This window comes from Emydura macquarii, unplaced genomic scaffold, assembly GCF_026122565.2.
Source record: "Emydura macquarii macquarii isolate MOO-44397 ecotype Brisbane River unplaced genomic scaffold, CSIRO-AGI_Emac_v2 contig_573, whole genome shotgun sequence".
Classification (NCBI taxonomy): domain Eukaryota; kingdom Metazoa; phylum Chordata; order Testudines; family Chelidae; genus Emydura; species Emydura macquarii.
Window position 1 is genome coordinate 35,715 of NW_027130710.1, and position 116,009 is coordinate 151,723.

General features: G+C 47.6%; 2 protein-coding genes and 1 non-coding gene across 3 annotated transcripts; all 3 read left to right on the forward strand.

Moving 5' to 3' along the window:
• The first annotated feature begins 6,990 nt into the window (after nt 1–6,990).
• LOC137147875 (zinc finger protein 658B-like) lies at nt 6,991–12,781 on the forward strand. The gene is given in 2 exon segments (XM_067540268.1): nt 6,991–8,983; nt 8,985–12,781. Coding segments are annotated over 2 exon segments (1,677 nt in total). The 5' UTR covers nt 6,991–7,499; the 3' UTR covers nt 9,178–12,781.
• Nucleotides 12,782–39,941: 27,160 nt separating this feature from the next.
• On the forward strand, nt 39,942–88,448 carry LOC137147877 (zinc finger protein 585A-like). The gene is given in 7 exon segments (XM_067540270.1): nt 39,942–40,137; nt 40,709–40,753; nt 41,544–41,670; nt 51,556–51,669; nt 52,030–53,470; nt 53,472–53,513; nt 86,475–88,448. Coding segments are annotated over 7 exon segments (2,712 nt in total). The 5' UTR covers nt 39,942–40,017; the 3' UTR covers nt 87,298–88,448.
• TRNAI-UAU (transfer RNA isoleucine (anticodon UAU)) lies at nt 67,309–67,402 on the forward strand. Its single transcript has 2 exons — nt 67,309–67,346; nt 67,367–67,402. It is a non-coding gene; the product is annotated as a tRNA-Ile (tRNA).
• Nucleotides 88,449–116,009: the final 27,561 nt, after the last annotated feature.

Sequence of the window (116,009 nt, forward strand, 5' to 3'; positions counted from 1 at the left end):
CCTTTCTATCCATGTGTTTCTGTGGTTTTATGATTCATTATCTTAGCCCTTCGTTTTGACCTTGTTTCCTTCTGGAGAATGGGAGATTTGTTTAGGACTTCTTTTTCATGAAAAATATGCATGGGTCAGCTTCCCTCTGAGTTTGCTTTGTTAGCCATTGGGTGTGAAGGAGTTAATTCCTTTTCTGGGATGGGAACATAATTGCTCTTGAAGTAACATAGGTCTGTCTCCCTTCATGTGGTTACACTATCAAGAACTGTCCACATATGAATGAAGCACATCGGACAATTGAAGTCTGAAAGACTAGACATTAACATGTAATGACAGGGATCCAGGGGAAGCAGAACATGGGAATGCAACTGCACTGCATTTTGGGACACAGAAGCTGGGGTACAAACCGACTCGACTTTAAGTTTGCTGCTAAATAGGGCAAAAAGACTGAAACAAGGAGACACAGAGAGAGAAAGATGAACTCGAGGAGGCTTGGGAAAAGCTGAGCAGATGACTCTGCCAACATGAACGTAGAGTTCCGTTTTGCTTTACCAGACTAACCAAGGGATCTGTAAATCCTGTGTTCCGGTTGCCTAAGCAACTGATTCTTGTTCTGAACAGGCTGTGTTGTGGTGGTGTGTTGCTGTGCATACCTACTGGCTACAGCACCTCAAAAGAGATGGTGTTTACGAGGAGTCTGAAATCATTTTGGTTCACTGAAGTGCCATCAGGACACAAAGGGGTACTGCCTCCAGGATGGCCTATGGGGATCACCCTTGCAAAAAGCAAAGTCTAGGAAGTAGCAAACACATTATGGTTATGTCTACACTGCATGTGGGAGAGATCCTCCCGTGTGGGTCCACAGACTTGCGCTGGTGGGCTATATATAACTTTATAGCTGTTGTTGATTGGGCTGTAGCTCTGTCTCTCAAACCAGGGGTTGGCAATAAGAAAAGGTTCTATAAATACATTAGGAGCTAGACAAAGACAGCAGAAGGTGTAGCTCTTTTACTTAGCAGGGAAGAAAAACTAATAACTGATGACATCGAGAAAGCTCAGGTATTAAATGCCTGTTTTGCTTCAGTCTTTACTAAAAAGGTAAATGGTGACTAGATATTTAATACAATTAATATTAACTCTGAAGGGGAAGGAAGACAAGCCAAAATAGGGAAAGAACGGGTTAAAGAATATTTAGATAAGTTGATTTATTTAAATCAGCAGAGCCTGATGAAATTCATCTTAAGATATATGAGAAGCAATCTCAGAACAGTTAGCAGTTCTCTCTAAGTACTCCTGGTTAAGAGGGATGAGGTCCTAGAAGACTGGTGAAGGGCAAACTTAGTACCTATCTTTAAAAACAGGAACAAAAAGGACTTTGTGAATTAAAGATGGTCAACTCTTACTTAAGTACCTGGAATAACACTGAAACAAATTTTTAAACAAACAGTTTGTAAACACCTAGAGAATAATAAGTCCAGAGGGGTAGCCATGTTAGTTAGTCTGTATACAGCAGAAACAACAAGAGTTCTGTATCAGTTTAAAGACTAACACATTTAATTTCTGCAGGCATAAGCTTTCGTGGGCTACATCCCACTTGCATCTGATGAAGTGGATTGCAGCCCACGAAAGCTTATGCCTGCAGAAATTAAATTTGTTAGTCTTTAAAATAATACAGGACTCTCATTGTTTTTAGAGAATAATAGTGTCGTAAGTTATACCCAGCATGGATTTGTCAAGAACAAATCATGCCAAGCCAACCTAATTTCCATCTTTGAATGAGTTATTTGCTTAGTGGATTGGCGGGGAAGTAGTAGATGTTGTTATATATCTTGACTTTAGGAAGACTTTTGACATAGTCCCACGTGATATTCTCATAAGCAAACTAGAGAAATATGGTCTAGATAGAGTCACAACTAGTTGAAAGAGTGTATTCAAAGAGCAGTTATCAATGGTTTACTGTCAAGTGTGGAGGGTGTATCTTTGGGGAGTTCGGTAGGGGTAAGTTCTGGGTCTAGTACTATTAATTGTTTTCATTAATGACTTGAATAATGCAGTTCAGAGTCTGCTTCTAAAATTTCCAGATGACAGCAAGCTGAGAGGCTGCAAGCATTTTGGTGGACAGGATTAGATTTCAAAATGACCTTTACAAATTGGAGAATTAGTCTGAATGAACAAGATTAAATTCAATAAAGGCAAGTGCAAAGTACTTCATTTTGGAAGGAAAAATCAAATACACATCTACAAAATGGGGAATAACTGGCTAAGTGGTAGTACTGCTGAAAAGGATCTGGGGGTTCTCTTTGATCACAAACTGAATATGAGTCAATAATGTGATGAAGCTGCAGAAAAGATAATATTCTGGCATCTGTTAACAGGGATTTGATCTGTAAGGCACTGGAGGCAATTGTCCCGCCCTACTCAGCACTGTTAAGGCCTCAGCTGGAGTACTATGTCCAGTTTTGGGTGACACACTTTACGAAGGATGTGGAGAAATTCAAGATAGTCTAAAGGAGAGCAACAAAAATGATGAAAGGATTAGAGTTCCTAACCCGAAAGGAAAGTATTAAAAAAACCTGGCATGTTTAGTCTTGAGAAAAGAAGATTGAGGGGGGACTTGAAAAAAGCCTTCATATATGTTAAAGGCAGTTTTGTACTCTTAAGGGATCAAATTGCTCTCTGTGTCCATTGAAAGTAGGAGAACAAGTAATCATAGAAATGGTATTTACTTCAGACAGTTTTTCCAGGATCATTTTGAATTCTAATGCTGTCCTCCAAAATGCTTGCAGCTCCTCCCAGCTGGTGTTTATAAACTTTATAAGTGAATTCTCTATGCCATCATTGAAACCATTTACAAACATATTGAATAGAAGGAACCCACTTGATATGCCTGTCCATCTTCGCCGTGAACCATTGACAGCTACTGTGATATTGGCCTCCTGGAGAGCCATGCTGAGATAGCTTAAACAGGGCACACCCCAAAACATGCGGCTGGCAAAGCCCTAAATACTGGTGGTTTTTCTTCCATAAGATATACCAAGCCAGCAACAAACAGGTTCTGATGACCTCACTGGTCATTCAGTAGACAAAACACAGTTCCCTTAAAACTATGCAGCCCTTTGGCTAGCACCCAGACAGCCAAGTCAAATATGATGGGGATTACTGAAAATTTTTATCCATCATATGTAAAAAAGTTCTACCAATCCCAAAGGATCAGACACATTACCAAGCAGGTCAATTAATAGTTCAGATCTTACCCAAATACATGCTTTAAGCCAATGCTTATTAACTAAACTAACAATTATTTTAAAAAAAAGGAGAGAGAGTAATGGTTAAAAGGTCAGTATACATACACAGATGAAAATAAAGCTCTTAGGTCACTTTTAAAGTAAGTGATAACTGAATTGCAAAGTTCTTAAATTGCAAAGTCTCTGAAATTACCCAAACAGCTTGAAGGTCATCAGTCCTTGTTTAGAGCTTCTTTATTAGTAAACCAGTTCAGAGAAATGAAGACTAAGTAGTCCATGTGCAGAGTTTGTTCAAATTCCAGGATGGTGCTGGGATCTCAGTCTTGTGATCCAAACTTTCCCTGACGAGCTTGGACAAACTTGAGAGAAAAAGGATCAGTCCACTAGAGTCCTTTGTAGATTCATGCAGACTGATTGATATTTTCTTGACAGCAGGTGCCTCCTTGAACAATTAATAAATGATTACTTGAGGCTTTGAAGTATCTCCTATGTCCTGTGCACACCCGTAACTAGTTACATTAGGCCAAAGTAATTGGCCATTTACAACCATTTACAGGTATTTACTACTTAAACTTCAAAAAGAAATAAAAACAATAGTATTGTTACATTCAAACTTCCATCTAAATGTTCATATGTTCCTTTTGAACTCTTAATCAATAGAACAGTGATAGACAGGAAAGCAGTTTATCTACATTGCTAACCTCTAACAAGAGATACGTAAAAAACATCAAATAACTACCAACAATACACTTGCATATCAAAGTTCTAGTCTACTTATAAGAAATGACCCTACCATTGTATTTTCTTTTAATATATCTTGAAAGGTCAGATTTGGGCCTTGCAATTAGTAAAGTTGATTGGCTTTTTTGGGCCTAGCATCACAACTAGTCTTTAATTATGGGGTTTTCCAACCAGTTGTGCATCCACCTTATTGTAGATTTGTCTAGGGTCTAGGCTATGTTTCCAGTAATTTGCGTGTGAGAAGGTCATGGGAGACAGTACCAAAAGTCAAGATATATCACATCTGCTCCTCCCATCCACAAGACTTGTTAACCTGTCAAAGAAGGGTATTAGATTGGTTTGACATGATTTATTCTTGACAAATCCATGTTGACAGTTACTTCTCACTTTGTTTTCTTCAAGAATTTATGAACGGATTGTTTATTTGGTCAATTACCTGTCCAGTTACCAAAATTAAGCTGACTGGTCTATAATTCCCTGGGCTATCCTTATTCACTTTTTATAGATAGGTACTATGTTTGCCCTTTTCCAGTTCTGTGGGATATCTCCCAACCTTCATGAGATGTCAAAGATAATGGCCAGTAGCTCAGAGTTCTCTTCATCCAGTTCCTTAAGTGTTCTTGGATGTATTTCTTCAGGCCCTGCTGACTGGAAGACATCTTCAAAGATTATGGGTAATGACTGAGAGGCCTCTTCAGCTAGGTCCTTAATCTACAGCAAGGAAGATTTGTTAGATCTTAGGAAAAACTTTCAGAGTATAAGGATAGTTATGCTCTGGAACAGGCTGCCAAGGGAAGTTCATAGAATCATAGAATATTAGAGTTGGAAGGGACCTCAGGAGGTCATCTAGTCCAACCCCCTGCTCAAAGCAGGACTAACCTCAGCTATATCATCCCAGCCAGGGCTTTATCAAGCCTCATCTTAAAAACCTCTAAAGATGGAGATTCCACCACCTCCCTAGGTAACCCATTCCAGTGCTTCACCACCCTCCTAGTGAAAATTTTTTTCCTAATGTCCAACCTAGACCTCCCCAACTGCAACTTGAGACCGTTGCTCCTTGTTTTGTCATCTGCCACCACCGAGAACAGCCTAGCCCCGTCCTCCCTGGAACCCCCTTTCAGGTAGTTAAAGGCCGCTATCAAATCCCCCCTCATTCTTCTCTTTTGCAGACTAAACAAGCCCAGTTCCCTTAGCCTCTCCTCATAAGTCCTGTGCTCCAGCCCCCTAATCATTTTTATTGCCCTCCGCTGTACTCTCTCCAACTTGTCTACATCCTTTTTGTAGTGGGGGGCCCAAAACTGGACACAATACTCTAAATGCGGCCTCACCAATGCCGAATAGAGGGGAATAATCACTTCCAGCGTCCTGCTGGCAATGCCCCTCCTAATGCAGCCCAATATGCTATTAGCCTTCTTGACAACCAGGGCACACTGCTGACTCATATCCAGCTTTTTATCCACTGTTACCCCCAGGTCCTTTTCTGCGGAACTGCTGCCTAGCTCATCAGTCCCCAGTCTCTAGCTGTGCATGGGATTCTTCCTTCCTAAGTGGAGGACTCTGCACTTTTCTTTGTTGAACTTCATTAGATTTCTTTTGGCCCAATCCTCCAATTTGTTTAGGTCCTTCTGTATCCTATCCCTACCTTCCAGGGTGGATTTCCCATTATTGGAAGTTTTAAAACCATGTTGGACACACACCTAGGAAGGATGGTCTAGCTTGACTTGGTCCTGTCCTAGCACAGGGCACTAGCCTTGATGACTTGTTGAGCTCCCTTCCAGCCCTCCATTTCTATGGTTCTGTGCTTTCTCCCATGCTGCTCTTTGGACGAACTCCCCCATAAACATCCCCAGACCTACCTTGTTATCCTCCTTCCTGTCCCTCCGTACCACTCACCTGTTCCATGAAGCTTTCAAACACATGGCAATGGTTAGGCTGCTGGTGTGCTGAGGAGACTATCTATCAAGGTGATACATGTTGTCTTTACAATTTCCTTGTGTTCCCCCATCGCTATTCAGGGGCATTGGACCTGTATTCCCACTCTGTGGTCCTGCAAGAGCACCCACTCTCAGGCTGCCCAGTCATCACCCCTCTTGAATGGAAACCCACATTTCTCTCCCTACTCTACTACTAAGTGCTACAGCAATAGATGTAGTAAACGATGATAATGCGGAAGATCTGGGCAGTGGGAGGGAAGGTGTTAGAGAGTGGGGAGAGGAGGCTATGGAGCAAAGAGCTCCTATGAGTGGGGAGCCTGGGGGCAGTAGTAAGGGGTGGGAATACCATGGAACAGCTGCTGTAGGGAGTTTGGACATTTGGGAGGGCAGGAAGCAATGGAACTCAAGGATCTGGAAGGATTGGTGCTGGTTACAGTAAAGCGAGCATGGGTGCTGGTTAGCGGTGCTAGCAATCAGAGGGAGCAAAAGAACACATTTCTGGCTAAGGAACAATTCAGACAGTGGGATGATGGGGTGAAAGTGGCTGGGGACCAGGAAATTTGGGAGAACTGGTAGCGGAGGGCTGTGGGCAATGGGAGGGAAGGAGAGGACACAAGGAGTGGTTGGTTGCTCCTTAGTCCCAGGAGATGGAGAAGGCTGAGAGCAGTGAAAAGAAGAGGTTTTGGGGGTCATAGTGATTGGCAAGGCTAGCTGCCTGTCTGTACCCTTCATCTCTCTGAGTGTTCCCCTTCAGCTGCCAGGCCTCTGCCTTTCCCCCTCCAGCAGTGCCTGTGAACCTCTCTGTCAGTAAAAAGGGGGACTTCATTTCTGACTGAAGTCTTTCCTTTCTGGGACATTGGATTTAGGTGCCCCTTTGATCATGTGTCTGGCTATGTGTGTTCCCAGTAGACATGGGCACAGTGAAATCTCTACTAAGAAGAGTGTCGTGCATGTTTGAGCACATGGAGCACTGGCCCCAGAATTTTACTGCTTCAAAATGGGTGGGGTTAAAATAACAGAACTTTTTTGTGCTTGACAAATGTCTCGTGAATTCACTTGATCTCACTTGTCTTCTTTGTCCTAAGCAGGGTTCACAGTTTCTAAACCTGATGTCATCTCCCAGTTGGAGCAAGGGGAAGAGCAGTGGGCCCCAGATCAACAGGGCTCAGTGGAAAGAGAGACCCTCAGAGGCAGCTGCACCGGTGAGGGATCATTAACCTGTTGGTGCCTGAAGGAAACAGCTGGGATTCCCAGTAGAGATCTTTGTGAGCTCACTGTGTTCAGGATTGTCCCCAGCAGGTGCCACATCCTCAGGGCAGACATTGCTGATGGCTTCTTACCCATCCTGACTAACTCCCGGCAGTACTCCTTCCCTGAACTCGCTTCTCTCTGAGTGTTTGGATGGGAGCTGGATATAGAATTGATCCTCTCCTCACTCCCCTTTGGGGAAGAGTTTGGAAATTCAGTCCCAGATTTTTTTTTCCCCCCAATCTTCAGCTGTTCTTTTGGTTTGTTCTCCGCTTTTCTGTTCCTGTTTCTGAGGTTTTTCTTTCTCTGTCAAGCAGGTGATGGGATAGTGGGTGAGACCATGGAGGAGAATCCCCAGCAGGAAGATGATGAGCAAGTGAAACTACATGGGGCATTATTGCAAAGATGCAAAGGGAGTTGTGAGCAGGGAAAATCCTGTGAGAGTCAGCAGAGGCCAGATAATCGTCAGGAAAACCAGCCAATGCAGAAAGTTGGTAAAGCTGTTAATTATCGGGGAACTCACCAAGGCCTCAAGGAAACCATGGCCCAGCAGACAATCCCCACGAGAGAAAGAAATAACACATGCGTTGAGTGTGGCAAAAAGTTTAGTAGGTGCTCATGCGTTATTACACATCAGAGGATCCACACAGGAGAGAAACCCTTTAAATGCTGTGAATGTGGGAAAATCTTCGCTTGGCGCTCAGCCTTTATCACACATCAAAGGATGCACACAGGAGAGAAACCCTATGAATGCTGTGAGTGTGGGAAAACCTTCGCTTGGCGCTCAGCTCATATCAGACATCAAAGGATTCACACAGGGGAGAAACCCTATGAATGTTGTGAGTGTGGGAAAACCTTCACTGAGCGCTCACACCTTAATGCACATCAAAGGATCCACACAGGGGAGAAACCCTATGAATGCTCTGAGTGTGGGAAAACCTTTGCTCGGCACTCTGTCCTTATCACACATCGGAGGATACACACAGGGGAGAAACCCTATGAATGCTGTGAGTGTGGGAAAACCTTCTCTCAGCACTCAGCCCTTATTACGCATCAGAGGATGCACACAGGGGAGAAACCCTATGAATGCTGTGAGTGTGGGAAAACCTTTGCTTGGTGCTCAGCCCTTATCACACATCAGAGGATTCACACAGGGGAGAAACCTTATGAATGCTGTGAGTGTGAGAAAACCTTCACTAATCGCTCATCCCTTATCACACATCAGAGGATTCACACAGGGGAGAAACCCTATGAATGCTATGAGTGCAGGAAAACTTTCCTTCAGTGCTCAGCCCTTATGAGACATCTGAGGATGCACACAGGGGAGAAACCCTATGAATGCTGTGAGTGTGGGAAAACCTTTGCTGAGCGCTCAACCCTCATTACACATCAGAGAATCCACACTGGAGAGAAACCCTATGAATGCTCTGAGTGTGGAAAAGCCTTCACTGAGCGCTCACACCTTATTACACATCAGAGGATACACACAGGAGAGAAACCCTATGAATGCTGTGATTGTGGGAAAACTTTTGCTCGGCACTCAAACCTTATTACACATCAGAGGATCCACACAGGGGAGAAACCTTTTGAATGCTGTGAGTGTGGGGAAACCTTTGCTTGGCGCTCAATCCTTATCACACATCAGAGGATTCACACAGGGGAGAAACCCTATGAGTGCTGTGAGTGCAGGAAATCCTTCTCTCAGCGCTCACACCTTATTACCCATCAGAGGATCCACTCAGGGGAGAAACCCTATGAATGCTTTGAGTGCAGGAAAACCTTCTCTCGGCACTCAAACCTTATTAAACATCAGAGGATCCACACAGGAGAAACCCTATGAATGCTTTGTGTGCAGGAAAACCTCTCGGTGCTCAAACCTTATTATAAATCAGAAGATCCATACAGGAAAGAGACCCTATGAATGCTCCAAATGTGTGAAATTGTTCCATCAGAGGTCAGCCCTTATTTATCATCAGAGAAGCTGCAAGAGCAATAAAGACCATAAAAGCCTTGTTTAGGGCTGAGAAAAGATTTTTTTTTCTTTTGCTAATTCCCACCTAATGAACTTTAAGGCAGCATTTGTGGCACTGCAGTCTCCAGCTCAGTTGTCTGCTTTTCCCTTTTGCAGCTCACCCTCACTTGGGGTGAATCCTACAGACTTTTTCATCTATTCCTTTGTCCTGTATCATGGAAATGTGTGTCCCTCCACCAGGAATGTCAACCAATCCCAGGTGGAGGAAACAGGAGTGATCTCAACTAGGTATGTGACAGATAAATCTACCTGGGCCTTGATACCACTATGATTTTCCATGGAGTTAGGTAGCTTGAGTTAGCTATCCTGATGTAAAGACACAGCTTTAAAAAAAATAATAGCCCTTGTATGGTGGCTGGGATAGTTTAATTAATCCTCAAGATCTGATATAACCTCCATCACGTTTCCTAGTCTAAACAGATTTGGGGCATCATATTGATACTTTTCCTGCCTCTGCAAAGGGATAGTTAGTCACCAGGTTCCCCCACCAGGGACACTGACTCCCATTTGTTCTCACATTGCATTGGGTTGTGCTGAATAGCAGCTGGTGTTTGTACCATTTTTCTCATTTTAAATATATTTAAATATAACAAAGAGAAGGAGTTAGGATTGGAGAGAGGAAAAAAGTTTTTTCAACCTCAAACAAGTGATGAAGAAGTGGTGGGTTGGAGAGGTTCCCCGGCAGTGTTTCCTGTTTGAGCCATGTACAATGTGTGATATGATTCTGTGTTCTCAGCCCTCTGCTTTGGAATCACATTTTTTGGTTTCTTTGACCCTAAAACACAGTAATTTGGGCCTGAGATGAAAGAGTCACAGACCTGGAAGGGGAATTTGAATGGATCTCAAATTCAGTGTAATCATTTGGCATTTAAGTCTCTGTTTCCAACGGTTGGCAAAGCCTCGTTTAGGATTTTTCCTACTGAGATGGGATGGTTTGCAGATGGGGAGATGGAATTTTTGTTTAATTTTTTGTATTTTTTATTACAACGATGCTAGAACTTTTGTAAATAATATGACTCAATGGTAATGAGTGAAGCAGGTTTGAATATATCACAGGAGAATGCAATAGGAGAATCACTCGTCCTGATTCTGAGTCATCAGATTTAATCTGCTCTGGAATTTCTAATGATGTGAAATTGCATGTATTTTATACCTCTCTGTGTGTGGGTTTTTCTCTTTTTTGAGGACCATTTGGTCACATAACTGGATATTAGTTTGATTTGCCAGAGTGTAGCTCAGATTTATTGGGAACTTTGAGAAAATGACTCTTTGCTATAATAGTCATTTCTTATTTTAGTTTTGCGTTTTCCCTGCCCCCTCCATAATGACAAGGAGAAATTTTCAAGTGCAGTTCAGTTAATGGAAGAAATATTCCAAACAACTGGACATGCTACCAAGTTAAATCTCCGGTCTGAAATAATGAACAACATCACACCCCAAATTGTGCAACCAACTGAAGTAACTGGATATAATCAATGTTGTTCAATTGTTTAAGTCAATATATTTTCGTGATTCGGGGAGATAATTCCACAGCAAGTGACTAGGAATTAGGCAAAAGGTATTTGTTTCCAAAAGTGTTGTGACCAGGCTTTTGTGACAGACTGTACCCCTGTGTTCACACCCTACATTCTTGGAGTAATTTTTTTACGAGGCATATCTTGTGAGGTACCATTTTAAAAATGCATAATTCGCTGATCAATAATGTCTTCGCAAAGTGCACACAGCAGTGTTATATGTGAAATAATAAACACAAGCTGCAATCAGGACTAATAGCATGTTATCCAGATAAATGTGGGGAGTGGCCAAAACCAGTTCCTCAGAGACAAAGGGTAATTGATGCCTCAACCAAGTGTAAATAAGGCTGATGGACCATTACCTGCTAAGTGGCCATTCTTTGGCAGGAAAAAGGGCAGAGGCAAAAAAAAAATCTACATTTTAAGAAAGAAACAGCTTGGAGTTCCTTTCCACACAGACTGCCTATAGCTGTTCCCAGCTGGAAATGCTTCTCAAAGTGGGGATAGGACTATAAAAAGATGGGGGGATACTCCCCAAACACCCCTCTCTTTCCCTGCCCATTGCATTCTCTGCACCTGAGAAGATGAAATGACACAGACGCTGGCTGGATTAGGGGGACCTTGAATGATATTATCTAACATCGATATTTCAAAATGATAATAATTCATATGAGATATGCCATGTCAGATACAGTTAGGAAGGTTATAATTTGCTAAGGATGATTATATTGTTTATGTGTGAGACTCTAGGCCCGAAAAAGCCAAGCAACTTTACATTTGTATGGCCCAACTCTGACTTTTGAGACATATTACAGGAAAATACAATGGTAGTGAGGGTCGTTCCTCATAAGTAGACTAGAGCTTTGATATGCAAGTGTATTGTTGGTAGTTATTTGATGTTGTTTACATATATTTTGTTAGAGGTTAGCAATGTAGATAAACTGCTTTCCTGTCTATTAGTGTCGTTCTATTTGATTAAAAGGTCAAAAGGGAATATTAACAGCTAGATGGACCTTTGATGTAACAACATCATTTGCCTATATTGCTCTTTGCAGTTTATGTAAACTGTCTGTTAACTGTGCTAATGCAGCTAATTACCTATGTGTGCCTAGGAGATTAAGGTTTTACTTCAAAGGACAATATGCATTACTATTCTCTAGTCAAGAAAGCGTCTGTGGACTGTCTTGAGAGTTTAAACGGCTATTGCTGTCTGTATTGTCTAAGGAAGACCCATTGAGTAAAGATCATACGTCTCTTTCATCAAAGCCCACATGAGGGAGTTACCTGCAAGTGCCCACCTTGCTTCAACAATAATGGAAGCTTCAGACCTGATCCTTTTTATCTCAAATCTGTCCAGGATCATCAGGGAAAGTTTGGATTGCAAGATGGAGATCCCAGCACCAGCCTGGAATCACCCTGCTAATTCTCATGGGAGAATTTGAACAAACTCTGCACATGAACTCTGCACAGTTCATTTCTCTGAACTGGATTACTAACAAAGAAGCTCTAAACAAGGACTGATGACCTCCAAGCTGTTTGGGTAATTTCAGAGACTTTGCAATTTAAGAACTTTGCAATTCAGTTATCATCTCTACTTTGAAAGTGACCTAAGAGCTTTATTTTCATCTGTGTATGTATACTGACCTTTTAACCATTACTCTTCCTTTTTTTTTTTAATAAACATTAGTTAATAAGCATTGGTTTTAAGTGTATATTTGGGTAATATCTGAATTATTCATTGACCTGTTTGGTAACGTGCCCAATTCTTTGGGATTGGTAGAACTTTTTTACATATGATGGATAAAGATTTTCAATAATCCCCATCATATTTGACTTGGCTGTCTGGGTGCTAGCCAAAGAGCTGGATAGTTTTAAGGGAACTGTGTTTTATCTACTGATTGACCAGTGACGTTCTCAGAACCTGTTTGTTGCTGGCTTGGTATATCTTATGGAATAAAAACCACCAGTATTTAGGGCTTTGCCTGTCTGCCCCATTCCTTGCAGTTTCCCCTGTTTAAGCTATCTCAGCGTGGCTCCCTTGGAGGCTGTCATAATGTGTATGTGTCATATTTGTATTGGAAGTAATGGATATCTTTGTATCTGTATTTCAACTTGTCTGTTTTGTGGGCAACACTCCAGACAGGATGGCAGCAGCTCTAGCCTGCTTAGTGGGTCATTAAGGAAACTCACAGGTACTGAGAGCCCAGGAGGAGAAGCCAGGGCTACACCTGATGAATCACCAGGACTTACTCATGTGACCCTGGACTCCATCTTATTTCTGTATATTTCCACAAGCAGCATGGCAAGGGCAAAGGGACATAAAAGGTAGCAGCACCACACCCATATTGTCTTTAGTATTCTGTCTTCATCTAGTTCTGGATCATCTGCAATTGAAGCTGTGAGAAAAAGGACTGACACCCATCCAGTTACTGGCTATACACCGGAGGGACTATACAAGCCTGCAAACCACAATTCTACTTGAAACCTGATATATATGGACTTTTAAATCATTTGTATGTATCTGATCGCTTTAATCCTTTAACATTTCTCTTATAGTTTGTTTCTTTCCTTTTATAAAAAACATTTAGTTTTAGTTACTAAAGGATTGGCCAGCAGCCTGGTATTTTGGGTAAGATCCAAACATATAATGATTTGGTAATGTGGCTGACACTTTGGAGTCAGGAGAACCTTTTGATAAAGAGCACTGAGTTTTAAATAACTTAACTCTTTAGTGGACCTCGTGGCTGATTGGGAGCCAGAGACTGAAATGTAGTAAAAGGGGCTGTGTATATTTTGTTGTGGCTTCTTGATACCTAGTTTAGGGAATCAGAAGCACTGTTCATGGCTGGTTGGGAAGTCTGACTTCAGTGTTACCCACCATCACTGGGAGAATCTGCTGTCCTTGTGCAGCCTGCCCTGACCTTAGTGTTTTCCAGTGGCAACCGTAGGCACGGACGAGTCACAGACACAGCTGTTGAGCTTTGGTTGAAGAGTCCTGACCTAAAAGGTTTGGTCAGTAAGACTCCTGAAGCTCGTGCTGAGAAAAATTTGCTTTGAAACTAAGATACTTTCTTAAGTATGTGTGAGTAAGCATTTTATCTTTATTTTTCTTGTAACATTTATGGCTTTTCTGCCTCATGCCTGTACTCATAAAATCTATATCTTTGTCGATAACAAACTTACATAGTTTCATATAAACCTCGGTGTTGAAACTGAAGTTTCTAAATAACTATTTGAAATAATAAGTGGGTGTATTATTCTCTTAAAGGTTTATTGGACTTCATATATTTTGTATTGTCCAGCAGAGGCTGGGCAGTACAGAACATACATTTCTGGGGGATGTCTTGGCCTGGGAATGGGTTGGGGGTCACCCTGCAGTATAAAGAAGGCTGGGGAAAGGCTGAGAGTAACCCAAGTGTGACTGGCAGGCTGCAGTTACACACAGACCCTCAGGGTGTGTCTTGCATGCTGGGAAGGTTCTTTGTGAGTGGCCCAGGTAGGAGCTACTTCGGCAAGGCATTGGAAGGCACCCAGAGTTTCAGGGCACGGATGACACAGCTACTCATTAGTCTGGATTGTGCCCTGGTATGTCACAGTTATGATTTGGGAAATGCTGTCCTGAACTATGCAGATGTGGAGGAAATAGAAATGTGTTTCTGTTGAACTCACCCCTTAGTAGGAACTGCAGGTGGGTGTAAAATACAATCTGTGTGGAAGGTGAGAACTGCAGGAAAATAAATAACTATTTTTTGCCAAGAAGCCCCACCTCAGGCAACTAACGGAGATTGTGATCCAGGCTTATGTCTAGTTTCTAACTTACACCTGTGCCACCAATGTAAAGGAATAAACTGGCCATGTTTGAAGAAGTTATTCCTCACTAGCACTGCTGAGATTTTGGGTGGTTTGCTAAAGGATTCTACTCCAGACAAGTGTAGATTTAGCAAAGGGAAGGATTTGGCAAGAACTCAGGTAGAAATAGCAGGCACCCAGTTGTTGGTTTTCACCCCAGAGAAGGAAGCTATGGAGAACTCTGGCCCACAGCAAAATGTTTTTAGAACACTACTTCCTGCTTCAGCAGCATTGATTACAACCTCAGAAGATGCCAGGGTTACACTGGAAACAATTGTCCTTTACCCTTTGGTTTCAAACTGTCATGGGGAAACGAGATAAACCGTTGGTGCCTTCAGAGGACATTCCTTCCCATGGATTCCAGTCTGGCTGCCTGGCTGCACAAGGACTTTCATGGTGTGTGAGTGATGGTAACCACGCTTCCCCCTTTCTAACATAGGGATAATGCCACTGAGCCCCCTTTGTGAAGTGCTTTGGGGTCTAGGGCTGAGAAGCTCCTGTAGAAATGCTGCATATTGTCATGGCAATAAAACAGTCTGACCTGCAGGGATTGGCTCAGTGGCTGCTGGATGGTTTGGAGACAGCCTCATCCCTTCTCTTGACAGTGGCTGTAGCTAGCTCTTCCAGCAGGAATTGCTCCAGCTGCTGCTCCTCCACAAACCCAAGCAGCCCCTCATATTCCCAGAAGATCTTTTGCCTCTTGGCTTCTGTCTGTTTCTGCCATGACAGAGAGAGGGGAGCTTGAAAAAGGGGGAGAACTGTAAATGTGCCTCCCAACAGATGGGTATCTCTTTACCAGAGCACAGTTTCTCTTGCAGTGCATGATGGGAAGTTCATTTAGGCCAGGAAGGAGGAGGAATCAGGGTGGGGGAAGCTGCACATTGCTAACAGGATGGGCTTTTCTCATCAGATTGTCCTGAGCCAAAATCTTCATCTCTCCAGCTCACGTTTCCTCTCCTATGTCCCCTAGGTGTGAAAGGAAGTAGGTCACTGAACTATCTAATGAGCCATCGGGCAGGAAGAGGAGCTCTCCCTGGCTCAGTTGCTCCCCTGTGCACTCTGGGATACTCACACATCCCTCCCCGCTGCAGCCCCCTTTCCGGGCTATTTAGGAGCTCAGGGACCCAGAGCAGAGGGCAAACCAAGCAAATAGGACCTTGCTTCTCCCTTCTGGAGAGTGTCCATCTTGCCCATCTTCCAGGCTGCACTCCCCCTCTTCCCACCCAGGAGCCACCCACTCCCCATGCTACCCCTGGTCCCACCACACTGCCCTGCTGCCTGCCAGGCTGGAGCAACCTCCATGCTGGGCTCCTGGCCCCAGCCATGGCTCCTCTGCATCCACAAACAGCAGCTCAAAATGTTCCCAGGCCCTGCACCATGTGCTACTGGGAATCCAGAGAGGTCTGAGCCTGCTCAATAACATCTGCTGAAGCTGCTGGCCTCCCTCAGCCATGACTGCCAGCAGTATCTGCTCCTTGCTGAAAGCAGGGCTGCTAAATGGGGCAAATTGGAGATGAGCAATGGGCAGAATTTGTGCAGGGGAGGCAAGCTGAATGCACAGGTGGGGCAAAGAGGTGGAGGCACAGGAGACAGAGGGGCAAAGTCAGGTCCAGGTAATAGGAGCTGGGGTTAAGAAAAGGGGAGGTGCACTGCTGGACAGTGGCACTGGGGGGAATCCCAGGCTAGTGAGGGGTACAGAGGATATGAGTTACCTCAACATGGGCTGAGCCTTCCACAGTGTTTGTGATAGTAGAGAGTGGGGGGCAGAGGAGCTTTATTCCCCTCTCCCAGGCTGGTCCTCCACAGTACCCACTCCCGAGCCCGTCTTCCTGAGGGCACAGCACCTCCTGAGGCCTGGACCTAGGGCTGTCAATTTCAGTTAATGCCTGGGATTAACTGAAAATAAAATTACCGCATTTATTTTTTCATTGCCTTAATCACCTATCTCTGGGTGGGGAGGGAGACCTGGGCAGTAGGCTGGAGCCTAAGCCCCAGTCTGCAGTAGCTCCATGATCAGTGGGGGACTGAAGCCCTAAGCTGGGCTGATATTCTGAGGTGGTCTGAATCCTCTTACCCCGAGCAACTGGGCTGAAGCTGCAAACACTGATCCAAGCTAAAGCCTGGAGCCTCAAACACCGAGGGGGACTGAATTCTTAAGCCCTGAGCAGGGCTGAAGCCCCGGAGGGTGAAGGTAGGGGGATCACAATTTTTTCTAGTAGAAGTCACAATTTTTTAAAGTCCAAATGGAGTTGCCAGCACAGAAGGTTTGAGAAGCAGTGCCATAGAGAACAGGTGTCTGGTGAGCTCGGCCTCCCTGCACCAGCCTCTCTGCCCCTGCCCTGAGGTAAAATCCACCTTCCTTGCAAACAAGGGCTCACTCAGCTGAAGGGAGCTATGGGGAAAAAAACAATTCTATATATGCAAGTTCAATTTCCATAATAAAGAGGTTGCTGTACAGTACCTGTATGAGGTGAATTGAAATAATCTTTCTTTTGTTTATCTTACCTTATTGAGGGCATAGGAACAAACCATCCCGATGTGCGGAAAGAACAGCGAATATGGCAGGCAACCAGCTTGGCTTAACAAAGAAATCTTCAGTGAGGTTAAACACAAAAAGAAAACTTAGAAGACGTGGAAGCTTGGTCAGATGACTAGGGGGGAGTTTAAAAATACTGCTCAAGCAAGCATGAGTGAAATCAGTAAGGCCAAAGCGCAAATGGAGTTACAGCTAGCAAGGGACGGGAAGCGTATCAAGTAGGGTTTCTATGGGTATGTTAGTAACAAGAAGGTCAGTGAAAGTGTGGGCACCTTACAAAATGAGGGAGGCAACCTCCTGACAGATGATGTGGGAAATCTGAAGTATTCAATGTTCTTTTTGCCTCTCTCTTCACCGACAAGGTCAGCTCCCAGACTACAGCACTGGGCAACACGGAATGTGGGGTGAGCAGCCCTCAGTGCTGAAAGAACAAGTTCAGGACTATTTAGGAACACTGGATATGCACAAGTTCATGCGGCTGTATGCAATGTATCCAAGGATGCTGAGGGAGTTGGCTGATGTGATTGCAGAGCCCTTGGCCATTATCTTTGAAAACTCATGGCAATCAGGAGAGGTCCCAAATGACTGGAAAAAGGCAAACACAGTGCCAATCTTCAAAAAAGGAGGATCTGGGGAACTACAGACCAGTCAGCCTCAACTCAGTCCCTGTAAAAATCATGGAGCAGGTCCTCAAGGAATCCATTTTGAGGCACTTGAAAGAGAGGAAGGTGATCAGGAACAGTCAGCATGGATTCACTAAGGGCAAGTCATGTCTGACTGACCTAATTGCCTTCTGTGATGAGATGACTAACTGTGGATGTGGAGAAAGCGGTGGACGTGATATACCTTGACTTTAGCAAAGCTTTTGATGCAGTCTTCCGTAGTATTCTTATCAGCAAGTTAAATAAGTTTGGGTTGGATGAATGGCCTATAAGATGGATAGAAAGCTGGCTAGATCATTGGGCTCAATGGGTAGCTGCCTGGTTTTGTGGAGGGGCAGGGTGTGACTTTCCCTTCTGCAGTCTGGACTGGTCTATTGCTGTGTCACCCCAATTCCCCACTCCTGAAGCAGCTTACTGGGCTTTGCTGTATAAACACCCACTCCTGGGCAGCTCACGCATAGCCACCAGCAAGCAAGTTGCCCCCTCCCCCCCGACTCAGTGAGCCCTCTAGCTGGCCACTCCTGGGATTATACAATGGTTTGACCCCTCCACCAATATCCCTAGTCCCAGATGCAACCCTAAGAACTGCCATTTTACAGAGTTCAGTGCTGCCCACTGGACTCTTCAAGCTCATATATGTCCATCAATTGATCAAAGAAATTGATATGCACCAGCTCTGTCACGCTAAGTGAAGTCTCTACACACACTCGATCCACATGCTCTGCTTTAAATAAAACAAGCAAATAAGTTTACTAAGTACAGGAAGATTTTAAATGATTATATGCCAGAGGAATATAAATCAGATTTGATAAGAAGTAAATAAAAGGCAAATTGCATTCTAAATTAAACTTAACACTTCAGTAGCCTTACAGTCTTTAAATGGTTCTCACCGCAGGCTGGTTGGTCAGCCTCTAACCAGGCTCTCCCGCTGTGGACAGTCTTGATATTGTCTTGCAGATGGATTGCAAGAGAGAGCTCCAGAGAGACAAAATGTCTTCCCTTTTAACATGTTACTTCCCCTCCCTCTGGGGCCTCAACCCTCCCCTTTCAGGGTTAGGTAACAAAAGTATCCATGCATGGTTTTCTCCACATCCTGAGTTGATAAGCATCACCTTATCAGATGCTCAGGCCAGTTCATCATCCATGGAACAGTTGGGCTGTTTTATGCATGCCTTAGTGAGGAGTGAATTACCTCCCTGCTCTTAGTGTTTGCCTGGATCTCCTTTAAGCCATGTGAGACACATACTTGGGAATATTACATAGCAGAGCTTCACAACCATACATACAAGGAATCCATTTTAAGGCACTTAGAAGAGAGGAAGGTGATCAGGAACAGTCAACATGGATTCACCAAGGGAAAGTCATGCCTGACCATTCTGATTGCTTTCTATGAAGAAGTGACTGGCTCTGTGGATGTGGGGAAAGAGGTGGACGTGATATACTTTGACTTTAGCAAAGCTTTTGATACGGTCTCTCACAGTATTCTTATCAGCAAATTAAAGAAGTATGGGTTGGATGAATGGACTATAAATGGCTAGAGAACTGGCTAGAGCATAGGGCTCAACGAGTAGTGATCAATGGCTCCATGTCTAGCTAGCAGCCGGTCACAAGCGGAGTGCCCCAGGGGTCGGTCCTGGGGCCGGTTTTGTTCAAAATCTTCATTAATGATATGGAGGATGGGGTAGATTGCACCCTCAGCAATTTTGCAGATGACACTAAGCTAGGGGGAGTGGTAGATACCCTGGAAGGTAGGTATAGGATACAGAAGGACCTAAACAAACTGGAGGATTGGGCCAAAAGAAATCTGATGAGGTTCAACCAGGACAAGTGCAGAGTCCTGCACTTAGGACAGAAGAATCCCATGCACAGCTACAGACTGGGGACCGATGAGCTAGGCAGCAGTTCTGCAGAAAAGGACCTGGGGTAACAGTGGATAAGAAGCTGGATATGTGTCAGCAGTGTGCCCTGGTTGCCAAGAAGGCTAATAGCATATTGGGCTTCATTAATAGGAGCATTGCCAGCAGATCACGGGAAGTGATTATTCCCCTCTATTCGGCGCTGGTGAGGCTGCATTTGGAGTATTGTGTCCAGTTTTGGGCCCCCCACTACAAAAAGGATGTGGAGAAGTTGGAGAGAGTCCAGCGGAGGGCAACAAAAATGATTAGGGGGCTGGAGCACAAGACTTATGAGGACAGGCTGAGGGAACTAGGCTTGTTTAGTCTGCAGAAGAGAAGAATGAGGGGAGATTTGATAGCAGCCTTTAACTACCTGAAAGGGGGTTCCAGGGAGGATGGAGCTAGGCTGTTCTCAGTGGTGGCAGATGATAGAACAAGGAGCAACAGTCTTAGGTTGCAGTGGGGGAGGTCTAAGTTGGACATTAGGAAAAAGTTTTTCACTAGGCGGGTGGTGAAGCACTGGAATGGGTTACCTAGGGAGGTGGTGGAATCTCCATCTTTAGAGGTTTTTAAGCTGCAGCTTGACAAAGCCCTGGCTGGGATTATTTAGCTGAGGTTAGTCCTGGTTAGTCCTGCTTTGAGCAGGGGATTGGATTTGATGACCTCCCGAGGTCCCTTCCAACTCTATGATTCTATATGACGTTGCAAGAAACATACCATAACATTAATGTTCACTATGTCAGGAGCATTCCAAAAACACCTTAAATAATACCCCGTTACATTATAAGGGTGAGCATGAATGATACACAATCACACCATAAGTTGTACATGGGTGCAGTGTGTCACATAGGAGCTGGAGCACTTCCTGCTGTGACTGCTGGAAGAGCTAGCCAGAGCCACTGACAAGGGAAGGGATGAGGGCGTCAAACTGTCCAGGAGATATCCCTGCTTAGTGAGAATGGAGGAGAGAAGGTGCAGCAGCCACTGAGCCAATCCCTGCTCCCTGCAGGTCCTACTGCTTTATTACCATGACAATATGCAGCATTTCTACAGGAACTTCTCAGTCCTAGACCCCAAAGCACTTCACAAAGGGGGCTCAGTGGCATTATTCCTATGTTAGAAAGGGGGAAGCGTGGTTACCGTCACTCACACACCATGAAAGTCCTTGTGCAGCCAGGCAGCCAGACGGGAATCCAGGGGAAGGAATGTCCTCTGAAGGCACCAACTGTTTCTCTTGTTTCCTCATGACACTTCGGAACCAAAGGGTAAAGGACAATTGTTTCCAATTTAACACTGGCATCCTCTGTGGCTGTAATCAATTCTGCTGAAGCAGGGAGCAGTGTTCTAAAAACTGTTCTTCTTCGAGTGATTGCTCATGTCCATTCCACTATAGGTGAGTGGATGCCACCGTGCACAGTTCCTGGAACTTTTTTCCCCTTAGCAGATCCCGTAGGGCCGGCTCTGGTGCCCCCTGGAGTCTCGCGCACATACCGCGGTATATGAGGCACTGCTGACCCTACGCCCCCTCAGTTCCTTCTTTCCACCCGTGACGGTTGCTGGAATAACTCTTGCTCTTCACAAGTACCATTCCCCCTTGTTGAACTTTGTTGTTATTACCTTAGTGTAGTCAAGTAGTTGTTAGGTACTGTTAAGTAGTGTTAGTTTAGAAGATAGATTAGAAGCCTTGATGGGGTGGCTGGGCCATGCCTGGGTCACCTGGCTTTAAGCTATGTGCCTCCTGTGAGAAGGCTTTCCTGCTCAGCGACCCCCATGAATGCTGCCTTAAGTGCTTGGGGAACAACACAGGCGAGAAAAATGGAAAATTTGCAAGGCTTTTAAACCAAGGACCAAAAATGACCGTGACATTAGGTTGAAAGCCATACTAATGGAGGCAGCGCTCAGCCTAGCCACCGAGCCATCCCGATCCACCTTGGCGCCGAGCATCTCCTCGGTGCTGATCGCAACCCCAGCACCGACATTGACTCAGCACAGAGAGGCATCTCCGGTGCCGAGGAAGAAGTGGCAGCGCATAGAGCACGGACACTCCCATGCGCTGCTGTAAGGGCAGGGTCGAGTACGGAGATGCACCAGCCATGGCCCGTTGAGTCCCCTCCAGTGCCTGAATCTCTGAGCAGGGAGCCTCCCCTGACTCCTGGGAGTGGGGGAGTGCCCCTGCCAATGCCATCAACACCAGAGGTTTTTCAGGTGGCAAGAGCCCTGATGGCCTTGCCTACGCCACCTCCGCCCCCTTCCCCTTCCCCGGCCGAGGGAGAGAGGGCTGGTGTCCCGGGGCAAGCCCGCATTGGGTCCCCCCAAAGGGTGGTGGAGACCCTCGGCAGGGATGGAAAAGTCTGCCGCTGGACGGCCATCGGGCGTAGAGCGTGGACCCTCCCCCAACAGTCGCTCCAAGTCTATCTCATCGAGCTGATCCTCCTCTCGGCACTGAAGCTGGTTCCTGACACCGGAGGCAGCGCAAGCCAGGCGGCACCATGCAAGGCCCGCAGTGCGGCATGGAGAAAGTTCAAGTTCTCGATCCCCGGTACCGAGGAGATCGCCCGCAACAAAGCGATGCAGAACACGGTCATTGTCAAGGAGCCTGGCACCAAGGAGTTCACCCGCACCGGCGCTGCGTAGAATCCAGTCACCCTCAAGGGGACGCAGTGCCCGGTTTCCGGAGTCGGATTCGGTACCACAAAGTTCCCAGCAGCACCGCTCCCGTTCCCCGAAGGGCAAATGGCACTGGAAGTCGTCGGTACCGAGACGGCGTTCGTCCACATTGAGCTCTTCGGAGTGCGCCTCTACCCGCTGACACCGGTCACAGAGCGGAGGCAGTCTTCGTCGTCCTCCACGTCAGGGACATCAAGACGGCGATCTCCAGCACAGAGCAGCACAAAGGGCCAGAAAGGGGCTTGGCACCACCACTCCAGTGGCTCGGGGTCCCACATGGGAGGCAGCCGTCAGGACACCCATAAGGGCAGCCGGTGCCCCCACAACACACCTCAGCCGGTGCCACAGCCAGCCCCTGGTTGGCCACACGGGCAATGGCCTTATTGGGGCGCATAGGGCTTTCAGATGGGAACAGGGCCACAGTCTGTACTGTCATCAGGGGTTCAGCCCATGCCACCTGCACCCCAAAAGGCACGTGAGGACTATTCCTCGGACGAGGAATCGAACCCAGGGGAGGGACCTTCGACGGGTGCACCCAGTGTCGGGGGGGAACAGCCACAGGTCGCGCCTTGGCAGTCCTCCTCCTCCTCCCCAGACAAGGCAGCCTCCAGGGACCACATGGCGCCGCTGAAAGATTTTAGGGCACATCAGGAGCTGCTTAAGAGGGTGGCCTCTAACTTACAGCTGGAGGGCAAGGAGTTAGAAGAGGAAGAGAATACCCTCTTCAACGTGCTGGGGGCAGATGCTCCAGCAAGGGTGGCTCTACCCGTCCACAACAGGGTCCTTAAAATTGCCAAAGCCCTGTGACAAACCCCTGCCTCAGTCGCCCCTACATCTAAGGTGGCCGAGAAAAAGTACTATGTCCCGGCTGAAGGGTTTGAGTTCCTGTTCTCCCACCCGGCCCTGGAAACCCTAGTGGTGGATGCGGCCAAACAGCAGGACAGACAGGGTCAGCAGGGGTCCAGTCCCAAAACCAAGGACAATAAGAAACTGGACTTGTTTGGGAGAAAGGTTTATTCAACGGCAGCCTACAGTTCAGGATTGCCAACCACCAGGCCCTGCTGGGCAGGTACAATTTTAACTTATGGGACTCCCTCAGGCAGTTCGCTGAGGCCTTGCCCCAAGACCAGGCCGCAGACTTCACCACTGTCCTGGACGAAGGGATTACAATGGCTAGGGCGGCACTGCAAATGTCCAGCGATGCAGCGGACTCAGCGAGTAGGGCAATGGCCTCCGCCATCGCCATGAGATGCTGCTCGTGGCTGCAGTCCTCCGGGCTGTCGCAGGAGGTGCAGCAGTCAATTCAGGACCTCCCCTTTGATGGCTCGGGCCTGTTTTCGGACTGGACTGATGCTAAGCTGCATGGCCACAAGGATTCCAGGGCCTAGCTCTGCTCCCTGGGCCTGTACACGCCCCAGGCTTCCAGGCGGCAGTCATGGCCCCAGGTGCAGCAGCAACTACGGCCCCCGCCTAGGCCCTTCCAGCCCCATAGGGGCAGGGACAGAAACAGGGGGTTTAGAAGGCAGAATCAGCCCCCTAACTCGTCCTCAGCCTCCCAGCAGGGCCCCCCCCAAGGGGTCGGGCAATTGAAAGGGGCCACCAGATAAAAGGATCACCTTTCTCCACCCAGCGCATCTCCGCGTGGATCACATCCTGCATCAAGTTCTGCTACGAGCAGGCGAAGGTGCCGCTTCCAGGTGTCATCACAGCGCACTCAACCAGAGCTCTCTTCTTCTCCTCCCTTCCTGGCCATCTGCATAGGGAATAAGGCTAACGAAATAACTATCTCCCCTCCCGCGCAAGGCCTTTGATGGGAAGAAAGCATTATCTTCTTTCCCGCCCTTACATACTGTGTTCAAGGTAATGCATCTGCGCTCTGTAAGACAATTCTGTAAACAATAAACAGGGGCGGGTATAATTGTATTAATCATATAGTTAATATTCATTTTATAGTTGTTAATGTAACCAAATAAGGGTCTATGGGGAGTTGCTGGAAATGTACACATTTACATACTGTTATGGATAAAAGGATTGTAAAGTAACCCTCCCATCGCTCTCCTGCAGCGTCGAGGAGGAACGAGCAGGCAATAAAGGACAGCCATCGACCCAATCCACCTCTGGGTCCCCCTGTTTCTCATCTCTTAACACCGCCTTGTTTCCACATGCCACAAACTGTTACAACATTCTATTTAATATTCTATGATTCTATGATTCTAACATGTTGCAGCTGATTGACCCAGGAGGGCAGAGGTGTCCTGGCTATTGTCTGCATACGTGTGACTGGGGAAAGGCCCATCCATCCTCTAGTGCCCTCTACAATGATCACACACCCGGGTCCCATCACCGAAATACATGAGTAACACCTGGGGGAAACGGAGGCACGCACACAGCACTCAGAGAAAACCCCAAGGATATCTCCACTTTGTCACACATCCTCCATGAGACCCTCGCACTGTCTCCTGTCCACCGATGGGTGCACCTGATTGTCACAGCCTCCATACATTTGGGAAGTTATCACAACACGTCACCAGCTCCACTGTATTTATGGTTCAGCATTACTTTCTTTTTAAAGGCCAACTCTTCTAATTTCCTGAAATGTACATATTCACTGTGACCCTCTGCACCCCATGTACACCCTTATGGAGTGATTTGTTTATTGTTCATGTTCACCATTCTAGTATAATTATGTATTATCTAACGTAAAATATGTCATGTAGGGTGTTTTTGGAATGCTCACGACAAACTGAACATTATTGGTATGGTAGTATGTTTCCTGCAATGTCAGATGTATGGTTATGAAGCTCTGCTATGTAATATTCCCAAATGTGTCTCTCACATGGCTTGAATAGATCCAAGCAAACACAAAGCAGAGTGAGAGTTCACGCCTCGCTGAGGCATGAATACAGGAACAATGGACTGGCTTGAGCATCTGATAGGGGATGCTCATCTGATGCAAATGGAAGAAACCATGCCAGACATTGCCGATCACCTGACCTCAGAGGGTGGCGAAGGAGCGGGGGTTAAAGACAGAGGTATTTTGGTCTCTGGAACTCTCTCTTGCATTCTATCTATAAGACAACATCAAGCAACTGCCTGTGGTAAGAAACATCCTAAACTGTAAGGCTGCTGAAGTGTTAAGTTTAGTTTAATGCGATTTACCTTTTTTTGTCTTCCTGATCAACTCTGACTTATACTATTCTGGTTTATAATCATTTTTATTTGTTTGTTTTATCTAAAGCAGTGCACATGGTTTGAGTGTGTGAAGAGACTTCATTTAGACTGACAGAGCTGGTGCATATGAATTTCTTTGATAAACTGATTAACCAATGAGCTTGCAGAGTCCAGTGGGCAGCCCTGAACTCTGTAAAACAGCAGTTCCTAGGGTTGCATCTGGGACTAGGGAAAGTGGCTGGGGGTCACACCATTGCATAATCCAAGGACTGGATGATCAGAAGCCCTCATTCACTAAGGTAAGAGCCGCTTGCTTGCAGGAGGCTATGAGTGAACTGACCCAGGAGTGGGTAGTTCACACAGCTGGGCAAGTACAATACGGGCTCCAGGAGTGAGGGACTGGGGTGACACAGTGATATGCCAGTCCAGATTGCAGAGGCGAATGTCACATTCACATTGTCCTGAATTACACTGCTCATGAGGTGGGTGCAGGCCTGGGTCAGTGCTCCAAAAATGAGGTTAATTGCTCAAGAGTTTCTTGAGCGACAGCCCTCTTAAAACAAGCTTGTGCCAAATATCACCTTGCTCTTATAACAATTTCTTGCACATAAATGGGGCTCAAACTATAGTTCTGATTATCCCGACTAATGCCAGTCACTTGGCATCTATCTCAGCTGGGGTACGGTGCACACGGTCTCTTTGGAGAAGCAGCATTAAACAAGTTAATAACTGCAGAGCTTGGAATTTCAGTTCCGCAAAAGCCAAAAGATAAGAACATAACAATGGCCATAGTGTGTCAGAATAATGGTCCATCTATCCCAGTGTCCTGTCTTCCAATACCAGCCAATGCCAGATGCTTCAGAGGGAATGAACAGAAGGGGGAATTATCAAGTGATCCATTCCCTGTGGTCTACTCAGCATGTGGCAGTCAGAGGCTTAGAAACACCCAGGGCATGGGGTTGCATTTCTGACCGTCTTAGCTAACAGCCATTGATGGACCTATCCTCCAGGAATTTCTCTCATTCTTTTTTGAACCCAGTTACATTTACAGCCTTCACAACATCCCCTGGCAAAGAATTCCACAGGATGACTGTGCACTGTGTGAAGAAGTACTTCCTTTTGTTTTTATAAATCTGCTCCTTTTTTTTTAATCAAATAACACCTGGTTCTTGCCTTGTGTGAAGGGGTAAACAACATTTCCTTATTCACTTTCTCTGTGTCATTCATGGTTTTATAGACCTCCCCCTTAGTCGTCTCTTTTCCGAGAACTGTCCCATTGTTTTTGATCTCTACTCATATGGAAGCTGTTCCATGCCCCTAATCACTTTTGTTGTCCTATGCACCTTTTCCAATTCTAAAATATTTTTTTTGAGATGGGGTGACCCGAACTGCATACAGGATTTAAGGTGTGGCATACCAATGATTTATATAATGGCATGATTATATTTTCTGTCTTATTACCTATTGTTTCCCTAGTGGTTCTTAATTATTTGTTAACTTTTTTGGCTGCCACTGCATATTGAGCGGATGTTTCAGTGAACTATCCACAATGATTCTAAGATTTCCTTCTTGAGTAGTTACAGCTAATTTAGACACCATCATTTTGAATCTATAGTTGTGATTATGTTTTCTAATGTTCATTACTTTGCATTTATCAACACTGTATTTAATCTGCCATTTTGTTCCCCAATCACCCAGTTTGGGGACATTGCTTTGTAACTCTTCTCTGTCTACTTTGGACTTAACTATCTTCAGTAATTTTCTATCATCTGCAACCTTTGCCACCTCCAAGTTTTCCTATGTCAATTATGAGTGTGTTAAACAACAGTGGCCCTAGTACAGATCCCAGACGGACCCCACTATTTTCCTCTCTCCATTGTGAAAACAGACCATTTATTCCTATCCTTTGTTTCCTGTCTTTTAATCAGTTACTGATCCATAAGAGGACCTTCCCTTTTATCTCATGACAGCTTATTTAGCTTCAGAGCCTTTGGTGAAGAACCTTGTTAAAGGCTTTCTGAAATTCCAAGTACACTATAACTACTGGATCACCCTGGTCCGCATGTTTGTTGACCCCATCAGAGAATTCCAATAGACGAGGCATGATTTCTCTTTACAAAAGCCATGTTGACTCTTCCCCATCAAATTATGTTCATCTGTGTGTCTCACAACTCTGTTCTTTAATATAGTTTTCAACCAATTTGCCTGGTACTGGCCTTATGATTACCAGCCTCTAATTGTCAGGATCCTCTCTGGAGCCGTTATAAAAAATTGGTATTACATTAGTTATCCCAGTCATCTGGTATAGAGGCAGATTTAAGTGGTAGGTTACATACTCCAGTCAGTAGTTCTGTACTTTCCGTATATGAGTTCCTTCAGTACTATTGGGTGAATACCCTCTAGTCCTGACGACTTATTAATGTTTAAATTATCAATTTATTCTGAAACCTTCTCTATCAACACTTCAATCTGGGACACTGCCACAGATTTTCTAGCTAAAAAGAATGGCTCAGGTGTAGGAAAGTCCCTCACATCCTCTGCAGTGAAGACTGATGCAAAGGATTCATTTAGCTGCTCTGCAATGACCTTGGCTTCCTTGAGTGGTTGTTTAGCACCTCACTCATCCAGTGGCCACGGATTGTTTGGCAGGTTTCCTGCTTCTGATGTACCTCAAAAAATATGTGTTAATTTCAGTGACTTTTGCTAGTTGCTCTTCAAATTCTTTTTTTGGGCTGCCTAACTATACTTTTATACTTGACTTGCCAGAGTTTATGCTCCTTTCTATTTTCCTCAGTAGGGCTTGACTTACAATTTTTAAAGGGTGCTTTTCTGCCTCTAACTGCCTTATTCACTCTTGTGTTTACTATGGTGGTACTTTCTTAGTCCTCCTACTGTTTTTTGTCCAATTCAGGGTACACATTTCTTGTGAGCCTCTATTATGTTGTTCTTAAAAAGTCATCATGTTTCTGTAATGCCTATTATATCAATATCCTATTTTAAAACCAGGCACTCAAATTCACTCTTCTTAGCATTTAACATTCTTGCATTTACATAGAAGAACTTAATAAAATTGTCAATATTATTTCTCTGCCTTCATTTTATGTAATTGCACAGGACTCTTTTTCATTGACTGTTTCTCCACACTACTACCTGTACTTTACGAACTTCTATCCTCTCCTCTTTACTGGGATATAGAGAATCCTCATTCAGACATCCTCCCCTAAGGGATGGCTCTGTCCAAACCATGTGTTCCTCCATGGTGCTGCCTTTTCCCCAGCCATTATTTTAAAAAGTCCTCCAGGAACTTTTTAATTTTACATGCCAGAAATCTGGTTCCATTTTGGTTTAGGTGGAGCCTGTCCCTCCTGGATAGGCTCCTCCTTTCCCAAGAGATTCCCCAGCTCCTAAGAAACCTAAAACCCTCCTCCCTACACCATCATCAAATGATGAGTCAAAGAGATTGAAATTGACATGTGGAGGAAGATGAAGGTCTTTTAACAGCTAGAGGGTTTCCAGCAATCTGCTGTCACGGTAATTAGTTGGCTCAAAAGTACATGCGATGGCCTTTGAATCTGAGCTACCTCATGCATATGAGTCTGAGCTCCATCACCCACAATGTTCAGACAATGTGCGTTGTGGATTTTTATTACATTCTGCAGGAGTTTCTATTTGAAGTTTTGCCTTGATACCAAAATTTCTGTGTTAAGGACAATATCTTAATGTGCTCTCAAATCTACATGGAGGTAGTAGACTGGTCGCTAATTAAGAGTTTTGAGAGCATTGCTTTCTCAGTTAGTGGTGTGAAAAATCACATCCCCCACCTTACATAGCTTGCCAGTAAAAAGCTCTATTGTAAACATAGTGAGAAAAAAATGATTAAAAAGAAATCAAGGAAATGAAATTCCCATAAACTACAATCAAGCAGAGTTAAGGTTGCCAAGCGCTGTCTCATGCCCTTCCAGCATGTGGATGGTGGTGAAAGTTAAAATCTCTGAAAACCAGGAAATAAAGAACTAAGTTACACACCACCCCGGCAATGCCCCCTTAACTCTGCTCCTATTCTCAACCCTGGAGCTGGGAAATGGCACAGGGAATAGGTCAGTTAGGGTGGTGCAAAGGTTTAGCAACTACCCAAGGAAGTGGCAAATTTTCCATCACTTGAAGTCTTCAAATCAAGACTGGGTGCCCTTCTGGAAGATGGCTTCATCCAAACACAAGGTTTTCAGCTCACTACAATGGTAAACGGATGAAACTGTTTTATACTACATTAGATGACATATCTCCTGGCCTTAAAATATGTTGATCAATAATTAATAGAAGGAAGGACTAAGAGAACATGCCATTTTTCTGTTGTGTTCTACAGATTTGAATACTAGATTTTGTCTGCATGCACGCCAGCTATGTGCACTGTGTTAGCTGTAGCTTTAAATGAACGGTGGAGGGAATAGTTGGAGCAGGTTGGCAGAGCTGTGACTGTGACATGCATGGGAAACTTGGAGGAACAGGTGTTCCTCATGTCAATGCTGAGTGTTGTAGATTATGTCAAAGATGCACAAAAGTGTGTTGTTGCCACAATCCTTGTGGCAACAATCTAGTGGTGCATATGCTAGTAGTCACCAATGATCAGTGAGGTATAAGCGAAGGCAATGACACAGAAGATATCCTCAGTGCAATGGTAAAGGGTTGGTAACATTATGAAAGTCTGAGATGGATTGTGTGCAGTCGGCTCAGTGTTTGAGCACAGGCCAGCTGTAAGTAGCTTCTGTCCCCTACACTGGACCTAACCCCAAGTTCTGCCTTAGCAAAGAGAAGCTGTTAGACTTTGTGCTATGCTGCTCCTGTGCTCTCTTCCCAGTGTTCTGTAGCGGGGAGGGCAGAGTGCTAGTATCCGTGTCATTGGCCTGTCGGGGTGTTGCTGAGACTGGGCAGAGTTGAGCTGCATTGTGAGATGTTGTGAACCTTAACTCTTCATTTCTCCTCCTAATAGCTGAGGGACAGGAATCCTTACCCAGCGAGGTCACATTCTCATAGTTCTCCTGCATGACATCTTTGTAGAGTGCTCTCTGAGCAGGGTCCAGCAGAGCCCACTCTTCCCTGGTGAAATACACAGCCACCTCCTCGAAGGTCACCAGCCCCTGAAAGAGCAAGAGCCCCCCACTCAGTACCTGCTGCCCCACTGACATCCCCACTATTCACAGGGGAGGGGGACCAATCACACGGAAGCTCTGGGAAGCAGGCAGCGCAGTCCCACCCCACCCCATCACAGCAACCAGGAATCATCAGGGTTAGGGGAGAAAGGAGCCACTCACCCCTTCTAGCAGACTGAGGTGGCAGGGGTCTTCACATTCACCACTTGCCTACCAGATACAGGAGATGGAGCCCCCAGGAGGGCCCAGGGACAACTCCCTGGTGGGAATCGCAACACGCTGTCCACTGCCAGCAGCCAGTTGGGAGGAGATGAAGTGTCTTCCCTGGGCCTCACTGGTGGGTGCCTCTTTGTATCCCACAGCAGCCTCTGGCTAGTAGGTCCTGGCTCTAGTACTGGAGTTTGGTCAGTTTTGCCAGCCCAGTCCAGGGTTGTTTTTTTCCTGTTTGATAAATTAGGGAATTCCCACTCACAAACCCCAGGGTCTAGGGGCTAGGATCTAGTCCCAATAATAAACAATTACCAGCACGTTTGTCGCAGTCTGTCGCCCTTTCTTTCTCCACCCTGTATATTTCCTACCTGCTCCAGCCTCCAGACCAACATCCCTAGAAATGCCCACTTCCTATGTATTTACTGCCCTTCTACCTCCAACAGGAACCTACCAGCAACTCCCTGATAATCCCTACCTCAACTGGCTCCACCACAGACATTTCCCTTCCCTGGTGCCTGGAAGGATGGAATGATTTGGAGGAAAACAGGGATGTTATGCTGCAGCTTGTTAGGGCAAAAAAGGGTAATTCAGGACATGTCAGAACAGGAAATAATTTCACATCACAATTCCCCTAGGCTCTTTCCCTGCACACTGATATTCTGGAATGTCATGCAAATAAAAAAAATTCTAAATACAATTAGTTGGGGGGGAGGGGAGACTTTACCTACCCAGATAGTTGTTAGAAAAGGAATTCAACCAAACACAAAGTCTTCAATAAGTTGTTGGAATTTACTGGGGACACCCGTCTCTTTCAAAAGATGGAAGAAATAACTGGAGGACAGCCATTTTAGACTTGATTCTGACTAACAAGAAGGAATTGGTTAGAAAACTGAAAGTGGAAAGTAATATGGGCCAAAGTGATCATGGAATGATAATTTTCATGATTCTATGAGAAGGAAAGCATGAGAGTAGCAGAATAAAGACAAGAGATTTCATAAAGACAGACTTAAATGAAGTTGGAGAACTGGTAGGTAAGCCCCATTGCAATAAAATCTGAAGTGAAAGAAAGAGTTCAGGAGAGCTGGCAGTGTCTCAGAGACAGTATTGAAGGAGCAACAGTAAACTCTCACAGTGTGAAGGAAAGATAGAAAGAATAGTAAGTGGCCAATATGGCTCTATCCGGAGCTCTTTAATGACCAGAAAACAAACGGAACCTTGATCAAGTTGAATCATAGACAAATTGTTACGGAGGAGTACAAGAGAATAGCACAAGCATGTGGGGACAAAATCAGACAGATTAATTCACAAAATATGTTACACCTAGCAAGTGACATAAAAGGCAGTAAAATAAAGATTCTATAAATATATTAGGAGCAAGAGATAGGTGGAAGAAAGCGTAGGAGAGCTAATAACACACGACATCAAGAAGACTAATGCCTTTTTACAGTCACTAGAAAAGTTTAATTGTGACCAGATACTTACAATAATTACTATTAACCAAGAGGGGGAAGGGATAGAAAACACAACAGGAAAATAAACAGGTTAAAAATATTTAGATAAATTAGATGTAGTAAAGACAGCAGGGCCTAATGAAATTCATTCTAGTGTACTCAAGGAATTAGCTGACGTAATCTTGGAACGGTGAATAATTAGCTTTGACAACTCCTGAAGTAGTACTGAGAATGGATAGTGCATGCAATTCATAGCACCCAAAGGGTTAATAGTGCAGCACTCTCCCTGCCCCCTCCCCTCCAATACTCTCCTAGGTGGTGCTGTGGCTCTGGCAGAGGCAGCTGGATCCCAGGTGATCAATTCCCCACTTTCGTGAGGTGGTCTGAGTGTAGCTGTTGGTGTGGAGGTGGGAGAGCTCTTGGAGAGAAGGCAGGTGGTGTGGTGGGGTGCAGAAGCAATAATGGTTGTTGGGAAGATGTGGGGAGCACAGGCTGTGGGAGAAGGATCTTGCCAGAGAACGCTCTGTCCTCCTGGGAGGAGCAAGCAGTCGAGGGTGTGTCACTGGTGAACACAGCCATTGAACAATGGGAAAAATAACTGCTCAGCATCCACGAACTGAAAACATTGGGCCTGCAGTTACCATGTATCAGGGGAGTTGTGCTTTAACAATACTGTTGTTTCTGCTACTGCTTCTTAGGAAAGCCAGTACATTAACAATGCTGTGTTTCTGCCAAGTTCCTGTATCATTTGTGCACTTGTAAGCAGTTGCCTTATCCTAAAACCTGACTTTGGTTCAGGTCTCAGATCTTGCACCAGGCCCAATGTTTTCAAGTCTTTCACTTACTAGTACATCTCATTACATCAGTTACACTCAGAGACGCTACCCCTCTTAGCGCAATTTGCGCAGGCTCTGTGCAGACTCAGGATGCATTGCCCACCTATTTTGTGCTGGAGAGACAAGGTTCACTCCCACCCATGACAATAAGTTCTTTTCTTGAACTTGCTCTCAGATGGAAACATTCTCCATTTACTGTAACAGAGTCAAATATTTAATGAGGTGTCACCTTTGCCTTCCCATTCACAGCATTTCTGTTCTCTGATGGCTCCTGTCATCACAGCTCCCTAACAGAGAGTGATTCGCAGGAGGGGTTTTCACTCTGAATTTCCCTGATCAGACAACGCCAAGTCAGGGCATGGAGGGCGCAACCTGGGAAGAATCCTAGATCTGTGTGAACCAAGTGAGACAATGGGAAGGATTCATCCACAAACTGCCCTGCCGCAGACTCTGCCACGTGTGGTGTGAAAAGAGCCAGCAGAGCTGACTATGTGGAGGGACCCTGCTCTACCTGCCTGGAAGGGCTGGATCATTCGTCCCATTGAGATTCAGCGCAGTGTTTAGGGGGTAACGGAGATGGACTGAAGTGCTGGTCAGTGTTTTCCTGTTGTCAAAGGTGCAGGTGTCTGGGAAATAAATTTTCAGTCCTTGTCTGTTTCATTTGATTAGGTAAAAGCAGGTAGAAATTAGGTTCCACCTCACACACACCCTGGCAGTTCATTGGAGCAGAATCCACTCGGTGAGTCACCACCATTCCCTTGCCTCCGGTACAGAGTTAGGTCCCCTGACCACAGCGTCCCTCACCTCTGATTGCCAGAAGCTGGGAGTGAGTGAGACAAGGGTTGCCAGGTGCCTGCTGTTTGACCGGAGGGAGCTGTACAGTGTCCAGTCAGGTGCAGTGACCGGACACCAAAGTCCAGTTACTGTGGGTGGGGGGTGAGGGAGGCACCAGGTCATCAACCCGCACCAGCCCCTGCTTAGCCAGGGCCACCTCCGCTCCTACCCGCATCTCTGGGCAGGCAGGATCTGGGTCAGGGGCTGCACCACCCAACCCAGCCCTGGGCAGAGGGAGTCCAGCTGGGCAGGGAAGGGAGGTGGAGAGGACTGAGACACAAGGCAGGGCCAGGGGTGAGAGCAATGAGTGTGGGGGGATGGGACATGCTGAACCACTGGTACAAATCACTGGTGTGATTTGTGCATCATTCATATTCACCCTTACAGTGCAACTGTGCATTGCCTGATGCAAAGTACGTCATGCAGGGTGTTTTTGGCATGCTCACGACATACTGAACATGATTGTTGTGGTACCGTGTTTCCTGTGATGTCACACACACGTGCAGATATGAAATTCTGCTGTCACATCCCCAAATGGGTGTCACACATGGCTTGAATAGATGCAGACCATCACAAAGCTGAAGGTACACACCCCACAGAGGTGTGCACACAGGAACAATGGACTGGCTGAAGCACCTTTGAGCACTTTGGCTCAAGAAGGAAAAATCACATCCTTTGCTGGACATGGACAATCACCTGAGCCCAGGGGATGTGGAGGACACTTGTTAAAAGAAAGAGGCAGCTTTGTCCCAGGGCTCTTCCCTGGAATTCATCTGCTAAGCAACACCAGAGACTGAACAGCTACACCTCACTGGCAGGAAGCCGGGTGTGGGCTGACCCCGGAGTGGGTGTTCACACAGCAAAGCAGAGTGAGCTGGGGTGAGACAGATACACCCCAGTCCAGATTGCGGGGGGGAACCTCACAGTGGGGAGAAGAGGGGGCAGGGCAGGTACTCAGGGCAGATGCGGAGAAGTGGTGGGACCTCGGGGGAAGGGGGTGGGGCAAGGCTGGTTCTCACGGCAAACCCAGCGGGCTGGTGTCGCTGCTCCGGCTGCACCGAGGGAGGGGGGAGGGGCACCTTGAGAGACGGAGGCTGGGCTGGGAGGGAGGCGCCGGTCCGGCCCCGCGCGGCCGTTGCTATGGCACCGCCCAGGCCCCCGGAAGGACTCGGAGCGGCCCCGGCACCGAGCCCCGGGGGCGGCGATTCCCCCTTCCCAGCCCGCGGCCCGGCCGAGGAGCGCTGCCGCCGGGGCCAGGGGCCGGGCCTGGGGGCTCGGCTCAGAGATGGGAAGAGGCCGAGGAGTCAGGGCGGCCTCCGGTCCGGGGGTGAAGAAGGTACCGGGAGGGTCACGGCGCCGCCGGCATCTTCCTCTCCCTGCGCTGGCGACGGAAGCGCCCCGGGGAAGGCTGGGAGCTGTAGTGCCTAACTCTCCTCGGAGCGGAAGTGACGTAACGACTGCCCAGTAATGACAGGCGCCTCTCACCGAACGAACCGGAAGTGGACCAATCGCCCCCTCCCGGGGCACGCTGGGAAGCGTAGTTCTCGCGCTCTCAAGCTCGGCCTTCTAGCGGCCGAAGGGGGCGTGTGCGCGTCATGGCAGCCGCGGGGGGCGGTGCTGTGGCTCTCGCGAGCCGCTCGTGCCTGTGCGTCCTGACTCGTCTCCCGGTCCCGGCGCTGAGGGAGCCGGGAAGGGGCGGAGCAGCGGGGGCGGCAGGCCCGAGGCGGAGACACGGGTGGGAGACCCGCCCCGGGACTCTTTCTCCGGCTGCAGCCAGCCCCGGAGCGGCCGCCCCGGCCCGACCCCAGGTGACGGAGACCCCGGCCGGGGCGGCCTGGGGCGGGGACTCCGCGCCGAGGCCCCGGGAGCCGCAGATCTCGCAGCCCGGGCCGGGGATCCGCTCCCGGAGCCGGGCGGGTAACGCGCCTGCGCTGCCGCTGCCCTACCGCTGCCCCCAGCTCGGCTCGGCTCGGCCGCGGGACTGGGCTGGGGGTGTCCCTGGGGGTGTCAGGCAGGGAGGGGTCCGGCCATGGGGGGCGGGGAGACGCTGGGGGGGGGGGAATTGAACTAGCTCCGTGCAGCCGGGGGTCGCTGGGGCGGGGGGGGGGGGGGTGTTAATGAAACCGGCTCCTATTTCGCCACTTCTCTCCGGGTGATAAAATCTCCCCCATTTCCGACCCGTTATCGGGGAGGTATTAAAAGCCAGGCCCATTTCGCCCCTTTTCTCTCCAATTATTCACCCTCCCTCTAGTCTCCAACTCAGGTTTTGCCCCATAATCTCCTCATTCACCACAGTCAGTTTAACAGCACCTCAGATCCGGGTATTTTCCCACCCTTTTGACCTGCAGCGAATTGCCCTTGGTTGGGTGGGAAATCGTTGCCCTGAGTCATCCCCCAAATGGGAGGGGGTTGGTGAGTGCAGCCTGCAGAGCCCCGAGACCCGGCAGGCTCTGGGGTGGGATGGGGGTGGCCATTCTCTGCCAGCAACCAGGCACGGCCGGGCGCAGGAGGGGAAAGTGTCTCCAGGGGAGACTGTCCAGCCCCAGGTTACACAGTCCCAGCTACTGCCACCCCGGACTGCCCAAGGCAGCTCCCCAGCTGCCATTCACCTGCCCACCCTCTTCTTTATTGTATTTCCTCACCCTACTAAAGTTGGGGTGTCCTTCTCCTATAGATCAGTGCATTAATGATCTCAGTTTATTATCATATACGTCAGTTTGTGGCCATGGCACTCTTGTGCTCAGACATCTGCAGCTGTTGTATCTAAAAGCCGTGTTAGCTCATGTTCCTGTAGGTGGCTGGTGTCTTTTTGGACCAAATTCAGCCTTTCACACTCTATTTTCCAGTTCCTGAAAACTTAGGGGTGACCGTTAGGCCATTTATCTGTGTCAAAATTCATAGGCCTCAGGCCTTATGCTAACTGCTGAAGCCAATATAGGATACAGGCCTGTAGGTTTCTTGCTTTACTGCACCATTAAATAAATGGTAAACCTAGCTCGATGGGCTATAGTTCATAGTTAATTTACCACCTACTAAGGTGTATAAGTAGCTCCAGTTTTTCACTCCATTGTTCATTGCTTTGCATTTAGAAAGACAAGGTGGGTGAGGTAATATATTTTATTGGACTAACTACAGTTGGTGAGAGAGGCCAATTTCTGAGCTACTCAGAGCTCTTCTTCAGAAACATATCCTAAAATATCTCAAAAATTTTACATTTCTTCCTCTCTGGTTATCTTACTGATTTAATATTCCCTGATATTTTTTCCCAGTCTCTCTAATTCCAAAATAGTAACATAAAATCTCCTCAGATTTTGACCTTTTCTCAAATTCTTGAATATTGATAGAAAATTTTTGCAGATGTTTTGCCCTTTTTCTCTTCATTTGTCAAATAATATGAAATTCTCTTAGATTTTACCTCTTTACCCTCTCTAATTTGTGAAAATTGATCCAAAATTCTCCAGATTTCCACCTTTCTCTCTTTAATGACTTAATATTGGTATCAGCTGCCAGCTTTTGCCTCTCTCCATGTAATGATCAACTGTCTATTAAAAAGCATTTCAGGTTTGCGGGTATCCCCATGTTTAGTTGCAGCAACTTTTCCTTTTTTGGAGCTAATTTATTGCTTTGAGCCATTCTGCATCCTGGCAGCTGCAGTGGGTTAAATGGTCAATTTCCCCTTCTCATTGGAGACTTATTTTTCCCCCTCTTTATCTCCATTAAAATGTTTGCTGATGAAAGTGATTTGCCCCATATTTAATACACACCAAAGCCAGAGGTCTCCCCCTGTTTGGGGGAAGAGTGTCTCCCAGCTGCTCACGGGACAGTTGGCTGGACCCTTTTCTTTTCCTCGGGGGCACAGGACGAGGGTTCGCTCTGTGGCTGGCTCCTTGCTGCCCAGGCAGTGCTGAGTGGCTGAGAATCTCCATGCGACTCTATTAGCCCCTCACTTTGTCCTCACCACAGTCACCAGTAGTGTCCCAAAACCCCATAAGGAATGGTCTCTGTCAGGGGCTGCTTCCCCCAGTGCTGAGATGTCGTTGCCTCTGGGGTGGGTCTCTGGTGGCCATTATTTGCCAGTCACTGGGCATGGAAACATCTTTAAAATGTTGGCTCCTCCATACTTTGGCCTGTTAAAGAAGCATCACCTATGGCTACCTCCACCTGTGTGAATGGCTGGCATCAAACACCACAGATTTTGCTTCTCTTCCTCTTTTCAAAATTGCAGCAACTTCAGGTTTTGGAGGGAAAACTGTGCTGTGAATCCTCCTCAGAAGAAGTGGAGGAAGTGAATAGAGGAAGTAAGGACTATGGCCTTATCCCGTCTGAGCCATGTTTCTGGTCTCACTGAGACCAGTGTTAACTCAGAGTCACTGCGAGGAAGAACAGGGAGTGACTCCAGATTGACATGGGGGTGAATAAGATCAGGATCTGTCCCTGTGGGGAGGGGATTTCAGTTGTTGCTAAAGGGGGGAAATGCTCTGTCTGCTCAGGATACTGGGGTTGAGCTTCTTGGGTCAGATGCTGCTGTCTCCATTGTGATCTGGGAACCCAAGCTGAGCAGCTGCTGCTCCCTCCTGGCCCCTGGTGACTTTGGGCTAGGGAGTGACCTTGAGTAAAGCCTCCTCTTGTGCCCAGCCAAGGTGAGGACTTTCTCCAGCTGTAATTAGCCCCATAGGCCAGCCGTAGGCTCTGCCCTCACCAACATCTGAGCCAGAGACTCCAGATGATTGATAGACTTCAGGGAACGTGCTGTGGGTGGGCATGAAAGTGACTCTGCACAAACAGCCCCTCCTCACCCCACATCTCTCCTCCCCATAGCAATTGCAGGAGCTGATCTAGCTATGGGAGAGCGAACAGCGAGGAATGGCTGTCTGTCAGCCAGAATGGGAGGGACAGGGGAAGGGAGAGACAAGGAGAGACTGAAAGGGGCAGTGGGAGAAATAACTGGAGAGAGATTCCCAGATCTCTCACCTGCTGACACACACTTATTGCAGCATTCCTGGGCAGATCCACTTTCCTGTGAACAAGATGAGGTTCAGGTAGAGGAAAAGACAATTCCTGCCTTTCCCTATACCCCTTGCTGTGGGAGTGTGCTGCCCTGGGGACAATGTCACGGGGAATCCCCCAGAGTAACTCCTTTGTTCAACTCCTGTCTCACAATTGGTTCCCAGAATTTATTAGTGGGAGGGTTTCAAAATGTCTCGGTGGCTTACTGCTGATGGGAAGGACTGGTAATAAATTAATTATTTATAGAACCCTTATCTTACTGCCTTTTATGTCACTTGGTAGGTGTAACTCATTTTGTGAATTAATCTCTCTGATTTTGTCCCCACATGCTTGTGTTATTCTCTTGTACTCCTCCATAGCAATTTGTCTGATTCAACTTGATAGGGATTCCTTTTTGTTTTCTGATCATTAAAGAGCTCCGGATAGAGCCATATTGGCCACTTACTATTCTTTCTATCTTTCCTTCACACTGTGAGAGTTTGCTTTTGCTCTTTTAATATTGTCTCTGCGAAACTGCCAGCTCTCCTGAACTCTTTATTTCACTTCAGATTTTATTCCAGTGGGACTTACCTACCAGTTCTCCAAGTTCATTGAAGTCTGTCTTTTTGAAGTATGTTGTCCTTATTCTGCTACTCTCATGCCTTCCTTCTCACAGGATCATGAAATGTATCGTTTCACGGTCCTATGAGAAAGAAGGCATGAGAGTAGCAGACTAAGGACGATAGACTTCATCTATCATTTCATAATCAGTTTTGCCCATATTGCTTTCAGCTTCTTAACAAATTCCTCCTCCTTAGTCAGAATCAAATCTGAAATGACTGTCCTCCGGTTACTTCTTCTATCTTCCAAAAGAGACGTGTCCCCAGTACATTCCAACAAGCTGTGAACTCTTTTTGTTTGGTTGAATTCCTTTTCTAATTGATGTCTGGGTAGATAAAGTCCGCCTCCCCCACCCCCCCCAATTACTAATTGTGTTTTGAATTTTTCTGTTGTTTGCAGGGAAAGAGCCTGGGGAAATTGTGATGTGAAATACTTTCCTGTTCTGACATGTCCCCAATTACCCTTTTCGCCCTAACAGGCTGCAGCGTAACATCCATGTTTTGCTCCAGATCATTCCATCCTTCTAGGGAAAAGGGAAGGGAAATGTCTGTGGTGGAGCCAGTTGAGGTAGGGATTATCAGGGAGTTGCCGGTGGGTTCCTATTGCAGGGAGAAGGGCAGTAACTATAGAAGGGGTGGACACTTCTGGGGGCATTGGAGGGGACAGGAAATACACAGGGTGGAGAAAGGGAGAGGGAAATGGTGTGACAAACCTGCTGGGATTTGTTTATTGTGGGGCCTAGATCCTAGCCACCAGACCCATGGGGTTTGTGAGTGGGAATTCCCCAATTTGTCAAACAGGAAAAAAACAACCCAGTATCGGGCTGGGAAAACTGTCCAAACTCCAGTACTGAAGCCTGGACCCTACTGTTAGTCAAACTGTTCCCTGATTCATTTTACCTGATTACCAGATCTGTCACCGGATGAACTGACTGAGACTGATACCCAGTAAGGTGCAACCGAACAGCTTTTATTTTGGGACGGGTCAGAAACGCTATTCCCACTTAACACAGATATAATAAATACTGGTGTCGAGACCGGATGGGGGAGTGAACCCCAGGCCCAATACTTTAAAACACAACCCCTTTGGTCCCCTCAGTCTGCGATAGTAATTACAGTTTCTTTTCTCTCCCTCCCAGGGAGCGCTGATCACAATCTCCTTTCCTGGAACCGGGTCTCTTCAGGTAAGTCTGCTTCTCCTCCTAGCCCCGTCTGCTTCCTGTCCTCTGTCTGTAGCCGCACAAAATACCGGTACCTCGCCACGCCACCACTCAGACAGGCAGCCCTTTGCCCTGGCACTCACTGCCTTAAATAGCTTCCCAGGGGCTGATCTTAGCCAATCCACTGCTGGGATTTTATTGCTTTGCTCTGGCTTTGCAGACGGCACCGATTCTTAGGTTTCCCGCCTTTCGCTGTGACTGGGCAGACTTCAGCTGCTGGCAGCCTGCCAAATGTCAGCATCCTGACTGCCTGAGGCCAATTCCAAAATGGATTCTAAATCCATGATGGAGTTTTCCCTTATTGTTTATCCTATTTCAACCGAGAGAAGGGCACATAAACGTAACCATTATTTCCACCTAACACTACTAGCCAGGAGCTGCTGTGAGAAACAAAGGGGCACCCACCAGTGAGGCCCAGGGAAGATTCCCCATCCCTGCCCATCTGACTGCTGGCAACGGGGAGGGTGTTGGGATTCCCACCAGGGAGTTGTCCCTGGGCCCTGCTGGGGGCTCCATCTCCTGTATCTGGGAGGTGAGTGTTGAATGTGAAGACCCCTGCCACCTCAGTCTGCTAGAAGGGGTGAGCGGCTCCTTTTCTTCCCTCATCCTGATGCTTCCTGGCTGCTGTGATGGGGTGGGGTGGGACTGTGCTGCCTGCCTCCCAGAGCTTCCATGTGATTGGCCCCACTCCCCCGTGAATAGTGGGGATGTCAGTGGGCAGCAAGTAGTGAGTGGGGGGCTCTTGCTCTTTCAGGGGCTGGTGACCTTCGAGGAGGTGGCTGTGTATTTCACCAGGGAAGAGTGGGCTCTGCTGGACCCTGCTCAGAGAGCCCTCTACAGAGATGTCATGCAGGAGAACTATGAGCATGTGACTTCGCTGGGTAAGGATTCCTGTCCCTCGGCTGTTGGAAGGGGAAATGAAGAGTTAAGGTTCACGACATCTCACAGTGCAACTCAACTCTGCCCAGTATCAGCAACACCCCGACAGGCCAATGACACGGATACTAGCACTCTGCCCTCCCTTCTACAAAACACTGGGAACAGAGCACAGGAGCAGCACAGCACAAAGTCTAACAGCTTCTCTTTGCTAAGGCAAAACTTGGGGTTAGGTCCGGTGTAGGGGACAGAACTTACAGCTGGCCTGCGCTCAAACACTGAGCCTACTGCACACAATCCATCTCACGATTTCATAATGTTACCACCCCTTTACTCTTGCACTGAGGATATCTTCTATGTCATTGCCTTCACTTATCCCTCACTGATCATTGGTGACTACTAGCATATGTGTCACTAGATTGCTGACAATCTTCATGGCAAGAGCACACCCTTGTGCACCTTTGATACAACCTACAACACTCAGCACTGACATGAGGAACACCTGTTCCTTCAAGTTTCACATGCATATTGCAGTCATAGGTCTGCCAACCTGCTCCAACTATTCCCTCCACCGTTCATTTAAAGCTGCAGCTGACACAGTGCATATAGCTGGCGTGCATGCAGATAAAAGCTGGTATTCAAATCTGTAGAACACAGCACAAACAATGGCATGTTCTCTTAGTTGTTCGTCCTGTTAATGATGATAAATATATTTTAAAGCCAGGAGATACTATTAGGTCATCGATTCTAGTATAAAACAGTGTAATCCAGTTACCATTATAGTGAACTGAATACCTTATGTTTTCATGAAAACATCTTCCAGTTAGGCATCTAGTCTTGACTTGGAGAGATGGAAAATTTGCCAATTCTTTGGGTAGTTGGGAAACCTTTGCACCATCCTAACTGACGTGTTCCCAATGAGATTTGCGAGCTCCAGGAGTAGTGGGAGGGGAAAGTTATGGTTGTAATTTAGTTCTTCATTTCCTGATTTCAGAGGTTTTAATTTTTTTTCACCAGCCATATGCTGGAAGGGAATGAGACAGCTCTGGTCTATCTTAACTCTCCTTCAGTGTAGTTTATGGGCATTTCATTTCTTTGATTTCTTTTTAGTGGACTTTTTTGCCACTCTGACTGTGTCTACATTAGAGTTTTCCCAGCAAGGTATGTCTGGTATGGGTGAGATTTTTTTTTCACACCACTAGCTGACAAAGAAATACTCACAAAACTCTTAATTAGCGACCAGTCCAATATCTCCGTGTAGATTTGAGAGCATTATAAAATATTCTTCTTAACGGAGTAATTTTGGTATCAAGGCAAAATTTCCAAGAGAAATTCCTGCAGAATGTAAAAAGATTCCAAAACATACATTGTAAGTTGTCAGTTGGAGGGCTCAGGCTCAGACGTATGGTGTAGCTCAGATTCAGTGGTCACAGCATGTCCTCTTGAGCCAACCAGTTACTGTAGCAGCAAATGGCTGGAAACCCTGAGTCTAGCTATTAAAAGACCTTCATATTGCTGCACAAGTGAATTTCAATCTCTTTGACTCATCTTTGATGATGGTGTAGGGGGGAGGGATTTAGGTTTCTTAGGAACCTCTTGGGAAAGGAGGAGCCTCTACAGGAAGGATGAGTTCCACCTAAACCAAAATCAGATTTCAGACGTGTAAACTTAAAAAGTTCATAGAGGAGATTTTAAACAAAGGGCTGGGGGAAAGGCGGCCTCATGGAGGAACACATGGTTCAGACAGAGCCATTTCTTAGGGGAGGATGTCTTAATGAGGATTCTCCATATCCTAATAAAGAGGAGAGGATAGAAGTTCACAAAGTTCAGGTAGTAGCTAAAGAAACAGGCAATGAAAAAGAGTCTTGTACAATTACATAACATGAAAGCAGACAACTAAATATTGACAATTTTGATAAGTTTTTGTTAACAAATGCAAGAAGGCTAAATACTAAGATGGATGAACTTGAGGGCCTAGTTTTAGTGAGGATATTGACATAATAGGCATTACAGAAACGTGATGACTTAAAGAACATAATAGAGGCTCACAATAAATGTGTACCCTGAATTGGACAAAAAACAGTAGGAGGACTAAGAAAGTACCACCATAGTAAACATCAGAGTGAATAAGGCAGTGAGAGGCAAAAAAAGCACCCTTTAAAAATTGTAAGTCAAGCCCTACTGGGGAAAATAGAAAGGAGCATAAACTCTGGCAAGTCAAGTGTAAAAGTATAGTTAGGCAGCCCAAAAAAAGAATTTGAAGAGCAACTAGCAAAAGTCACTGAAACTAACACCTATTTTTTGAGGTACATCAGAAGCAGGAAACCTGCCAAACAATCCGTGCCCACTGGATGACTGAGGTGCTAAACCAGCACTCAAGAAAGCCAAGGTCATTGCAGAGCCCCTAAATGAATTCTTTGCATCAGTCTTCACTGCAGAGGATGAGAGGGACTTTCCTACACCTGAGCCATTCTTTTATTTAGAAAATCTGAGGCAATGTCCCATATGTCGATAGAGAAGTTTTTGGAACAAACTGATAAATTTAAACATTAAGTCACCAAGACTAGACGGCATTCACCCAATAGTATTGAAGGAACTCATATATGGAAAGTGCAGAACTACTGACTGGAGTATATAACCTACCACTTAAATCTACCTCTATACCAGATGTCTGGGGATAGCTAATGTAATGCTAATTTTTTTAAAAGGCCCTAGAGACGATCCTGGCAATCAGAGGCTGGTATGCTTAACATCAGAACCAGGCAAATGGTGATGTTGTGAAGGCTGTAATTATAACTTGGTTCAAAAAAGAATGAGAGAAATTCTTGGAGGATAGGTCCATCAACAGCTATTAGCTAAGATGGTCAGAAATGCAACCCCATGCCCTGGATGTTTCTAAGCCTCTGACTGCCACATGTTCTGAGTGGGCCACAGGGAATGGATCACTCGATAATTACATCCTTCTGTTCATTCCCTCTGAAGCATCTGTCATTGGCTGGTATCGGAAGACAGGATACTGGGCTAGATGGACCATTGTTCTGACACATTATGGCCATTCTTATGTTTATTGGTTTGGCTTATGCTGATCTGAAATTCCAAGCTCTGCAGTTATTAACTTGTAGAATGCTGCTTCCCCAAAGAGCCAGTGTGCGCCGTACAGCAGCTGAGATAGATATCAAGTGACCAGCATTAGTCAGGGGCTGATCAGAGCCATAGTTTCAGCCCCAGGTATGTGCAATAAATTGTTATAAGAGCAAGGTGATTTTTAGCAAAAGCTTGTTATGGAAGGCTGTATCTCAGGAAACTCTCGAGCAATTAACCTCATCTTTGGAGCACTGACCCTGTCCTGTACCCACCTGATGAGCAGTGTAATTCAAGACGATGTGAGTAAGCATGTAAATTTCAGAGAAATTAGAAGAGTTGGCCTTTAAACAGAAAGTAATGCTGAACCTTAAATATAGTGAAGCACTAGAATTAGAGGCAATCAGGGATGGCTGAGTATAGTGAAAGGAGGAGGATGGAGCAGAGTCAGGAAGAGGCACACTTGGGAACCGGGAATGGTGTGAGCTGGGAATGGGGGAAAGGAGGTGGAGGGCCCAGCAGTGGTGCTGCTATTGAAGGAGGGTTGGGTGGGTGATCTGGTTTAGCTGGTGTGAGGAAACACTGGGGGTAGAGGGACAGGGGGAGTGAAGGGGTTGGAGAATGGTTTCTCTATGAAGCAGGGAGGTCTGGCACGGGAGGGAAGGGAAGGTTTCAGGAAGTCAGAGATTTGGAGCACTCCCCTGACACTGCTTTTGCCAAAGTTCTAATGAATTCTCCGTAGGCAAAACTCAGAACCAGTACTCCAGCCTCATCCTCCTTGACCTGTCAGTCGCCTTTGATGCCACTGACCATGGTCGTCTTCCCTTATCCTCTCCTGCTTCTTCTCCTCCAATGTGTCTGTGGACGTGCCCCTGCAAGCGGGGAGCAGCGTCTGGGCTTCTTCCTCTCTGGGTCCTCCTCAGAGAGGGACCACCCCTCCCAGCTACCTCCCACCGGGAGCAGTCTTGTGCCCTCCCAGGGCAAGCAGTCTAGTGCCGGGCCCTTAGGCAGGGCCAGCAAGGTAGGCAGTTTAGCACCAGGCCCTCAGGCAGGGCTGGCAAAGTAAGTAGTCTACGGCCAGGCCCTCAGGCAGGGCTGGCAAGGTAGCAGTCTAAGCACCAGGCCCTCAGGTAGGGCTGGCCAGGTGAGCAAGCCACTCTCTAGGGCGGTACAGCAGGGAAGGCTTTCTCAAGGTGGATAGGGGAGGGGGACGCAGGCCCAGGGCACTGGCGTTTGCCACTGGGTCAGCGGGGCTCCGGCCGCAACATGCCGCCCGGGTTGCCCCTGACTCAGCCACTAACTTGCAGCTATCCCTGGGCTTCTTCCTCCCCGAAACCCCTGGTACCTGCCTCCTCTGGGTCATTGGGGCGTGGTAGCCCTACTAGGCCCTCCTCATCCACGGATGGCAGCTCGGGCAGCTCCATGGGCTCATCTTCGGAGGGTAGCTCTTCCAGGTCCTGCAGCCCCCAGGCCTCAGGCAGGGCCAGTAAGTTCTCGGGGTCCCAGGCCCTGTACTGCTCCGGCAGGTCCGCTTCCGGCTCCCAAGCCATGGGTGTCTCAGGGGGGTTCTCCTCAGGCTCGTAGTCAGTGGGGAACCCCGGTGGGCCTTCTTCCAGGCCATGGGATACTCTGGGGGGCCCCCCTCCAACTCCCAGGCCAGGGTGTACTTGGGGGAGGCCTCCACTGATCCCCAGGCTGAGGTTAAGGCCAGCTGCTCCCTTTCAGCACGGCTCCCCGGCCCGGCCTTAGCTAGGGGCTCAGGAGGAGACGCGTCCTTCCCCTTCGGCCGTCTCCCTCTAACTGAGTTCACCGGGCTGGCTCTTAAAGGCCTAGCTCCGCCCCCCTGCTTCTGGTCAGGTGGGGCCACTGGGGCTTTTAAAGGCCTAGACCCGCCCACCTGCTTCTGGTCAGGGCTTCCCCTGGGGGAGGGCTCTGTCAGCCAGGGTGGGTCTGGCTCCCTCTCTGGGTCCTCCTCAGAGGGGGACACCCCTCCCGGCTACAGTGTCCTTGGACAATCCTCCTCATCCCACTCCAACTTTCTGTGGGGATTACACAGGCTCTGTCCTCGGTCCACTTCTCTTCCTCTGTATGTTATCTCTGGTAATCTCATCCACAAACACAAATTCAGCTACCATCTCTATGCTGACGACCCACAGCTCTAACTCACTGCTCCAGACCTGTCTCTTTCTTCCCAAATTGAAATCTCAGCCTGTCTCACTGACATTTCCTCATTGACGTCTAGCCATCAGTTCACGCTCAACATCTAAAATGAGCAAAACACAGCTTTAATGTTTCCCCCAAGCCACCCCCCGCCCGCCTTGCCGTATCACTGCAGACCCCACTCGCATCCTTACTGTCACTCACATCTTTGTGCTGCACATATGCTGCAAGACAGACCTCGCTCTAGGTCCTCAGATGCAGCCTATTTCTACATCTTTCATTTTCTTTCTGCATAACGTCACTAAGATACAGCCTTTCCTGTCCATCCTCACCACTAAAGCTCTTCTCCAGGCTCTCGCCATCTCCTGTCTGTTTTTGCAACATTCTTTTCTCTCCCTTGACAAACGCAGCCATGCCCTGCTCATATCCATTCAGAAGTAAACATCCACAGAGCTACTTCACTGTCCTCAACTGTGACCTCTGAGGAAAAGTTGAAAGAACTGGTCGTGTTTAGTTTTGAGAAAAGAAGATGGGGGAGGGAGGGGAAACTGATAACAGTCCTCAGATATTTTAAAAGCTGCTATACAGAGGACGGAGATCCGTTGTTCTCCGTGTGTCCTGTGGTAGGAGAAGAAGGAATTGACTTGATCTGCAGCAAGGGATGGTTAGATTGGTTATTAGGAGGAGCTTTCCATTGTGAGGATAGGTAAGTACTGGAATAGGTTACTAAGAGAGGTTGTGGAATCTCAGTCGCTGGAGGTTTTTAAGAACGGGTTAGACAAATAATTGTCAGTCATGGTCGATGTGTACTTAGTCGTGCCTCAGGGCTGGAGGATGGATTAGCTGACATCTTGAAGTCCTTACTACCCATGTGTTTCTGTGGTTTTATGATTCATTATCCTAGCCCTTCGTTTTGACTTTGTCTCCTTCTGGAGAATGGAAGATTTATTTAGTAGTTTTTAAATGAAAAATATGCATGGGTCAGCTTCCCTCTCAGTTTGCTTTGTTAGCCATTGGGTGTGAAGGAGTTAATTCCTTTTCTGGGATGGAGATGTAGTTGTTCTTGAAGTAACATAGGCCTGTCTCCATTCATGTGGGTACACTATTAAGAACTGTCCACATATGAATGAAGCAGATGGGAGAATGGAAGTCTGAAAGGCTGGACATTAACGTGTAATGACAGGTATCCAAGGGAAGGAGAACATGGGAATGCAACTCCACTGACTTGAGACACAGGAACTGGGGTACAAACCGACTCGACTTTAAGTTTGCTGCTAAATAGGGCAAAAAGACTGAAACAAGGAGACACAGAGAGAGAGATGAACTCAAGGAGGCTTGGGAAAAGCTGGGCAGATGACTCTGCCAACATGAATGGAGAGTTCCCTTTTGCTTTACCAGACTAACCAAGGGATCTGTAAATCCTGTGTTCCGGTTGCCTAAGCCATAGTTTCTCAACGTGTGGTACGTGTATCCCTGGGAGTATTCGAGACACAGGCAGGGGGTACTCAGGGGAAAAACAGAGAGAAGGGGAGGCGGGCAGCAGCTGCCAACTTCCCACCCAATCCCAGCTCCTAGCTGGGAGCTGTGCAGCAGCCCCCGGCTTCTAGGGAAGGAGGGCAGCAGTCCCCCCACCCCCTTCCCACCCAGTCACAGCTCCTAGCTGGGAGGCGGGCGGCAGGCACCATGGTCCCGGGAAGCCGGGCTGCAGCTGTCCGCTTCCTGCGCTGTCACCGCCCCCAGTGGGGAGGCGGGTGGCATCTGCCACAGTCCTGGGAAGCTGGGCGGCAGCCGCCCGCTTCTCGGCTGGTCCCAGCTGGGAGGCAGGCGGCAGCCGCCGGCTTTTGGAAGAGGCGGGTGGCAGCCACCTGCTTCCTACTGGGTCCCAGCTCTGAGCTGGGAGGTGGGCAGCAGCCCCCCACTTCCCGCCTGGTTACAGCTCCCAGCTAGGAGGCAGGTGGCAGCCGCTAGCTTCTGGGGGAGGCGGGCAGCAGCCCCCCGCTTGGAGCCTGGTGGCAGCCTCCTGCGTCCCATGAGCTGGGCTCACAGCTGGGTGGCAGCCACCCACACCTTGGCTCCAAGCCGAGGGACAGCCTCCAGCACCCTGGCTTGAAGATGGGCAGCAGCCGCCTGCCCACATCCCTAGGTCCCAGCTGGCGCAGAAGCCTCCTGCCCCAGCTCGGACTGGGTGGCAGTCGCCCACCTCCCAGGCTGACAACCAGGCAGCAGCTGCCTGAAACTTGCCCAGGTGGCAGCCCCTTCCCTGACTCAAAGCCCAGTGCCCAGAAAACTTGTCAATTTCACTGCCCAATGACAGCCCCAGATTTTACCAGTTGCCTCTTTTCCTGTCTCTCTCTCGCCTTCCTTCCCTGTCTCTCTCTCACCCCTTCCTCTTCTCAAATCTATGGCAAAAAATTTGGCACGGCGCTTTATATACCCCAGCATTGGCATGCTGCTCAAAGCCTCCTAGCTTTGGCCAACATCACCTCTAGCCCAGGTACATACTTGAGTTGTGCACCCCAGATGTAAAGGTGGTAACCCTACCCATACTAGATCTGACACCTGCCTTATATACTCAGCCCTTCTTCCAACATATGGCTCACATTAGTCTGTAAATATAAAATCCCCTGGAAAATTGAGTGTCAGGGTACTTATTCAAATTTTCAGAAGTTAGGGGATACTTGCTTCTTAAATGGTTGAGAAACAATGGCCTAAGCAACTGGATCTTGGTCTGAAAAGGCTGCGTTGTGTTGTGTTGCAACTGCCTACTGGCTACAGCACCCCAAAAGAGATGGTGTTTACAAGGAGTCTGAAATCATCTGGACTCACTGAAGTGCCATCATGACACAAAGGGGTACTGCCTCTAGAATGGCCTGTCTCAGAATAGTGGAACTGTGTGGCTCACCCTTGCAAAAAGCAAAGTCTAGGAAGTAGCACATTATGGTTATGTCTGCACTGCCTGTGGGAGCTATCCTCCCAGCGTGGGTCCCCAGATTAGAGATGGCGGGCTATAGATAACTGTGCAGATGTTGTAGACTGGGCTGGAGCTCAGTCTCTCAAACCAGGGGTAGGCGATAAGAAAAGGTTCTATAAAGACATTAGGAGATAGAGAAAGACAGCAGAAGGAATAGCTCCTTTATAGAAATGTCGGACTGAAAGAGACCTTGAAGGTCATCTAGTCCCTTCCCCTGCACTGTGGAAGGACAAGGTATTATCTAGGCCATCCCCTACAGGTGTTTCTCCAACCTGTTCTTAAAAACCTCCAGTGACAGAAATTCCACAACCATTCTACATCATTTGTTCCAGTGCTTAACTATCCTTTTTTTTAAAGTAAACGTTTTGATGCTACTGTGCTCATTTTTACATTCACTATTTTACACCTACAAATCACTCCCAGTATGTCTCACACTCGAGGACAAAGCACTAGTGTAGATGAGTGATTTTCACTACACACTGAAGCACATGGCCTGGCATCTAAGTCACGTTGGGTGGACTGTTAAGTGCAGGACAAACCGGAAGGCAGTGATTTTTAGAGTCCTGCCTCTCTTCAAGCATGGTGGGTCCTGACTGCTTTGCCAGCAGTTCCCTGCCCCTGCCCCCTAACCACTGCAGGCCTTCCTCCTCGCTGATCTCCTATCCCCGTGGCTGCAGCAGGGAAACGGCATGCATCCTGTAACCCCGTGTGCTCCACCTGGGTCCCTAGGCAGCATCTCCCTTCTGCAGCCAGGGGGACGGGAGATCAGTGCTCCGCTCCCTCTGGCTCCAGCAGGGACCCCAGTGCTTAGGGACCCACGTGGAGCACTTTGCTGTGCTCCTTGCTACAGCATTGATCTCCATTCCCTTGGCTGCAGCCTATGAGTCAGGAGGGCTGGGGGCAGTGGTATGGGATAGGGATGACATGGAACAGCTGCTGTAGGAAGTTCAGATGCCAGGGAAGGCGGGAAGCAATGGAACTCAAGGATCTGGAAGGGTTGGTGCTGGTTAGAGTACAGGGAGCATGGGTGCTGTGTAGCAGTGCTAGCAATGGGAGGGAGCAACGGGACACATTTCTGGCAGGAGCTCTTGGGAATCAGGACCAAGGAACTATTCAGACAGTGGGATGATGGGGTGAAAGTGGCTGGGGAGCAGGAAGTTTGGGAGAACTGGTAGCGAGGAGGGCTGAGGGGAGGAGAAGAGAGAACCCAAAGAGTGGTTGGTTGCTTCCCAATCCCAGGAGATGGGGAAGGGTGAGAGCAGGTAGAGGAAGAGGTATGGAAGTCATAGTGATTGACAAGGGTAGCTGCCTGTCTGCCATTCCTCATCTCTCTGAGTGTCCCCCCTCAGGTGTCAGGCCTCTCCCTTTCCCCTCTGGCAGTGCCTGTGGACCTCTCTCTGTCAGTGAGGAACAGTTCCAGAGGGACTTCTGTTTGGCTGAAAACTTCCCGTTCTGGGAGATGGGATTTAGTTGCCCCTTTGATCACGTGTGTCTGGTTGTGTTCATTCCTAGTTGACATGGGCACAGTTAAATCTTAATAAGAAGAGCGTCCTGCACATTTGAGCACCTGGGGTGCTGGCTTCAGAATGGGTGGGGTTAAAATAAAGGAACTTTTTTTGTGTGTGACAAATGTCCCATGAATTCACTTGATCTCACTTGTCTTCTTTCCTCTGAGCAGGGTTTCCAGTTTCTAAACCTGATGTCATCTCCCAGCTGGAGCGAGGGGAAGAGCTGAGGGCCCCAGGTCTCCAGGGCTCAGAGGAAAGAGAGACCCTGAGAGGCAGCTGCACTGGTGAGGGATCATTAAACTGTCCATCCCTGAAGGAAACAGCTGGGATTCCAAACAAAAAATATTGTGAGCTCTCTGAGTTCAAGATTGTCCCCAGCAGGTGTCACATCCTAAGGGCAGACATTGCTGATGGCTTCCTACCCATCCTGACTGACTCCTGGCAGTAGCTTCTTCCCTGAACTCGCTTCTCCCTGAGTGTTTGGGTGGGAGCTGGATTCAGAATTGATCCTCTCCTCACTCCCCTTTGAGGAAGAGTTTGTGGAAATTCAGTCCCAGATTTTTTTTCTCCATCTCCAGCTGTTCTTTTGGTTTGTTCTCCCTTTTTCCGTTCCTGTTTCTAAGGTTTTTCTTTCTCTGACCCAGCAGGTGATGGGAAGGTGAGTGAGACCACAGAGCAGAATCCCCAGCAGGAAGATGATGAGCAAGTGAAACTACATGGGGTGTTATTGCAAAAATGCAAAGGGAGTGTGTCCAGGAGTTGTGAGCAGGGAAAGTCCTGTGAGAGTCAGCACAGGCCAGAGAAGCAGCAGGGAAACCAGCCAATGCAGAAAGTTAGTAAAGCTGTTAATTTCCGGGGAACTCACCACGGCCTCAAGGAAACCACGGCCCAGCAGAGAATCCCCACGAGAGAAACAAATAACACATGTGTCGAGTGTGGGAAAAAGTTCAATAGTTGCTCCTGCCTTATTACACATCGGAAGATCCACACAGGGGAGAAACACTTTGAATGTTGTGAGTGCGGGAAAACCTTCACTTGGTGCTCACACCTTATTAGACATCAGAGGATGCACACAGGAGAGAAACCCTATGAATGTTGTGAGTGTGGGAAAACGTTCGCTGAGCGATCAGCCCTTATTAAACATCAGAGGATTCACACAGGGGAGAGACCCTATGAATGCTGTGAGTGCGGGAAAACCTTCGCTGAGCGGTCAGCCCTTATTACACATCAGAGAATCCACACGGGGAAGAAACCCTATGAATGCTGTGAGTGCGGGAAAACCTTTGCTTGGTGCTCACACCTTATTAGACATCAGAGGATGCACACTGGGGAGAAACCCTATGAATGCTGTGAGTGTGGGAAAACCTTCGCTAGGCATTCAGCCCTTATCACACATCAGAGAATTCACACAGGGGAGAAACCTTATGAATGCTGTGAGTGTGGGAAAACCTTCGCTTGGCGCTCAGCCCTTATCACACATCAGAGGATTCACACAGGGGACAAACCCTATGAATGCTGTGAGTGCAGGAAAACCTTCACTGAGCGCTCAGCCCTTATTAAACATCAGAGGTTTCACACAGGGGAGAAACCCTATGAATGCTGTGAGTGCGGGAAAACCTTCACTGATCGCTCAACCCTTAGCACACATCAGAGGATTCACACTGGGGAGAATCGCTATGAATGCTGTGAGTGCGGGAAAATCTTGGCTTGGCGCTCACACCTCATTAGACATCAGAGGATGCACACAGGGGAGAAACCCTACGATTGTTCTGAGTGTGGGAAAACCTTCTCTCAGCGCTCAGCCCTTATTAAACATCAGAGGCTCCACACAGGGGAGAAACCCTATGAATGCTTGGAGTGTGGGAAAACCTTCACTGATCACTCAACCCTTCTTACACATCAGAGGATCCACACCGGGGAAAAACCCTATGAATGCTGTGAGTGCATGAAAACCTTCACTCAGCGCTCAAACCTTATTACACATCAGAGAATCCACACAGGGGAGAAACCCTATGAATGCTGTGAGTGCGGGAAAACCTTCTCTCGGCGATCAAACCTTCTTATACATCAGAGGATCCACACAGGAGAAACCCTATGAATGCTTTGAGTGCAGGAAAGCCTTCCCTCGGTTATAAACCTTATAAATCCGAAAATCCATACAGGAGAGAGACCCTATGAATGCTCCAAATGTGGGAAATTGTTCCATCAGAGCTTGGTCCTCACTTATCATCAGAGAAGCTGCAAGAGAGATAAAGACCATAAAATCCTTGTTTAGGGCTGAGAAAAGATTGTTTTTCTTTTGCTATTTCCCACATAGAGCTTTAAGGCAGCATTTGTGTCACCACAGTCTTTCACGTCTTTTATCTGAGTTGTCTGCTTTTGCAGCTCACTCTCCCTTGGGATAATTCCTACAGTCTTTCATCAACTTTTTTGTCTGTGTCATAGAAGTGTGTGTCCCTCCCCCAGGAATATCAATCAACCTCAGGTGGGGGAACCAGGAGTGACGTCAACTAGGTACATGGAGGATAAACCTACTTGGCCTTGCTTCCACTAGGATTTTCCATGGAGTTAGCTAGCTTGAGTTAGCTATCCTGATGTAAAAACACAGCTATTTTTTAACAGGAAGCCCACGTATAGTAGGCAGGATCATTTATCAAATTTCCTCAGGACCTGACTTAACCTCCATCACTTTTCCTATTCTAAACAAATTTGGGGCATTGCATTTATACTTTTCCTCCCAGTGCAAATGGATAGCTAGTCATGAGGAACGCCCACCAGGGATACTCATTCTCATTTGTTCTCACATTGGACTGGGTTGTGCTGAATAGCAGTTGGGTTTTGTACCATTTTTCTCATTTTAAATATATTTAAATATAACAAAGAGAAGGAGCAGGATTAGGGAGAGGAAAAATGCTTTTTCAACTTCTGTGACAATTGACAAAGTAGTGGTGAGTTGGAGGGATTCCCAACTTCCTAATTACCTAATTCCTGTTTGAGCCCTGTAGAATGTATCTTTTCCATTATTTACATCTCCACCTTTCAGTGTGTGACATGATTCAGAGTTCTCAGCCCTCGGCTTGGGAATCACACTTTGTTTTCTTTGACACTATAATATAGTCATTTAGGGCCTCAGATGAAAGAGTCACAGATCTGGAAGGGGAATTTGAATGGATCTCAAATGCAGTGTAATCATTTGGCGTTTAAATCCTAGTTTCCAACAGTTGGCAAACTGTCTTCTAGGATTTTTTTACTGAGATGGGATTATTTGTGGATGGGGAGGTTGAGTTTTTGTTCAGTTTTTTGTATTTTTCCATTATGATGCTAGAACCTTTGTAAATAATGTGACTCAATAGTAATGAGTGAAGCAGATTCAAATGTATGACAGGCAAATGCAATGGGAGAATCTCTTGTCCTGATTCTGAGTCATCAAATTTAATCTGCTCTGGAATTTCTAGTTACGTGAAACCATATGTATTTTATACCTCTCTGTGATGTGGGTTTTCCTCTTTTTGAGGACCAGTTGGTCACATAAACTGGCTATTAGTTGGATTTGCCAGAGTGTAGCTCAGATTTATTGGGGATATTGAGAAAATGACTCTTTCCTGTGATAGTCATTTCTTATGTTAGTTTTGTTTTTTCTCTGCCCCCTCCATGATGACATGGAGAAACATCAACTGCAGTTCAGTTAACAGGAGAAAATATTCCAAGCTATTGGATATGCTACCAAGTGTTTTGAAATCTCCAATCTGAAATAGTGAACAACATCACACCCCAAATTGTGCAACCAACTGAAGTAACTGATTACAGGTAGAATTGTTCAGTTGTTTAGGTCAATATTGTCTCATGATCCCAGGAGAGAATTCCACAGTAAGTGATTAGGAACTAGACAAAAGGCCCATGTATTTTTTTTCCAAGATAGTTGTTACCCAGGTTCTTCTGACAGACTATACCCCTGTGTTCACACTCTACACACTCTTGGAGTAATTTTTGTACCAGGCATGTCTTGTGAGGTACCAAGTAAAAATTCATAGTTTGTCGATCTAGAATATCAGGGCAAAATGAACATAGCAGTGTTATATGTGAAGTAATAAACACAAGCTGCAATCAGGATTAATAGCATGTTATCCAGATAAATGTGGGGACTGGCCAAAACCAATTCCTCAGAGACAAAGGGTAATTGATGCCTCAACCAAGTGTAAATAAGGCTGATGGACCATTACCTGCTAAGTGGCCATTCTTTGATGGGAAAGGGGCAGAGGCAAAAAAATCTACATTTTTAGGAAAGAAACAGTTTGAACTTCCCTTCCACACAGGCTGCCTAGATCTGTTCCCAGCTGGAAATGCTTTTCAGAGTGGGGAGAGGACTATAAAAAGAAAGGGCAGACACCCCCCTTTCTCCATGCCTATCGCATTCTCTGCACCTGAGAAGGCAAAATGACACAGCTGTTGAGCTTTGGTAGAGAAGTCCTGACCTAAAGAGTTTGGTCATTAAGGCCTTGTCTACACTAGAAAAATAAGTCAACATATTTATGTTGACTTTCAACCACCGCTATAATTATAGCAGTGGTGGATGTCCACTCTGCTGTCCTTGGGTCGGTGGAGTGCGTCCTCACAAGAAGCACTTCCATTGACCTAAGGGGAAGTGTGGGGGGAACTGAGAATCCCATCTCTTGGCTCCCTGTGGGCTGTCTCCCCCACTCCCGGTCCCAGGCTGGGACAGCCACGCAGGAACTTCTCCCCACCCCCAGTCACAGCCAGCTGCAGCCCTACGTGTCCTGTCCGGTCCTGGCTCTGAGCCAGGAGCTCAGCAGCAGCCTCCCACGCCCCGGGTTCACAGCAGGGCAGCACCTGCCTGCAGCTTGCCAACATCCTGGGCTCGCAGCCGGGATGCTCTAGCGAGCCATGAAATTGACAAGTATTACAGTCCCTCCACCTCTTTAAGGGGACACAGTGTCTACATTGATACTGCATTGCCCTAGCTCTGCCGACAAAATCCCTCCACCTCTTGTGGAGGTGGTTTTATTTTGTTGAAAAAATGGAGCAGTTTTATAAGCAGGGAGGTGACTATAGTGTGTACACCAGCATTTTTTTGTTGACAAAACTCTCTAGTATAGACCAGACCTAAGACTACTAAAACTCATGCTGAGAAAAATATGCTTTGTAACTAAGATAATTTCTTACTTATGTGTTAGTAAGAGTTTTATCTTTATTTTTATTGTAACATTTATGACTTTTATGCCTCATGCCTGTACTCCTATAATCTATCTGTAGATAATAAACTTGCATAGTTTCATATAAGCCAGTGTGTTGAAACTGAAGTTTCTGAATAACTGTTTGAAATAAGTGGGCATATTATTCTCTTAAAGGTTTATTGGACTTAATGTATATTTGGTACCGTTCAGCTGAGGGCTGGGCGGTACAGGACATACATAAAGGGCATCCAGCACAATACAGGGGATATCTGGGACTGGGGGTGCATTGGGGGTCACTCTGCAGTATAAAGAAGGCTGGGGAGAGGCAGAGCATAACCCAAGTGTGGCTGGCAGGCTGCAGTTATACACAGACTCTCAGGGTGTGTCTTGCATGCTGGGAAGGCTCTTTGTGTGGTCCAGGTAGGAGCTACTTCGGCAAGGCTTTGTATGGCACCCAGGGTTTCAGGGCACAGATGACAGAGCTATTCATTAGTCTGGATTGTACCCCAGTATGTCACAGATCTGCAGGAGGTTACTCCTGATGTTATCTCCTAGCTAATGCTATGATTTGGGATATGCTGTCCCTAACTATGCAGATGTGGAGGAAATAGAAATGTGTTTTTGTTAATATCACCTTTTAGTAGGAACTGCAGATGGGTGTAAAATACAATCAGTGTGGAAGGTGAGAACTGCAGGAAAATAAATAACTATTTTTTGCCAAGAAGCCCCACCTCAGGCAGCTAACAGAGATTGTGATCCAGGCTTATGTCTAGCTTCTAACTTACACCTGTGCCACCAGTGTAAAGGAATAAACTGGTCATGTTTGAAGAAGTTATTCCTCACTAGCACTGCTGAGATTTTGGGTGGTTTGCTAAAGGATTCAACTCCAGAGAAGTGTAGATTTAGCAAAGGGAAGGATTTGGCAAGAACTCAGGTAGAAATAGCAGGCACCCAGTTGTTGGTTTTCATCCCAGAGAAGGAAGCTATGGAGAACTCTGGCCCACAGCAAAATGTTTTTAGAACACTGCTTCCTGCTTCAGCAGCATTGATTACAGCCTCAGAAGATGCCAGGGTTACACTGGAAACAATTGTCCTTTACCCTTTGGTTTCAAACTGTCATGGGGAAACGAGAGAAACAGTTGGTGCCTTCAGAGGACATTCCTTCCCATGGATTCCAGTCTGGCTGCCTGGCTGGACAAGGACTTTCTTGGTGTGTGAGTGATGGTAACCACGCTTCCCCCTTTCTAACATAGGGATAATGCCACTGAGCCCCCTTTGTGAAATGCTTTGGGGTCTAGGGCTGAGAAGCTCCCGTAGAAACGCTGCATATTGTCATGGCAATAAAACAGTCTGACCTGCAGGGATTGGCTCAGTGGCTGCTGCACCTTCTCTCCTCCCTTCTCACTGAGCAGGGAAATCTGGACAGTTTGGTGATGCCCTCATCCCTTCCCTTGTCAGTGGCTCTGGCTAGCTCCTCCAGCAGGGACAGCAGGAATTGCTCTGTCTCCTGCTCCTCCACAAACCCAGGCAGCTCCTCCCACTCCCAGATGACTTCTCCCACTCCCAGATGATCTTCTGCCTCTTGGCTTTTGTCTGTTTCTGCCATGACAGGGAGAGGAAGGCTTGAAAAAGGGGGAGAACCATAAATGTGCCATAAATCCCAACAGCTGGGGATCTCTTTACCAGAGCACAGTTTCTCTTGCAGTGTGTGATGGGAAGTTCATTTAGGCCAGGAAGGAGGAGGAATCTGGGCAGGGGGAAGCTGTACATTGCAAACAGGAGGGTCTTATTAGGTTGGCTGAGCCAAAATCTTCATCTCTCAGGCCCCCATTTCCCCTGGGTGCTAGAAAGGAAATGGATCACTGAACTATCTAACCAGCCTTTAGGCAGGGTCTCTCTGCACCCTAGGGCCACCATGTTACTTGTACGTGCCTGACCCTGCACTCTCCTTGGCCTGCAGGGGGGATGGTTTCTACACTGACGCTGGCAGGACGGGCCCGGCATTTACCATGTCACTCAGGGCACTGTGATCCCAGGCAAACCTGAGAGGCAGGGGCTCTAGGCACCTACCACCAACACAGGCCTTTCTGCTGCTCCTTGGATGTGGTGGCTTCTCCAAACACCCCCCAAATCCAAGCAGCCTCAGGATCCCCAGCCCCAGCTGCTCCTCCTACCCTAGAGCCCCAGCTCTGAACCACTAGATACACCCAGCCCCAATTGCAACCATCCCCTTACTCTCATGGCATAGCCTAGTGTGACATTCCCTAGTGCAATTGGTACTGGTGTATTGCTGTGTCACCCCAATCTCTTGGGGGCACGTCTTACTCTGATCTGCTGGGCAGTGAACTACAGCCTTAGGGAGTAAGTGTTACAAGCCAGCCATCCTTTGGGTTATCCATCAGAATGACCCCAGTCAATATCACCCAGTCCCAGATGCAACCCTAGGAACTTCCATCTTACAATGTTCAGTGCTGCTCACTGCAAGCTCACGATCAGTTTGTTCATTTATTTTAAAAAGTTGATACGCACCAGCTTTGTTACCACAGGTGGCATCTCTAACACACCTTAAACCAAATGCAGTGCTTGAGATCAAACAAAGAAATGTATTAAGTACAGCCCCTTTCTGGGCTGTGTAGGAGCTCAGGGATCCAGAACAGAGGGAAAACCAAGCAAATAGGCCCCTGCTTTCCCTTCAGGAGAGTATCCATCTTGCTCATGCCTCCAGTCCACACTCCCCTTCTTCCCACCCAGGAACCACCTACTCATACCCCTGGTCTCACCACACTGCTCCCAGCCCCAGCTCCTCTGCAACCACAAAGGATAGCTCAGACTGCTTCCAGGCCCTACACCATGTGCTACTGAGCTGTCACTGGGTATCCGGAGAGGTCTAAGTCTGCTCAATAACATCTGCTGAAGCCGCTGGCCTCCCTCAGCTGTTACTGCCTGCAGCATCTACTCCCTGCTGAAAGCAGGGCTGCTAAATGGGGCAAATTAGAGATGAGGGATGAACAGAATTTGTGCAGGGGAGGCAAGCTGAATGCACAGGTGGGGCAAAGAGGTGGAGGCACAGGAGACAAAGGGGCAAAGTCAGGTCCAGGTAGTAGGAGCTGGGGTTAAGAAAAGGGGAGGTGCACTGCTGGACAGTGGCAGAGGGGAAATCCAGGCTAGTGAGGGGTACAGGACATGATTTATCTCAACATGGGCTGAGCCTTCCACAGTGTTTGCGATAGTAGAGAGTGGGGGGCAGAGGAGCTTTATTCCCCACTCCCAGGCTGGTCCTCCACAGTACCCACTCCCCAGGCCATCTTCCTGAGGGCACAGCACCTCCTGAGGCCTGGACAAGGCAGCTCTTGCCTAGCTGACATGCTGGACTGAGCTGCCAAAGAAGACTTGATGCAATGAAGAATTTTACACGCATACGCGCACACTCACACTCTCCTTAAAAATTCATAATGTTCACACTTGAGTGGTGTTTAAACTTGTGTGTGCTCTGGAACAGCAAAGTAGCCACCCCTGCCGGGGAGCTGTTGATTGATTACTATTATTTCTAGGGCTGTCAATTAATCTCAGTTACGCCTGTGATTAACTGAAAAGAAAATGACCGCGTTCATTTTTTCACTGCCTTAATCACCTGCCTCTGGGTGGAGAAGGAGCCCCAGCCTGTAGCAGGTCTGTGCGCAGTGGGGGGGGGGGGGGGGGGGGAAGCCCCAGCCTGGAGCCCCGAGCTGGGCTGATATCCTGAGGCGGATTGAATCCCGGTGTCCTTGACCAGCTGGGCTGAAGCTCCAAGCCCTGAGCCAGGCTAAAGCCCAGAGCCTCAAGCCCCAAGGGGGACTGAAGCCGCAAGTCCTGACAATATTGTCTAGTAGGGGTCACAGTTTTTTTAAGTCCAGACAGCATCGCCAGCACAGAAGGTTTGAGAAGCAGTGCCATAAAGAACAGAGGTCTGGCGAGCTCAGCCTCCCTGCACCAGCCTCTCTGCCCCTGTCGCAGGCCGAGTCCCTGAGGTAAAATCCACTCTCCTTGCAAACATGGGCGCACTCAACTGAAGGGAGCTATGGAAAAAACCCAATTCTACGTCTTTACGTTCAACCCTCATGAGAAAGAGATTGCGCTACAGTGCCTTTATGAGGTGAGTTGAAATACTTTTTATTTTGTTTATCTTTTTTACAGTGCAAACATTTGTAATAAAAAATATCTAAAGTGTATTTTGTGTTGTAATTGGAATCAATATTTGAAAATACAAAAAACATCCACAGATATTTAACTAAATAGTATTCCATTATTGTTTAACTGTGTGATTAATCGCAAATATTTGTTTACTCTCACGATTAATCACGATTAATTTTTTTAATCACATGACAGCCCTACTTATTTCTATTCCCTTAGCCCTAGAAGTTTCAGTCACAGACCAGGATCATAGTGTGCTAGGTGCTGTACAAACACAGACAAGGAAGACGTTCCTAACCACAAGGAGCTGTCAATCTAAACAGAGCAGACAGACAGGCAGGGGAAAGGGGTCGAACGCACCAGCGGAGTGACAAATGTGGGGGCAGCAAATGGCAGGTTAGTAGCACAGATTGTTCTCGTTGTTGGGTTTGGTTAGGAGGGGCCCAGCTGAACGTAAGGGAGAGAGCCACTGAAGGGGACAGGTGAGGAAGACAGAGCGGAGAGAAGAGGATAAGAGAGGTGATGCTCAGGGGCAGAAATTGGGAGGGAGGGGGTGGCTCAAACAGCCTGTCAGCACAGGGCATAGAAAGTCCTGTCAAAGTCAAGAAAAGTCTCTCAATCTCCAGAGGACCAGAGGTCCCTGCTTTGGCTGCTGCTGCTCCTCCTGGCTGGGGTCCCAGATTGGCTGGTTCCTCTCTGCAATGTGTCCTCTCTGACCCCCCCAGAAGAGAACAAGAGGCTCTCAGGGAGCAGGAGGAGAATCTGCTTCTCATGTTGCTTAAAGACCAAAGGATGGCTGTGGAAGAGCAGGGCTCTGGGTGCAGCCCACAGTGGCTGTTACCTTCATGCAGCTGGTAAAGTCCATGGGGTTTAATCCCCAGTTTCTTTTACCCTGAAGCTTTGCTTATCCCCAGCTCTCATGGACGAGTGATTAAGCCGTTGGACTCAAAAGCCATTGAGATTTCCCTGCACAGCTTTGAATCCTGCTCACAGTCAGAGCCAAGCACCCGTCCCACAGAGGTCAGTCGGGTTTGTGCTCCTCAGTCACCTTGGTGCTGTTGAGAATCCCAGCTTTAAACCTGCTGCCTATTAATGTCCGAAGGTGACCTCTGGTTCTTGTGTTACGTGAAGAAGTAAATAACACTTCCTTATGCACTTTCTCCACACCTGTCAGGATTGTATAGACCTCTATCATATTCCCCCTTAGTCGTCTCTTTTCCAAGCTGAACAGTCCCAGTATTTTTAATCTCTCCTCATATGGAAGCTGTGCCATACACTTAATCACTTTTGTGTCCCTTCTCTGCACATTTTGCATTTCTAATATATCTTTGTTGAGATGGGGCAACCGGAACTGCACAGTGTTCAAGGTGTGGGCGTACCATGGATGTATATAGTGACATTGTGCTATAAACTTCCTTATCATCTATCCCTTTCCTAATGGTTACTAACATTCAGTTAGCTTTTTTGACTGCTGCTGTACATTAAAGAGAACTATCCACAGTGACTCCAAACTCTCTTTCTCGAGTGGTAACTGCTAATTTGGACACCCTCATTTTGTATCTATAGTTTGGATTATGTTTTCAAATATGCAATACTTTGCATTTATCAACACTGAATTTCATATCCCATTTTATTGCCCAGTCTCCCAGGTTTTTGAGCTCCCTTTGTAACTCTTTGCAATCATCTTTGGACTTAACTATCTTGAGTAATTTTGTGTCATCTGGAAACTTTCCACTTCACTGTTTCACCCTTTTCCCAGATCATTTATGAATATGTTGAATAGCATTTGCCCCAGTACAGATTCCTGGGGGACCCCGCTATTTACCTCTCTCCATTCTGAAAACTAACCATTTATTCCTACACTTTGTTTCCTGTTTTTTAACCAGTTACTGATTCCTGAGAGGACCTTCCCTCTTATCTCTTGACGGCTTACTTTGCTTGAGAGCCTTTGGTGAGGGACCTTGCCAAAGGCTATCTGAAAAGCCAGATACACTATGTCCAGTGAATCACCCAGGTCCACATGTTTGTGGACGCCTCTCAGAGAATTCCAGTAGATTGGTGAGGCATGATTTCCCTTGACAAAAGCCATGTTGATTCTTCCCCAACAAATCATGTCCATCTGTGTGTCTGATAATTCTCTTCTTTACTATAGTTTCAACCAATCTGCCTGGTGCTGAATTTCTGCTTACTGCCCTGTAATTGCTAGGGTTGCCTCTGGAGTCTTTTTTAAAGATTGGCACGACGTTAGCTATCCTCCAGTCATCTGGTACAGAGGCTGATTTAAGTGATAGTTTACATACCGCAGGAGGCTTGGAGAGATCTCAGAACCAGGGAGACACAGTGAGAAGGAAGCTCCTGCTCATTTCTTTCTCAGAGACCCCCCAGAAGAAGGTCCATAGGGAGGAAGGGAGAATAAAAGGCAGGATGTGAAGCAGTCCTTGTGCGAAAGGCCCCAGATTGGGACCCAGTTCAGTTCCCAGCTCTACCCCAGGTGTGTGGAGGTCTCTTTGGGCAGGTCATGTCATCTGTTTCAGTTCCCTGTCTGTAGAATGGGGATGAGAATTCCCTCCCTCCCAGTGGTGATGGCAGGATAATCTCATGGTCCGTGAGGGGCTCAGACACCATGGGATGGATTGTGCCAGGTTAGGGAGGGAACTACAGCCAAGGGGTTGGAGGCAGACAGAAGGACAAGGAAACGGGGTGGGGCTGGAGCTCCTGTCACAGAGGGCGCTCAGTCCATCGGTCAATGCCAAGGACTCTGTATATGCCTTCACCAACCATTCCCCACCCGCTCACTGTTGGCTAATTTGCAGCGAGATAGGGGGACCTGCGGCAGGGAGGATAAACTGAGCTGCAGAAACCACTGAGTTGGTCCACGTAACAGACCCTCTCTGCACACAGGCACGTAATCCATCATTTGAAAGCTTATGATGTCTACTTTAGGAGGAGGTATGATGTGGAGCTGTCACATGGTGGTGGTACCATAGAAATGGGGATAAACAGTTACACCATCCACAGGTTATAATGACCACTGAAACATTTGCATTCCTTTCCGTTAGAGTTGTCATGCTGGTTAGATTGGGGGGCGTTTAGTATATGGTTTAACATCAATATGTCAAAATCATAATAATTCATGTGAGATATGCCATGTCAGGTACTGTTAGAAAGGTTAAAATGTATGAGGTAAGATGATAATATTTATGTTCATGTGTGATATATGTTATGGATATATTTGATATACCTGTATTTCAAATTGCCTGAGACACACCCTAGATAGGATGGTGGCAGGATAATAACCTGCTCAATGGCCCGTTAAGACATTCACAGAGGCCAGGGGCCCAGGGGAGAAATCAAAGACAGACCTGAGGAGTCACCAGGACTGGCTCATGTGACTCTGGACTCCAGTTTGGTTCTGGTAAAATTCCACAAGCAGCGTGTAAGGGGCCGGAGGGTATATAAGGCAAGGCTCTGGAATCCATTTGGTTCTCAGTGGGATTCAGCTTCAGCTACCAACCTACCTCTGGATCAATTCAACTGCAACTGAAGCTGTGAAACAAAGGACTGAGACCCATCCAATTACTGGATGTACACCAGAGGAATTTTACAAGCTTGCAAACTCCACAGTTCTTCTAGGACCCTGATGTATATGGACTTTTAATCATTTGTATGTATCTGATTGCTTTAATCCTTTAACATTTCTCTTATAGTTTGTTTCTTTCTTTTTATAATAAACCTTTAGTTTTAGTTACTAAAGGATTGGCTGGCAGCGTGGTATTTTGGGTAAGATCCAAACTTTTATTGATCTGGTACTGTGGCTGACTCTTTGGGTTCAGAGGGAACCTTTTTAGTAAAGAGCATAGAATTTAATAACTCGTCTCTTTACTGGACCTAGTGGCTGATTGGGAGCCAGAGACTGGAATGCAGTAAAGGGGGCTGTGTGTATTTTTATTTTAGCTTCTTGATAACCAGTGTGGGGAATCAGAAGCACGGTTTGTGGCTGGTTGGAAAGTCTGGCTTCAGTGCCACCCACCAGCGCTGGGAGAATCTGCTCTCCTCTATCAGCCTGACCTGATCTTGGCATTTTTCAGGTGGCTACCCTAGGCACGGAAGGGTCACAGAAAGCATGTAGTAAAGAGATTGAGAAAACATGCTGGGAGCTCAGAGGGGCATTATGGCAGGAGCAAGGGGAGAAGTGAGTGCAGGCACTGGGGTTCAGATCGCTGGGACAATACTTGGAATGGTGATATTTCAGCTGATGGAGGTGTCTTTTTGGAAGCTAAAGAAGTGATTTAAGAAAAGAGACTGAGAAGTTAACACTACAGAGATTGGAAGGAATTAAAGTTGTGAAAAGTGTTATAGAAAAAGAAATCTTACTTTCTTTGCAGCCATTCTGGAGGAAAAATAGGCCTTTTTTGCAAAGGAATGGTTTGTGAATAATCCTGATTGAAATCATTTGAATACAGATGATTTAGTTAAAATCACTAAAGAAAAAAAAAAGGGTTTCCATTGGAACTTAGCTGTCTCCAAATGTATAAAAGGAAATGTAATTATGTACAGCCATGTGAAAATAAGTAGAGCAGTGCAAGGGATGTTAAAAGAAAGAGAATTTGTGTGTGTAAATATATTGTATAATTATGTAAGGTTATAAGGACTAAATCAAAACTCCTGGCTTATAAAACCCTGTTTTGCAGGTTTAAGATGAATTGTTTTTTGTTAGCATTTAGGTACTTCCTATTTAGCATTTGGGTGCTTCCAGGCTTTATAAAGTTCAGTATCTTTGAAGGCCCAAAAGAATGTGGACATGGCTGTGGCAGAGGCAGCCAGAACCAGGAGAATGGGGAGAGATTCTGGATCCTTTTTTTGGTGACAAAGTAGCACAAAGGAGCTGCAGATAGTGGACATAATCGGGCAGCAAGCTAACTACCTGAAACCAAAAGGCTCAGAGTTCAACCCTCCAGGAAAGGAAGGTGGAAAACAAGATAGTCCTGATACTGAGAGGGACAGGTTAACCCTTAAAAGGTAGCAAACATTACAAACCTGGCCTGCCTGTAAAACAAAAACACAGAAAAACATGGGGGTAATTCCTCTGTTTTGCCTGTAATCAGAAAGGAGATTTGTAAAAGGAAGAGGGTGTTTTAAGCAGTAATTTGTCACCCCTCCCTCCCCCCAAAAGGGGGTAGAAAAATCTTCTTTTTGTCAGTCAGAACTTTAGGAAATGCTGGCACCAGCTGAAGAGCAACACCATGGATCTACTCTTGCAACAAAGATTGTGTTTTGTGTTCTTTGTCTTGTTGCTAACATTGTTGTGTTACAAAAAGGTGGGATATTGCATTAAGCAGAAAAGAATCAATGAGTACCATAACTGCATTTACAGAAACATCTGTATCAGGCAGGAAAGAGGAGAAATAAAGGGCAATTGGTTCAATGGTTTTGGGAGGAGAAGGGGTCCTGAGAATAGATGTTTTGAGAGAATTAAAAGTGCTGGTTGATGTTGCTAACAGGGTCCTATGGGAAATGCCTCCTGGGAGTCTCTGGAAATTTCAGCAAGCTATCAAAAAGCAGCTCTTAAGGCATCTGAAGAACTGGAATGGCCTGCTTGGATTACAGAAGTCCTAACAATTGCAGAGAGACACCAGAAGGTGGTGGCTAAAAATAAAATAGAATGTGATAAAATGGATGCAGAAATCCTAGTCATAAGCCTCAATCCTCCACCCCAGAGACAGTATCGATACCCAAAGGAGGCAGAAACTAGGCACAAAGAAACAATTGATGGGCTTTTGAGTCAAGGAGGCTTGTAGTGCATTTGTTCCCCCCTTAATTGATGACCACACTGATGGCCCCTTTGTGATGAAGTATCAGAAGATGACAGTCTCCAGTGTAGGAAGGGCCCACTGGTTTTCAATTTTGAATCTGGTCAATGCTTTCTTTGCTATCCCTTTTCATCGGGACAGCTATTACAAATTTGCTTTCACCATTCAGGAAAAACAGCTGTGTTTTGCCAGGGTTCCCATGGGCTGGAGTAATGCCCCTATTATCTGCCAGGCCCATGTAGTCAAGTTGTGGGAAGGGATGCCTGAAAGGGACAGTGTGATTTCTTAGGTGGATGATATACTGATCTGCACTCAGACCAGGGAATCATTATCAATATTACAGCAAGCCCAGCCCAGCCCAGCCCACCTACCCTCTCTCCTAAAAACATGCTGTGGGATACAGAGTTCCTCTGACTCAGATAGATGGGACCTTACCTCTTCATCTCCCAGCAGTGAAGGAAAGAGGCTGAAGATCAAAGGAGAGAAATGGAACTGGACAGAAATGGAAAAGCCTTTCCCTTTCCCCTTCAAGTTTCAACTAAACCTCATCCATGGAAAGCTCCCACACTGGGTCAGCCAAATCAACTTGTCCATAAACAGCTGAATGCATTAACCAGCCCCATCACAAGTCTGGATGGCCAGTCTCCTCCCTTGCATGCTGGAGGTGCTGATAACATTTAGAAGCCACATTTATTTGGCTCAGTCCCACCCAGGTCCATCTATATGGCTGGGAGGAAAACTAACAATATGTGCTCCAGTAGCACAAGTGGTTAGTGCACAGTACTTATAAAGCAGTATGGTGCAGAGTGATGCTGGGGTTGTGAGTTCAAGTCTCACCTGGAGCATCAGTTTTAGTTAACCAAATGGCTTCCCTCAATAATTTTGCCCTGTGGAATATAAAAGCCCACCACAGGAGGCACTGAGGAGCAGAAGAGTCAAGATGTGTCCCCTTCTCTGGGGGCAGAGGTCTAGAAGAGAGTTTCCGTAGTGTAGCAGTTATCACATTTGCCTCACACGCAGAAGGGCCTTGGTTCAAAACCAGGCAGAAACATGGGGTAGAAAAAGTATCTTGCTTTTTCTGCCTCTCCTCGCTCTCCAGGAAGGCTCTCCTCCTTCTGCCACTGGCCTGTACCTGGGATTCATCCTTCCCCTCATCGGACAGTGGGCGATCACATCAGCTGAGCGTGCTCCTTGGCATCAGCCGTGGCAAGCTCCAGGCCTCGGGCCACTCACCTCTTAGAAGGTTGCGCCTTGGCCTCTTCTGCCCTTAAAAGATGGCGTGCGGAGGCCAACTCTTCCAGCTGGCCTCCTTCGCACTAGCGGCCAAAGGGGGAAGGGAGGCAGGAATGGGGCCAAAGAAGCAAGTCAAGCAGAGGAAGGCAGGGCAGAAGCCAAGGGCCTGAGTGCGGCTAACTGGGCTCAGTAGAGCACCACCGTTCCTTCTCCCAAAGCCTGTGGAGGTGCGGTGGGCTCCTGGGAGGCGGAAGCCTGTGCCTGCCTCTTGGCATTCCAGGGAGGGCTACCTGGAGCCCAGGAGAAAAAGGGGGCTGTGACGCTGGCAGGATTGGGGGGGCAGGATTTATTATATTTTTTAACATCAATATATCAGAATCATAATAATTCATGTTAGATATGCCATGTCAGGTACCGTTAGAGAGGCTATAATGTGCTAAGTAAGATGATAAAGTTTATGTTCATGTGTTATGTGTGTAATGGAAGTGATGGATACGTTTGTATCTGTATTTCATATTGTACTGTGTTCCTGGGCGACACCTCAGACACAATGGCTGCAACACTAGCCTGCTTAATGGCCCATTAAAGAAATTCACAGGTACAGTGGACCCAGGGGGAGAAGCCAGGGATATACCTGATGAGTCACCAGGACTTACTCATGTGGCCCTGGCCTCCATCTTATTCTTGTAAATTTCCACAAGCAGTATGGAAAAGGCCAAAGGACATAAAAGGCAGCTGCACCGCATCCATTTTGCCTTCATGCCTTCTGCTCTGGAATTTTCTGGTATTAAACAGGTTTTTGTCCATCCTCGATTAAACTGGTATGCCAGATTGATTATTTCTAAATGCTTACTTAAGAAGAATGGAGAAGAAGATGCCGAAGCCAGTGGGCGCTAAGACGCAGCCTCATTTCACACCAGTATCAATACTAAACGCAGATGTTTCTTCTTCCCTCGTGGAGCTCCTTTCGTGGACAGCCAATTTTCAACAGGATCTCAAAGATGCCATTCCTACTAACTGTGTCAAAGGCCTTTGTAGGTCAACAAATGCTACATACAGAGGTGCCTGCTTTTCAAGGCTTTTTTCTTATAACAAGCGCAATGTGAAGGACACGTCAGTCATGGAGCGTCCAGCTCTGAACCCACACTGGCTCTCAGGGTAGATTCTCTATGCAAGGACTTGGAATCTTTTCAACAAGACCCTTACACCTTGCTCACCACACTGAGCAAAGATATCCCTCGATAATTGTCGCAGTCTGCTCTGCCCCCTTTATGTTTATATAAAGTAATTATCTTTGCATCTTTCAGATCCTGGGGTATATGGCTTTCTTCCCAACAGATGCAGATAAGTACACAGATGTCACTGACAAGCTTTCTCCCCCTCGCCTTCAAGAGCTCCAGAGGTATCTGGTCATTGCCTGCTGATTTCCCAGATGTAATTTCTTTGATAGCCTTCTTTACATCTTTAAGACTTGGTATTTGATCTAGCTCCAGCATTGTTGGAAGCTGGGGAATAGTAGCTAAGGCATTATTGTTGGGATCCATAATACTGTTACTTGTACCTAAGATATATATACTTATATCCAGTATAATGTTACAGCTTTTGAGGCCCAGTATGCATGAAGTGAACTTGACAGGAGTGCGTGTGTATATTCAAAAGTGATAAATTGAGAAGCTGGAGTTAACGGGCCTGCCCAAGACATTCCATTGTGTGAAAACTGATGAAAGGTGATGGTGACCTGCCCAGGACTTTTTATACATATATCCAAAACAACTGGTGAAGGGTGGTCTGGCACTTTTTACTGGAAAGTGTGGGTGAAGGGCGAAGGCCTTAAAAGGCAAGCATAACAAGAAGATGGGGAAGATGAAAAAGAAAGGCCTTAAAAGGCAAACACAAAAGCATGGATGACGCGACGGAATGTGCTATAAAGGATGGACTAAAACATCTGTACTTTGGAGTCTAACATCGAATCAGAGCCCCAACTCTGAAGAGGCATGTAGTGCCAGTTCCCCATGCCTTAAGACTAGATCAGACCCCGACTGGCCATCGGGACTTCATCCTATCTTCAGATTATGGTGTAGTATATTTGTGGAGTGAGTCAGTTTACACTGTAATCAATAAAGTTAATCAGAGTATTATCCACCAACACTGTGTCCAGTATTCGACCTTTTTAACCTTCTCCCCCATCCCACAGGGGGCCTCTATATCACGAGCCTACAGTATCACAGATAATGGCATCCTTTGAATAGAGATCTTTGTAATACTCAATCCATCTGTCAAGTTGTTTTTGCCTGTCACTCAATATGGTACCATCTTTTGCTTTCAGGTTTGTGGTCCTTATATGAGGTGGACAAAGTGCCTCTTTAATTCCACTATAGGTACCACGAAGGTCCCCTTTTTCAAAGTAGATCTGAATCTTTTTGCACAGGTCTTGCCAATACTTCTGGCCACATTGACTGGGAGCTTTCTGAACCACAGCCATAGCCTCGTTAAACTTGAGAGTTCTGACTTTGGTTGGTTGAAGTAGACTTGAGTAAGCTTGCTTTTTCTTTTCTATAAGTGGGAGCAGCAGAGGTTCAGATGCTGCGAACCAATCACAATGTTTTTCTTTGTTGTTCCAAAGACATCCTTGGCAGTAGCCAGTGTCTTATTCTTAAAATTTTTCCACAGTTTCAGAATCAGGGGGATCAGACTGATCATTTTCAAAAACAAGCTCAAACGCACATTGAAACTTTACACAAGTATCAGAATCCTTCATGTTAGTGCTGTTGAGGCAAGGTTTACCTTTTGGCGTCGCATAACAGATCTTTTTAAGATGTAATTGAAGCCTGGACCTAACAAGAGCATGATCAGTGTTGCAATCAGCGCTGTAGATTGATCAAACATGCAATGCATCGCAAATGTTTCTGCAACAAATCAGGATGAGGTCAAGTTGATGCCAGTGTCCTGAGTGAGGGTGCCTCTATGTGACCTTGCTGTGGCTGCTACTAGCAAAACAGGTGTTCGAGACTATTAACTCACAAGAGGCACAAAGCTCAGGGATACACTGGCCATTTTCATTGAGCCTACCTGCGCCGTGTTGACCAAAAATGTGTCTCCAGTGAACCCAATCCTTACCCACACAGGCATCGAAATCACCGGGAACAGTGAATCTGTTTTTTATGGGGACACTCTTAATGATTTGTTCCATTTGAGAATAAAATTTATCTTTTTGCTGTTTGTAATAATCAAGTATTGGTATGTAAATGGACAGTCAGGGTTCTCAAGTTCATGTTCACATTCAGCTACATGATCCTTTCATTGACAGGTACCAGAGGGGTATATGTACTGAGTACAGACTTCTTGACAGCAAATCCAACACCATGTATCCTTGGTTCATTTTCAGGTTTCCCAGACCAATAGAAGTGATAATTTACTTAATCGATTATCCAATTTCTGAAAGCTTCGTCTTGCTGAGGGCTGCAGTATGAGTGCCCAGTTGATGTATTGTAGTTCTCTATCAAATATGGCTGTTGTCCAAGGTTCATAGTCTTGCAGTTCAAGCCTGGTTAACATAGTGTGAACATTCCAACAAGCAATGATTAGTTTAGAGCCAGGAAAGAAGAAGGTGGAATGAAGCTTTTTTAGCCCATCTCTTCCTAAGGCCTTCCCCAGATTGGGGCAAGCAGGCCACCCATAAATAGGGCTCCTTGGATATCTGAGCCATTGCTGCATACCTGGGTCCTTCCCCACCAGAATGAGCAGCCATTGAGCACAGACCCCTGACATGTACGCCTGGGCAAAACAAAGAAGGAAGAGGTTGCCATAAGCCCCCCTCCTTCTCTCTCAGCATGAACTATAGAACTCCAATGGAAAGATGACTGGTGTAGGCTGGCTGCAGTTTCTAGCTGGAACACCTCGGTGAATTGAAGAAAGTGCCCAGCTTGGTGTGTCTGCAACTGCACCTTTTCTGGAATGGTCTGGTCACAAAAGTGTGAATACCATTGGCTAACAGAACTCAGGCTCATCTGTTTTTCTGGGGACATTTCCTTCACCAAGGAGGTTCCCCTACGCCACCTTCAGTCACTCCTCCCCCCCAAACTGTTGTTACTTCCCAAGGGGAAACAGGTGTATTAACTGGTACTTATCACTTGATGTTGCATCATCAGTGCATTTGGGGGTAAATCCCAAGAAAGAGCCTTGCCGGACACTTGAGATTTGAATTTACAGCCCGTTTTATGAAACTATCTAATCCCTGAGTTATGGAGCCAGATTCCACATGCCCTTAGCATATGGTGCAGGTTGGTTTCAGCTGCCAAGCAACTGATGAGAGGACAGTCTGAGGCTGAAACTAGTACCCAGGCCCCAAGATTTGAACTTGTGACCCCTGAGCCACAGAGCCCAGTGGGAACTACTAACATTTTGAGGATCATTTTGGAAATTAGCCTTTACTGGCAAGGTTTGTCTCTGTTCTTATTTCACATACTGCTCTTCTTTACAGGAATCAGTAATTACATTTTACCATGTTAATTAAACCCTAATCTGTATTTAATTAATCTTACAAATTAATGCCACCTAATTTTTCCCTCTTCTAGTAAGAAGAAACTGAATTGTATAGCTTTCTGGAAGGTGTGCCGAGATTACATTTGGGGAACTCAATCTCTGCATTCTGGGGTCACTACTTTACTCTCTTAGATCACAGCAGACGCTAAAACATTAACTGGAATCTAAGAAGTGAGATTAGACTTCGCTCCAGTGTGCATCGAAGATGCTCAGACACTAAAGCTGCAGGAACGAAAACAGAATCTGGGTATTTTATAGCTGGCAAAATTCAAAGCTATTCCGAGATACCCCAGTAAATTGCTAAACCACCATCGTAACCCCTCAGCTGTAACTACCTAACAAAGCCCCTTTTCTCACTACACTACGGTTTTGCTCTCTGTCCAAATATATTTCCTGGCATTATTATTTCCACCTGCATTTCAGACTGGCTTTCCCCGGCACACACATACTACTGCACAAATGGGTGTGTGTCCAGAGCTGAACAGCATGCCTGGCAATTTCCTCTCTGAGTGGCACATGACTGGAATGTGTCTGTGGTTAATGTGGGGTAGTTGTAGTCACGTTGGTCCCAGGGTATTGGAGAGAAAAGGTGGGTGAGGTAATATCTTCTACCAGTGAGAGAGACAAGTGTTTGAGCACCGGCGACCTATGTGGGGGCTACTCTGAAGAGCGAGAAGAGCAGGGCCTTGGGGGGAAGAAAGACAGGGTGAGCAGGTGTCTGTCTGTGGCCCCAATCCCAGCAAAACAGGCTAGGTGGCGGCGATCTCACCTCATCGCTGCGGGATGGGTGTGGGCAGCGCCAGTGTGACGTGATGTCCCTCCCTCTGGGGCCGGGCCCTGACCCCGGCGCCGTGCCAGGCGGGAGGCGCCGGTTTGGCCCAGCGTCGCCGTTCCTATGGCACCGCCCAGGCCCCTGGAAGGACTCGGAGCAGCCCCGGCTCCCTCCCATCCCCGGTTTCGAGAGACGGACTCAGTGTTCTTCCTAACGCTCCTCGGAGCGGAAGTGACGTCGCAGGCTATCTTACGACGGGCGCTCCCAAACTGTACGAAACGGAAGAGGCCAAATCGCTCCTCCCCCTCCCGGGGCACGCTGGGAAGCGAAGCTTTTTCTCTCGGCCAGGTGTGCCGCGCCCTGATTGGCAGCCGCGGGGAGCGGGGCGGGGCCGTAGCTTGCACGGGCCGCTCGTGTCTGCCAGTCCCGGCGCTGAGGGAGCCGGGAAGGGGCGGAGCAGCGGGCGCGAGACCGAGACCCGCCCCGAAGCGCGGCCTGTGCCCGGCCCGGGCCCCTTTCTCCGGCTGCCGCCAGCCCCGGAGCGGCCGCCTCGGCCCCGAGCCCAGGTGACGGAGGCCCCGGGAGCCGCAGATCTCGCAGCCCGGGCTGGGGATCCGCTCCCGGAGCCGGGCGGGTAACGCGCCTGCGCTGCCGCTGCCCTGCCGCTGCCCCCAGCTCGGCTCGGCTCGGCTCGGCCGCGGGGCGGGGCAGGCCCGGGGAGGGTCAGCTGTGGGGGGAGGGAAGATCACTCTGGCCATGGGGGACGGGAAGACGGTGGGAAGGGGGGGTGAACTAGCTCCGTTCAGCCAAGGGTCGCTGGGGCGGGGGTTAATGAAACCGGCTCCCATTTCGCCACTTCTCTCTCGGGGTGATAAAATCTCCCCCATTTCCGACCCATTATCAGAGGGTGGGGGGTGAAAGCCGGGCCCATTTCGCCCCTTGTCTCTCCAATTATTCACCCTTCCTCTAGTCTCCTCCTCAGGTTTTGTCCCATCTTCTCCTCATTCACGGCAGTCAGTTTAACAGCACCTCAGATCGGGGTATTTTCCCACCCTTTTGACCTGCTGTGAATTGCCCTTGGTTGGGTGGGAAATCGTTGCCCTGAGTCATTCCCCAAATGGGAGGGCAGGCTCTGGGGTGGGATGGGGGTGGCCATTCTCTGCCAGCAACCAGGCACAGCCGGGCGCAGGAGGAGAAAGTGTCTCCAGGGGAGACTGTCCAGCCCCAGGTTCCACAGTCCCAGCTACTGCCACACACTGCTCCCCAGCTGCCCAAAGCCCCCACACTCAGTGCTTTGGTTCTGCTCTTGTATCATATTTGGTTCCCAGACTTTGTTTGTTACTGGGAGGGTTTCAAAATGTCTCCATGGCTTAACACTGCTCGGAGCACCCAGTCAGTGCTGTAATAAAATGACCAAACGTTTCTCTAGGATAGAATAATAGCAATATAGGGCTGGAATGAACCTTGAGAAGTCATTTAGTCCAGCTCCCACCATTGAGTTTTAAGGCTCCCCCCTCAGTTCTTGGTTCGCTGACAGAGGCAGAAGTCCAGAGTCCAGCAGCAGGCAATTCAGTGGGTTTATTGGGATATTCAGGCAAGCATTAATTCCAATTCTTCACATCAGTGATATTTTTCCCCTCTATGTTTGACCTCAGTTTTTATAGTGTAATCATTTTAAAAAAATTACAAGATAATTCCCTAACCAATCGTAGCATAGTGTAACGTAATTCTCTGACCAATCATACCCTGCCACCTTAATTTGATTATAGTTAGTTATGGGACAGACCAAAAGACTCAGAAATTATTGGAATAGTGAGTACCACAATGACCAAACAATACAAAGTGTAGATTTTACAACCACAACTGTTGACAAGTGTTTGAAAACCAGACAGAATGCTATCAAACTTAAGTTTTCTTTAAGCATTCTGGGGTCTTTTCTTTATCTGGAGGTGTTAGACTGTATCACCTTCTAAACAGCCTGGTATTACCTTTTTTAATGTAATTTGTTTGGAAGGTGTGGATGTGACTACATGCTTCCTAGCCTATGGCTGCCCCTGCTGCTTTGCTTTTGCATATCCAAAGTAAAAGGCCTCAGACTGTCACAGTGAGAAAAAGCCCATAGACAGGCAGCCTGTGATTTTGATTCTTTGTTTTTATACCCCTGTAACTAGCTAAGTGATAAAAAATATACTTAAAATCATAGGCCTTTACAGGCAGGCCTGAATATCTATATTCTAATAGAGTTGTCCAACCTGCCCTCCAATGATGGCAATTCCACAACCTCCCTTAGTATAATGTATTCCAGTACTGAACTAGCCTTTTTCACAACTGACTCACATGGCTGACTCAGTTTCAATTTCTGATCCACTGTAACCCTCAGATCATTTAGAGTAGTACTGCCCCCTAGCCAGTTAATCCCCATTTTGTAGTTGTGCATTTGATTTTCCTTCCCTAAGCGTAGTACTTTGTACTTATCTTTATTGAATTTCATCTTGATCAGGCCGATCGATTCTCTAATTTATAAAAGTCATTTTGAATTCTAATCCTGTTCTCCAACATGCTTGCATCCTCTCCCAGCTTGGTATTGTCTGCCATTTTATAAGCATACTCTCCACTCCATTATCCTAGTCATTAATGAAAATATTGAATAGTACCAGATCCACGACTGGTTTCTGGAGGACCCCATTATGTATATCCTCCCAATTTGTCAGTGAATTATTAATAATTACTCTTTGAGAACAGTCTTTCAAGAACATGTGCACCCATCTTATAGTCCTTTCATGTGTACAACACATATCCATAGTTTGCTTATGAGAATATTACAGGGGCCTGTATCAAAAGCCTTACTAAAATCAAGATATGTCTGCAATGTGCTCTGGATCCATAAGGCCAGTACCCCTATGAAAGCAGGAAATTAGATTGGTTTGGCCTGGTTTGTTTTTGGTAATCCGTGCTGGCTATAACTTATCACTTTACTATTCTCTAGGTGTTTATAAATTGATTGTTTAATACATTTTTCTTTCCAGGTATCTAAGTAAGGCTTAACTGGTCTTTATTCCCCAGGTTTCCATTTTTAATGATAGGTATTATGTTTGCCATTCTCCAGGAATTGTCAAAGATAATTGTTAATTGTTCCATGATTGCTTCAGCTAATTTCCCAAGTACATGAGTACAATTCCTTGATGATGAATTTCATTAGGTCCTGCTGACTTTACTACATCTGACTCATTTAAATATTTTTCACCCATTTATTTCCCCATTGTGGTTTCTGTCCCACCCTTGGTTAATAGTAATTGTTTTAAGTATCTGGTCACAATTAAACTATTTTAGTGAATGTAAGAAGGCATTAAACACCTTAGCCTTCTTGATGTCGTGTATTAGTTCCTTTTCCTTGGTAAGTGGAGAACCTCCACTTTCCTTCACCTATCTCTTGCTCTGTCTTAATATATTTATAGAATCCTTATTGCCTTTTATGTCACTTGCTAGGTGTAACTCATTTTGTGAATTAATCTGTCTGATTTTGTCCCCACATGCTTCTACTATTCTTTTGTACTCATCAGTAGCAATTTGTCCATGACTCAACTCATTTAGGATTCCATTTTATTTTCTGGTCATTAAAGAGCTCCTGATACAGCCATGTTTGCCTGTTACTATTCTTTCTATCTTTCCTCCATATTGTGAGAGATTGCTGTTGCTTCTTTAATATTGTCTCTGAGACACTGCCAGCTCTCCAGAACTCTTTTTCACTTCAGATTTTATTCCAATGGGATTTACCTAAGAGTTCTCCACATTCATTGAAGTCTGTCTTTTCGAAGTACCTTGTCCTTATTCTGCTATTCTCATGCCTCAGAATCATGACATCTATCATTTCACGATCACTTTTGCCCGTATTGCTTTCCACCTTCAGTTTCCTAACAAGCTCCTTCACCAACCTGATTGCTTTCTATGATGAGATGACTGGCTCTGTGGATGTAGGGAAAGCGGTAGATGTGATATACCTTGACTTTAGCAAAGCTTTTGATACTGTGTCTCACAGTATTCTTATCAGCAAGTTAAAGAAGTATGGGTTGGATGAATGGACTATAAAATGGATAGAGAACTGGCTAGAGCATAGGGCTCAACAAGTAGTGATCAATGGCTCCTTGTCTAGCTGGCAACCAGTCACAAGAGGAGTGCCCCAGGGGGCGGTCCTGGGGCCGGTTTTGTTCAACATCTTCATTAATGATCTGGTAGATTGCACCCTCAGCAAGTTTGCGGATGACACTAAGCTGGGGGGAGTGGTAGATACCCTGGAAGGTAGGGATAGGATACAGAAGGACCTAAACTGGAGGATTGGGCCAAAAGAAATCTAATGAGGTTCAACATAGAAAAGTGCAGAGTCCTCCACTTAGTTATTCCCCTCTATTCGGCATCGGTGAGACCGCATTTAGAGTATTGTGTCCAGTTTTGGCCCCCCACTACAAAAAGGATGTAGACAAGTTGGAGAGAGTCCAGCGGAGGGCAACAAAAATGATGAGGGGGCTGGAGCACAGGACTTATGAGGAGAGGCTAAGGAAACTGGGCTTGTTTAGTCTGCAAAAGAGAAGAATGGGGGGATTTGATAGCAGCCTTTAACTATCTGAAAGGGGGTTCCATGGAGGATGGGGCTAGGCTGTTCTCAGTGGTGGCAGATGACAGAACAAGGAGCAATGGTCTCAAGTTGCAGTTGGGAAGGTCTAGGTTGGACATTAGGAAAAAGTTTTTCACTAGGAGGGTGGTGAAGCACTGGAATGGGTTACCTAGAGAAGTGGTGGAATCTCCATCTTTAGAGGTTTTTAAGCTGAGGCTTGACAAAGCCCTGGCTGGGATGATACAGCTGAGGTTAGTCCTGCTTTGAGCAGTGGGTTGGACTAGATGACCTCTGAGGTCCCTTCCAACTCTAATATTCTATGATTCTATGTTACTTAGAATCAAGTCTAAAATGGCTGTCCTCTGATTACTTTTTCCATCTTCTGAAAGAAACAGGATATGTTAAGCACTTTGTGTTTGGTTAAATTCCTTTTCTAATAGATGTCTGGGTAGATAAAGTCCCCCCCTCAATTACTATTTGTGTTTTGAATTTTCTGTTGTTTGCATGACACTCTAGAACATCAGTGTGCAGGGAAAGAGCCTGTGGGAATTGAGATATGAAATTATTTCCTGCTCTGACATGTCCCTAATTGCTCTTTTTGCCCTCTCAGGCTGCAGCATAACATCCCTGTTTTGTTCCAGATCATTCCATCCTTCAAGGCACCAGAGAAGGGAAATGTCTGCGATGGAGCCAGTTGAGGTAGGGATTATCAGGGATTTGTTGGTGGGTTCCTGTTGGAGGGAGAAGGGCAGTAAATACATAGGGGGTGGATACTTCAGGGAGGAGGTGGTCTGGAAATACCCAGGGTGGAGAAAGGGAGGAGGGACAGAATTTGACAAACCTGCTGGGATTTGTTTATTGTGGGGTCTAGATCCTAGTAACCAGACCCATGGAGTTTGTGGGTGGGAAATCCCTAATTTGTCAAACAGGAAAAAAACAAACCAACAAACCCTGGACTGGGCTGGGAAAACTTACCAGACTCCAATACCGGAGCCAGGGGCTGCTGTGAGGTACAAAGGGTCACCCACCAGTGAGGTCCAGAGAAGATTCCCCATTCCTGCCCATCTGGCTGCTGGCAATGGGGAGGGTGTTGGGATTCCCTGTTTTCCCTGGGCCCTGCTGGGGGCTCCATCTCCTGTATCTGGTAGGCTGTGTTGAATGTGAAGACCTCTGCCACCACAGTCTTCTAGAAGGAATGAGCAGCTCTTTCTCTCCCCTCATCCTGATTCTTCCTTGTTACTGTGATGGGGTGGGGTGGGACTGTGCTGACTGCCTGCTCCCAGAGCTTCCATCTGGTTGGCACCCGTCCTCCATGAATAATGGGTTGGCAGCAGGTAGTGAATGGGGGGCTGTTGTTCTTTCAGAGGCTGGTGACCTTCGAGGAGGTGGCTGTGTATTTCACCAGGGAAGAGTGGGCTCTGCTGGACCCTGCTCAGAGAGCCCTCTACAGAGATGTCATGCAGGAGAACTATAAGAATGTGACCTCGCTGGGTAAGGATTCCTGTTCCTCAGCTATTAGAAGGGGAAATGAAGAGTTAAGGTTCCCGACATCAGACAATGAAACTCAACTCGGCCCTGTTTCAGCAACAGGCCAATGCCAATGTTTCAGCAACAGGCAGTGTATACTAACACTCTACCCTTCCCACTACACAACACTGTGGGAACAGAGCACAGGAGTAGTACAGCACAAAGTCTAACACCTTCTTTCTGCTAAAGCAGAACTTGGGGTTAGGTCCAGTGTAGAGAAGAGAAGCTACCTACACCTGTTCTGTGCTCAAATACTCAGCCTACTGCACACAATCCATCTCAGACTTTCATAATGTTACCATCTCTTCACCCTTGCACTGAGGATTCTATCTGTGTCATTGCCTTCACTTACCCTTCCCTCATCATTGGTGACCACTAGCATGTGTGCCACTAGATTGCTGACAGTCTTTGTGGCAAGAGCACACCCTTGTGCACCTTTGATACAACCTACAACACTCAGCACTGACACAAGGACAACCTGTTCCTTCAAGTTTCACATTCATATCGCAGTCATAGGTCTGCCAACCTGCTCCAACTATTCCCTCCACCGTTCATTTAAAGCTACAGCTGACACAGTGCACATAGCTGGCGTGCATGCAGACAAAAGCTAGTATTCAAATCTGTAGAACACAACACAAATAATTTTATATTCTGTTGGTCCTTCCTCCTATTAATCATTACACATTATAAGGCCAGGAGATACTTTTAGGTCATCTAATTTGTTGTAATATGGTTTCATCCATTTACCATTGTAATGAGCTGAAAACCTTGTGTTTGGATGAAACCATCTTCCAGAAGGGCACCCAGTCTTGATTTGAAGACTTCAAGTGATGGAAAATTTGCCACTTCCTTGGGTAGTTGCTAGACCTTTGCACCACCCTAACTGACCTTTTCCCAGTGACATTTGCCAGCTCTAGGGTTGGGGGTAGGAGCAGAGTTAGTGGGGCATTGCCAGGGTGGTGTGTAACTTAGTTCTTCATTTCCTGATTTTCAGAGATTTTAACTTTCACCACCATCCACATGCTGGAAGGACATGAGACAGCACTTTGCTACCCTAACACTGCTTTATATTAGTTTATGGGCATTTCATTTCCTTGATTTCTTTTTAATGGTCTTCTTCCCATTATATTTCCATTAGAGCTTTTGCCGGCAAGCTATGTAAGGTGGGGATGTGATTTTTCACACCACTAACTGAGAGAGCAATGCTCGCAAAACTCTTAATTAGCGACCAGTCCAATATCTCCATGTAGATTTGAGAGCACATTAAAATATTGTTCTTAGGACAGAAATTTTGGTATCAGGGCAAACCTTCCAAGAGAAACTCTTGCAGAATGTAATAAAAATCCACAACTCACATTGTCTGAACGTTGCAGGTGATAGTGCTCAGACTCATATCCATGAGGTAGCTCAGATTCAAAGGCCATCGTATGTCCTCTTGAGCCAACCAATTACTGTGGCAGCAGATTGCTGAAAACCTTCTAGTTGTTAAAAGACCTTCATCTTGCTACACATGTGAATTTCAATCTCTTTGACTCGTCATTTATTGATGGTGTAGGGAAGAGGGTTTTAGGTTTCTTAGGAACTGGGGAATCTCTTGGGAAAGGAGGAGCCTATACTGGAAGGATGAGCTCCACCTAAACCAAAATGGAACCAGATTTCTGGCATGTAAAATAAAAAAGTTCATGGAGGATTTTTTTAAAGTATGTGATTGGGAAAAGGCAGCCCCATGGAGAAACACATGGTTTGGACAGAGCCATCCCTTAGGGGAAGATGTCTGAATGAGGATTCTCTATATCCTAGTAAAGATGAGAGGATAGAAGTTCATAAAGTACAAGTAGTAGCTGAAGAGAAACAGTCAATGGAAAAGAGACCTGTGCAATTACATAACATGAAGGCAGAGAACTAAATATTGAGTCATTCTGTTCAGCTAAAATATCTGAGGAAATATCCCAGATTGAGATGTGGATAGAGGAGGTTTTGGAATAAATTGATAATTTAAACGTTAATAAGTCATCAGTACTAGACAGTATGCACTCAGTGGTACTAAAGGAACTCGTATATGGGAAGTGCAGAACTACTGACTGCAGTATGTAATCTACCACTTACATCTGCCTCTATAGCAGATGACTGGGGATAGCTAATGTAATACCAATTTTTTAAAAAGGCTCCAGGAAGGATCCTGGCAATGAGAGGCTGGTAAACATAATGTCAATACCAGGCAAAATGGTTGAAAACTATAGTAAAGAACAGAGTTGTCAGTCACACAGATGAACAATTTTTGGGGGGAGAGTCAACATGGTTTTTGTAAAGAAAAATGAAGTCTCATCTATTGGAATTCTCTGAGAGGGTCAACGAATGTCTGAACCAGAGTAATTCAGTGGATATAATCTACTTGGAATTTCAGAAAGCCTTTAACAAAGTCCTTCATCAAAGGCTCTGAAGCAAAATAAGATGTCATGGAGGAAGAGGGAAGGTCCTCTTATGGATCAGTAACAGACTAAAAGACAAAAAACAAAGGGTAGGAATAAATGGTCTGTTGTCACAGTGGAGAGTGGGAAATAGAGGGGTCTCCCAGGGACTTGTACTAGGGCCATTGATGTTTAACATACTCATAAATGACCTGGAAATAGGGAAGTGGCAAAGGTTTCAGGTGATGCAAAATTATTGAAGATAGTTAAGTCCAAAGCAGACAGAGAAGGGAGTTACAAAACGATCTCACAAAACTGGGTGAGTGGGTAGCAAAATGGCAGAGGAAATTCAGTGTGGATAAATGCAAAGTAATGCACATTAGAAAACATACCAACTATAGATTCAAAATGATGGTGTCTAAATTAGCTGTTACCACTCGAAAGAAATCTTGGAGTAATTTTGGATAGCTCACTGAAAATCCACTCACTGTGCAGTGGCAGTCAAAAAAGCTAACAAAAATTAGGAACCATTAGGGAAGCAATAGGTAATAAAACAAAAAATATAATCATGCCACTATATAAATCCATGGTATGCCACACCTTAAATCCTGTATGCAGTTCCGGTCACCCCATCTCAAAAAAGATATGTTAGAATTGGAAAAGGTGCAGAGAAGGACGAGAAAAGTGATTGGGGTATAGAACAGCTTCCATTATGAGGAGAGATTGAAAAGACTGGGACAGTTCAGCTTGGAAAAGACAACTCAAGAGGAGGTCTATAAAACCATGCATGGCATGGAGAAAGTGAATAAGGAAGTGTTGTTTACAGAATCACACAGGAGAAAAACGCGGTGTCGCGTAATAAAAATAACAGCCAGCAGATTTATAACAAACAAAAGAAAGTATTTCTTCACACAGTGCAGTCATCCTGTGGAACTCTTTGCCAAGGAATGTTGTGAAGGCTCTAATTATAACTGGGTTAAAAAAAGAATGAGAGAAATTCCTGGAAGAAAGGTCCCTCATCGGCTATTAGCTAAGATGGTCAGAAATGCACCCCCATGCCCTGGATATTGCTAAGACTCCGACTGCCACATGCTCTGAGTGAACCACAGGGAATGGATCACTCAATAATTATATCCTTCTGTTCATTCCTTCCGAAGCATCTGTCATTGGCTGGTATTAGAAGACAGGATATTGGGCTAGATGGACCATTATTCTGACCCACTGTGACCGTTCTTATATTCTTATCAGTTTGGCTTTTGCTGATCTGAAATTCCAAGCTCTACAGTTATTTCCCCAAAGAGGCAGTGTGCACCGTACAGCAGCTGAGATAGATGCCAAGTGACTGGCATTCGTCGGGATAATCAGAACCATAGTTTGAGCCCCAATTGTGTGTAAGATATTGTTATAAAGCAAGGTGATTTTTGGCCAAAGTTCGTTGTAGGAGGGCTGAAGCTCTTGAGCAATTGACCTCATCTTTGGAGCATTGACCCTGTCCTGCACCCACCTGATGAGTAGTGTAATTCAGGACAATGTGAGTAAGCACATACATTTCAGAGAAATTAGAATAGTTGGCCTTTAAACAGAAAGTAATGCTGAACCTTAAATATAGTGAAGCTGGTGATGTGCTGTGATAACTTTTGAAATGCATGGAGGGTGTGACAAATAGGTACACCCATCTGTGGAGAAGAGACAGCGTGGGAGGCCTTGAGACAAGGGAGAGCGCGTCGGGGTGGGAGAAGTAGTCAGCGAGCTGGTGGTCATGGGGTGCACAAGATAGGGAGGGCTGAGAGTAGAAGGGATGAAGGGGAGGGGTGAGTGGCGAGTGGCGCACTAGAATTAGAGGTGATCAAGGAGGGCTGGGTACAGTGGAAGGAGGAGGATGGAGTGGAGTCAGGGAGAGGTGCTCCTGGGAACTGGTAATGGGGTGAGCTGTGGGTGTGGGGTATTTAGAATGGGGAAAAGCGGGTGGATGGCCCAGCAGTTGTTGAGGGAGTGTTGGGTAGATGATCTGGTTTAGCTGGTGCGGGAAAACACTGGGGGTAGAGGGTCGGGGAGTGAAGGGATTGGAGAGGTAGTTCTAAGAAGCAGGGAGTGTCTGGCAGGGCAGGGCAGGGAAGATTTCAGGAAGTCAGATTTGGAGCACTCCATTGAGACTGATTTTTGCCAAAGTCCTAATGAATTCTACCTAGGCAAAGCTCAGAACCAGTACTCCAGCCTCATCCTCCTTGACCTGTCAGTTGTCTTTGACACCACTGACCATGCGCCTCTTCTTGAAATCTGAACTTCTCATCTTCTCCTGCTTCTCCTCCTACTTCTGTGATCTCCTTCAGTGTGTCCTTGGACAATCCTCCTCATCCCACTCCAGCATCCTGTGGGGATTACACAGGCTCTGTCCTCGGTCCACTTCTCTTCTTCCTCTGTATGTTATCTCTGGTAGTCTCATCCACAAACACAAATTCAGCTACCATCTCTATGCTGATGACCCACAGATCTAACTCACTGCTCCAGACCTGTCTTTCTCCCCAAACTGAAATCTAAGCCTGCCTCACTGACATTTCCTCATTGACATCTAGCCATCAGCTCAAGCTCAACATCGAAAATGGCCAAAACACAGCTCTTAATATTTCCCCCAAGCCATCCCCCCACCTCCTTTCTGTATCACTACAGACACCACCAGCATCTTTACTGTCACTCACATCCGTGTGCTGCAACACAGACCTCTCTCTAGGTCCTTACATGCAGCCTATTTGTACATCTTGCATTTTCTTTCTGCATAACATCGCTAATATACAATGTTTCCTATCCATTCTCACAGCTAAAACTGTTCTCCAGTCTCTCGTCATCTGTCTGTTGTTGCAACATTCTTTTCTCTCCCTTGACAAATGCAGCCATGCCCTGCTCATGCCCATTCAGAAGTAAACATCCACAAAGCTACTTCACTGTCCTCAAATGTGACCTCTGAGGGAAGGTTGAAAGAATTGGTCATGTTTAGTCTTGAGAAAAGAAGATAGGGGATAACAGTCCTCAGATATTTAAAGGCTGGTATACAGAGAATGGAGATCCATTGTTCTCCACATGTACTGTGGTAGGAGAAGTAGTAATTGGCTTGATCTGCAACAAGGGATGTTTAGGTTGGATATTAGGAAAAGCTTCGCACTGTGAATAGATAAATATTTGAATAGGTTACCAGGAGAGGTTGTGGAATCTCGGTCACTGGAGGTTTTAAGAACGGGTTAGACAAATACCTGTTCGGCATGGTCTGTGTGTACTTAGTCCTCCCTCAGGGCTGGACGATGGATTAGCTGACATCTTGAGGTCTTTTCTGCCCAAGTGTTTCTGTGATCCTTTTCTGCAGCATTCCTTTCCCATTTTATATTTGTGCAGTTGATTATTTCTTCTTAAGTGTAGCACTTTGCATTTGTCCTGATTGCGTTTCATGCTGTTTATTTCAGACCATTTTTCCAGTCTGATTGGAGGACAACATTAGAATTCAAAATGATCCTAAGTGCTTGCAGCCCCTCCCAGCTTGGTGGTGTCTGCAAACTTTATAAGTGCACTCTCTCTGCCATTATTGAAACCATTTCTAAATGTATTGAATAGAATTGGACCCAAGACAGATGCCTGAGGGACCCCTCTTGATATTCCTGTCCATCTTCACTGAATCATTGAAAACTACTCTGCTTATGGTTTTCCAGTCAGTAGTGCACCCACCTTATAGTAGGTTCGACGAGGGCCTAGTCTATATTTCTGTAGTTTGCTTATGAGAAGGTCATGTCAGACAATACCATAAGTCTATCACATCTACTTCTTCCACCATCCACAAGGCTTATTAACCAGTCAGAGAAGGATATTAGGACATAGATTTTAGGGACATGGCTTTGATCATGTGTGTCTGGTTGTGTGTGTTCCCAGTAGACATGGGCACTGTTAAATCCCTCATAAGAAGTGTCCTGCATCTTTGAGCATGTGAGTCACTGGCCCCAGGATTTTACTCCTTCAAAATGTGTGGAGTTAAAATAACAGAAGTTCTTTTTTGCTTGACAAATGTCCCGTGAATTCACCTGATCTCACTTGTCTTCTTTGTCCTGAGCAGGGTTTCCAGTTTCTAAACCTGATGTTATCTTCCAACTGGAGCGAGGGGAAGAGCTGTGGGCCCCAGGTCTCGAGGGCTCAGAGGAAAGAGAGATCCTGAGAGGCAGCTGCACCGGTGAGAGATCATTAAACTGTCGATGCCTGAAAGAAACAGCTGGGATTCCCAACAAAGACCTTGTGAGCTCTCTGAGTTCAGGATTTTCCCCAGCAAGTGTCGCATCCTCAGGGCAGGCATTACTGATGGCTTCCTATCCATCCGGACTAACTCCTGGCAGTAGCTCCTTCCCTGAACTCATTTCTCCCTGAGTGTTTGAGTGGGAGCTGGATATAGAATTGATCTCCTCCTCACTCCCCTTACGGGAAGAGTCTTTTGGTTTGTTCTCGCCTTTCCATTTCTGTTTCTGATGTTTCTTTCTTTGTCCAGCAGGTGATGGGATGGTGAGTGGGACCATGGAACAGACTCCTCAGCAGGAAGAGAATCAGCAAATGGAACCACATGGGGCGTTATTGCAAAGAGGCAAAGGGAGTGTGTCCAGGAGTTGTGAGCAGGGAAAATCCTGTGAGAGTCAGCACAGGCCAGAGAAGCGGCAGGAAAACCACCTGATGCAGGAAGTTGGTGAATCTGTTAACTATCGGGGAACTCACAAAGGCCTCAAGGAAACCACGGCACAGCAGAGAATCCCCACGAGAGAGAGAAATAACACATGCATCGAGTGTGGGAAAAAGTTTAGGAGGCGCTCACACCTTATTACACATCAGAGGATCCACACAGGTGAGAAACCCTTTAAATGCTGTGAGTGCGGGAAAGCCTTTGCTCAGCACTCTGTCCTTATTAGACATCAGAGGATTCACACAGGGGAGAAACCCTATGAATGCAGTAAGTGTGGGAAAACCTTCACTGAGCGCTCAACCCTTATTAAACATCAGAGGATTCACACGGGGGAGAAACCCAATGAATGCTGTGAATGCGGGAAAACCTTCACTGAGCGCTCAACCCTTATTAAACATCGGAGGATTCACACAGGGGAGAAACCTCATGAATGCTGTGAGTGTGGGAAAACCTTCACTGAGCGCTCACACCTTATTGCACATCAAAGGATGCACACGGGGGAGAAACCCTATGAATGCTGTGAGTGTGGGAAAACCTTTGCTGAGCTCTCAAACCTTATTACACATCAGAGGATCCACACAGGGGAGAAACCCTATGAATGCTGTGAGTGTGGGAAAACCTTTGCTCAGTGTTCAACCCTCATTAAACATCAGAGGATCCACACAGGGGAGAAACCATATAAATGCTGTGAGTGTGGGAAAACCTTTGCTCGGCGCTCAACTCTCATGAAACATCAGAGGATCCACACAGGCGAGAAACCCTATGAATGTGCTGCGTGTGGGAAAAACTTTGCTCGGCGCTCAAACCTTATTAGACATCAGAAGATCCATACAGGGGAGAGACACTATGAATGCTCCAAATGTGGAAAATTGTTCCGTCAGAGCTCAGACCTTACTTATCATCAGAGAAGCTGCAAGGGAGATAAGGACCATAAAAACCTTGTTTAGGACTGAGAAGAGATTTTGTTTTTCTTTTGCTAATTCCCCCATAGTGAGCTTTAAAGCCGCATTTGTGTCACCACGGTCTTTCACATCTCTCAGTTCAGTTGTCTGCTTTTCCCTTTTGCAGCTCACCCTCCCTTGCGGTGAATCCCACAGTCTTTCATCAACTCTTTTGTCCTGTGTGATGGAAGTATGTGTCCCTCCAACAGACATGTCAATCAACCCCAGGTGGAGGAACCAGGAGTGAGCTCAACTAGGCACATGGAGGATAAATCTAGCTGGGTCTTGATTCCACTAGGATTTTCCTTGGAGTTAGCTAGCTTGAGTTAGCTATCCTGACGTAAAAACAACTTTTTTTTTAAATTGCCCTTGTATAGTGGTCAGAATAATTGAGCAAATATCCTCAAAACCTGACATAACTTCCATCTCTTTTCCTAGTCTAAATGGATTTGAGATATCACATTTACACTTTTAATCCAACTGCAAAGGGATTGTTAGTCACCAGGCTTCCCCACCATGGACACTCATTCCTATTTGTTCTCACATTGTACTGGGTTGTGCTGAATAGCAGTTGGATTTTGTATTATTTTTCTCATTTTAAATATAATTAAATATATAAAAGAGAAGGAGCAGGATTAGGGAGAGGAAAAAAAGTTTTTTCAACCTTTGTGACAACTGACGAAGAAGTGGTGAGTTGGAGGGATTCTCACCTTCCTAATTACCCCAGCAGTGTTTTCTCTGTTTGAGCCATGTAGAATTTCTTTTCCACTTTCTCCATCTCGACTTTTCAGTGTGTGATATGATTGTGTTCTCAGTCCTCTGCTTGGGAATTGTTTGTTTTCTTTGATCCTAAAACATAGTCATTTAGGGCCTGATATGAAAGAGTCTCAGACCTGGAAGGGGAATTTGAATGGATCTCAAATGCAGTGTAATCATTAGGTGTTTAAATTCCAGTCTCCAGTGGTTGGCAAAGCCTCTTTTATGGTTTTTCCTACTGAGATGGGATTGTTTGCAGATGGGGAGATTGTTTTTCTTTAGTTTTTTGTATTTTTCCATTATGATGATGCTAGAACTTTTGTAAATAATGCGATTCCATAATATTGAATGAAGCAAGTTGAAATGTATCACAGGAGAATGCAATGGAAGAATCTCTTGTCCTGATTGAGTCATCACATTTATTCTGCTCTGGAATTTCTAGCTATGTGAGACTTCATGCATGGGGAGTTTGAGAAAATTACTATTTACTATAATAGTAATTTCTTATTTTAGTTTTGCTTTTTCCCTGTCCCTTCCATAATGACAAGGAGAGACTTCATAGAATCATAGAATATTAGAGTTGGAAGGGACCTCAGGAGGTCATCTAGTCCAACCCCCTGCTCAAAGCAGGACTAACCTCATCTATACCATCCCAACCAGGGCTTTGTCAAGCCTCAGCTTAAAAACCTCTAAGGATGGAGATTCCACCACCTCCCTAGGTAACCCATTCCAATGCTTCACCACCCTCCTAGTAAAAAATATTTTCCTAATGTCCAACCTAGACCTCCCGCCCTGCAACTTGAGACCGTTGCTCCTTGTTCTGTCATCTGCCACCACCGAGAACAGCCTAGCCCCATCCTCCCTGGAACCCCCTTTCAGGTCGTTAAAAGCCGCTATCAAATCCCCCTCACTCTTCTCTTTTGCAGACTAAACAAGCCCAGTTCCCTCAGCCTCTCCTCATAAGTCCTGTGCTCCAGCCCCCTAATCATTTTGGTTGCCCTCCGCTGCACTCTCTCCAAATTGTCCACATCTTTTTTGTAGTGGGGGGCCCAAAACTGGACACAGTATTCTAAATGCGGCCTCACCAATGCCGAATAGAGGGGAATAATCACTTCCCGTGACCTGCTGGCAATGCCCCTCCTAATGCAGCCCAATATGCCATTAGCCTTCTTGACAACCAGGGCACACTGCTGACTCATATCCAGCTTTTTATCCACTGTTACCCCCAGGTCCTTTTCTGCAGAGCTGCTGCCCAGCTCGTCGGTCCCCAGTCTATAACTGTGCATGGGATTCTTCCTTCCTAAGTGGAGGACTCTGCATTTGTCCTTGTTGAACCTCATTAGATTTCTTTTGGCCCAATCCTCCAGTTTGTTTAGGTCACTCTGTATCCTATCCCTACCCTCCAGGGTATCTACCACTCCTCCCAGCTTAGTGTCATCCGCAAACTTGCTGAGGGTGCAATCTACCTCATCCTCCAGATCATTAATAAAGATGTTGAACAAAACTGGCCCCAGGACTGACCCCTGGGGAACTCCACTTGTGACCGGTTGCCAGCTAGACATGGAGCCATTGATCACTACACGTTGAGCCCTATGCTCTAGCCAGTTCTCTATCCATTTTATAGTCCATTCATCCAACCCATACTTCTTTAACTTGCTGATAAGAATACCGTGCGAGACAGTATCAAAAGCTTTGCTAAAGTCAAGGTATATCACATCCACCGCCTTCCCTACATCCACAGAGCCAGTCACCTCATCATAGAAAGCAATCAGGTTGGTCAGGCATGACTTTCCCTTGGTGAATCCGTGTTGACTGTTCCTGACCACCTTCCTCTCCTCCAAGTGCCTTAAAATGGATCCTTAAGGACCTGCTCCATGATTTTTCCAGGGTTTGAGGTGAGGCTGACCGGTCTGTAGTTCCCTGGATCCTCTTTCCTCCCTTTTTTGAAGATGGGCACTATATTTGCTTTTTTCCAGTCCTCAGGGACCTCCCCCTGTTGCCACGAGCTTTCAAAGATAATAGCCAATGGCTCTGAAATCACCTCAGCCAACTCCCTCAGCACCCTCGGGTGCATTGCATCCGGCCCCATGGACTTGTGTATGTCCAATCCTTCTAAATAGTCTTGGACCCGTTCCTTCAGCACTGTGGGATGTTCGCCTCCTTCCCATTCTGTGCCACCCAGTACAGCAGTCTGGGAGCTGATCTTGTCTGTGAAGATAGAGGCAAAAAAGGCATTGAGTACCTCGGCTTTCTCCACATCCTCTGTCACTAGGTTGCCCCCCTCTTTCTCTAAGGGGCCCACACTTTCCCGAATCTTCCTCTTATTGGCAACATGCCTGTAGAAACCCTTCTTGTTCCCCTTCACGTCCCTTGCTAGCTGCAACTCCAGTTGCGCTTTGGCCTTCCTGATTTCATTCCTGCACGTTCGAGCAGTGTTTATATAATCCTCCCTAGTCATCTGACCAAGCTTCCACTTCTTGTAAGCTTCTTTTTTGCGTTTAAGTTCGCCAAGGACATCTTTGTTAAGCCAAGCTGGACGCCTACCATATTTGCTATTCTTTCCGCACATCGGGATGGTTTGCTCTTGTGCCCTCAATAAGGTCTCTTTAAAAAACAGCCAGCTCTCTTGGGTTCCTTTCCCCCTCATATTAGCCTCCCAGGGAATTCTGCCCATCAGTTCCCTGAGGGAGTCAAAGTCCGCTTTTCTGAAGTCCATGGTCCGTATCCTGCTGCTCTCCTTCCTTCCTTTCGTCAGGATCCTGAACTCGACCATCTCATGGTCACTGCTGCCTAGGTTGCCACCCACTTCTACTACCCCTACCAAATCTTCCCTGTTTGTGAGCAGCAGGTCAAGAAAAGCACGGCCCCTAGTTGGTTGCTCCAGCACTTGCACCAGGAAATTGTCTGCAACACTCTCCAAAAACTTCCTGGATTGTTTGTGCTCTGCTGTATTGCTCTCCCAGCAGATGTCAGGGTGATTGAAGTCTCCCATGAGAATCAGGCCCTGTGAACTGGAAACTTTCCCTAGTTGAGCAAAGAAAGCCTCATCCACCTCATCCTCCTGGTCTGGTGGTCTATAACAGACACCCACCAGGACATCACGCTTATTGTTCTTGCTTCTAAGCTTAACCCAGAGACACTCAACTGACTTATCTCCAGTTTCATACTGGAGCTCAGAGCAGTCATAGTGCTCTCTTACATACAGTGCAACTCCTCCCCCTTTCGCCCCTGCCTGTCCTTCCTGAACAGTTTATACCCATCCATGACAGCGCTCCAATCGTGAGAGTTATTCCACCAAGTCTCAGTTATTCCAATCATGTCGTAGTTTCTTGACTGTGCCAAGACTTCAAGTTCTTCCTGCTTGTTTCCGAGGCTTCTTGCATTTGTGTACAGGCACTTGAGATAAGTAGCCGAGTGGCCTACTTCCACAGTATGAATCGGGAGGCCTCCCCTGCTGCACCCTCCTCCTTCTGCTTTCTTGCGGTGTCCCTCTTCCCCACTAACCTTCGGGCTTAGGTCCCCGTCCCCCGTCGAAACTAGTTTAAAGCCCTCCTCACTAGGTTAGCCAGCCTGTCTGCGAAGATACTCTTCCCTGTCTTCGTTAGATGAATCCCGTCCCTTCCTAGTAATCCTATTTCCTGGAACAGCATTCCATGATCGAAGAATCCAAAGCCCTCCCTTCGACACCACCTGCGTAACCACGCATTTACTTCCCCAATGCGACTGTCCCTACCTGGGCCTTTTCCCTGAACAGGGAGGATGGACGAGAACACCACTTGTGCTTCAAACTCCTTTATCTCTTTTCCCAGAGCCACATAGTCTGCAGTGATCCGCTCAAGATCGTACTTGGCAGTGTCATTGGTACCCACATGGAGGAGCAGGAAGGGGTAGCGGTCTGAGGACTTGATAAGTTTTGGCAGTCTCTCCGTCACATCCCTGATCTGAGCTCCAGGCAAGCAGCACACTTCTCTATTTTCCCGGTCCGGGAAAGTGCAGTTTAGTTAACAGGAGAGAATGTTTCAAACTATTGGACATACTACCAACTGTTCTGAAATCTCCAGTCTGAAATAGTGAAAAACAGCACACCTCAAATTGTGCAACCAACTGAAGTAACGATACAATCAGTGTTCAGTTGTTTAGATCAATATCGTCTCATGATCTGGGGAGAGAATTCCATAGTAAGTAACTAGGAACTAGGCAAAAAGCCCTTGTATTTTTTTCCCCAAGGCCTTGTGTGCTGCCTTCTTTTGAAAGTGAGCTAGTTTGTCATGAAGCAGCCTTCTGTGCTGCCCTCTCCTTTTAAGGTGACCTAGTGTGTCACATAGCACCCCTGTCTGCTGCAGCAGCCTTGCATGTTGCCCTCTGTCTAAGACTCTAAGGTGACCTAGACTGTCACATGTACTGACAATCCTGTCAGAAAGCAGCCTTGTGTGCTGTACATGTGGTTTGAAGGGACCTAGAGTGTCACAAGCAGCCTTGTGTACTGTCCTCTCTTCTGACGGGTGACACTGAGTTGCAGCATTAACAAACTGTAGGGGGGTATTGTGAAGCCAACCTAGGGGGGTGCAAGCTCTGACCTTGATTACCACGATTCAGAGAGCCACCTCTGTGAGCGGTCTCAGCAGAGTTTCATAATTACGCACGCATGTATAGGTTGGGAACTCAATGTCAACTGAAGTACACTGAGTAGATCAAGGTGATCTGTGGACATTGGAACTTCCAGTGAAGTGGGAGGGAAGTGAAGGAGACTATCTTGGCCAAGCCCCCTGTCGGTGGGCCTCCTCAAACAGGCCCAGTCGCTGCGGCTCTTCCTCAGGTCCTGACCCCGGAAGAGGCCACAGCGCCTTCTTGTAGGGCAAAAGTTCGCTCTCCCGTAGTCTGTTGCCCGGTCTCTGCAGGGTGGGCGAGCAAACAGTCTATCGCCCTGGCCCCAGCAGGGCGGCCGAGTGAGCCATGAATGGCTCTGGCCCTTAGGCAGGGCGGGTAAACAACTAGCTAGTTTCTCTGGCCCTTAGGCAAGGCAAGCCAGCAGTGGTTCTGCTCTGGCAGCAGCAGGGAGGTTGAGGCTCTCCCGGGGTGGTTAGGAAAAAGGGGGGAGAAAGGGGGACGCAGGCCCACCCGTCTCCACTGCATCCCAGCCCAGGGCCCTAACAGTGGCAAAGGCGTTGACACTGATCCGGCGAGGCTCCTTCCGCAACACGCAGGCAGGGTTCCCCAACTCAGCCACCGTCTATGACTGCCCCTGGGCTACTTCCTCCCTGTATCCCCCTGTACCTGCTTCCCCAGGGTCACTGGAGTCCGCCGTCCGGGGCAGGCCCGCCAGTCCCTCCTCGTCCGGTGGCAGCAATGCGGGGAGCTCTTCGAGGGGCAGTTCCTTTAGAGTTCTAGAAAGGGTGCTCGTCAGGCAGCTCATCGAGGTCTGGTCCCGACTCTGGGGGCTCGGCAGCCAGCAGCTCCTCCAGGTCCCATCCGGCCTCGGGGGGTGCTATCCACCCAGGGTGCACCGGGGGCTCGGTCCAGTCCCGGGGTTCAGAGGCCTGGGTCCAGCGCCACAGTTCAGGGGTCTCGGCCCAGACTCTCTGGCCGGGTTGTATGGTCCAGCTACGAGATGGCCCTACCCAGTCTCTAGGCCCGGTTTGGTCCGGGGTTGTTCGGAGTCTCAGCTCCGGCCTAGGTCTCAGCTGGCACGGCAGCACGTCTACCTCCGGCAGTGGTCTGCCCCAGACTGAACTCTGGGGCCTGTCTCTTATACTGCGGGTGCCTCAAGAGGCTCCGCCCTGCTTTGGCTGATTGGGCAGCTCCGGCAGCCCTATCACGGCCCGGCTTTTGGGTTGCCGGGCAGATTGGCCTGCCAGCCCCTTCACAGTCTGGCTGTTTGGTTGTCGGCCAGGCTGCTCTGTGGGGCTATCACCTGTCCATCCCGGTTGCTGTGGCCCTCCCTCGGGTCCTGATCCCGGAGGAGGCCACAGCGCCTTCCTACACACCGCGCCCCTCTCCCCCCCTTCAAGTCTGGTTCCCAGTCTCTGGAGCCAGCGGGTCTTGCTCCCTCTATCCGGGACAAAGTATCAGCGTTGGCATGGTCGCGCCCTGTGTGGTGCTGGATCGTGAAAGCGAAGGATTGCAGGGCGAGGTACCACCGCATCACCCGGGCATTCGTGTCTTTCATGCGTTGGAGCCAGCAGAGGGGGGGCGTGGTCTGTTACCACGGTAAACGGGCTTCCCAGGAGATAATAGTGCAGGGCCTCGAGTGCCCGTTTCACGGCTAGGGCTTCCTTCTCGATAGTGGCATAGCGCTCTTCCCGGGGGAACAACCTGCGACTCAGGTAGAGGATGGGGTGTTCCTCGTCACCAAAAACCTGGGTCAGCACAGCCCCATGTCTGACAGCCGAGGCATTGGTTTGGACTATGAACGGGCGGGTAAAGTCTGGGCTATAGAGTACCGGTACTGGCATAGGGTCCCCTGTAGGGCTCAGAATGCTCGGTCTTGCGTGGGGGTCCACTGGATGTGGATCAGCTAATCCTTGCGCAGGGTGTCCGTCAGGGGGGTGGCGATCGTGGCAAAGTCTGGGGCAAATCGCCTGTAATATCCGGCTAGCCCCAGGAACTGCTGCACTTGTTTCTTGGTGGCCGGGCAGGGGTAGTCCTGCAGCGCCTGTACTTTTCCCACCAGGGGTCGGAGGGTCCCCTGGCCAATTGTGTACCCTAGGTAGGTGGTTTCCCTCCACCCAATCTGGCACTTCTGGGGGTTGGCAGTCAGGCCAGCATCCCATAGGGTTCACAGTACGGCGGTTGAGGTGGTCGGTCCAATCTCGGCTGTAGATAACCACATCATTGAGATAGGCAGTGATGTATTCTAAGTAGGGTGCCAGGAGGCAGTCCATAAGGCGCTGGAAGGTCGTGGGGGCCCTGCGCAGTCCGAAGGGCATTCACATAAACTGGTACAGGCCGCTGGGGGTGGCGAAGGCCCTCTTCTCCCGGGAGCAGGCCTCCAAGGGGATCTGCCAATATCTCTTCGTGAGGTCTAGGGTGGAGAAGTAGTTTGCTTCCCCAGGCCGGTCCAGCAGTTTGTCAATGTGGGGCATAAGGTACGCATCGAATTTGGATATACTATTGACCCGTCGGAAGTCAATGCAAAACCATCAGGAGCTGTCGGGCTTTGGGACCAGCACGACGGGGCTCCGCCACTCGCTTGTGGAGGGTTCAATCACCCTGAACCGTAGCAAGGCCCGGACCTTCTCTTCTACTGCCGCCTGAAGGTGGCGGGGTGGCGAGCAAGCGCCAGTTTGCACGACTTCCCCTGGCTGAGTGTCGGTGACGTGGTAGACCTGGGTGGTCTTCCCAGGGGTCGCTGTAAAGGTGGCGGCAAAGGCTTTGACTAGATGCCAGACCTGCCCCCTCTGGGTGTCCATCAAGGTGTCTCCGAGCTAGGGTGTCCTGCCTTCCTCTTGTTCCGGGACTACTGGGTTCCTCTTGCTCTTTCCAGGGTTTCAGCAGGTTTATGTGGTAGATCTGCTTCTTCCTTCGATGGTCAGGCTGGCGGATCTCATAATTTACGGGTCCCACGCCCCAGAGAACCTCATAGGGCCCCTGCCACTTAGCCAGCAGTTTCGACTCAGCTGAGGTTAGTAGGACTAAGACCCGGTTGCTGGGTTTGAACGAACAGGCCCGGGCTCCCCTGTTGTAGGTTGTGGCCTGGCCCTTCTGGGCAGCCTGGAGATTTTCTTGTGCCAGGGTTCCCGCCCGGCACAGGCGTTCCTGCAATTCCAGGACATACTGGTACATGCCCTTGTCCGGGGATGGGGTCTGCTCCCATTGCTCCTTCATCAAGTCCAGAATCCCTCGGGCTTGCCAGCCGTATAGCAACTCGAAGGGAGAGAATTGCATGGAGGCCTGGGGGACTTCCCGGATTGCCAGGAGCAAAGGCGGGATAAGCTGGTCCCACCGCCTCAGGTCCTCGGGGGGGAACTTGCATAGCATATGCTTAATGGTGCGGTTAAAACGCTCCACAAGGCCATCAGTCTGGGGGCGGTAGACCGAAGTCCGGAGTTGTCTTACCCCGAGGATGGCGCAGACCTCCTTCAGGAGCCGAGAGGTAAAATTCATCCCGTGATCCGTTAACAACTCCCGGGGCAGTCCCACTCGGGCGAACACTTTGACCTGCTCACCTGCCATGGTGCGGGCGGTGGCGTTCCTCAGCGGGATGGCTTCCGGAAATCGGGTGGCATAGTCCACCATAACCAGGAGATATCGAAAGCCAGCCACGCTCCTCTCCAGGGGCCCCACCAAGTCTATGGCCACTCAATCAAAAGGAGTGCCCACCATGGGGAGCGGTACCAGGGGTGCCCGGGGGACCCCCGCTGGGGCCACTCGCTGGCATTCGGGGCAGGAGCTGCAATAATCCCGTACCTCTCGGTGTACCCCGGGCCAGTAAAATCGGGTGAGGACTCGGGCAAGAGTCTTGTCAGTGCCCAAGTGCCCTGCGGCTGAGATGTCGTGGGTGAGCCTCATTATGGCCCGCCGGTGGGGCCGTGGTACCACGAGCTTGGCGCGGGGCTCCTGTGTCTGGGGGTCCTGGTCTAGTCTGTAGAGCTTAGTTCGAACCGCGGCCATTGGGCAGCCCATTGGGGGTCGAGGATTACCCCATCTGCCACAAACAGCTGTTCGTATGCCCGCCCGAGGGTGGGGTCCTCCTGCTGATTGCGGCAGAAGTCAGCCAGGGGTCCCTGGGGAGGATGGCGTGGCTCCGTCGGCAGGGGGCGCTTCGTCTGCGGGCTCCTCAGTTTCGTCGGCCGGCTCGGCCGTGGGACTTGGCGGGTCCGTGTCCCCTTGCAGGTCTGGGGTCCCTTGGGTTCCATCCCCAGGGTCCTCGGCTCCAGGGTCGGGCCCGTCGTCCGTTTGCTGGAGGATTCCTACAAAGTTGGGCCAGTCCTGGCCCAGGATCACTGGGTAGGGCAGCCGGGGGGCCAGCCCCACCGTCAGAACCCAGGTCTCTGGCCCAATTGACGGGGGGACCGGCAGGGTGGGATAAAACCCGAGGTCCCCATGGATGCAGTGAAGGCTGACCTGGCCCAGGGTCTTTCTGTCCTCGGGGACCAGGCCCCGCAGGATCAGGGTCTGGCTGCACCTGGAATCTACCAAGGCCTTGAGCTGCCGCCCAGCTAGGCCTACCGTGATCGTTGTCGTGGGACCAGACCGGCTCCGGGTGCGCCCCTCGCCGGTGTAGACTGTGTCGTAGGTGCAGGACAAGGTTGGGCATTGACATCGTAGATGGTCCCACTGGCCACAGGCGAAACGGGCCCGGTCCCCCAGGTCCGTTGCGCGGTCCGCCCCGCCCCGCCCAGCGGTATTCTGGGGCCGTATCTCATGGGTAGGGCCAGGGTCGCTCTCCCTGGGTCCCGGCCGGGACCAACCTCGGGGTTTCGGTGAGGTCGGGCCTGGGGTTCTGGCAGCCACGTTGCGGGTCCCGCTGGCCTGGCCTGCCTGGCGGAGCCATTCGCCGGCCCGAAGAGGGTCTCCACCACTAAAAAGTCCTCCATCAAGCAAACCGCCTCTGCTAAGGTTTTGGGGTGGTGTCTTATCACCCATGTTCGCCCTCGAGCTGGCAGGATTTGGAGAAATTGTTCCAGGATCACCTGTTTCGCTACCACCGCCACGGTGTGTTGTTCAGGCTGTAGCCAGCACCAGCCGGTGTCCCGGAGCTCCTGGGACACGGCCCGGGGACGGGCCCTGGGAGGGGGTACGTCTTCTCCCGGAAACGTTGGCGGAATGTCTCTGGACTAATGTCAAGTGCATCCATGATTGCCGCTTTGACCCTTGAGTAGTCCCGGGCCTCGTCATCGCCCAAGGCCCTGTAGGCTGCCTGGGCGGCCCCCGTCAAATATGAGGCTAGCAGGGTCGCCCATTAGGTAGGGTCCCACCCGGCGGCAGTGGCGACCCATTCAGAGGTTACCAGGAACGCTTCGGGATCGTCAGCAGGTCCTAGCTTCGTCAGGCCCAGTTATCCAGGGGGTTATCCAGCTGCTGCATCATTTGTCGCTGCAACTCCAGCTGCTGCGCCCCCAGGTCCCATATTAGTTGCTGCTGCTGGGTACCTAGCATCTGCAGGAGTTGCTGTTGTTGTTGCAGCTGGACTTTTGTCCACCACTTCATCAGTTTCTCTGCCTCCATCGCGGGATCAGTCGGTGTCCGGCAGCTGCTAAAGTGCTCGGGCAAGCAGGTCCCCTATGCGTCAGGAGAGGTTGCCTGCATTCTCCACCACGTGTCGGCGGGCCTCCTCAAACCGGCCTGGTCACTGCGGCCCTTCCTTGGGTCCTGACCCTGGAGGAGGCCACAGCACCTTCGTGTAAGGGGAAAGTTCGCTCTCCCATAGTCTATCGCCCCGGCCCCAGCAAGGCGGGCGAGCAAACAGTCTATCGCCCCGGCCCCAGCAGGGCGGGCGAGTGAGCTGTGAAGGGCTCTAGCCCCCCTAGGCAGTGCGCGTACACCAACAGTTAATAGCTCTGGCCCTTAGGCAGGGCGAGTACACAAACAGTTAATAGCTCTGGCCCTTAGGCAGGGCGAGCCAGCAGTGGTTCTGCTCTGGCAGCAGTAGGGAGGTTGAGGCTCTCCCGGGGTGGCTAGGAAAAAATGGGAGGGGGAAGGGGGACGCAGGCCCACCATCTCCACTGCGTCCCAACCCAGGGCCCTAACAGTGGCAAAGGTGTTGCCACTGAGCCGGCGGGGCTCCTGCCGCAACATGGCGGCAGGGTTGCCCCAACTCAGCCACCGTCTATGGCTGCCCCTGGGCTACTTCCTTCCCGTATCCCCCTGTATCTGTTTCCCCAGGGTCGCTGGGATCCGCCGTCCGGGGCAGGCCCGCCAGTCCCTCCTCGTCCGGCAGCGGCAATGCGGGGAGCTCCTCTTCAAGGGGCAGATCCTCTAGGTCATAGGGTTCTGGGAAGGGTGCGGCCTCAGGCAGCTCGTCGAGGTCTGGTCCCGACTCTGGGGGCTCGGCGGTCGGCAGCTGCTCCAGGTCCCGTCTGGCCTCAGGGGGTCTATCCACCCGGGGTGCACCGGGGGCTCGGTCCAGTCCCGGGGTTCAGGGGTCTCAGCCCAGTCTCTCTGGCCGGGTTGTATGGTCCAGCTACGAGACGGCCCTACCCAGTCTCTAGGCCCGGTTTGGTCCGGGATTGTTTGGAGTCTCAGCTCCAGCCTAGGTCTCAGCCGGCACGGCAGCACGTCTGCCTCCGGTGGCGGTCTGCCCCAGACTGAGCTCTTGGGCCTGTCTCATACTGCAGGTGCCTCAAGAGGCTCCGACCCGCTTTGGCTGATAGGGCAGCTCCGGCGGCCCTATCACGGCCCGGCTTTTGGATTGCCGGGCAGATTGGCCTGCTGGCCCCTTCACAGTCCGGCTGTTCAGTTGTCAGCCAGGCTGCTCTGTGGGGCTATCCACTGCCCAGCCCGGTCGCTGTGGCCCTTTCTCGGATTCTGACCCTGGAGAAGGCCACAGCACCTTCCTACAGCCACACAGTCACAGTATGAGCCACTTCCTATAAACAAATCAGATTTCTTGTTTAATTGTCTGAGGCCTTGTCTACATTAGAAAGTTTTGTCAACAAAAGTTTTGCTGGCCTGCCTTGACAAAGCCCCGGCTGGGCTGATTTAGTGGGGGTTGGTCCTGCTTTGAGCAGGGGGTTGGACTAGATGATCTCCTGAGGTCCCTTCCAACTCTGTGATTCTATGATGGGACTCAACCACTCAAGCATCCAATGCCAAGTCAGATGCCTTCTCCCTGTAGTCACAGGCCAGCTGCCGCCTTTCAAGCCTGTAGTTAGAACCCAAATGCAACTGCTCTGAGAGGATCCACACAGTTGTTGAGGGGAGACAGGAGCTCAATGTTTCCCTCCCTCACTCCAGGGCAGTGGAAAAGCTGGTAGGGAGCCAGAGCCAGCTTTGTAGATGGGAAACTCAGGGGAACCACAGTAACTTAAGGGCTGGAGTTATGATAGGTTAAGCCACATGTCTGTGATATTGAACCTGGGCGTGTGCTATGGAAATGGCTTTTGGTTCCCCTCCGACCTCTGCAGCACCCCGAGTGCACTCCTGCTCCTCCCCCTTTGCTACTCCCTGTGGGCTGGAAACTAGCAATGGGTGGACACATTACCTGCTTAACACATGCACAAGAGACTCATTTTAGCTCAAGTCCTACTGTTTCCCCGTGTCCACATGAGTACACAACAGTCCTGGCCTCTGTGAATGCAGCAGTCATGTGCATGTGGCTGTTACGGGAGATGACACTTGACAAGTCTGCAAATAGCTTCTTTTGTGTTGTTGGGGAAGTGAGGGGTTGAGTCCATTCATGGTCTGTCTCCTTAGAAGTACTGAGGAAACTGCAACAGAATTCACTGAATTCTCATGATATGCAGAGACTCTGGCCCAGTCCACAGACCCCTGATGTGCTTCCCCATGAGGGGCAGCACTAACAGGCAACTCTGCAAGTTGACTTTCCTGCCGCTAGGTTCCTCACCACATGGATTGTATCCCTCTCTGACAACTAGTACACGAGAGGAGAAAAGTCTACTACTGCTGCCACCTGAGGAATCTGTTTGATATTAGATCCTTGCATTTATGGATTGATTCTGACATTTGACATTTCCACAGTGACCATGTGTGTTGCACATCCATCCTGAAGTTAGAGCAGGATATTTTAAAGTTTTGCCTAATAGTAAAGAGACACAATCATGGCACAGGAGAAAATACTCCTTATTCCTTGAACGTGTATTGCTACTGATCTAGCTGCCAAACTGCCTTTTCTCAGCAGTGCTGACGCCACCTCAGAGCAGAGGACCTCAACCTGTGATCCGTGGACCACTGAGGGTGTACAGACTATGTCTAATGTTTCCAAAGGGGCCTGCACCTCCATTTGACATTTTTTTAGGGGTCCACAAATGAAAAAATGTTAAGAACTACTGCCTTCCAGAGGTTTTCATCTTCTCCCTTCTCACTGTTAGTATACTGGTGTGTATTGTGATGCTGTCTGGATTAGGGGGCCCATTTATGATATTATTTAACATCAATATTTCAAAATTACAATAATTCATATAAGACAGGCCATGTCAGATATCATTAGAAAGGTTATAATTTGCTTAGTATGATTATATTGTTTATGTGCATGTGTCGTATTTATATTGGAAGTTATGGATATGTTTGATGTATCTGTATTTCAACTTGTGCTGTGTTTCTGGGCGACACCCCCAGACAGGATGGCAGCAGCAATAAACTACTTAATACTTGCTTAATTAAGGGAACTTGAAGGTACAATAAGCCCAGAGAAAGAACCCAGGGCTACACCTTATGAGTCACCAGGGTGTATTCATGTGATCCTGGACTGCATCTTCTGTACATTTCCACCAGCAGGATAGCAAAGGCCAAGGGACATAAAAGGCCGCTGCACTACATCCATATTGTCTTCAGTCAGTCTTCATGCTTGCTTCCTACCTCTGGATCTATTCATCTACAACCGAAGCTGTGAAACAAAGGACTGAGACCCATCCAGGTACTGACTGTACCCCAGAGCGACTATACAAGTCTGCAAATGCCACAATTCTACTAGAAACCTGATATATATGGACTTTTAAATCATTTGTAGGTATCTGCTCGCTTTAATCATTTAATATTTCTCTTGTAGTTTGTTTCTTTCCTTTTATAATAAACCTTTCATTTCAGTTACTAAAGGATTGGCTGGCAGCGTGGTATTTTGGGTCAGATCCAAACTTATATTGATCTGGTAATATGGCTGACCCTTTGGGGTCAAGAGAATCTTTTTGCTAAAGAGCAGAGAGTTTTAAGTAACTGATCTCTTTACTGGACCTAGTGGCTGATTGGGAGCCAGAGACTGAAATGCAGCAAAGGGGGCTGTGTCTATTTTGTTGTAGCTTCTAGGTAACCCATGTGGGGAATCAGAAGCACTGTTTGTGGCTGGTTGAGAAATCTGACTTCAGTGTTGCCCACCAGCACTGGGAGAATCTGCTGTCCTTTCGCAGCCTGCCCTGACCTTGGCATTTTCAGGTGGTCTACCCTAGGCTCGGATGGGTCACAGTGGCATAGTCATAGCAGGATCCACAGAACCAGAATATTTGGGTTTTCGATCAGAACCTCACGCAATTCCAAATTTTAAAATTGGATACTGACTGTGTGTTAAAGGTTAAAGTTAGTCACAATGAGTGATCTACAATCACATGAAGCAATCACACTGCAAGCCCTGAGAGAGCGCCTGCGTCTTCAGCATGAGAGAGAAATGGCAGAACTTCAAATGCAAGAAAAAGAAGCCCTGGTCTGGATGGAAAACGAAGCTGAGATGGAAAAAAAAAAGAAAGGAACAAGCAAGCTGAAGAGAGGTCTCATCAAAGGCAGATGGAAGCAGCCAGAATCCAACTCCAGATCCTGAAAGCGAAAGAAGGTCTGACCTCACCTGGAAGTCCAGCTCCTCTGAACAGCAAAGATTGGGAGATAATCTGTCCCGTTTATAACAATTATGATATGTTTAATAATGATATGGTAAATATATGTAACCAGGTTGATGTCATAATCCAGACCCAGAGCTGTTAGCAAAGGAGACGCACCTAGCCAGCCAGTGGATTCTGCTAGTCCAGAGGGCTGAGATTTCAAACCTCCAGGGAAGAAAACAAAAGGAAAACATGTAAACCTGTGAATGAAAGGCACAGGTTAACCCTGAAATATTTGAACCGCAAGGAAGTAATTCAACAAAAAGCCTATGCTACAAAGATAAAATAAAAGCAACTGGTTAAGTGTTCAAAAATCCCATAGAGTATTAAACAAACTGCCCCAATGACAAACTATCTGCACTGAAGGCATGGCATGACAACAATGAGTATAAGCACACACGGCCCGGCTTGTTAAAGCCTTGGCTGGGATGGTTTAGTTGGGGTTGGTCCTGTTTTGAGCAGGGGGTTGGACTAGATACCTCCTGAGTTCCCTTCCCACCCTCATCTTTCATGATAAGCAGGCCCCACGGACAGAGGGTCAAACCAAGGACCCTCAGATTAAAAGCCCGACACACAACCAACTAGGACAGCAGGGTTCAGAAAGGCTTCCCCCCCATTCCACCCTCAGAGTAAGCAAACAGGTAAAAGAGCAGCAAAAAATAAAAAATCCTAGGAAGCCTCTCTTCTCCACAGCCTTTGCCCCTCCGCTGGAATTCTCCTTCCCTCCCCCTCCAGCACCTCACGGCCACTAAGTCTCTGCACCTACGCAGCCCACCCACCCGCTGGGCCCTAGACCCCCACAAAGCTGAAGCCTCCCCACCCAACTGCTAAGACCCTGCACTGGCCTCTGTAGGATTCAGCCTCAGATCTCAGTGGGAGCTCTGCTCTTGTGGCCAGAGATTCTCTGCCTGCTTGCTAAATGACCCGACAAATGCATTGTCGGACTTTTCGAAAGAAATGCTTAAAAGACTGCTCAGTCTGTGACTGCGCGGCCTAGAGGATAAAGGGACTGGTGGTAAATCAGGTTACTGAGGGTTCTAATCCCTCCGTGATCTCACCTGGCTGGCATTAAATTGGCTGAAAGCTCTGCTTCTTTCTGGGTAGAAACCTCAACTTGGCTGCCTGCACCAATGCGCTGCCTCCACCTGGAGCCAGAGAAAGGAGGCGTGATGGAAAGCCTGGCCTGTGAGCCCCAATTATTCTGAACGTAGCCTTTGGGGTTCCAGACTTAAGGAAGAAAGTTGGTTGATGAGTGTGGCGGTGTGTACAGAAGATTCCCTCTCAAAGATCTCTGCCTGTCCACGTGCTTGGTGGAGGAGGGAGGGGTGTTGAAAAGTGACTTTGGAGCCCTGGGTGCCTTTCTGTTTCTCACAAACTTCTGAAATGCCTCTCGAGGAAAAATCTCCTCTCCTACTGCCGAAAGGGCATCATCAGTGGGAAGGGGAAAGGCCCTGCTGGCAGAAAAAGGCTTTGGCAGAGAGACTTCTGTCCCCAGCCATGGTCGTACAGGGCTTAGTCCTCTGTATTTTGCCTTCAGCAGCTGCGGCTGCAAGTTGAGTTACAGTGAGCTGGTTGTTGTCTCCCCACTTGACGGGTGTCTCCTTCCGTCACTTGTCAGCAAAAAGGCCTGGGACTTTTATGAGCGTTTGTACGGCTGGACAAAGACAGCCTTCTCCGTTTCCTACAAAGATAAACGAAAGGATGGGAGACGGAGACATGCTCGGCAGGCACCACCAGGAACCAGAATCTCCTGTTTATCCAGCAGGTGCCTTGGCCAGCTTCGCCACAGTGCTGCTTTCTGGGACCTTTCTCCTAAAAGCGCCACTTCCTCCTCAACGACAGTCAACAGAAGGCAAGAGGAGAAGAGTTCTCTATTTCCTGCCAGCCCTGCAGAGATCACATTGCCGGCTGTGACAGGGCCAGCCCTGACGGCTATTGGAGGGTGCTGGAAGGCGCATATATCAGCCCCAGGCTTAGCAAATCCCTGTTCCCTGGGTAACTCCAGGTTAATTGGGGCACCGGAAGCCAATTAAGGAGCTTGCCACAGCAGGTAAAAGCCCCTGTTTCAGGCAGGCAGGGGCAGCTGAGAGGGAGTTGAGTGGAGGAGCAGAGCAGAGCAGAGCAGAGCTGAGCTGCGCTGCTACTACTACTACTACTACTACTACCGCTACTACTACCACTACCACCACCAACTACAACTACAAGGCTTGGAGCTAGGGTGGGTGATGTGACAGCACCCAGCCACGGGAGTTAAGGAGACGCCTGTCCAGGCAAAGCCGGGGGATGCTGGCCCGAAAAGCCTGAAGGAGGACCACAAGCAGGGGGGCCATGGACAGGCGACCCAGGGAAGGTAGTAGCCCATGGACTAAGCTGTTTGAGGCTACTCCTCGCAGGGTCCCTGGGTCAGGGCCTGGGGTAGAGGGCGGGACCGGCCCCCCCCTGCTCCCACCCACCCACACCACTGACGTAGCTGAAGGGAGCGCAGACCCACGGGGCCAAACAGGCCCACCTCGCCACACAGCGAATCGCAGGGGCTCATGGTACAGGCTCTCCTATCACGGAAATTGCAGTGGAAGCAGCCTCCTTGCCAATGCCTGTCATGGCAGCCTTTTCATCAGTGCCAGACTCGTGGTGTGAGTCTTTCCATCGCTCCTCAGCAAAGAGGCCTCCCCTTTAAGAAGCAATTCCCCGCATTGCCGACAGAGGTCTCTTCCGTTTCCTGGAACGACAAAGGAAAATGTGAGCAGAGGAGACAAAAAGCACCAGGGGGAGTTGAACCCAGGATCTCTTCTTTACTAGGCAAGTACTTTAGCCAGCTTAGCCATGGTGCCTCCCTGCCCTAAGAAGCCACAACTGCTCTACGTGATGGACCAAGACAATAATTGCAACTCCCAAAGCAGAGATATTCTCCATTTCCTGCAGGATGTGCAGACATTGAGCTGCCTGGCTCTCGGTGCACAGAAAACCCCAGCTGAGCAGACAGAGAGCTTCTGAGGTGCTCTTCTCCCAGGAGCAGCGGTGACCACATGCTGGTTAGTATCGTGCATTGTGGTCGCAGCAACATCGGCTTGAGTTATTCAACAATCGTGTGTCATCATTAACTCAAACATGGAACAGGGAGCTGTGATGGGATCCATACGGGCTGTGTCCTGGCTGGCTGGGGGGCTTTGCTACCAGGTTGGGGGGGCCAATGGCATCTGAGCTGGGGCAGCACCAGGTGTGTGTTGGGGGGGGGTTGGAGCATTTATCACCTAGTAAAAGGTAAACTGCAAAAAACTCTCCCTTTGCTCCAGCAAACGCCTCTTCTTTATCCTTCAACCCCCCACCCCAGGAAAATCTCCCGGCCTGTCTTGATGCTCTGAGACCCCCTCACTCCCATGCAGACTTTCAAGTTTTGTTCCTTCTACTTGGTCTTGTGCACATATTTTGCTATCAAAATGATTAAGGACATTTAAAATGAGAAAACCAGCCAACCAAACCCAGCAATCTCCTCCACCAGAGACGTGTTTGTGTCTGCTCACAGCAAATGGTTTGTTTTAAGAGCACTTTCTAATCACTACAATAAACCAGTACAACTCCTGAGACAGTCTCCAGTCACTCCCCAGCCCGAGGGAAGCCCGCTCTGCGCTGCAGATTGCTGGAGGCCTAGCGTGGCTTGAGCTGCTTGATCACCCTTTGAGGCCTAGCCACAGCAGCCTGACTGCTGTCACAGGTGGCAGAGGCCAAGAGAGTGCTGAGACACCTTGTGGTATCTCAATATCTGTGCACCACAGCAGATAGGAAATAGCGGGGGTTTTGCACAACACAGCAAATAGCTTGTTAGTTTACAGCTGCATATAGATGAAGATGAAGAAGGACAAGAGTTTATACATAAATCTGTAGTTTTTATAGACAATGAAGTATAGAGTAATTGAAGGACATGGGCACGTCATCCAGAATAAGTGAATGAAAGGATGCTGTGTACAAAAGAGTATAAAAGGCCACCACCTAGACAAGGGGCCATGCTTCATCGCTGCCTGATTCCGCAGGAAATGCCATCGGCCGTGGCAGGGCTCCTGAAGCAGGACCGTCCAGTACACAGCCTCTTGAGTGAACACAGAACTCCTTGGGTCTAGTCAGTGTGATATGTTGTAGTTAATTTTTGGCTTTGTATTGAACTAACGATCTAAGAAATCCTTGCACATTAAACCTTCCTGATCTGCAAATCAGGCATACTATGTCTCACTGGTAACGTCACACTGATCATAGAGTGCCCTGCAACACAGACATCTCTTATAAACACAGGGAACTCTGTCCCACATGTCTTAATTATTATATTGCCCCCAAATAAATTCTTTGCCCCATAACATACCCCAGTCCTGGAGCAGGCAGAGCAATTCTCAGGAGAATCATGGAGCAGGTTTTCAAGGAATCTATTTTGAGGCACTTGGAAGAGAGGAAGGTGATCAGGAACAGTCAACATGGATTCACCAAGGGCAAGTCATGCCTCACCATATCTGATGAGATGACTGGCTCTGTGGATGTGGGGAAAGAGGTGGATGTGATATACCCTGACTTTAGCAAAGCTTTTGATACAGTCTCCCACAGTATTCTTATCAGTAAGTTGAAGTATAGGTTGGATGAATGGATTATAAAATGGAAAGAGAACTGGCTAGATCATCAGGCTCAACTGGTAGTGATCAATGGCTCCGTGTCTAGTTGGCTGCCGGTAACAAGCGGAGTGGTCCAGGGATTGGTCCTGGGGCTGGTTTTGTTCAACATCTTCATTAATGATCTGGAGGATGGGTAGATGCACCCTCAGCAAGTCTGCAGATGACACTAAGCTAGGGGGAGTGGTAGATACCCTGGAAGATAGGGATAGGATACAGAGTGACCTGAAGAAATTGGAGAGTTGGGCCAAAAAATATCTGATGAGGTTCAACAAGGACAAGTGCAGAATCCTCCATTTAGGAAGGAAGAATCCCATGCACAGCTACAGACTGGGGACCGACGAGCTAGGCAGCAGTTCTGCAGAAAAGGACCTGGGGGTTACAGTGGATAAGAAGCTGGATAGGAGTCAGCAGTGTGCCCTGGGTGCCAAGAAGGCTAATGCCATATTGGGCTGCATTAGTAGGAGCATTGCCAGCAGATGGAGGGAAGTGATTATTCCCCTCTATTCAGCATTGGTGAGGCCACATTTGGAGTATTGTGTCCAGATTTGGGCCCCCACTACAGAAAGGATGTGGACAAGTTGGAGAGAGTCCAGTGGATGGCAATGAAAATGAATAGGGGGCTGGAGCACATGACTTACGAGGAGAGGCTGAAGGAACTAGGCTTGTTTAGTCTATAGAAGAGAAGAATGAGGGGGGATTTGATAGCAGCCTTTAACTACCTGAAAGGGGGTTCCAGGGAGGATGGAGCTAGGCTGTTCTCAGTGCTAGTAGATGACAGAACAAGGAGCAACGGTCTCAAGTTGCAGTTGGGGAGGTCTAGGTTGGATATCAGGAAAACATTTTTCCCTAGGAGGGTGGTGAAGCACTGCAATGGGTTACTTAGGGAGGTGGTGGAATCTACCCTCCTTAGAGGTGTTTAAGGTGCAGCTTGAGTAAGCCCTGGCTGGGATGATTTTGCTGAGGTTGGTCCTGCTTTGAGCAGCGGGTGGGACTAGATATCGCCTGAGGTCCCTTCCAACCCTCATTTTCTCTGAGTCTATGAATCTGAGAGTGCATGTCATCTTTTTTTTTTAAAGTTTCCCATAAAATAAAAAGCTTGGCTCATGTTCTCGCTCCTCCCTCATATCTTTACTCTGCATAACTAGTGCTGGGTAGATTTTCTCTTCCCCCAAAGTACATACTTAAAAATTTTAATCTAAATGATCAGATTTTTTTTTCTTACTTTGCGTTCAGAAACTGAACTCTGAATTTTTGTTTTTTGCCAACCAAAAACTGTAATAGCTAGAAAACAATTGAATCTTCACCGCATTGTGTTCATTTGTTTGTTTTGTTTTTAAAGTTTTCTTGCTGTTCCTTCTCTCTCCCTTTCATTCCTTTCATTGTTATTGTACAACAGCGGCCCAGTCTCAGGAGGAGTTTGCAGGGTTTCCTGAGCGTGAGCTGAGGTTCTCCCAAGCCGATTCTTCCCAGTTTGGCTTCCGAAGGGACAACAGAGTTCTGTCTAGAAGTTGGGATTCCTGATTTTCACCCAGGTGATGCTTGTTTGACTCCCAGTGAGAGAAAGAAGCAAGATTTCGCTCAGAGAGAAGGCAGGCAGTGTGAACAGCAGGTCCCTCATCTGTCCATCCACACATCCCAGTATTGGCTGGGCTCTGTGCGGTACTTGCACGATGGGGTTCCCAGTGTCCGTCAGGGTCTGTGCAGTGCTTGGCAGAAAGAAGGCCCTTGTCTTGGTCAGTGTTTGAACAGTGCAGGTGAAAATTGTTTCCTTCATCTTGGCTGGGGTTTCTGGCACGGCGGATACCCTGATCTCAGTCAAGCGCTGCACGGCAGGTGGTTATCCCAACTCGGTGCAGAGCATCACAGGTGTGCAGAGGAGAGGGCAGCGACAGGGTCAGGGGTGGAATGGCGCCACTCAACTTTGAATCCTGTTTGGATTTTGATGGGACCTCCACACACCGTTATTTTTTGCTTTTATTATCGTCTTCATTTTGCAGCCTGCTCTGGTTTAATCAACATTTTCCTTACCAAAGTATATTAAAATTCTCCTTTTCTTTTCCCCTTGATTTCACCCTCCGTTTTCTGCGTTTCGTTATTATTGTATCTTACGGAACGTGCAGCAACAAAAACTGACCCGAACCTTGCCCTCCTCCGCTTTGGGCAGGACAGCGCAGGGCAGGCTGGGAGATACAGAGGCGTGCTCCCGAGGTTTGCGGTCTTCCTCCAATGACGCAAGGTGACAGCCGCAATCCTTGTAGTCGCGCTGGGCAGGCGGGGAGGAGACACCTCTGTGCATTCCCTTGGAGGCAGGGATCTGAGAGACCTGGACATGGGGAGGGGTCTCTACGCAGTGGTTCCCCAGGGGTAGCCGGGTTAGTCTGTTTTTAGCAAAACAGCCAGAGTGCTGTGACTAACACATTTATTTGGGCCTAAGCTTTCGTGGGCAGAGCCCCACTTCGCAGACGCGTGCCCAGCGGCGATGCCCCAGAGAAGGGCTGGGCACCGCTTGCCTTCCCGGCTGGTTTCTCCTGGAGCCCCTTTCCGGGTCTGGCTTCTCTTTCCAGCCCTTCCCCTCGGCTGTGCCCCGCAGCGGGAGCCGGGTCCCTCCCCCGTGCCCAGGAGCCTGCACGGGCCGGGCGCTGCGCTGGATCAGCGCCGGGTGCAGCGGCTCGGGCTCGGGCAGCGACGGGACAGCCACCCACGGTGCCGGCGGGGCGGAGCGGCAGGAGCCGAGGGGCGGGGGCTCAGCCTCTGACTGTCCGCAAAACACGACACGGGGGCGGGGGGAGCCGAGCCGAGCCGAGCCGAGCCAGGCGGCGAGAGCCTCGCACGGATCGGCCTGTGCCCGGCCCGGGCCCCGTTCTCCGGCTGCAGCCAGCCCCGGCGCGGCCGGCCAGACCCCGAGCCCAGGTGACGGAGACTCCGCGCAGAGGCCCCGGGAGCCGCAGATCTCGCAGCCCGGGCCGGGGATCCGCTCCCGGAGCCGGGCGGGTAACGCGCCTGCGCTGCCGCTGCCCTCACGCTGGGCTGGGGGGTCGGGGGTGTCCCTGGGGGTGCCGGGGGGTCAGGCAGGGAGGGGTCCGGCCTAGGGGGCGGGGAGACGCGGGGGGGGGGGTTGAACTAGCTCCGTGCAGCCGGGGGTCCCCGGGGGTCTCCGGGGGGGGGGCGGGGTGTTAATGAACCCGGCTCCCATTTCGCCCCTTCTTTCCGGGGTGATAACATCTCCCCCAGTTCCGACCCGTTCACCTTCACCTGCCCGCTGCTGCTGCTGCCGCCTCCTCCCCCCTGCGGGGAGTTATTCTGCTCCAAACCCCCCTCACTTTCCCTCTTGAAGCAGCTCCCAAGGGCTCCCTGCTGCCCATGTGACTGCTGCTGCTGCTGGTGGGGAACTAGGACCTGCTTTATTTACTAAACTTTCACCTACAAACCCTTCACATTTCCCCACTTTTCGTACTTGAGTATCAATATCAAATCTCTGCAGATCTTGCGGTTTTTCCTCACACATTATCAAATATTTAGTGTTTGTCCTGTTTTCTCTCTACTTCTCTGTTCCTTATTTAATATGTCCTGCGATTTTTCCCTACTTTTAAAATAATAACAAAAAATCTGTTCAGATTTTGCCTGTTCAAATCCTTGAATAGTGACAGGAATCCTTGCAAGTGTTGCCCCTTTTATCTCTATTTATCAAATAATTGTCTGAACTTCACTTACATTTTACTACTTTAGCTATTATCAAGACGTAAGAAGTAATTCTTCTGATCTACTCCTCACTGATTAGGCCTCAACTGGAGTATTGTGTCCAGTTCTGGGTGCCTCGTTTCAAGAAAGATGTGAACACACTGGAGAAAGTCCAGAGAAGAGCAACAAAAATGATTAAAAGGTCTAGAAAATGTGACCAGTGAGGGAAGATTGGGGGAAAAATGGCTTTGTTTAGTCTGGAGAAGAGAAGATGAAGAGGGGACATGATAACAGTTTGCAAGTACATAAAAGGAGAAGGGAGAAAAAATGTTCTCCTTAACTGCTGAGGATAGGAAAAGAAGCAATGGGCTTAAATTGCAGCAAGGGTGGTTTAGGTTGGACATTAGGAAAAACTTGCTAGCTGTCAGGGTAGTTAAGCCCTGGAATAAATTGCGTAGAGAGGTCGTAGAATCTCCATCACTGGAGATTTTTAGGAAGAGGTTAGACAAACACCTGTCAGGGAGGGTCTAGATCAATGGTTCTCCCCTAGGGGTATCTACCTCTGAGGGTACAGAGTGATCTTCCAGGAGGTACATCAACTCATCTAGCTATTTGCCTTCATTTACAACAGGCTACGTAAAAAGCACTAGTGAAGTCAATACAAACTAAAATTTAATACTGACAATTGCTTGTTTATGCTCCTCTATATTACTGAACTCTGAAATGTAAGTGCAATATTGATATCCCAATTGATTGATTTGATAAATATAGGTTAAATGAGAAGGTAAGCAGTTTTTCAGTAATAGTGTGCTGTAACACTTGTACTTTTATGTCTGATTTTGTAAGTAAGTAGTTCTTAAGTGAGGTGAAACTTGGGGGTACGCAAGACAAATCAGACTCCTGGAAGGGATACAGTAGTCTGGAAAGGCTGAGAGCCACTGGTCTAGATAATACTTAGTCCTGCCATGAGGGTGGGAGACTGGATCATAGATGAACTCTTGAGGTCCCTTCCAGTCCTATGATTTCTGATATAAAATCCCTTGCATTTTTCCTCTTTCCTCTCTAGTTTGTAAAAATTGATCCAAAATTCTTCAGATTTCCACACTTGAGGCACCCAGAACTGGACACAATTATGGGTGTCTTGTATTAATGGTACTAACACCTCCCTATCTCTACTGGAAATACCTTGTTGATGCATCCTAGGACCTCATTAGCTTTTTTCACAGTCACATCACATTGACGGCTCATAGTCATCCTGTGATCAACCAATACTCCCAGGTCCTTCTCCTCCTCTGTCACTTCCAACTGATGCGTCTGCAGTGTATAGCAAAAATTCTTGTTGTTAGTCCCTAAATGCATGACCTTGCACTTTCCACTATTAAATTTCATCCTATTTCCATTACTCCAGTTTACAAGGTTATCCTGATCTTCTTGTATGATATCCCGATCTTTCTTTGTATTGGCAATACCTCCCAACTTTGTGTCATCCGCAAACGTTATTTGCACATTCCGACTTTTTGTGCACTGGGTCAGTAATAAAAAGGTTAAATAAGATTGGTCCCAAGACCGATCCCTCAGGAACTCCACTAGTAACCTCCCTCCAGCCTGACATTTCACATTTCAGTATGACCCATTGTAGTCACCCCTTTAACCAGTTCCTTATCCACCTTTCAATTTTCATATTAATCCCCATCTTTTCCAATTTAACTAATAATTCCCCATGTGGAGCCGTATCAAATGCCTTAGTGAAATCTAGGTAAATTAGATCCATTGCATTCCCTTTGACTAAAAGATCTGTTATCTTCTCAAAAAAGGAGATCAGGTTGGTCTGGCATGATCTACCTTTTGTAAAGCCATCTTGTATTTTATCCCAATGACTATTAACCTTGATGTCCTTAACTGCTTTCTCTTTCAAAAGTTTTTCCAAGACCTTGCATACTACTGAGGTCAAACTAACAGGCCTGTAGTTACCTAGATCACTTTTTTCCCTTTCTTAAAAATAGGAACTATGTTAGCAAGTCTCCAGTCATACGGTACAGCCCCTGAGTTTACAGATTCATTAAAAATCCTTGCTAATGGGCTTGCAATTTCATGTGCTAGTTCCTTTAATATTCTTGGATGGAGATTATCCACCCCACCCCCCTGCCCCATTTAGTCCCATTAAATTGTTCAAGTTTGGCTTTTACCACGGATGTGGTAATTTCTACCTCCATATTATCATTCCCATTAGCCATCCTACCACTATCCCCAAGCTCATTATTAGCCTCATTAAAAATGGAGGCAAAGTATTTGTTTAGATATTCGGCCATGCCTAGATTATCCTTAACCTCCACCCCATCCTCAGTGCTTAGCAGTCCCACTTCTTCTTTCTTTGTTTTCTTCCTATTTATATTGCTATAGAACCTTTTACTATTGGTTTTAATTCCCTTTGCAAGGTCCAACTCTACTTGGCTTTTGGCCTTTCTCACTTTATCTCTACATGTTCTGACCCCCAAGAGATAGCTTTCCTTGCTGATCCCTCCCATATTCCACTCCTTGTAGACTTTCTCTTAATCACCTGTCTGAGATGCTTACTCATCCAGCTTGGTCTACAACTCTTGCCTATGATTTTTTCCCCTTCCTTGGGATGCAGGCTTCAGATAGTTCCTGCAACTTTGACTTGAAGTAATTCCAAGCCTCCTCCACCTTTAGATCCATGAGTTCTTCAGTCCAGTCCACTTCCTCAACTAATTCTCTTAATTTTTTGAAGTTAGCCCATTTGAAATCAAAGACCCTAGTCACAGATCTATTTTTGTTTATCCTTTCATTTAGTTTGAACTAAATTAGCTCATGATCGCTTGAGGCCAGGTTTTCCACTACAACCAGTTCTTCTCTGAGGTCGTCAGTACTCACCAATACCAAATCTAAAATGGCATCCCCTCTTGTTGGTTCAGTAACTATTTGGTGAAGGAATCCGTCAGCTTTCACATCCAGGAAAATCTGGGCCCTACTACTAGCCCTACTACTACTAGCCCTACTACTACTACTACTACTACTAGCACTTATCCTCCAGTCTATATCTGGGAAGTTAAAGTCTCCCATAATCACACAGTTCCCAGTAGTATTTACTTCATTAAAAGTCTTAAAGAGGTCTGTATCCATGTCCAAATCAGATCCGGGTGGTCTGTAGCATACCCCAAGTACTATGCCAGGGGAAACTCTAGTAGTTTTCTTCCCCAATGTGTTTTTTACCCAGACAGATTCTGTCTTTTCAATTCCATCACTTCTAATTTCTTTACAGTCTACTTCATCGATATACAATGCCACTCCACCACCTGGTATCAGCTCTCCGATTATGCCTTTTTCCCTGTGTGACGCTAGGCCTGAAAAAGCCAAGCAACTTTACAAATTGCATGGCCCTACTCTGACCTTTCAAGATATATTATAGGAAAATACAATGGTCGTGAGGGTCATTCCTTATAAGTAGCCTAGAGCTTTGATATGCAAGTGTATTGTTGGTAGTTATTTGATGTTGTTTACGTTTCTCTCGTTAGAGGTTAGCAATGTAGATAAACTGCTTTCCTGCCTATCACTGTTCTATTGATTAAGAGTTCAAAAGTAATATATGAACATTTAGATGTTACTTTGAATGTAACGATACTATTGTTTGCATTTCTCTTTGAAGTTTAAGTAGTAAATACCTGTAAATGGTAGTAAATGGCCAGTTACCTTGTGCTAATGTAACTAGTTATGGGTGTTCATAGGATATAGGAGATTATACTTCAGAGTCCCTACTGACCTAAGAGCTTTATTTTCCTCTGTGTATGCCTGACCTTTTAACCATTACTCTCCCTTTTTAAAAAAATAAATGTTAGTTTAGTTAATAAGCATTGGCTTTAAGCGTGTACTTGGGTAAGATCTGAACTATTCATTGATCTGCTTGGTAATGTGTCTGATCCTTTGGGATTGGTCGAACTTTTTTCCATATGATGGATAAAGATTTTCAGTAATCCCCATCATATTTTACTTGGTTGTCTGGGTGCTAGCGAAAGGGCTGGATAGTTTTAAGGGAACTGTGTTTCGTCTACTGAATGACCAGTGAGGTCATCAGAACCTGTTTGTTGCTGGCTTGGTGTATCTTATGGAAGAAGAACCACCAGTATTTAGGGCTTTGCCTGCCCCATTCTTTGCGGTTTGCCCTGTTTAAGCTATCTCAGCATGGCTTTCCTGGAGGCCAGCGTCATACCCTGTAATTATCAATATGCACTAGGAATCCTCTCAGGTTTGGGGATGTTTCCCATGTGTTTCAGTTGCAGCCACTTCCCCTGTGTTGGAGGGAATTGTTGCTTTAAATCATTCTCCATTCTGGCTGCTCTAAGGGGTTAAATGATTGACATTCCCCCTCTCCCACTGGTTAAAATGTCTCACCTTACTGTCCTCTAGGTGCTTACAAATTAATGGTTTAATAATTAGTTCTAGTATCCTTCCAGGTACTGAAGTCAGGCTTGACTGGTCTCTAATGAGGCAGGTGGTCTTTGTTCCCCTTTTCCAAGCTAGCTACTATGTTTGCCCTTTTCCATTCTTCTGGGACCTCACACATCCTCCAGAAGTTCTCAAAGATTATTGCTAATGTTTCCAAGATTGCCCCAGATAATTCTCTAACTACCCTAGTATGAATTTCATCTGGCCCTGATGCCTTTAATACATCGAACTTATCCAAATATTCTTTAACCTGTTCTTTCCATGTTGTGGTTTATGTACCTTCCCCCTCATTGTTAGTAATTACTGTTTTAAATATCTGGTCACCATTAAACTTTTTTTCTGGTGAATATTGAATCATAGAATATTAGAGTTGGAAGGGACCTCAGGAGGTATCTAGTCCAACCACTGCTCAAAGCAGGACTAACCTCAACTAAATCATCCCAGCCAGGGCTTACTCAAGCTGCACCTTAAAAACCTCTAAGAAGAGAGATTCCACCACCTCCCTAGGTAACCCATTGCAGTGCTTCACCACCCTCCTAGGGAAAAACTTTTTCCTATTATCCAACCTAGACCTCCACCACTGCAACTTGAGACCATTGCTCCTTGTTCTGTCACCTACTGCCACTGAGAACAGCCTAGCTCCATCCTCCCTGGAACGCCCTTTCAAGTAGTTAAAGGCTGCTATCAA